At 45.4% G+C, this 119,289-nt stretch overlaps 4 protein-coding genes and 1 long non-coding RNA gene across 25 annotated transcripts; 3 read left to right on the top strand and 2 right to left on the bottom strand.

The window, feature by feature from the left end:
* Nucleotides 1–7,817: 7,817 nt before the first annotated feature.
* Plaat5 (phospholipase A and acyltransferase 5) lies at nucleotides 7,818–37,587 on the bottom strand. 3 transcript variants are annotated; one of them, XM_063228300.1, is made up of 6 exons: nucleotides 37,398–37,587; nucleotides 37,256–37,316; nucleotides 36,752–36,869; nucleotides 12,764–12,872; nucleotides 9,564–9,826; nucleotides 7,818–8,075 (listed from the first exon to the last, which is right to left on the bottom strand). In XM_063228300.1, exons 1-6 carry the CDS (start codon nucleotides 37,519–37,521, stop codon nucleotides 7,983–7,985), a joined length of 768 nt encoding a protein of 255 aa, XP_063084370.1. In that variant the 5' UTR covers nucleotides 37,522–37,587; the 3' UTR covers nucleotides 7,818–7,982. The 3 variants fall into 3 exon arrangements, with proteins under 3 accessions (XP_063084370.1, XP_063084368.1, XP_063084369.1); XM_063228298.1 differs by lacking the exon at nucleotides 7,818–8,075 and having other exon boundaries at nucleotides 8,922–9,826; XM_063228299.1 differs by lacking the exon at nucleotides 7,818–8,075 and having other exon boundaries at nucleotides 8,922–9,826; nucleotides 36,752–36,833.
* An 82-nt stretch (nucleotides 37,588–37,669) lies between these two features.
* Lgals12 (galectin 12) lies at nucleotides 37,670–47,490 on the top strand. 16 transcript variants are annotated; one of them, XM_013150509.2, is made up of 10 exons: nucleotides 38,479–39,166; nucleotides 39,359–39,463; nucleotides 40,311–40,399; nucleotides 40,483–40,689; nucleotides 41,264–41,383; nucleotides 41,907–41,945; nucleotides 42,433–42,459; nucleotides 42,992–43,080; nucleotides 44,810–44,960; nucleotides 45,385–47,490. In XM_013150509.2, the coding sequence occupies exons 2-10, from the start codon at nucleotides 39,385–39,387 to the stop codon at nucleotides 45,529–45,531; spliced, it is 948 nt and encodes a 315-aa protein (XP_013005963.1). In that variant the 5' UTR covers nucleotides 38,479–39,166; nucleotides 39,359–39,384; the 3' UTR covers nucleotides 45,532–47,490. The 16 variants fall into 16 exon arrangements, with proteins under 16 accessions (XP_063084357.1, XP_023420064.1, XP_013005963.1 ...); XM_063228294.1 differs by having other exon boundaries at nucleotides 39,312–39,463; nucleotides 46,591–47,490; XM_063228289.1 differs by having other exon boundaries at nucleotides 39,312–39,463; nucleotides 45,997–47,490.
* Nucleotides 47,491–69,731: 22,241 nt separating this feature from the next.
* Nucleotides 69,732–84,670, top strand: Slc22a8 (solute carrier family 22 member 8). 2 transcript variants are annotated; one of them, XM_003467841.5, is made up of 11 exons: nucleotides 69,732–70,275; nucleotides 70,798–71,166; nucleotides 79,612–79,715; nucleotides 80,102–80,256; nucleotides 80,851–81,019; nucleotides 82,543–82,666; nucleotides 82,742–82,857; nucleotides 83,212–83,426; nucleotides 83,760–83,868; nucleotides 83,983–84,186; nucleotides 84,262–84,670. In XM_003467841.5, the coding sequence occupies exons 2-11, from the start codon at nucleotides 70,834–70,836 to the stop codon at nucleotides 84,359–84,361; spliced, it is 1,629 nt and encodes a 542-aa protein (XP_003467889.1). In that variant the 5' UTR covers nucleotides 69,732–70,275; nucleotides 70,798–70,833; the 3' UTR covers nucleotides 84,362–84,670. The 2 variants fall into 2 exon arrangements, with proteins under 2 accessions (XP_003467889.1, XP_005002906.1); XM_005002849.4 differs by having other exon boundaries at nucleotides 70,794–71,166.
* On the bottom strand, nucleotides 78,842–86,495 carry LOC134470999 (uncharacterized). The gene is made up of 3 exons (XR_010040299.1): nucleotides 86,158–86,495; nucleotides 80,084–80,517; nucleotides 78,842–79,891 (listed from the first exon to the last, which is right to left on the bottom strand). It is a non-coding gene; the product is annotated as an uncharacterized LOC134470999 (long non-coding RNA).
* Nucleotides 86,496–86,497: 2 nt separating this feature from the next.
* On the top strand, nucleotides 86,498–93,059 carry Slc22a6 (solute carrier family 22 member 6). Of its 3 annotated transcripts, XM_063228283.1 has the most exons (11): nucleotides 86,498–87,476; nucleotides 87,564–87,818; nucleotides 88,020–88,123; nucleotides 88,296–88,450; nucleotides 89,167–89,335; nucleotides 89,620–89,743; nucleotides 89,825–89,940; nucleotides 90,792–91,006; nucleotides 91,088–91,196; nucleotides 92,294–92,497; nucleotides 92,598–93,059. In XM_063228283.1, the coding sequence occupies exons 1-11, from the start codon at nucleotides 87,450–87,452 to the stop codon at nucleotides 92,686–92,688; spliced, it is 1,569 nt and encodes a 522-aa protein (XP_063084353.1). In that variant the 5' UTR covers nucleotides 86,498–87,449; the 3' UTR covers nucleotides 92,689–93,059. The 3 variants fall into 3 exon arrangements, with proteins under 3 accessions (XP_063084353.1, XP_003467952.1, XP_023420065.1); XM_003467904.5 differs by having other exon boundaries at nucleotides 86,498–87,818; XM_023564297.2 differs by lacking the exons at nucleotides 88,296–88,450; nucleotides 89,167–89,335 and having other exon boundaries at nucleotides 86,498–87,818.
* The last annotated feature ends 26,230 nt before the right edge of the window (nucleotides 93,060–119,289 follow it).

Below are 119,289 nucleotides of genomic sequence, written 5' to 3'. Positions count from 1 at the left end.
TATCGTGACTGATCTTAGTTAAATCTGGTTTATTTGATTGCTGTTAGGTATTGACACATTTTATTCAAAACTGATATGATTGATAGTATCAAGTCTGAGAGCATAGGCAACTAAACTGAAGATGACAAGACTCACTATGATACACATTCTGGTTTGATTACTGCTTGTTTTTGAAGTTTTATACTATATACAAAGTTGTGTTTTTATTAATACTGGTACGCAGTGATATATTCAATTGTACTATGTCTGATGATAGAGCCAATTCAACTGATAACAAGAGACAACACAGGGAGTATGGTAGAACTCCTTGTACAATCATTTTATATGTCTTTTTCGTTTCATGTGTTTATAGGAATATGTTTGTTTTGTTTTGTTTTGTCTTGCTTTATTTATTTCTCCCTCTAATACAGAAAGGATAGAAATACGTTAAGACTCATGCATTTGTAGAATCTATAAACAATTTATGAGAACTGATCTTATGACACATGATGAAATGAACAAATACTTTGAAGAAAAAGAGACACTAAAATACCCAGTGCTGATCCTGCAGTCATAATGTGAAACCCAGCAATAGTATTATTCTTTGTTCAGAGTGATATTAGCCTGCTTGGATTTGTTCAATCTCAACATAATTGAAGATATGGATAACTGCATGTATGTTTAAGTGTATAGGATTGATAACCATTTCTAAGCTTTTGTTGGATAGTTGAACAGAACTGGTTGCAATCTCACTGTTTGAATCCCCACTTTATATGCTCCACTTTAGTATCTTGAATAATTATTTGTAAGAAAAAAATCACCAACTAGTGATTTCTTACTATTTTTTTCTTTGAAATTATGTATTATTTCTACTCATTTTCTGTTTTGTTTAGTCTTTCTTTAAATTAAATTTTTAAAAAAAAGACACTACAGTACCCAAGTGCTGATCATGGAGTGTCATGATGTGAAATCCAGCAATACTATTATTCTTTGTTCAGAATGATTTTAACCTGCTTTAGTTTGTTTAATCTCAACATAAATGAAGAGATGGACAACTGCATGTATGTTTAAGTGTATAGGATTGACAACCATGTTACTAAGTTTTTGTTGGACAGTTGAACAGAACTGTTTGCAGTCTCGTTGTTTGAATTCCCACTTTACATGTTCCATTTTTGTATCCTGAACAACAATTTGTAAAATGACAATATATAAACATCAACTAGTGATTTCTTACTGTTTATTTTTTTCTCTGAACATATGTATTATTTCTACTTATTTTCTGTTTTGTTTAGTCTTTCTTTAAGTAAAATTTTTTAAATGCAAATTAAAACAGCATTGAGATTTCATCTCACTTCAGAAAGAATGTCTATCATCAAGAAATCAACTGATAACAAATGTTGATGTGGCTGTGGGGGAAAAGGTACACTGCTCTGTGTTGGTGGGAATGTAGATTGGTGCAGCCACTGTGGAAATAAATCAGTATGGAGATTCCTCAAAAAACTAGGATTGGAAATTCCATTTAATCCAGTTATTCTCCTCCTGGATATTTTCCCAGAAAAACTGAAAATGTTGTGTCGCAGTGATATATGTGCACCCATGTATATAGCAGCACAATTTGTAATAGCTAAATCTTAGAAACAACCAAAATGCCCATCAACCTCAAAGTAGATGAAAAACATGTGGTATTTTTATACAATGGAATATTGCTCAGCTATAAGAAAGGATGATCTTGAGGCTTTTATGGCTTTTTATGTTGCCTCCATTTACTTGTAATCATATGATCATAAGTGAAATAAATATGACTCATATTTGTAAATATCACATTGTCTCTCTAGTGTAAAAAGTAATAAATACTGAAGGAATAATAAGATCAAAAATGTATAATAGATTTTGTAAAATGAAAGGGAAGGAAAGTTCTCTAATGGATTTATCTGTATGTATGTGTAAGATAGATAACATTATTGTTTTTGTTGGATCATTAAACAGAATGGTATACACTGTCTTTGTCCACTTTTATGCTTTTATTTTGTAACTTGAACAGCTATTTCTAAGATGACAATATGTAATTTATCAACTAGTGATTTCTTAGTGTTAATTTTTTTAAAATTCTGTATAATTTCTACCCTTTTCTGTTTTGCTTTTTTCTTTAAATAAGATGAGCAAGCAAAATTCAGACACTTCTCAAAAAAAGTACAAATGACTAATAAACAAATGAAAAATTCAACGTCTCTGATCATTAGGGAAAAGCAAATTACAACACTGTAATCTCATCTTACACTGGAAACAACAGCAATCATCAAGAATTCAAGAATACCAAATGTAAAGTCACCAAGAAACAAGCCTTCCCTGCAAACTGGCACCACATGCAGGCAGCTGGGAGGAAAGCGAGATGCCAGCCTTTCCCCACGAGTCAGTGCCATTCTCCGACTATGTGGGAAGAAAACAAGAAGTCGCCAAGAAGCAAGCCCTCCTTGTGATTGGCACTATGTGTAGGGTGCTGGGGGACAGCCAAATGCCAGTCCCTTGGGCTGGAAAACAAGAAGAGTCAACCACACACACACACACACGCACACACACAGACACACACACACACACATAAGCGACCAGCTGATCCAGAGAAACACAAGCTACAATGACAGCTATTGAAGTAAAATACCATTAAATGCTTGTAGTGTCCAGTGGTTAGACCTGACTTTGCAGGTCTAAAGCCAGTAGTCTGATCATCTATTCAGAGGATAACAGTATGCAATGTAGCATCTATGGAGGATCTCCTGAAGTTGGTAGCCATCATTAATTTCCTACTATCTTGTTTTGAAGTTCTGCATCAGTTTCATTGTTTTGTTGGATTGGATTTCATTATGTTTTGTTTTGTTTGATTTTATTATATCTGGTAGTATGGGAAGCTACTTCAAAGATGACAAGATATATTGCAGTAGCCATTTCAGATTTACTTGTCTTGTTTTGAAGTCCTTTATTGCACTCATTGTTTTGTTTTTATTGGTTTTTTCTGTTCTGTTTTGTTTGATTTTTACTATGTCTGAAGTTATCTGCAGGTATTTTGGAGACAATAGGGAGGCATTATGGTAACCATTGTTGGTTTTCTATTGTTTTGAATTCCTGTGTCACACTGTTTTGTTTTGATTGACTTTATTCTGTTTTAGTTGGCTTGGTTTTATTTTCTTTAAAATAAAAATAAATCTTTTAAAAATAGCAAATGCTGGCATACTGTGGTGGAAAAAGAATCCTCCTACACTGTTCGTGGAAATGAAATCTAGTACAACTATTACAGAAGTCAGTATAGAGATTTCTCAAAGAACTAAAGCTAGAAGTTTCATCTAATGGATACACTTTGAAAGCATAACATTAAGTAATTTAGACACACAAGCTTCAATATCATGTGGTTTCACATATGAGAAATTAAATATATAAAGTAAAAAATTATAAATATACAGTATGATATATAAATAAAATACAAAAGACAGGTAATAGGAAAAATGGATCCTAAAAGCTATTGTAATGCAACAAAGACAAAGTCTACCTTGATTTAATATAATTGGCATATGTGTTTTATATGTTTTCTAGCATATTAGTCTGATCGTTAATCTGTATGATATTTAGTGAAAAGTATTGATTTATTCTTAACATTGCATCCTTTTTCTGATTTCTTTTTTGTTGTTTTTCTTTTTGGTTGTTTCTCTCTCTTTGCCTTGCTTGATGTATTCTTTCTAGCTGGATTTTGGCCTTTCTTGGCTTTACTGTCTCAGCATATTCCTGAGTATTTTCTAGAGTGCTGGTTTGGTGTTACTGTATCTCTTAGGTTGTTCTTTTTTCATAGAACATCCTTATTTCTCCATCTATTTTAAATTGTTTTGTCCCCTTGGACAGGGTCTTGCTATGCTATTCAGGCTGGCCTTGTTCACTTTGTGCCCAGGTTGGTCTCAAACTTGTAATGATGCTCTTGCCCCAGCCTTCCAGTTTCTGGGATTACAGGCATGTGCCACCATGCCCAGATTCCCCAGTTATTTTAAAACAAAGCTTTACCAGTATTAGTCTGGGTTGGAAGTTTTTTGCTTTGGGGGCTTCAAATGTTTTACTCCAGGCTCTTGTAGTGTACACAGTTTGTACTGAGAAATCTACTGTAATCTTAACGGGTTTACCTTTACATATGTGATTTTTTTTTCTCTGACAGATTTCAAGATTCTTTGTGTTGGATATCTGGAATTGTGACTAAGGTGTTTTCAGGAACTTCATTGTTCACTGTAGTTACCAGTAGATGATGTTCTTTAAGCTTTGCTTAACTCTACTTTGAAATCTTTCCTCATACTTGGGAAGTTTTCTAATATGATTTTTGTTGGCTTTTGTAGTTTGAGACAGCGTCTCACTGTTTAGTGCAGGCTGGCCTCAAATTCAAGGCAATCTGCCTGCTGCCTCCTGAGTATCAGGATTACAAGCATACACCACCACATCTGGCTCTTTTATATTTGTGAACAAATTTTTTATTCCTCAGAGACTGTCATCCAGTCTCACTCTAACTCTAATTAGCCTTAGCTTGGTCTTAATGTCATCAGGTAGCTGTTTTGTTCGTTTTTAAAGATTTATTAATTTATACAACTTACTTTTCTGTCAGTTTCAAAAACCTTGCCTTCTCATTAATCATTTCTGCAATTTATGAATTCTATACAAGTTTTATATCCAGTATTTCTGTCTGACACATTTTTGTGGAGTGTGTATCTTTGGCAAATTACCCATTCAGGTTTTGAACAATGTGTTCAGCTTTTGCTATTATTTTATTTGTTTCTCCTGTAACTATGTTATTCTCTATATAATTCCATGAACTTTTGGGTCATGTCCTCTTTGGTCTCACCATTTCTTTACCTCTTCTTTAATCAGTTCATAAAGTTCTTCTGCCTAGTGATTGCTTCCCTCTCCACCAGTGCCCCCTAGACATTTTGTTGCCTTTTTCCCCATGTTCATGTGTGAGTGTATTCATATCTACATGTAGATATATTTCTTTGTGCTGACAGTTGAGGTCAAGTAAAGCAAGGACAGATTGTAGCCAAAATAAAGACATTTTTAGTCTTCCTTCTATCCATGTGTTCATGACTGTATTTGTCCGGAGATACTGTTCACCCCTTCTGCTATTTAATTTAAACTGTGTTGGGCTGAGAAAATTACTGTTATTTACAACAGCATCAACAGAACTGATCACACATCACTTGTGCATACAAGTTAAACCTTGCATTTACACTTTCCTCCTGTCTCAAAAACCTTTACAGCCTATACTATTGTATTACTAGTATTTCATCTGTGATGTGGAAGGAGAAGGAAGGGAAGAGATTAAGGAACAAATGGTTGAACCAGAGTGTAAGTTAGGAGTGGAGAGGTAGATAGGAAAAACAATAATAGGTTTTAAAAAAACAGATTGGGGGTCAGATTCTATTAAAGGATGTTTTTTGAGTTGGAGTAAAGGGTTTTAAGGGAATATTTGTGAGGCAGTGAGGTGCAGGTGGAGGGAGGTGTAACTTAGGATTAAGGAAAGCTGTGAAGTCATCAGACCCTGTTGATAGATTTGCACACCTGTGAGAGGGAAGAGAAGCTTGGGAAGACAAGGGCTAGGTACCATAAGGAAGAGTGCAAGGACAGAAGATAGGACAAAAGGTTACTGTGAGAATGGATGGGAATACAGGGGAAACAGTTGAAAGGAACTCAAAACATGGGAGAAACGGGTTAAAAAAAAACTTTAAAATAGTTTGCTACACAAGCCAGAATTGAAGAAAAGGGATAAAGAGGTGAGATGGGAGAGAGAGAGAAAATAACAACTAAATCAAAGAAAAAAAATGTTGACAGAGTCAGATCTAGCACTCAGTACGATCACACACACAAATTCTTTCCTGACCACTATATCATAAAGCCTGAGTGTCCACACAATTCCTTTCTTGTCTTAGTTGTAGTCTGACTGTGAGCAGCCACACACAGATTCCACAGCAGGACATGCAGGATGCACTAGACAGGCAGGTGGGTGGGTGCACACACTGGTGTTTCGGGGGGACAGGTGGGTGCATGACTCACACTGACTTCTGAAAGAGTTGTCCACTGTTCATTGTTTATCCTCTCTCTGGCCACAGTCGGGAGAGGGGGCTTCCCTACAGGAACACAGTTTTCTCCAGTGTCTGGTAGTGAAGGCAGGGCTGGTACATTCAGAGTCTGTCAGCTCTCATTTGATCCCTCACACTATTTGTAACTTTCCCATAATGTCAGCTCCGGCTTCCTCTTTTCAACCATTCAGATGTTTGATTTGATCAACATATATCATCTTTCCCATTAATTTTCCATTTCGAGTGTAAGCCCTTCCTCCACTTCAGAAACACTTTTGTTCTCAGTGAAACCTCTCCGAGCATCTCCTACGTGACTCCACCTCTAGTTGGCCATGTTGGACTTCTCCCAAGAAAATTTTAGCATCTACCCTAGAATAAAGAAATTGCTACAGATCTCTTTAAAAGACTTTAAGAATCTTTTACACTCTGGTCTTCAAGGCATAAAATCTGCTTTCAACTTGGAGGTAGTGAGATAGACAAGAAACTGCCCAGCTCTTCCCTCTTCCCCTCCACTGAGTAGAAGTACATGTGTTCCAACCAACAGCTTTCACATGCCTCTTCCTTGCCCCTAAGGGGGTACTGGGAAACTGGCCCCAGTGTCTTCCACCACCCCTGTTATTACTTCACAGACTACTTTCCAGGCAGCTCAGCTGACTAGTGCAGTGCCCAAGTGGTAGGAAACTGCCCTTGATAAGATTAAAACCAGGAGGGACCTGGGACCCAGGGCCATTATCCCTGAAATCCCCAAGCCCAGTGAACCATAAGCAACACGGCAGACCTTCCTGGAGATTCCTGAAAAGCTGAGCTAGTCATCATCTCAGCCTTGCTCTTTTCATGAAATGGCAGCTGTCAATAAAGGAGCTGCTTCTCCTAATGTTCCACTGAACTGTCACCATGACAGCTGAAGTTCTCCTGAATACCCTGCACCTGCTCCAGATGTCTGCCTTGGTGCAGCAGGCTTGAATTTACCCCAGTCCTGGATGACACCATGGCAGGGCTGAACTTGAACGAATCACCAGCCCACAAAACGTACAAAACAGCAAGGGTCCACTGCTGCTCCATGTAAGCAACATCCCCTCACACTCCTCAGGCTGGCCTAGGAGGGCTCCCCAGTACACTGACTCCCACACTAGAGCACAGGCCGCTTCATAGTCCTATGATTCATTTCTCAGAGAGCCTGCAATGTCTTGTAAATCTAGCCAACATTATCTTGGGTAGTGTACCAAGCAGGTCACATTAAAAGGGATTATAAATACAGGGGCCTTCTGGTCCACAGGTTCCAGAGACCAGCAGCAATCAATAAAGACCGGCAAAGATGAGCAGCACCAACCAGCAGTGGCCAGCATCAGTGAGCATGGAACAGCACTGATGACCCAGAAACAAAAACTGGAGGTGCTGAAATCCAGAGGTGTTGACTGACAATGGTGACAATTTTGCAGCATTTGGCAGAAACAAGTGGAGACCTGCTGAGGGCCACAAAGAGGCAATAGGAACTTCTGGAAGAACTGCAGAGTAGCTCCCAAGAGGGCAATAACCTTTGGTTGCCAAGCACTGATGTGGCAGCTGGGAGCTACTGAGAGCCCTAACACTGACAGCCACGGCTACCCAGAACCCAGAGCTGTAGCACTAAGGGCTAAGGGCTTAAGAAACAAGCCTGGTTTCCTCCTACAGTGAGAAAAATTAAGTAAATGTATGAGACACCTAGCAGTGTCGGGAGCGTGACAGATAGGAAATGAGAGTCCATGGGTTTTATATACTGATGTATTGCCAGAAAAGTAATTTGATACATTCTAGATTTTTCCAGAAGCTCACAGTTTTCTTAAATACACCAATTGAAAGAGGAGGGGAAAGAGAGGACAAGGGCATGTGCTCTTGAGTAGCTCTGTCCTACTCAGAGCTTTCAGCATCTTAGGCAGTGAGCAGTTGGGGCCTCATGTTGTCCACCACTGCTGAGATCACGGCACCTGCAGCCTTCACCCCTTCCACCAGGGCATGCTCCACCTGCAAAGCACATCAGTTAGCAGGATAGTCCCTGCTTGCCTTCCCCCTACCTCACCTCCACCACTTCCCTGTAGGAGTCAACTGCTGGGCGTTTTCTCCTAGAGGAGGAGCAAGGCTATGCTGCCCTTTCTCCAAAATCTTACAGCTGCAGACCAAGAGAAGCTGGGAGGATGGATACAGACCTCCAAGGCAGCCAGCTTCCTTTCCCCAGGAGGCATCCGGGGCTCCTGATCCTTTTCTATCACACAGGCTCTGCCCCCAGAGCAGAGGATCCTTTGTAGGTCCTCTACAAAGTATCTACCTCTGCCTCTTATTCTACAACAGCAACTAAGCCAGGGGAAATCCTGACCAGAATCATACAATTAGTCAATATACAAACTCAGCTCCGGGTTGTGCCATGTGACTCCTGGGCCCAGGACTCTTCCCAATCATGCTCTAGATTGGGTCTTCTTCTCACAGAAAAATACCAGTGCTTACCAAGCCCCTGGGCCGGATGCAAGGCCTCACAAGGGTGGAGTTCAGGAAAGTGGAGGATGAAAAGCACTGAGGAATAAGATGTAGAAAGCAAAGGAGGAGAGGAAGTGGGTAGAGGTCCACTGTCATCGTCTACTAAGAGGTGTACAAAAGGAGTGGGGAAACCAACAGTGGACTGTAAGCCCAGTCTAAGAAAAGCAGGGGCAGACCCACAGAAAGAGTATGGTCTACCTTTAATCCTCAGTTTCTTTCACCTACTTGTAATATTCATTCTTTTCTCATGGCATGGAGTTTTAACAAAGATTCCCCCATTAGCAAGAACAGCCTAAATGGTTACAGATACACAGGCTTCCAGGGCTCTTTCACATGCACTGTGTGTACCACATTTAGTTTACTTCTGCATTTCATAGGGGAGGAGAGACCCCGGGGCAGTGCAGATGAGCATGGCAGCTGTGAGTAGAACAGTGGTCCACGGTCCTACAGCACACAGAGCCACAGCACGGCCCCCAAGAGCACTAGATGCAGGAATGCTGGCCGAACATCCTGATCCATTGATCATTCAAGATAAGCTGGGAATCCAGATCTTTTTCTGTAAAATTTCTGTTTTTTAAAGTTGCCAAGTAACTCAAACTAAAAAAACAATAGTGTATCTGAAATGCAGCCCACAGGCTACAAATTTGCAACTCATGACAAAGTATCTACTTCCATTTATCTTCCTTCTATGAAGGAAGAAACAGTCTCAGAAAAAGCACCTTTGCCAAGGGGACCACCCTCAGCAGTGATGGAGCCAGGACTTCAACAAGGCAGGCTTCCCATTAGGTCAATGCTTTTTCTACTCCTCCAAGGGTAAATGGTGGGGTAAATGCCTCCTGAACCACACAGACCTGTAGGAGCATAAAGCCTTCTAGTACAGCAAGCAATATGGTAGGATGAATGATGGCTTTTCTGGTGACTGAGGAGATGGCACAACCCAAGCAAACACCACAAGGAGCCACAAAAAGACAGGGGCCACACCTGCTGGCTCCTGGACACGCCATATCTGAGGTTATTGACGAAGTGCTCACAGTTCCCCTCAATCAGGCTGTACTGAACAATCTTGTTGATCATCTTCTTTGTACGCTGAATGATTCTGTCCACAGGCAGGGGCAGGTACGTCCCATCCAGTTTGTTGTTAACCGTCCAAGAGCAGCCATGCAGCACATCCTCTAGACGACTGTATTTTACAAGTGCACGGTTGCTAAACACAGAAGTAATACTGCCAACTTCAAAGTCCTCACCTGAAGATCAGAGATAAATGGAAGTTAAAAAGTTGCTAGGGGTGGCAGGGGACAGCACTGGCTCAGCCTAAGACTAGAAGAGGAAGAGATGAAGTAAGCCTTTTCAAAGAAGTCTTTTGCCCCAAACTGCACTCTCCTCTCACTACCTAGCAGGAATCTCTTACTGTTAACTCTCAAGGTGACATACAGTATGGCCCTACTAGATTGCACAGGCCCAGTCAAGTCCTAGGCCTTATCTTATTTCTTAACCAGAATCCACTAATCTGCAGTCCCTCTTTAGGGGGCTACCCTGTTCACAATCATGGTAGTTCCCAAACATGCTTCCCTGTGTGGGTGCAGATGAGGTCCAGCTGTCAGGACACTGAATGGCATCCACTCCCACCAGCAACCACCCAGAGCCCCTTGGCATTTATCTCTGCTCAATATAGGGATTTTGACTAAGGGTTTGTTTGAAAATAGGGCTCCACTCCAAAGCTTTGAGAAAGAGAGACACTGGAAACCTACCAGATTACCATTTTTAATCCTTAGAAGAGACAGAGACTCAGAGAAGAAAAGGAACCTGCCCAAGGCCAGGTACATGATCATTTAAAACCAGCTAGAAGATAGGGTTTTGAATGCTATCACAAAATAAAAGATAAACATTTGAGGTGATATGTATACTTTTTTCTCCAACATGATCATTTCATGTTGAATATGAGCTCATCTGTCAATTTAATTGGATTCAGATGAGCTGGATTGGGGATTTAGCTCAGTGGCCTCTGGATTTGATTTTCAGCAATAATTAGAATAAGAATAATGCAAAAGAATGCATAGCAGATTACTAAAGCATGTTCCTGGGTGTGTCTGGATAGATTGTGGGGATGTAACTTTAGGCACTATATATACAGTCCTTTGCCCGTTTCTCTCTGGCATGGTTTCCCTGCTCTGCTTCTTAGCTGCCATGAACTAAACAGCTTTGCTCTACCATATTCTTCCACTGTAATGCCCCTGCTAGCTGACTATGGACTGAGTCCTCTGTGAGCATGAGCCACATTAAATCTCTTCTGCACTAAACTGTGAGTATTCACTATTGTGTCCCAGCAATGGGAAAGCTGGCTCATGCAATATCTGTGTATGCGAACATCACACTGTAGTCCTAAATATCTACCCTTATCATGTCAATTTTTAAAAGATTGTTTTCGAGGGCTGGGGATATAACTTAGCAGGCACTGACCCTGACTGGCAAGTGTGAGTTTGTGAGCTCAATCCATGGTACCAAAAAAAAGAAAAAAGATTATTTTTCTACCATGAAAATATGTGTGCCTATCTCTTTGTAAGTTATCCAAGACCAAGAAATGTTGTTTAAGTTGATATTTTCAAGAAAACCTGCAGATCTTACAAAAGTTAGAAGGAAATTCAGCATTTGGGAACAGAGATGCCAGAATTCATCTTTAGAGGGACATCTAATGTAGGGGCATAACAGTTAAAGATATTCTTTGGTTTTACAAGAGGAAAACTCTTAGATTTAACCTGGAAAGGAGAAGTGGAGATGAATTTTGACATTCTTTGATTAGGCTTCTACACAGGAAATAGGGACAAGTGGGTGGGGCTGAGTGGACAGATGATGAGAAACTAGCCCTACAGACAAGTGCCCGTAAAGGGCAGGACTGGGTCAAAGGTCAGGGCTGCACACAGGATGACAGCTGCAAATAAGCTGTGGCCAGCAGCCTTTGGTGCTGTGCTCTCCTGTAATTCCATTCCATGGGACACAGAACTCAAAAGGCAATAGGAAGCACCACTTTTTGGCCCTGTTCTGGCCCCTGAAGCAGCCACTGAGAGGAGGGGGTCTAGGTTTCCAATTTTAGGGAAAATGTTCCACACTCATTTGTAATCTTCCCCTATTGTCACCACCTGCTTCCCATCAAATCCCCACCAAAACAATCAACCACAACTTCAAGCTGAGCCTTGTATTCCTGCTGTCCTGAGAAATGAAAGGACTATGCGTGGAGCATGGGGGAAGCAGCCTGAAGCACGGCAGGGAAGCAAGAAGACAGGGCAGGCTTACAGATGACAGGGATGACCAGGGAGCCAGGGGCAGCATTTGGGGACAACAGGAATAAGTCACTTGTTTCCTCAGAAATGCAAGGGGTAATCAAAAAGTAAATGACTTCACTTTAAAATTGTAAAAGACACATTGACATGAATTCTCCTCAAAATGCTTCCTGATTCAAACGCATTTACCCCATCATTGTTGCCCCTTTCTGAAGCAATTCTGGAGGTCCTTATTCCTGTTTTTATAAGATGTGACTAAAAATACCATGACTGTTGCTGCCAAGTGCCATTGTAAGGAAAGGCAGATTCATAAAAACATGACACCATGTCCTGATCACCTTGTTCACCAGTTCTGGCACCATGCAACTTCTGCCTCTTCCCCAAATTCAAAGTGACCACAAAAGTGACACATTTTGAATTGGTTCAGGACATGGAAACATCCACAACAGCTCAACTAAAGACTCAGGAGAGAGGGTTCCAGAGCTGCTGCAAAAAGGGGCGAGAACAATGGTATGAGTGTGTTTGAAGCGAATGGGGGGATTCTGAGGAAGATTCATGGTAACATGTTTTACAATAAAAAAAGTTTTTGTAATTTAAATACATGCCGTATTTTTAAATCACACCTGATATGAAGGATGCTGGCCCACTATCAATACAAAATGGAGGCTCAAGTTACTAAATCTGTATTTAAAGGAGAACATAAGGGGTTTGGGGAGCATACTGTACACTAGTGTCACGCTTAGGGCTTGCCATCAGTGGTTACCAGTGAACAGAGACCAAGTTCTGCCACACAGCAAACAAAGGGCCAGACAAGCTTCCAGGATCAGCTGAGGAAAAGTGACTGACTACATGCATTAACTTTGCTAACTTCAGTATCATGATTTCAAATAGGGTATCCACTCTTACTCGGGGGAGCCAGATGGACCACACAGTCATCTTCCACATAGATGGCCCAGTGCTCATAGCCAACTCGGAAAATCTCAATCAGGTCTCCAGGTCTGGGTCTCGATTTGCCCTATGGTGGGGAAAAAAATATAAACTGCACCTGCCCAAAGACTCCAGAGTCTTTAGGGATCAGCTGTGAGTACCCTCACTTTGCAGAAAGAACCTCGAGATGGCAAGAGCTCTCTCCACAGAGGACCTGGGACTCCTCTCTCCTGCTGCCACTTCTATATCACCCCAGCCCTGAGCACACCAACATGTGCCCTGCGATAAGGAACTGAGTTCCCTAAGTACTTCTCCTTGGATATAGGCATGGTAAGCTTCTGGGTAGAGTGCAAGAGGGGAAATGCATGGGGCAGGGTCCCCTCCAGCTTGGGGTTGGAGAGGGAAGATACTAGTCAGGGTGTGGCACAAGGATGCTTGGTGAACTTTGCCTCAGCTGGAAACCCTTGATGTCATCCCCCTGCACCTTGACCTTGTGATAACCTTTCTGGGCCCCATTTCACAGGCAGCCAGTCCTACCCTGGCTACCCTAATCCCCTCCACTGTACCCTTCATGCCCTCTTGCAGCCACATCCCCTCCCCTGTGCATCCACCCTAGTGCTGGCCATGCTTGTGCCACAAAGAGCAGCAACCTAGCCAGCCTAGGGGACCTCTTGGCTAGCAGGAAGCTGAGCCACTTCTGCAGTAGGGCCTGAGCCTCTTCCCAGTGGATACTGCCTGAGTTCTGTGCCTCAGCCCCGAGGATTTTAGATAGGGTCCTCATAGCTTAGTCCCACATCATGTTTAATAATTGTTTGTGCTTCTCGTGTTTAGCCCTGTGTGGTTTCTACCTTCAAGTTGGACTGAGATTGCTAATATAGTCTCCCAAATATGCCTGGAAGACAGTGTTCAGTTAACAAGTATTTGTGGGGAGGGGTAAGCAACGTACACATGAAGGGGTGGGTACAGAAGTGTGAATATGGTGAGCAACAGCACTGTTAACAAATATTCACTGCAGTCCTGGACACAGTCTAAATGGTATATGCCTCCACTCTAATGGAGGTAAAGCGATGTTAAGATGCCTCAATCAGTGTGTAGGTGGACATGAACATGTGAAGACATATGTATGGTTAGGGATGTGCTGGAGAATGTGAGAATTCGTGTGTGTGACATAAACATGCTTGCACATATGTACACAAACATACAGATGGACATACACAGGTATCTGTGGGTCCATAAGTGTGATAGTAGCTAAGTGTTCTCACATTGCACACATGTAACAAGTTCTTGTGCTCCCTCTAAGAATTTGTTTCTTGCAATAAGCAATCTTTTATCCTTCCTACTCCAAGAAGGTGCTGGGTAACATAAAATCTCATCTATGTTCTGATTCTCAAACTTCTCATGTTTGCCGTCTGTCCTCTCCTTTGCTTGGTAGTGGTGCTGGGAAAGGGCTCTATTTACTGATGACTCTGGGAAGGCAGGCTGAGACACAGAGCCATCCACCCACCCACTTCCCAACAGCACTACTCCTTACCCTAAATGTGCAAGGACTTTCTCACCAGCAAGTCTAACTTCTGTGGGGCTATGTATCTCTTCCCAGCTACAGCACCACTCTCCTAGCTGCAGACAGTCATTGGCCACAGCAAGCACTCCAGAAGTAAAGGGGATTTTATACTTGTTTCTTTTCAAGGTTTTCTCAGATACAAATACAATCCCATACAATGTATGCATTTAAAGTGTACAACTTGATTTTTAGTAATCTAGAAAGTTTGTACAAGAACAGGACCACTGTCCCAAATAGATTCCTCATGCCCATTTGCAATCATTCTACTTCCCACCCTCAGCCACAGCCAACCTTGTACATCCCTTCGTCACCTGCCCTCCTCAATCTCCACCTGGACAACCTCATCTGCTTTCTGTCTCAGTGGATTCATCCCTCTGGATACCTCACATGCACAGATCATGACACATGTGGCCTGTGCTTCTGTTTCTCTCAGTTGGCATGTCTTGGCAGAATAATGCCACATAAGATTTATGCCCTGGTGTGCTTGGTGTGTCTTGGAAGGGTCACACCATGTGTGCTCTGTGGTCTGATCTCCCTACTTGGCACGTCCTGACTCCATCAAACTGCAGCACACACCACACCCCATTATATGGGCACAACCCAAATGGCTTAACTGTTTTGTTCTTTTTCAATACACTTGGCTATTCTAGGTCCTTTGTATTTCTATGTAAGCTTTAGGATCACTTTGTCAATTTATACAAAAAACACACCTACATGCATATTTCAAAAGAAATTACATTAAATGATTGATTAATTTGCTGGATTATCATTTTCATATTATAGAGTTTTCCAATTCACAAATATGGACTCTTCTTTTTTTTTAATTAATTTTACAGGGGTCTTCTGGAAGATGGTGGAGTGATGTGCAGAAGAAAAAGAGCCTCTCCAAGATTTGGTGTCCAGACACTGGAATATAGTAGCATGAGGAAGATAAGGTGGACTGAAGTGGGTCCCCAGGACCCAGCAAGGATCTGAAGAAGAACTGAAGCATTCAGGGAGAGCAAAGAGAGAGATTTCAATGAAGGAGATGGCAGGTGGCACTTTCTCCTTGTGCCCTGACTTGCTGCACAGGAGGGGCAGCTCCAACCTACAGTCACACAGTGACCACTGGCCACCACAGAGAAATGCAAGTGTGGAATGTAGCAATGGACACAGTGAACTTCAGTGGCTGCTAAGTTACTCAGGTTCAGTTGTGCCCCAGGAGAAGGCGATTGGCCAGTAGCCATCTTGTAGAGGGGCTAACTGAGCTCAGCACTCAAAGCAGCAATGAGCCATCAGGCAGCTCCCAAAGTCAGGATAAGGTTGCCAAGTTCAGACCAGCAGGAGATACACAGAGTGTTACAGACTAAGTAGACTGAGTTCCAGCCTCACAGCCAGAAATCAACCTGAACTTTAGGAAATAAAAATTCCAGTGGGATTATCTTCTACCTCACCATAAAGCTGCAACCATAAAGCTTGCAGGATTAATCAGCTCAGATCTGAACTCTGTCTCCCCATGTTACCTACCAGTGACCACCTTAAAATGGACATCTTTTTCTTTCTTTTTCTTTCCTTTATTGTTTTTGTTTTCATTTTATTTTGATTTGTCTTTGTTGTTCTTTTTATATGAGGGCAAATATGGTTTCTAGTTTTGTTGCTCTCTTCTGTTCTTGCTTTATTTCTTCCTTATCTTTTTCCCTTCCCACCAGTTTCCCAAAGTTTACATGATCTTCCTCTGTCCTCCAGTCTTACTTCTAATCTTTTTCTCTTTTTCTATTTCTCTATTTTTCACCCAGCCCACTTTAAATTTTCTCCCCTGAGGGTGAAGTCACCATATTGAGGATTTATTTACCATATAAAATTTTCTGGCTCATTTTAGATTTTGTTATATAGCCACAAATCTAGTTCATATAGTTTGTTGTAAAATTAATAAAAAAAGAAGAGTCCATATTTGTGAATTGGAAAACTCTGTAATATGAAAGTGATAATCTTCAGCAAATTAATCAATCATTTAATGTAATTTCTTTTGAAATATGCATGTAGGTGTGTTTTTTGTATAAATTGACAAAGTGATCTTAAAGCTTACATAGAAATACAAAGGACCTAGAATAGCCAAGTGTATTGAAAAAGAACAAACTAGTCAAATCTAAAGATGGCTAATTAATACAGTTACCACAGTTTGTCATTTTCTAAACTGTGTTTGATGATACTATTACTGCTGGTTGCACTACATTAGCCAAGGTGACAGAATTGTCCTAATCCATTATTCTTCCTGGTATACCAAGACTAAAACTGCCTAAGAATCATAAACAATACCATAGGCCGGCACCAAAGAATCAGGCTCTGGGCCAAGTAGACAGCAACTTCTCATCTCCGATAAATAGAGAAATAAGATGTTGCAACAGACTCAAAACCCAAAATCCAGGTACACCTGGAAGACATCACTGAAAAGTGATAATTTCTAGGGGTTCTAAATACTAGCAATAAAGCTATTTACCATAAGCAATTTACAAGCATCAACCTAGGAATTAAGTGAAGAAAATAGAAAATACGAGCACACTTGAACAAGATGCAAACCCCAGACTTGCAGCTCACCAAAAACAGACCCAAGGGGCAAAGAGGTGGAACAATTCTAAAGCCACCTACTTCAACTTCTGATATGGTAACAGCAGAAGTAAAAAAGCATATGAATGAGAGTCTAGAAAAAAACTCAAATCAGGAGTAATTTCCCAGATAACTGCAGAAATGGTGAGCATACTGAAAGACATGGTCAGTGACTCTAGAGCAGACACAGATTTAAAAAAAGAGACACTTAAGAAAACCCAATATAAGAAACATCCAACATAGGAAAGGAATGAAATGCAATGAAACAGATATCCAAGAGACTAAAAATTCCATTAAAAGTATATGCAGCAGAATGATCCAATGAGTAGACAGGACATAAGATACAGAAGACAGGATTGTGGTTAGTGTTCTTAAAAATTGCAAGTAACTACAAGAAATCAATTCAGTGGCTGCTAGACGATATGAAGAAGAATAGTGTAAGATTGGTCTGAATCAGTGAAAAATCAAAAGAAGGTGCAAAACACATTAAAAAAAAAAACACCTGTTCACAGAAGTAATGGCAGAAAACTTCCCTGGCAGGGAAAAAGAATTTGACATATAGATAAGTGAAGGATATTGTCTTAATTACTTTTTACTCGTCGCTGAGACAAAATACCTGAAGCCCAAGTTGGAAAAGGAAAGGTTTATTTCTTACAGTTTTTGGAGGTTTCAGTCCACACTCAGTTGGCTCCAAGACAGGCGGGCATGGCTGGACCCCAGTTCATGGCAGCTGCCGATAGCAAGCTCGAACCAGCAAAGAGAAAGACACACCTTCTTCCTGCCATTACATCACATCCTGGCTCCACCCCTTTGTGGGTGGAGCACTGACACCATCAATCCAAGCACTATACAATGAACCATCACAAATGAACAATGCAAACTCATGAGGCCTGGGGGCACAGACATAAACCATGACAGATATAGAATCCAAACTAATCACAATAAAAAAAAAAAAAATCTAATGGCCAACATTCCAGAAATTGGCCAGGGAGTTAGCTCAGACTTCTTAACACAAACTCTGAAGTCAAGGAGAGTTTGAAGTATTTCAAGCCCTAAAAGAAGACACTATTCAAACCCAGACTGATGTACCCCACAAAACTATCTTTTAAAATTTCTGAAGAAATAAGATACTGCCTTATTTTAATATATGTGATAATATAAACAAATTTTTTTATAGGCAAAGAGATAATATAGAAACTGTTGGTCGGTTTCTGTTAGCTGGTTCTAAATATCCTCTAATATTTTCATTCTCTTGAATGGTTTCACACTGTCTTGATATGTTTGATGCTATAGTATATGAAGTTATACTCAAATATTTCAAGGAAAGAGACGCTATGGTAACTATTATGTCAGGCTATCTGGTGGTGAAACACAATGATGCTGAAATTGTTCAGTTCTGACCTGTGTTGTTCTATTGAGATGTTCTCTTTTACCTCAATCTCCCCCCTTTTTTCTTTCTTTTAAAAATTAATTTATTTCTTCTTATTATTTTTTAATTAAGGGAAAACTAAATTAAAAATAGCAGGATATATTATAGTAAATTTTTTGTTTTCCTATTAACCTGATTTGAACCCCTGTATTGTTCTCCATATCTTGTTCTGACTGATTTTACTATATTCTGTTTTGTTTAATAGTATCAAGTTTGAGGGTATAGGCAACCACTTTGAAGGCAACAAGATATTCTATGATGCCCATTATGGTTTGACTATTATCTTCTTTAGAAGTCCTGTAAGGTCTCCAATGTGGGTTTTATTGGTCTTGTTCTGTACTGTTTTATTCAATTCTATTATACCAGATGATACAGGCAACTCTTTTTAAGATAGCAAGAGGCATAATGGTAACCACTGTTGATCAGCTGGTATTCTCTTTTTGCATTATATACTATGTCCATCTTCCTGTTCTAACTGACTCTGTTTTGCTTTTCACACTGGGGTTTTTTTGTTTTTTGTTTTGTTTTGTTTCATTTGTTTTGGTTTTTGGGGTTTTTTGTGTGTTTTTTTGTTTGTTTGTTTTTTTCTCTTCAAAGAAAAAGTTATAAGAACTGTGGGAGTAATAAAACCCAAAATGTGTAATTGTTATCATAAAAATGAGAGGAAAGGAAAGTGATCTAAAGGATATAACTGCATGTATATTTAAGTGTATAGGATAGAAAACCATATTACTGAGTTTTTGTTGGATCATTGAACAGAACTGTCTGCAATCTCACTGTATTAATGTCCACTTTGTATGCTTTAATTTTGTAAGCTGGACAACTGTTTCTGAGATGACAATATGTAATCTATTAACTAGTGAATTCTTACTGTATATTTTTATTGAAATTCTGTATTACTTGTACCCTTTTACTGTTTAGTTTTGTTTTGTTTTGTTTTTCTCTTTAAATAAAAAAAGAAAAAAATAAGATACTGCCATGACAAAGAACACCTGAATAAATTTGTGACCACCAAACCACTGCTATAAAATGTTCTAAAGAACATTCTAGAAAGGAATAACAAGTACTACAACTCCATTAACCCAAGCAGAATAAATCTACCAGGCAAGGCAGATAATTAAGCAGAGAGAAAACAGGGAACCAACAACAGGAAAATAACATGACAAGAATAAGTCACTATGTACCAGTTATAACCATCAATGTCAATGACCTCAATTCACCAATCAAAAGAATCAAGACTGGTAGAGTGAATGAAGAAGCAAGACCCAACTCTATGTTGTATATAAGAAACACATTTAACTCAAAAAGAAATTCACAGACTGAATGTCAAAGGATGTAAAACAATACTCTATGTGACAAAAGCCCAGAAAGAATCAGGAGTGCCTATTCTATTTGCAGGCAAAGTAGATTTCAAGCCAAAGCTGATCAAGAAAGATGAAGATCACTACACTTTTATTAAGGGAACAATCCAAGAAGAAAAAATAACAATCATAAATATATATGCACCAAATATCAGAACATCAAACTATATAAAACTTATTAACAGACATGAAAAATCAATGAAGCACTAACAACAATTGTTCAGAACTCCATTGTCACCAACAAACCAACTAAACAAAAAATCAACGATGAAATACCAGAACTGAACCAAACTTTTGAACAAATGAACTCCGTAGCTATCTACAAAGTATTCCATCCCACAACATCAGAATATACATTCTTCTCAGATGCACAGAGGAATCTCCAAAGCAGACCACTGCTTAAGTAAATGCAGAGGAATTAAAATTATCCCATGTATATTATCAGATCTTAGTGTAATGAAATTAGAAATCAATGGCAAAAGAAATCACAAGTTTCACAAATGCATGGAAATTAATACCCTTCTGAACAAACCAATGGGTCACAAATGAAATTTTAGAAAAAATTAGACAGTTTCTACAATTAAATGATAATGCCAATACAACACAATGGAACTTACGAGACTCAATATAAGCAGTCCTATGAGAGAAATTTATAGTGGTGAATTCCCAAATGAGGAAAAGAAAGTGGGCACAAATCACAGCCTAATTAATCTCAAGCATCTAAAAAAGAAGAGCAGGTTAATAAACCCAAAACATACAAGAGAGGAAATTATAAAGATCAGAGCCAAAACTAATGCAATGGAGACTAAGAAAACAAAATAAAGAGTCAATGAACCAAAGAGTTGGTTTTTTTAAAGACTGAATAAAATTAAGAAATCTTTAACCAACCTTATCAGAAAAAGGAAAGAAAAGATACAAATTCATACAATTAGGAATGAAAAGGATAAAATCAAAATGGATCCTGCAGAAATCCAGAAAATCATCAATACCTAATTTGAAAATCTGTACTCTAAAAAGATGGAAAACACAGAAGAAATGGACAGAAATCTGAATTGTAAAGATATAAAAATTCTAAATAATCCAATATAAGCCAATAAAATTGAAGATATAATTAAAACTCTACAAACAAAGAAAAGCCCAGGCCCTGATAGACTCACTGTTGAATTCCACAACAAATTTAGAGATGACCTTCTGCCATTATTCGTTCAATGCATACACAATGACTAAGTAAGATTAATCCCAGAAGTGCGGGGATGGTTCAACATATGCAAATACATTAATGCAATACACCATATCACAGAGCCAAAGAGAAAAATCACATGATCATCTCAATAGATGTAGAAAAAGCATTTGACAAATTCCAACATCAATTCATGGTTAAAAAAAAAACCCCTAGAGAAAACTGGAATAGAGGGTTTTTAGCTCAATAAAAGGCATCTATGACAAACCAACAGCCAATATCACATTGCACTGCCAAAAATTGAAAACTTCCACCCTAAAATCAGGACCAAGACAAGAATGGCCACTGTCACCTATATTATTCAATATAGTTCTGGGAACATTAGTCAGAGAAATTAGACAAAAGAGAGAAATAAAAGGAAGAAGGATAGGAAAGAAAGAAATTAAATTATTATTATTTGTGGATGGCATGATACTCTACATATAAGTCCCCAAAAACTTCACCAAATAAACCAATTTCAGTAGCACAACTGGATACAAAGTCAACATATTAAAAATCAATACAGCATTATTGTACACAAACAACAAACTCACTGAGAGAGAAGTTAAGGAAATTTCACCATTCACAAGAACATCACAAAAAAATGAAATACCTAGGAATAAATCTAATCAAGGAAGCAAAGGGACTTTACACTGAAAACTACAGTACTCTGAAAAAGGAGATCAAAAAAGGGTATCAGAAAATATAAAGTTAGCTTTTATTACTGGGTAGGGAAACCAACATAGTGAAAATTTTTACACAGATTTATTGCAATTCCAATCAAGATTTGAGTAGCATGCCTCACAGAATTAGAGAAAATAATCCTAAAAGTCATTTAGGACCAGAAGAGACTAAGAACAGCAAAAGCAGTTCTGGGCAACAAAGGCAAGGCAGAGGGCATCACAATTCCTGACTTCAAATCGTACTATAAAGTTACCATGATAAAAACAGCATTGTGCTTCCAAAGAAAAACAAACAAAAAAAAAAAAAAAAAAAAAACCAGACCCAAGCATCAGTGGAATAGACTGGAAGATACAGAAACAACTCTCACTTATCTGGGCACCAAATTGTTTTTGCCTGCTTGGGAAAGATTTGTACTTTATAACAAAATCTAAAACAAATCAAAAAGTTATAAACAGTAAGTATCTCCTCATAGAGCAATTTTACATGGAGGACAAAAATTTAAAAGCAATAAGAAGAAAAAAATAGAAAAATTTAAAAAAAGAAAAAGATTAGAGGCAAAGCTAAAAGACAAAGGAAGATTACTCAAGCTTTGGGAAACTGGTGAAGAAGACCAGGAAGGGGGGGGGGAGAGGGAAAAACTAAGAATTAAACTAAACAAAACAACTAAAAACGGTGTTCACACTCTTGATAAAGTAAAAACAATCAAGAAAAAACATTTCTCTGTGATTTCAAGTCTGTGGTTATCTTCTGGAGATCTGCAGCTCTGTGGTAGTGTCCAGTTCGGGATGTGTCTCTGCTGCCACTGGTACACAAAGCAAGCAGACAGAGCCGGATCCGTGCTGGATGATCCCAGCGAGCCTGCAGAAGGAACAGTGCAGGGTGCGCATTATGGTGCTTTCAATTCCACATAAGTTCAGGCTGACCCTGCCTCGGGTTGTGGAGTTGGGGCCTGACTTGTTCAGCCTGCAACCCTCTGGGTGTTTCTTGCCAGCCTGACCTCAGCTCCCTGACCTTGGACGTCTTGCACTGTTATGTCCCACCCAGCCACTGGGAGGCCTGTGATGAAGCCAAGCCGTGGCTGTTCTGAGCCCTGGGTTCAGGTGGCCCTCCCTAAAATGAATCTGGCTATGCACCCTCTCCAGGGGATGCTCGAACGGGAATCTCTCACCAGCTGTGGTGACTCACAGCATCCATACGGCTCCATTCCACTAGTGCTCCTCACTGGAGACCTCTGGAGTCACCGCCCTCACTGTGTCTCTATAGATTCAAGCCTCCTCTCTCACAACATGAGCCAAAAGTCAGGGAAAACGTGGTTTAACACACACCACCACCACCCCCCACCACCCCACCCCCCGCTTTTTCTGCCCTGAGGTCTGTCTCTTCCCTGTCCCTGAGGGCTCCAATTCTTCCTTTAGAACCATCCTGGGCCCTAGCGATCTGCTTCCTCCTTCCTTTCTCCCCCAGGTTGTTGCATTCCAGAATCTGGATTCCAAATGTCAGAGAGGCTGATTTGCTGCGGTTTACTGCTGCATCATATTCTCGGAAGTTCAAACATGGAATCTCTTCATTTAAATCTTCCTTAACCTCCCTTACCAATACTTTTTAGTCTTGCTTTTTGTATTAAATTTACTCCTGATTGATTATGTTATGCTATCATGAATGAAATTATTTTAATTTCACTTTCAGATGGTTTATAGTTTATACAAATAACACTGTTAGGATTTAGCTCAGCAGCATAAGCACCTGCCTTGCAAGCAGGCGGTCATGAGTTTGATCCCCGGTACCAATAAAAAAAAAAAGAAAGAACACTGTTTATACATTAATCTTGTATCAAATTTACTGAGCATGTTCACTAATTCTAGTAGTTCTGCAAGAAAATATTGGTAGACTCTTAAATTTTCTGCATACATCAATTAGAAGTGGTAAGAATAGATACCTTTGCCTGGCTATTGATCTGTCCTTTGTCATTAAAAACATTAATTATAGACTTTTTGTAGATTCTCCCTTTGAGATTAACGAGCTCTCTTTCATAGATAGTATGAGAGAATTTTCATCATATACTGTAGTTAAGACTTTGTCAAATGCTTTTTCTAGGAATATCAGAAGAATTCTAAGCTTGTGGTCCTTTACTTCATGAGCATGGTACAGTACATTAGTTGATTTGGAAATATTGTAACAAACTTGCATTCCAGAATAAATTTCACATAGCCTTTGTATATAAACCTTTGCTAGATTCAGTTTGCTAGTATATTTCAAAGGATTTTTTCACCTATATTTATAAATAATTGATTAGTTTTAGTTTTCTAGATATATCTTTGGCTTTGAAATCAGAATAATTATCATCCTCATAGACTGTGGTGGGAACATCTGTTTTCAGGTGGAGCACACGAAGGATTGGTAGTTTTTCTTTACATGTGTGGTAGAATTCCAAGTGATGCCATCTGGGCCTGCTTATGTTCGGTTCTGTTTTGCCATACTGGGGATGCCTCAGGCATGCTAGGCAAGTGCTCACCAGTAAGCCACACACCACACCCACCAGGAGTGACCTCTGCCAGGCTGTAACACTGGTGATGAGCCCCTCCTTTCATTCCTTGATTCTGGCCATCTGAATTCTTTTTTTTTTTTTCTTAAAGCAAAACAGAAAAAAAGGGCAGAAATAACAGAATTTCAAAAAAGTAACAGTAAGAAATCAGCACTAGTTAATATATTACATATTGTTATCTTAGAAGTAGTTGCTCAAGTTATGAGATCAAAGCATAAAAAATGAGCAATGATAGCACAAAGTATTCTTTTTGATGAACTAACAGAGAATTAGTAGTGATTATCTACCTTGCACACTTAAACAGACATGTGTATATTTACAAGTTGTTCTTTCCTTTTGAGCACTTTCTTTCCCTTTCATTGCTACAGTATCTATTGTACATTCTGGATCTTATTACTCTTTCAGTTTTTATTATTACTATTTTTACACTAGAGAAACTATATGATATTTATAAATGTGAGTCTGATTTGTTTCACTTAAAATTATAGTCTCAAGTTGCCTCCATTTACCTATAAAAGCCTCAAGATTATCCTTTTTATAGCTGTGCAATATTCCATTTTATAAAAATACCACATCTTTTTCATCCATTGTGCAGTTAATGGGCATTTTGGTTGTTTCCAAGATTTAGCTATTACAAATTGTGCTGCTATAAACATGGGTGCACATATATCGCTGTGACATGACATTTTCAATTTTTCTGGGAAAATATCCAGAAGGAGAATATAATAGCTGGATTGAATAGAATATCTAATTCTAGTTTTTTAAGACTCTCTATACTGATTTCCACAGTGACCACATCAGTCTAAACCGCCACTAACAGTGGAGAAGTGTTCCTTTTTCCCCACAAACCCACTAATATTTGTTATTTTTCTTGATGGCAGCCATTCTTTCTGAAGTGAGATAGAATCTCAATGCTGTTTTAATTTGGATTTTTTTTTTTGGTAAGTCAAATTTGTTTTTTCTAGGAAAACAAACATTTATTTTTAAGGAGAGAAAAATTAGAACAAAACATAGCATAACAATGTAAGAGACACAGATTTCAAAGCAAGATAGTCTTCACTGTCTATCATACTGTCTCTTGTTTTCTTCCAAATAGTTGTCCATATCTTCACATACAATGAATTCATACAACAAAATAGTATTAAACTGATCAGAACAGGATGATGAAGGCATTTTAGGTCTTCAAGTCCAGACAATAAGGAAGTCAATAATTGCTACCATAATGTCTCTCATTCTCTTCAAAACAGCTGTCCATACCTTCATGTATGTTGAAATTAAGCAAAACAAACAGACTAAAATCACTCTAAACAAGGAATAATAGTATTGCTGGATGTCACCTCATGATGCTACGAATCAGTGCTGTTTTAATTTGCATTTCTCAAATGACCAGTGATGTTGAACATTTCTTCATTTATTTATTTGCCATGTGTATATCTTCATCTGAGAAATGCATAGTCATCTGAGATGCCCATTTTTGAAGAAGATCTTTGAATTTGAGGAGACTGATGTTTTTTCAATTCTTTATAAGTTCTAGATACAAGTCCTTTGTCTGAGGGACTCCTGGCTAAAATTTTTTCCCATTCTGTTTTCTTTTCACTTGGTTGGTGATTTCCTTTGAAGTACAAAAACTTTTTAATAAGATGAGATTCCAGTTGTTGATTCTTTGAAGTACTTTCTGTGAGATTTGCATTATGTGCATGAACTCTCTGCCTAACCCTATGCCTTCAAGATTTCTACCTACCTTGTTTTCCAGTAGATTTAGTGTTTGTTTTAATATTTAGATCTTTTGTAGGGAGCAGCTTCGAATAGCTGCTGCTGCCCTGCCCCTCCTGCCTGAGGGCATTTTGTGTGTCAGCCTACATTTCCCATGATCCTCATGTCCGCCTACATTACCCATAATCCTCTCCTGCTTACGTCATCTATCCGGATGTGATGATGACCTATCAGATAACACTCTGTGCCCTCTTCCTGCCCCATTGGCCCGCCTCCACCCTATATAAGTTGTAGCCATTTTAAAAATAAACGAGACTCCATTGGAATCGCATCCTGTCTCCATCTCTCTTTTCTCTTGCCCTGCCCCCATCCCCTGTCCCCTCTCCAGGTGAGACCCACAAACTGGTCCGCGGGCCGGATCAATCTTTGATCCACTTTTTGTTCTGTATAAAGTTTTCTCAATTTTTCCTTTTCACAGAGCCATCTTTTGTTATTTGTTTTCTAACCCATTGACTTCTGCTCCAATAATGATTTCCTTCCTGCCACTTGCTTTGGGCTTAGTATACTTTTTTCCCCTCTAGTTTCTTAAGGCCAGAGTTTAGTGATTTGAGTTCTTTTTTAATATTGACATTTATACCTATAAATGTTCTTCTGAGCGCTGCCTTGGCTACAATTTATAATATTTGATGTTTTGTATTTATTTTCATTCAGATTAAAATATTTTCTAACTTGCCTGTTTCTTCTTTGATCCAGGAGTTATTTAGAACTGTGTTTCTATTTCCAAATACTTGTGGGTTTCCCAAGCTATCACTGTTAAATTGATTTCTAAATCAATTTCATGTTATCAAAGAAAATACTTTGTATTATTTCAATCACTTTAAATTCACAGAGACTTGCTGTATGGCGTAGAATGTGATCTATCGTAGAGGATACTCATGCATCCTCGAGATGAATACAAACTTGACTTTTGCCAAGTGAAATGCTCTGTGTGAGTTAGTAAGTTGGTAATATTATTATTAAAATCTTCAGTATTCTCTCTGGTTTTCTAGTTTTCCAGCCACATCTGATATTGAAGTTCCCAAACTATTGTATCAGAATTGACCATTTCTCACTTTAATTCTATTAATTTTGCTTCCCATATTATGGGATTTTATTTCAGATGAATGTACCACTCCTAGTCTGATAACATTTCCTCTCTTAATGTCTACTTTGTATGACATTAGCACAACCCACTCCTATTCCAACCACTCCTTGTATTTCTTTATGTCCTTTTACATTCAACCAATTTCTGATTCTAGATCTAAAATTGAAAAGATCTTTTAAAAAAGTCAACTTGTGGATGGGATATAACTGGATCTTGTGCTACCTAGGCAAATCATTTCTGCCCTTTTTAAGAGTACTAATTAATTCATATATAATGTTTTAATAAAGTTGGACTGTATCTGCCATTTTGCTATTGGTTTTCCATAAATTGTATGTCTTTTAGTGTTCCTCACTTCCTCTTTCACCACTTGATTTTTTGTTCTTTGTTTTTTGAGTTTTTTGTTTTGTTTTGGTTTGGTTTTTTGTCTTTTTGAGACAGAGTGTTGCTATGCAGTTCAGGCTGGTCTTGAACTCTCTTTGTAGTCCAGGGTGGCCTCAGACTTGCAGTGATCCTCCTGCTTCAGCCTGCGATTACAGGCATGCACCACCACACCTAGCTCACCACTTTTTTTTGTTTTAAGTACATATTTTCCAGTGTTTTCATTCTTTTGTTGACTTTTTACAGTATTTTAATTATCTTCTTAATGGTTGCTCGGTGGATTATAATATGCATCTTAAAGTGCTGTCTACTTCAGATTAATCATAATTTAATTTCAGTAAGACATACAAGCTGTTTTGGTCCAGCTCATCTCTCCCCCCTCCTTTATGCTATCATTGTCAGATACATTACACCTATATATGTTGTAAACCTAATTCTGTGCTACAAATACTGCCTTACACAAATTAGGGGTTTTTTTAATTTTAAAGAGGGTAAAATTAAACAAACAAAATAGTTCAGAAGAAAACAATTTAAGAAACACAGATTTCAAGGCAAGACCACCAGAGATCATCACTGTCTATCATATTGTCTCTTGTTTTCTTCCAAACAGTTGTCCATACCTTCACACACAGTGAATTCATATCAAACAAAACACTACTAACCTGATCAGAACAGGATGATGAAGGCATTTTAGGTCTTCAAGACCAGACAATAGGGAAGTCAACAATGGCTGCCATAATGTCTCTCATTTTCTTGAAAATTACTGTCCATATCTTTACATTTGTTGAAATTAAACAAAAGAAAACAGACTAATATCACTCTGGACAGAAAATAATAGTATTGCTAGGTTTTATATCACGATGCTATGGAATTAGCACTGGGTATCTTAGTGTCTCATCTTCTTCAGAGTATCTGTTCATTACATCATGCATTATATAATCTATTCTCGTAAACTGTTTACAAGTTCTACACATGCGTGAATCTCTACATGTATACCTATCCTTTCTGTATTATAGGGAAAAACAAATCAAAACAAGACAACAAAACAAATTCCTAGAAAAACATGAAATGAAAAAGACATATAAAACCACAATACTACGGGGCTGGGGATTTAGCTCAGTGGCATAAATGCCTGCCTTGCAAGCAGGCAGTCGTGAGTTCGATCCCTGGTACTGAAAAAGACAAAAAAAAAAAAAATACTAGGTAATCTACAGTAGTTACTATGCTGTCTCTTGTTATTTTCAATAGAATTGTCTATATCATCAAGCATAATATAATTGAACATAGCACTACACAGCAATATTAACAAAAACAAAACATTGGAGACATTATAGGACTTCAAAAGCAGTTAATAATCAAACTGGAATGGGTGTCTTATTGCGTCTTGTCATTTTCAGAGTAGTTGCCTCTACTCTTAATACTGTCAAGCATGTCAATTCGAATAAAATCAGTCAAGACAAAATAGCGATCTAAAAAACCAGATTCAAATAAGATTAGTCATAGTAAGACAATATAAGTAATACAGGGCTTCAGGTTAAGTTAAAGGAATGAAGGATAGTTACTGTAGTATGTATGTCCTGCTACTTTGGGGATAGCTGTCTGTGTCCTCAAATCTAGTACAAGTAGACAAACTGGAACAGAATAAAATCAAACTAAACAGAGCAATAAGACTAATGTGGCTTTTAAATCTTGATGCACTATTAAAAATTTCCTCTGCTTTCCTTTTTTAGACAATTCTTCCCCTTCCCCTTTCTCAAGGTGCTTTATACATTTTGGGTCCCACTAACTCCTTTAGTTTTTAGATTAGAGAGGCAACCCACTATCTACTTAAGTGATTCTGAACCTTTTAACCCCTGAGCTTGATCTTGAGCTGTGTTCCTTTACCTACTAAAGCCTCAAGGTTTTCCTTCCTTATAGCTGAGTAGTTCTCCACTGCACAAAAGTGTCATGACTTTCAACCTATCTGCAGCTGCTGGATGAGCTGTTCCTATTTCTCTCTGGTTCTCTATCACATAGAGCAATGTTTTCTCATCTTTGACTTTTGGTTAATTAACCCTCTTTCAGATAGATTATATTTTCTATTCAGAGCATCTTGATGGACTCTATATCCTGATCTACTCTGCCTGTGTTTCTTTTTGTTACTGTAATCTGTTTTACATATTATAGCTAGTCTTCTCTGCCTCATCTCTGCTACGCTATTTTTCTGCTGTTAGTTGTCTACTTTTCTCCTTCATTCCACATGAATGATTTTATAGCATGCAAAGATGTAATAAATGTAATAACAGCACAAGGAGAGAAACTGAAGTAAAGCTGTATGAATGAGGCCTGCCCCATTCATTGAGGCCTCTCTGCCACTGTTGCTGAAATCCTGGTGATTTTTTTCTCTCTTTCTAAAATGTCCTTCAGTATTTTTGGTAGGGTTGGATTGGTGTTCATGAACTCTCACAATTCCTCTTTGTCATGGAAACATCTTGTTTCTCCATTAATTTCAAGAGACATTTTTTCAGGGTACATCAATCTAGGTTGGAGGTTATTTTCTTCCAGGGCTTGGAATACTTTGCTCCAAGCTCTTCTTGATTTGATAGTTTGTGTTGACAAGTCTGTTGTGATTTTGATGGGTTTTCCTTTAAAGGTGACCTGTCTCTTTTCTCTGACCACTTTTAATATTCTGTTCTCGTGATGAATGTGTTGGATCTTATTATTGTATGCCTGGGTGTAGATGTGTTTTGGTTGTAGCTCGCTGGAGTTCTGTGTGCCTCATTTATCTGAATATTATTTCCTTTTCCTATGCGTGGGAAGTGGGAAGTTTTCCTTAATTATTTCTGCAAATAGCCTTTGTATTTCATTTGTGTTTAGTCCTGTTTCTTTGCTCACATTTTTTATTCTTAAGTTATCAATCCTCTAGCCTTTATATTGTTTCTTCCTGGTTCCTTGTTATTTTTAAGAGATCTTTCCTTTCATGATCACACATTGCAAATCTATCTTCAAGTTTTGAAAGTCTAACTTTAATTTCTAGCAAGGAATTCAATGGAGTTTTTAATTTCCTGGTAATCTCTTTGGATCTATCTTATGTATTCTAGATTTTGTTAGTATTCTTCATCAAAGTTTCTCTCCTTTTACTGGGTTTCTCTGTTCTCCCATCTGTGTCTTCTTGGGAGGTACTTAGCATTTCTTTTATTAATTTCTTTATATCTTGCTTCACTTGAATTAGAATTTCAGTTTTAAGTTCATCTATGAGTTCAAGAAGGTATTTCTTTATGTCTGCTGATGCTGTGTCCAGTATTGCCTGTTTGCTGCCCTCAATCTCTTCTGTATTTACCTCACCTGGAGTTATTTTCCCTGGGTCAGTGGCTGGAGGCTTATTCTTGTTCTTTCTCTTGTCATGTTTCTGGTTTTTTTTCAGACAGACTATGGTGGAGGTCTCAGGCACTCTCCATATTGCTTATGATTTTTCTGAAGCATGCTGGCTATGTTATTGCTGCCCTCTCCAGTTTACTGTTGATCTGTGAGGTGCATGCAGGGATGATGTGGGCTGGCCCCTCTCCTCTGAGCCAGTCAACCAGTGAGTGCCTTCACCACGTTAAGTCTGTGGGTGCAGACAATACACATGTAGGACAGTTTCATCCCTGGCTGTTGGGTCCTGACCAGGGGCATGACCCAGCCCGAGCAGATCCCACCAGTCCTCTTTGGGCCAGGAGCAGCTGACTGAGACCACTGCAGTTCCAGCTTCAACCCCGTCCTGCTCAACTCCAAATACGTCATCCAGCCAGTTACCCCCTCCACGGGACCAAATTCCTAGCACTCACCTCGGGTTAGTGCAGCTCTCCACATTGATTCCACTGTCCATTGCACTGCATCCTCCCACCAAGGGCCTTGGGCTCACTGACCCCCGATTTCAGCACTACCGTGACTTCAGTGCAACCTCGAGTCATCTGACTCCAAGGCATGCCCAGCACAGCACGGGACCAGTTCCAGTGAGAGTCCAAATTGGGGTTTTTTTATTGGTTAAAAATGAAAAATATAATTTATAAAGTCATTTACTTTAACTACATAGTCACCATTGATTCTCCCCATTTCTTCCTGTCTAGAATCACATCCTTGATCTAATACAGCTTTGCTTCAGTTTCTCTCCTTGTGCTGTTATTACATTTATTACACCTTTGCATGCTATAAAATCAAGAACAGAATTTGTAATTATTGTGTCCTTTAGAAAAGGTGACTTATACACACCTGCCTTCTTTTATACAAGCCCATGTATCACTTTTGCAGGGCTTTGCAGGGTTAGAATCACTACTTGGGCCAGGTTACTTTCAACTAAAAAACTTTGCTTTCTTTTAGGACAAGGTTGCTAATAACAAATTCTACCAGTCTTCACTGAGATTACTTCACTTTCACTTTTGAAAGGTAGATTTCTGGATATAGGATATTTGGCTGATGATATTTTTTTTCAGCACTTTTAATATTCCATCTTATTGCCTTCTGGCCACTGGTTTTGATAATAAGTTGTCCTAACTGTACTATGGGTGCATTGAACATTAAGTCAGCATCTGTCTGTGAGTGTGTGTGTCCTCCATTTTAAGATTTTCTCTTTGTGCTTGGTTTCAGTTTGACTATGATACGTCTAGGTGTTTACTAAGCATCTTGGATGTGTAGGTAAGTCTTTTCCATCAAATTTTGAAAGCAGTCAACCATATTTTCTTATATATGGTTTATATCTCTTCGCTATCTCTTTTCCTGAGACACTGTTATGCATGTTGTCTGATGGTGTCCCAGGCCCCAAAAGTTCTGTTCATTTTTCTTCATTTTGGTTCCTCTTGCTCTTCAAAATAGATAACCAAGATCCATGTTCAATGTGTGTTGATCTTCTTTTCCTCTAGGCACTTGAAATTTGTTTCTGAGTCCCTTCAGCAAATTTTTTTTAGCCAATGTATTTTCCAACCTCAAAATTTCCTTTTAGTGCTATTTTATAATTCCTACCATGTATCAGCATTCTCTATTGGACAACCATTGCCATCTTACTTTCTGCTAATCCTTTGAATAGGATTTAATTTACTTCTTTAAACGTATCATAATAGTGTATAACAGTATGTGTTTATTAAATCAAACAAAATGATCTCTACTACATTTTTCTTCTGTATGGGTAATTTTCTTGCTTCCTTGGTGACTAGTAATTTGTTATTGAAAACTGGGCATGTTAGGCATATAATGCAGAAGCTTTGTATTCAGATCCCTGCTTCCCACTCATGGCTGATGGTCCTTGCCACATGTTTATTTACTGTTCCACTTGGACAAACCGTATCATATCTGCTTCCCTCACAGCAAATGACCACTGATTATGTGCTGAAAGTTTTTTTTCTTTCTTTCTTTCTTTTTTTTTTTTTTTTGGTCTTCTTAATTTTAAACCTAGGTCCTGGATCAGCACAGCCTTATGGTCAGCCAGCAAGATCAGGGTCTAAGTTGGGCCTTGAGCCAGGAGCTACCTGTGGCTACCTGTGTTAATTCGGTTAACATCACAGATGTCTGTGACTCTGTCTCAGCTTTCACTTTCTTGTGCTCACTCAGTTTGAGAGACTCATGAGGGCCCACCCAGTTCCTCGAGTGTTAGTGTCTGGTTACTGAATTTCCACGTTAAAATTCTGGACGGTCTGGTGGTCTACTACATGTCCCCACCAATCCTGCAACCTTAGGGTCCTTGTGATTTCGGCTTTCCACGACTGCATGCCATTAAGATGACCACTGATAACATCTCCAGGCCTGGAATTTCCCACAATGTGCTCCACATGAAAGCCATGCCACCCACCATGGGTCCTAACTCAAATCTATCACCAAGAACCTGTGGAAACCCTCCCGGTGCCTACTGTTCTTGCTGAAATTCTGAGATTTAACAAACTTTCTTGATTTAATACTTCTCCATTTGCTGTATGCCTTCAGTCAGATTCCCACACTCTCTGAAGGGCTGTCTTGCTCAATTCTGTCAATCTTTATCTCTGCTTCTGGGGAAGAGGATGTGCTATGATTCACACTTAGCCCATTTCAGAAAGCCTGCTCACTGTGGGAACTGCTTTCCATGAGCACGAAGGAGGAAATTTACTTTGTAAATACTTTGTAGAAAGAAGTCAGGCCAAGGAAAATGAAGTAATTTTTCCATGATCTCCTAACAAATTCACAGCTGAACTAGCATCAGAATAAGGCACCAAGCAAGCCAATGGGGTTTCTTGGCCTTAAAGGAGAAACGCAGTATCAGGGAGCACCCACTAGAGGGCCGCCTACCCCGGTCCCGCTCTCAAAAAGCAAAATTACAGTGTAGTATCAATGCTGGTTGTCATCACTATACAGTAACAAAGCCAGACAATTACAAGAAAATAAAATAAAATGCTAATATTCACATTTATGAGTATAAATGTGAAAACTTTAAACACAATTTTTAAACTGAATTAAACAATATACAAAAAGCATAATACATCACAGTCACCTGGGGTTTTACCCCCAGAATCTCAAGGTTGGCCTAACATCCAAAACACCAACCAATAAAATTAAAACTAAAAAAGAAAAGTGTACTATCATCTCAATAGGCACAGAAAAAAATATTTTAAAATTCAACATCCACAAGGCATTGTGGTGCACTCCTGTAATCCCAGCATGTGGGAGACCAAAGCAAGAGGATCACTGTGAGTCAAGGACAGCTTGGGCTACAGAGTGACAGTGAAACGCTTTCTCAAAAAGCAAAAACAAAAAAATCAACATCCCCTTATCAGAAAAAAGAGCTGGCAAAGGAAAAGAATTTGGTCAACCTGACAAATAGTATCTACCAAAAACCCAGTTTATATCATAGTAAATTAGAAAAACTAAATACATCCCCTTTCTAAGGAATTACACACATTATTTCTATAAGAAACCCAGAATTTTTTTAAAAAGTAAAATAAAGGATAATAGGAAATAGGGAGATCATTCATTCTCAAAAGGGAAGAGGATCAAGAGATGACAGGGAGAAGAGGAAGGAATAAGTGATTTAAAAAGGAATTGGGGAATGCAAAGAATATAATTCAGTAGCATAAGTGCCTGCTGGCAAGTGAGGTCATGAGTTCGATCCCTAGTACTATAAAAAAATATAAGCAAATAAAAAGAAGTGTAGTTGATTTGGGGGCTGGGAATATACCTCAGTGGCATAAGCACCTGCCTGGCAAATGAACGGTTCTGAGTTTAATTACCAGCACAAAAAAAAAAAAGAAATTGGGATGTGTTACATACATGTACCAACTCCACACAAATGATGTAAACATTATTACTATACACAGACACTAATAAACTAAGAAGAGAAATTACACAAAAAGATACATTCTCATCACTTCTATTAGCATTATACTGAAGATACTAGCTAGTATCATTTAAGGGGGAAAAATTCATCTAGACTTGTAGATATGATTCATCTATATCAAAAGTCCAATGGATCTACCAAAGCAAATAAGTCAGCCTAACAAGGTGGAAGGCTACGAAACAAATATATAAAACTCATTGTATTTCTACTTACTAACAACAATCAGAAATTGAATTATTTTCAATTTTAAAATTTTTATAATATTTTAATAGTGTTAAAATTACTGCCCAAAGATTCACAAATTCTCCAAAAGATGTGATATATACATACAATGACAATTACAAAATATGGCAAAAGAAATTAAATGTAACCCAAATAAACAGGTCACCCTGTTCATGGGTCAGAAGTCTCAATACTGTTATTGTTAGTTCGGTGCAGTTTCAATGAACATCCCACCAGACATTTTATGGATCCTTAAATATCCAAAACAACAACAAATAAAAAAACAGAGTTGGACATTACTTGCTTTCAAGAGTTATCACAGGAAGGGAAAAGGAAGCAAGTCACAGAGGGTAACAGGCAAAAATGATCAAAATGTTATATGTGCGTACAAACATGCCAAAACAGAATCCTTAATTTTGTGTAACTAATATGCACCGATTTTTAAAAGTCATTATAAAGCTAATCTGTGTAGTGTGATTCTGGCCTCATAATACACAAACAGAATCAACAGAACAAAATAGAATCCAAAAAGTGACCCACTCATATTTGGCAAAGATGCAACAGCAGAGAAGGGACAGACTTCCCAAAAGATGATGCCAAAACAACTGTGTGACCTTAAGGAAAAATACTTTGATCCATGCCTTACAACACACACAAAAACTAACCCAAGTATAGGATAAAATATGAAACTATAAAAATATCTAGAAGAAAATAGGAGAGAATCTTTGTGACTTTGGATTAGGTCAAGATTTCTTATCACAATTCATTAAAAGAAAACAGATGACAAATTAGATCTTATAAAAATTTTAAAACCTGTTCTAAAAAGATAAGCCACAGACTGGGAGAAAATATTGCAAAGCATAATTTGATGAGTCACCTGTACACAGATTATGTGCAAAAACACACAAACTAATAGAAAAAATGAGCAAAGGATTTGAACATGACAACAAAGAACGCAAGCATGGGTGACAAATAAATACAGAAAAATGTTCAACATTATTAATCATTAGGGAAAAGCACAAGCAAAAGGTCAATGAGACACCTAACATCAGAGTAGCAAAACTACATGTAGGTGAGGACCTGTGAGAGCTGGAATTCTTATGCACTTCTGGAGAACACCTAAAAGGATTGCAATGCTTTGGAAAACAGTAAGTTAAACCTTCACCTGCCAATGATCCAGCAATGTCATCCCTAGGAATCACTCCAAATAAAGCACATCTCTACCAAACCTTGTGCTCAGATGTTCATATGTTCATAGCAACTTTATTTGTAATCCACAAATCCTGGAGATAATCCCACTGCCCACAGATAACTAAAAGATAAACCAGTAATGAAACATTCATATGATACAAAAGTGCTCAGTAATGAAAAGGAGCAGGCTAATGACAAAAGCAACAGTGAGGGTGCACTTCAAAATAATCGTGAAGTTATATGAGAGGACACAAAAATGCAACCTAGAAAATGCAAACTAATCTACAGTGACAGGAAGTAGACTGCTTGCTAATAGAGATGAGGACTCGGTGGGGAAGAGGAAGGGATTACAAAAAGGCATGAAAACTTCTCTACTTGGGGTAGCTGTTCATTATCTTGATTGCAGCAATGGTTGCATAGTGGTGTACAAATCCCAAAACATCAAATTGTACACTTTAAATGTTTAATTTAAATATGTGCTATATCTCTGTAAGCTTTTTTAAAAAGCATAACTAGCATCCCAAATCAATGTGGATACATATTAGATAGGAACTAAATAAAATACAATACGATATGTATGAAGTCGCTGAGAAGGTAATTAATCTAAGAGTTTTGTCACACCTACCTCTGTTGCTGGCCGTATTAACCTGCCCTCATTCGAGGGCTGGGGTGCTACATCCAATTGCGCTCTCTTCTTGTTCGGTGTGCTGTCCAAGTTAAGTACAGCCTTTTGTCTAAAAGAGCTTGCCATGGCATCATCAACAAAAAAACATCATTTCACAGTTAGTAGTAGAGAGGATCTTTGTTTCACGGCGTTGTGCACAGGACAATACAGAAAGCATAAGCACACACCTGATACAACCCAAGTCAAAAAGGGCCTTGGTTTTACCGTCGCTGGTCTTCAATCTTGCTCCAAAAGTAGTGTATTTCCACTACAGCTCCTCAAAACGCCAGCCACACTCTATTGCGTACTGCGTAGTGCTTACTGCGGGTCCCTACCTGAAGCCACCTGTCCCGGAGGCCCGCCCCAACCAGATCCCCGCCCTGGTTCAGAGGCCCCGCCCCTACACCGAGGCCACGCCCCCTGCGTCAAGGTCCCGCCCTGCTGAGGCCACGCCCCGAGCCTCACCCCGGCGTGCTCCCTGGGCGGTGCTCGCAGGCGCGCTGCCTCGTCAGCTTCCGTGCGGCTCCTGCTGGCGGGAGGAAACGCGGTGACCCACAGCCGTGGGGCTGCGGGCTGGGACGTGGGGGACGAGGGGTGCAGGGAGGACCTGAGCCGAGGGTCTCCGAGCTGAGCGGGGGGCAGACGCTGGGCTTCCTGGATGGGCACGGAGGACACGAGGTCTCGGGCTGGAGGGGCGCGGGCTTTCGTCGGGCTACGGAGCTCAGGCCCATGCCTCTGTCGCCCGCGACCTTCCGGTACCGTCAGCGCGGCCCTCCGCGGAGCGCTGGGGATCCGGACGACCGCAAGGAGCGCGCGAGTTAGGGGACAAACGGCGCCGGCGCGCGCGGGACCGGGCGCGAGGGTGGGGGACATGGGGTGCGCGGGGACGGCCCCGAGTGGGCACCCGTGCCTTGTGGGGAAGGAGCGGGGTGGCTGGGGGCGTCGGCTCCGGAAGTGTGATTTGCGCCGCACTGGCCTCAGGCAAACCCACAAACTTCTGGACCCTCTCAAGTGTCCCAACACAGGGTCGGCTGGAGAGATGTGGTGCACCATCCTCCCTCCTTCCACTGCGTCCCCTGGCCCACCGTCCACACCTTTCTTTGCCTTCACAGAAAGAGCCACAGCTCCTTGGTTAGGAACTGAGGGGTGACCCCTAACCTGGAACCTCAGAATTGGTTGTACTCTGAGCCTCGGTCTCAGACGAGGCCCGATAATGTAGAATGAGGACACAGGATGGGATCCTTATGGAGGGAGTTGGGGACAAGGTCTGGAAAAGCCAGCCCTGCCCCGGCCACCTTCCCTGGAGCTGTGAGAGCAGACTCCTGCCTGTCCAGTAAGCAAGCAGATCCTGGAGCCAGAGGAAGGAGGCCTGGCCTAAGGCTACAGATGAGCCCTGCTGGAAAGGGACACAGTCGGATTCTAGGGGGGGCTCCATTGGCCTCCCTTCTGGAACCCCTTGTTCCTGGATGCCCCTGACCTAGTTTGTCACATGAGCGTCTGCTCCCCACTTCATCCATCTGGGGAGATCTGCACCCAAAGCCTTCCAGTTACACCCAAGCCTGAGCTTCAGGAGCTCAGACTTGCCTGTTGAAACACAGGTTTCAGGGCCTGGCACCCAGGTCCAGAGGCGCCACGGCAAAGCAGCCCTTGTTCTGGCTCTTTACCAGGACCCTTGCCCTCTTCCCTCTGCCCCACAGGCTATGCACTTGGCCACCAGCCTCCCTCTGTCCTGCCAGGACCTCCAACTGTGGTACAAGGCCTTCCAAGTCAGGCTAAAGTTGACAAGTTGTGCATTCCTAAAGGGAAGGCTTCCTGGAATTTGAACCAACATTGGAAAGCCTTTCTGCTGCTCTCACAGACCTCCAGTGAGAAGCTCCTGTGGCCTTCCTCTCCATCCACAGAGGAACAGAGAGGGGCAGCTGCTTGCCCATGGGCACACAGCACGCTAGAGCAGGGCTGAGCAGGAGTCCAGGCTTTGTGCTCCCAGCACCTCACGTCCCTTTTAGTCTGGGGTGGGGATCCACTCCCTGCCCTGTTTTCAGCCGACTTTCACGTGACCCCAGCTGCTCTTGGCTAATGCTGAAATGGGCCCTGGGGACACTGAAATGCAGGAACAGGAGTAAGGCAAGGGGCAGGGGTGTGGGGGAGAAGGCGCTCAGACAGACAGGCCCTCCTAAGACTGAACACATGTCTTCCCTTCCTGTGTGGCCTAGCGAGCTACAGGTCTCCGGCAGTCCCAGTCCCTACCACCCCACCCACCCTCCTCAGCTCTAGAGCGAGGTTGAAGCCCCACAGGCACGGGCAGCCATGGCGCCTGAGGAGAAGCTGGACCCAATTCCTGACAACTTTATCCTTCAGCCACCTGCCTTCCATCCGGTGAGCAGCCACCCAACCTAGAGCCTCCTGGGACCCCGGGGGGCTCCCTCCTTCCAGGTAGCTGGGAGTCGGGGAGGTTGGTCCTGGACCTGGGGAGGAGGCTGCCCTCCCCTGCTGCTTCTCTCATTCCTTTGCTGATATCCAGGAGACACCCCACTGAGGAGCACTCTAGTTACCTTCCTTGCTTGGCAGCCTCTTCCTACAGCCCTCTGTCAGCCATGCTGCAACCACCTTGCCAGGAGGGTGGGAAACAGGACCAAGAGCTGCTGAGCCAGCTAAGCAGCAGTACTGTGACAGGTGAGGTCCCTGGCCTCCTGTCCTGCTCAGGTGCCCAAGGGACCAGCCAATCCTGGGCTCTTTTCTGCTCAGCTACAAGCTGCAGACCAGAGGCAAGCACTAGGAGGGGCAGGGACTTTCTAGGTAGCTTTCACATCTGAAGCTGCAGGATTTGGAAAGCAACACCTGCATCCTGATCTCGGAGTGCCTCCAGAGTGCTTTACAAGAGCCTCAGCTTTAAGGGCTCTTGTCTCACCGGAAGACAGCCAGGGCCCCCTGTACCCTGGGGCTAGGGCCAAACTAGCTATGAGTGTACACTCAGGCTGCTCAGGGACAAGAGAGAAACACAGGCAACAAGTGGATAATGCTCGGAGAAGACATGGGGACAGGAAGAGGTCAGCCCCAGAGCCATCAGGAGTTAAAGTTAAGGTTAGGAGGGGCTTGGAATACATGCAGTATGTTTTAGGAAGGGATATGGAATGACAGCCCAGGAAGGCAGCCAGGCCGTTTTTAGCATTACTCCTGGAACCTATCATTCTTTTTGGAACCCAGTCCCAGACCCTAGTCACTAAATAAACTCCAGGGAGCCTTAAAACCAGGCTTCTGCGGACCAAGGTGGCCTCCCTGGGGACATTAGAAGCTGTGACACCCTGGGCTGGGAGAGGGAACTGGGTGGTATTCTGATGGCCACAGGGTAGCTTTGACCCATCCATGTCCAAAAGAAGATGTCAGAAAAAGTTGACTCTTCCCAGGAAGGACATTTCCTATTTGAGGTTGGAGAACTAATGTCCAGTTCCCCCTACACTGCCCAGGCTGCAGGTCGTGGCCTTTCTTCCAACCACACAAATGGCTTCCTCCCCTTGTTCAGGTGGTTCCGTATGTGACAACCATTTTTGGTGGCCTGCATGCAGGCAAGATGGTCGTGCTGCAGGGAGCAGTCCCCAGAGATGCACGCAGGTACAGGCAGAGCTCGGGATGGAGCTGGGACTGCCCTACCTCAGCAGCCCCTGTGGGCTCTGACTGGATGCTGCAGGTTTCAGGTAGACTTCCAGTGCAGCTGCAGTCTGGACCCACGGCCAGACATCGCTGTCCACTTCAACCCTCGCTTCCATACCACCAGACCCCACGTCATCTGCAACACCCTGCATGGAGGATACTGGCAGATGGAGACCCGGTGGCCTGGGCTGGCCCTGCAGAGAGGGGCCAGCTTCCTCCTTCTCTTCCTCTTTGGGAATGAGGAGGTGAAGGTGAGGGAGAGGGATGGGCCCCAAGAGCTGTGTCCTTCCACCCTCCTTCCCACTGCCCTGTATATTATGCAGTGAAATTGATGGGGTAGGCCGAGAGGCCACCATTCTGTCCAGGCCACCCTGGGCCACTGCTGTGCTGTAGAATGCAGTTGAAAATAGTGTTTGCTGGATACCAGGCAACATCCTTATCTTGGGCGGGGTGTGGGAGATGGACCCAGAGCCCCATGCATGCATGCTAGGCAAGTGCTGTCTGCACTTGATCTGCATCTGGCCCTCTGAGCCCCTGGCCCACAACCCCAGGCCAGGTGCCTTTATGACCACCATCTGACAGTGATAGCAGCAAAGGACAAGCTTGGGCCTCTCAGGAACTCCTGGCAGAAAGATGGCAGGATCTCCAGACAGCTCCAGGGCGAGCACTGGACAGGGAAGGACTGAGGGTGGGGGTCACCACCCGGGCTCTCCGGCAGTCAGCACTTTCATCCTCTGTCATGCTGAGGAGAAGATTGCTCTCTGGGGCAGAGAGGGCAGCGGGTCCTGCCTTGAAGAGGTGGTGTGAAGTTTGGCTGCCCTGCAGGTGAGTGTCAATGGACAGCACTTCCTCCACTACCGTTACCGGCTCCCACTGTCTCGAGTGGACACCCTGGGTATATTTGGAGACATCTCAGTGCAAGCCGTTGGATTCCTGAACATCAGCGTGAGTTCACTTGGGGCCAAGGCCTGGAACATAGAGACCTCTGACTTGCTGAGACCTAGATGAATGTGGGACCCACTCACCTTCTCAGACCATGAGGCAGAGGAGGCTAGGAAATCTGTGACAGCCAAGGGTCAGAGAGCCCACAGTGTCAGGTGTGTGTGGGCTGAGAAGACGGAAGGTGCCAGTGGTCAGAGGTGCAGAGCCACAAATGGGGTCTGTCCTGCTGGCCAGGCTGGTTTTACGAGGAGTGGGGGTGGGGGGAGCTAAGGGCACAGCACAGCCAAGTCCAAATAGGCTGCAATGGGCTGGTACCTCGTTCCACCTATGAACTTACTCAAATCCAGATGCGGGGACCTGGCACCAGTGAGTCTGACTTAGCAAGCCTGAAGTAGGGCTGGGAACTTTACTTCAGAAGGCAGATTTAAGAGCCACCACCTAGCTGTAGGAAGCAGGCATGCAAGGTCAGAAAAAGGTGACCTGGGGACCTGCAGGGTTCTGGATTTCCCCTTCTCTTTCTGAATAGCCATTTGCAGAAGGCAGCAGAGAGTATCCGACTGGACACGTGAGTTGGGGGTGTGGCTGTCCCTGCAGATCGACAGAGCTGACCTGTTGCTCCCACTGCTCACGCACCTCTGCCCTTGCCTCCCTGTGGCCTCATCTGCAGATGGAACCTAGACATGCCCTCCTGGCCCCTCTTCAGGGCCATCCAGGAAGGTGATGGGGATAGGGCCTGGAGGGATCAGCACCCGCAATTCCCAGCAGGAGATGACTTTCAGTGGGAGCTCTCAACCTACAGAACCACTGTGCAAGGGGTTGGGGTGGATCTCACAAGACAGAGGGTGATGCAGCACCTAAGCATGCTCATAGTGCAGTTCTTCCCCATCTCCCCAGAGCTGGGGAGTCCAGATGCAAGAGCTTCTCCTGGGGCTCCCACAAGACCCGCTGCCATGAAAGAAAGACACCCCAGGGTCCCCAGTGAGAAGCATGACAACCAGGGCTCCTTTCCTGGGACAAACACCAATGGCTTCTGGGCCTCTCTTTCCCCACAGCCCTTCCTGCTTCAGAGTCCTGAGCTGGTGAGTGACCCCACAGGTTCCCTAGAGGTGTGGTCCCATCTTGGGTCCCTCAGAGCTGGAGGAGCAGCCAGGATGTGGGCGTCCTGTGGTAGCAATTGCCCTCAGCCTCAGTTTCCTTTCATGTGTGGCTGCAAGCAAGCTGAGCCACTCCAGGCAAAAGTTCCAGCTTCATTTTCCCTTAGCTCCATCGATGCTGCAAGCACATACCTGGTGCTTCCCAGGTAAGGCTCTAGGATAGAGTCAGGATGGCCTCAGCCCCAGCCAGTGGTTCACAAGCTAAGGCAGGATAAGCTACCACATGGCTGTGACAGTCCAGGGTGCTCAGGCCCCTGGTGCAACCTTGTCTTGGAGGGGCTCAGGCTGCATCCCACAGAACTACAACAGGAGCTACAGGAGGTATGGTTATGTCTCCAGTGGACAGAACCAGAGGCCTTAGTGCTCCCCACCCTCAGAGGAGCCAAAAACTGCTCCTCACAGTGGAGACTTTCCTGAGTCCGGGATCACCATCCCCAGTCTCTCCCCTGTCCTTCAGGAGCTGCCCTGCTCACGTACCCTTCCTCAGGGACTCTGGCCTGGACAGGTCATCATAGTTCGGGGGCTGGTCTTGCAAGAACCAAAGACGTAAGTATCCCACCAATCATAACTTCTTTTAGTTTTCCCAGCACCACCATGTAATCCTTTTCCTTCAGGTAAGAAAACAGTGCAGAGGTCAATAAACTGTCCAAGGTTGTAAAGTCCCAAAAGGTGAGGCTAAGATGGGGACCAGTGGCCGTCTTGTGGAAGAAACTCCTGTAATGCCTCTGTCAGATCATTGAGGAAAGGAAAAAGTCTCACAGGCCCAGGCTGAGGAGAGTATATTGCCTCTCCTGGGACATGAGACTTGATATCAGGTGCCTATCTCAGCAGGGAGAGTTGGCACTTTAGAAGCCAGAAATCTGGGCTCTGGGACACTATTGCTAAGTGGTGCTGCCTCACTGTTCCTCCAGGGGGCGCTCAGACTCAGGTGTGTAGCACACATCTAGCAGGACCAAGGCCTGGTTTGAGCACTCCCACTGCGTGACTGGAGGAAAGGCCTTTTCCAAGCCAGATTGCCTGTGTTGTCGCCTGGCCCTCTCACCTGCTCCTTGTGTAACCCCAGGCAGTGACATTTCTTCCCTTTGCCCCAGGCTCTCTAAGTCGGGTTAACAGCAATGTAGGTGGTGCTCAGCATAGTCAGCTACACAGGTGGTGACTGAACTACCTCTTGCAGGAGATAATGGACGGGTCCACACCTGTGCTCTTCCTGCTTTGCCACTGTCTTGTTCTAAGTTGCTGACCTCACCAGACCTTTGCCCTCAGCTCCTGGCCATAGCTGAGCGCTGAGGCACCAGGCTGGAACGATGGCTCCCAGAGCCAGGTCTTCTGCTGGTTTCTCCTCTTAACACACTGCGTGCTTGAGCAAGGCAACACATGTTTCTGATTTTTCCTGCTAGAAGAGGAGAAAGTCAGTCCCACACTGGTGGGGAAATGACCAAACCACCTCCCACTCCAAAGCTAGGAGGCCTGAGACTGCGTCCTCATCCCAGTTCAAGGTCACACGGTGGTTATTCATGACAGCACAGGGTACTTGTGGAAGAAATGTTGAAGGGAATGGGCCGGGTCTTCCAGTTATCATTAAAGAAAAACCAAAAGCCATCTTTTGTGTAAGCTCAGCCTTTGAATGTGGCATTCATTTGAAACAGAAGACTGTGGCAGACCAGGAAAAACATGCCCAAAAGGCTGCTGAGCTGTGGCTCACAGATGTCCATCAGACTTAGCCCACACATGGCACCCGCAGGCCTATGGTAAAAAGTAGGCTGTTACTGTTTCCAAAACAGTTGAGGGCTTGAGGTGGATAGAGGGAGCAAGCATAGGACCCATTCTTTTCTGGTGGAAATCTGTTATTATTCCTAAATTAAAGATGAGGAACCAGGCAGAGAGATACAAATTGCCTAAGGTCCCAGGACCAGAAAGTAGCAGAGCCAGCTCGAACCACTGAGCTTTCTGCAAATTAAAACAGAAACTGCTGCTCAGTTACACTCAACACATATTAGAGGCTATTTTTATCTCCACAGTTATCCTCATTTTCAGGAGGAGAAACTGATCCTCCAGCTAGGAGATGCCCCACCCCCACGATCCCTCAGCCAACAGAGGACAACTCTGGGACTCAGTCTTAGCTCTAAGTCATGCTTTACACTCCCTTGCGCTATAAGGCTTCCAGGCACTGAACCCTGAGCAGTCACAACACTTAGCCCTGGGACCACCCCAATTCCTGCCCAGTGTCCCTGGGCAGGGGGCAGGCAGAACTCCCTACTCTATCTACTTCCTACAGCTTCACGCTAAGCCTGAGGGACGAGGCTGCCCATACACAAGTGATGCTCAGGGCCTGCTTCATGGACCGGACACTGGCCTGGGTCTCTCCCTGGGGACGCAAGACACTGATCTCAGCGCCTTTCCTCTTTCACCCCCAGCGATTCTTTGAGGTGGGTCAGAGCCACATGATCACATCCTTTGGGAAGGAGCCCAGAGATGAACCCCACAATGATCTGGGGTGGGTTGGAAGGGTAAATGCCCAGAACTGGAAGCCAGCAGAAAAAACATTCTAGTCGCTGGCACATAGCCTCTGTGCCAGTGCCAGGAACCCCAAGCCCAGGTTCAGGCACAAGGAGTATAATGAGGGACCCAAGCATCATTTTGCTCGCCAAGTGATTCATGTGCATAGCGGAGGTGGAAACCACTTTGCTGACAGCAAGTACCCCAGTGCAGTTGGCAAAACAGAGGAAGGTTAGGAAGACTGAGGCCAGTGGCCACAGTGGGCTGGTTACATGCCACCCTCCAGGCCCAGTCTCTGTGTCCTCCATGTCAGGGTCTATATGGATGCCACTCACCCATATGGCCCCTTGCTAGGTGCTGCTCCTATGCCAGGAAGGGGAGCTGAAGCTGGCACTCAATGGACAGGGTCTGGGGGCCACAAGCCTGAGCCAGCAGAGCCTGGAAAGATTGCGGGAGCTACAGGTCAGAGGAAACATCCAGCTGTACTGCATCCACTGCTGAGGCGCTCAGGGTAGCGCAGCCCAGAAGAGGAAGCCAGCCTGCACCAGGGCCTCACAGTGTGACACCCACCTGCACCCCGTGTAGGCCTCATTCTCTTCCGTGGCCACACCTTGGGTCTGCACCAGCCAGGGCGCTAACACTGCACTCCCCCAACCCAGAATTAGAATTTGCCCTGACTTCCCTCAGGGCCGCACTGGCCCCATGGGGCAGGATGTGGAGCTTAATGAAGTTTCTCAGAAGTACAGGGACCTCAAGACTCAGGCCTCGGGATATAACTCAGTAGCACAGTGCATGTCTGGCAAACATAAGATCCTGAGTTCAATTCCTGGTACCAAAAAAAGAGAGAACTTGGACATTTGCTCCATTCTTACCCAGCAGCTCAGAAAAACTGACCCAGGCCAGTGAGGCACTTGCCCCCACACACACCATCACACAGACTCCATTTTTGTCATCCGCCCTCCCCAGGACCCAGCAGCAGCAGGACTGGAGTTCGCGATCTCGTGAAACCTGGGCTGGGCCCACCATGCACTATCCTCACTCATTCCATCAGCTTCTGTCTGCGACACAAGCCAAGGCTATGCACAGGGTTTCTCCAGCACAAGTCTCAGGGTCACACAGGGTCTACTGTTACACAGTAACAGCAGGCAGGAGAAGGAAAAGGAGGCTTGTCCTGCCCTGCAGCACAGGCACACAGCCAGTCTGCATTTCCTCCACCTGCCACACAGGCACCGCAGGTCCCCCTAGATTACCGTGTGGCCCATGTGTGTCCTGGCCTGTGCCACCCCCGTTCATGTGGGTTCACTCTATGATGTACGCACAACAATGGAATTGCCAAACAGTACATTTTTAGAATTTACCCACCACTGAGTGATATATAAAGGAAACACTAGAGAAACCGAACCTATATGATGGGATAGCTGAAATGAGTATTTTTAAACTTTGTACCCCACAAGCAGAGAGCAGTAGTCTTCACTTATCCATTTACCAACATTGATCTATCACGGAGAGACAGTAAATTCCCTGGAGTAGAAATTTCATAGCAAATCACCCTCGCTATAGCCCACAGAACCTGAACATCAGTGAGAGGGGTAACTGAATAGTGACCACTGGAAACCAAGGCACTGGGTTCTGGACAGGATCCGGGCCAAGGAGGAGCCAACATGTGCTGAATGCATCAGGAGCTGCAGACTGTAGGCCAGAGCAAAAGGAAGGCTACAAGCAGCTCTGCCCCCGGGGCTATCGGTGAGCTGGGAGCAAGGTCTGTGCCGCTGCTGCTGCTGCTATGCCTGGACACACTTAGGACTGGTGCTATACAAAAAAAAAAAAAAAAAATTAACAGACCAAACCTAAGGCAGCTGCTCTTAGAAATACCTGCTTAGAAGTCTGGCTTTGTGCCCCCCGAGATCGGACCATGGAAAAACTTAGGCGACTGAGCAAGAAAGCAATTCACCTCCCTTCTTGGTAAGCGTCCCTGGCACAAGCCAGGAGGAGACCAGTCAGTGTCTCCCGTGAGCCTACCGGCACTTGGGCTGAGAATCAAACATTCCAGCCCTCCTCCTACACATACACACCCTGTTAGCAATTGAGGGCAGAGGTCTGAGCGTCTCTTGGGAGGATGACTGTAAGCAATATAGCAAGTGTGGGGAATTTCCTTCTATCTTCTGTTTGAAGGCAAATGTTGTTTTCACTGTTTTACTTTGTTCTGGTTAATTGTTTTGCTCTATTCTCTATTCTCTTTCAATTGGTTTTCTAATGTTCTGTTTCTGGTTTGATTGCGCCATACCTAATTGAATAGACAACTACTGTGAAAATAATGTGATATACTATAGTACCTATTACTGTTATCCCGGTACCCTGCTGTGAAGTTCTATACTAATTTCACTACATTGTCTTGATTTGCCTTGTTCTGTCTTGTTCTGTTGTATTTTACTACCTTCAAAATAAAATAAAAATAAAGAAGGCTGGCTTTGGCTTACTGGAACATGACTATGAGCACTTTCCACTCTGACAGGAACTTGGCCTAAATGATAAAGCACTCGCTGTGCCCAGAGCAGGGTGACAGTGTGGCCCATGCTGAGTGCTTGCCTTCCTTCTGGGAGTCCAGCATCTCTTTAAATGCTAGGCAGCACCTACATCACTAACCTTCTATAAAAACTCCAAACTAATGGACACAGGAAACACCTCTGGTATGATAATACCCGAGGGAGGAATTGGCAGGTCCCATGTCTGACCCTAGTGAGGACTCTCAGAGGCCTGCACCTGGCTTCCCAGGACACTGCCCCTTGGACCTTTCCCTTTGCTGATTCTGCTATGTATCCTTTGCCCTAATAAATCTTAGCTGTGAGTCTATTTGCTGATCTGGAACTGGTCTCAGGCACCCTTGACACATATCTTCTTGGTAGATGGACTCTTTCTGTAATTTTTATTTTAAAGAGAATAAAGCCAAACAAAAATTAAACAGAATAAAGCCAATCAAAATGAAACAGTGTAAGTGACACAGGGCTTCAAAACAAGATAATAGGAAATCAACAATGCTACCATAATACCTCTTGTTGTCTTCAAAATAGCTGCCCATATCATCAGACATAGGAAAATCGAACAGAACAGAACAGAAAAGAACCAATAAAAACAAAACAATGAATGTAAGACAAAATAATAGTAAATCCAAAATGGCTACCATAATATATCCTGTTATTTTTTAAATAGCTGCCCATGCCATAAGATATAATAAAATCAAACAAGACAAAACAAAATAAAGCCCAACCAAACAATAGAATAGGGAATTAGGAATGGCTACCACCTTCAGAAGGAGATCCTCCATAGATGCTACATTGCATACTGTTACCCTCTGAATAAATGATCAGACTACCAGCTTTAAATCTACAAAATCAATGAAACACTAAATACTACAAGCATTAAGTTGTATTTTACCTCAATAGATACCATCTCAGCCTGTGTTTCTCTGACTCAGCCAGCTGTTTATGGGGCTGAGGGGCTAGGCACTTCTTGTCTGCCAGCCCACGCACCAGAAGGGGCTGGCATCTGGTTCTCCCCCTAGTGAACTACACGATGCTCACTCACAGGGAGGGCTTGGCTTCTTGTTAGCTTCTTGTTCTCCTCCCCCACAGTCTGTGAATGGCGCCAACTCACAGGAAAGGGCTGGCTTTTGGTTCTTCCCTCAGTGACCCACACGTGGTGCTAACTCACAAAGAGAACTTGACATCTTCTTGGCTTCTTGTTTTCCTTGTAGGTGGACTCTTGCCATGAGGTGAAGTCCACTATCCTTTTACTCTAAAGTCATTGGCTGATGTTAAGGGAACCACACTAGCATTCTCTGATTCTGCCTGCATCTGTGTGCATTTTTCTACCCTTCTAATTTTAATCTGTCTACACCTATACCTATTAACCTTTTATAATAAGTCCCCAACTTATGAACGATTCCCATTCCAGGATAACATTCATAAGTCAGATTTGTTCATAAGTATGACAAAGTGAGTCTACTTAGCTTTATTACAAAGGTACAACATAAAGCACAAAAAACCAAACACATACACCAGAATACTGTAAGTGAACTATTTTTGCCTTTGCAGTACTGTCCTGTAAAACGGTGGTACAGTACAATACATCGGGCATACAGGGGTTTTATCTGTACGGAGAGGGGAAGGTGGGTGAGAGATGTGGAACAGCCCTGCTTCTCACACAGCACACAGTAGCACAGCTGTGACAATGTCCAGCTTTCACAATTCGCTCACACCTAGGAATGTTCCTAATGCAAGGTTCATTTGTATCTGTGAAAGTTTGCGACTCAAATGTTTGTGAGTTGAAGACTTACTGTACTTTTAACCTGTCTGCTTGAATTCAGTTTCTTGTATATAGCATGTAGTTAAGTCATACTTTTTCAGTTTCCAGTTATAGTCAACATAATACTGGATGTTCTAGCTAGAGCAGCTGGGTAAGAAAAAAGGCATCCAAATTAAAAAGGGAAAATTGAAACCATCTACTTGCAGATCACAAGATCTTATATATAGAAAACCCTAAATGAGCGACACAGAAAGAAGCACTTATAAATAAAAACTGATGGAACTAATAAATGAATTTAGTCAGGTAGTATACTACAAAATCAGTAGTTAAAAATCAGTACAGTGGTCTATTTAAAAAATCAAAAAAATGACCCTATTAAAGATAGCACCAAAAAATACTGATCTAAGGTGTTTTGTTGTTTGTTTGTTTGTTTGTTTGTTTGTTTGTTTTTGAGACAAGGTCTCGCTCTATAGGCTGGTCTTGAACTACTATGTAGCCTAAACTGGCCTTGAAGTCAGAAATCAAGGCAGTCCTCCTGCTTCAACGTCCTGAGTGTTGGGATTACATGCATGTGCCATCACAACAGGCCAAGGTTCTTTTTAAAGTACAGAGATATTTAGAAGTAAAATGATCCAACATGCTCATCACTGATGATTGGCCACTGTATTAAAAATTCAAAACATAATATATAGCACACAATTTTTACAAACCAGTAATACAGAAAGACACAACGTGAAAACTGAAAGCCTGTCCCTACCCTACCAACTGCTGAAAGCCTGTCCCTACCTTACCATACAGATAAAACCCCTGTATGCCAGGGGAATAAGCACTGTGGTGCTGACTGAAGGATTCCTTCTACAAATAAAAGGGTATGCATATGTGTAACAAATCATACTGACATGAAAATGCGTAAGTACTCAAATTTAAATGTCAAATGAGAGAAACTCAAAAGTTATAACAAAATTAATATACAACATCAATACAGATACGTTGTGTTTGGACCTGGGAGGTCCCCAGCCTGTTAGGTACTCAGAGGTGGGGTTTGTAGAGAGTGGTTCCATCTGAGGGTGGTGGATTCAAGCAGCTCAGTGTGCAGTTGGGAGTGAGTGTAGTGGGAAACGGATGTTGTGTGGCCTGGAATGATGTATTTCCCTTCCTGGCTCTGCCTTGCTGTCTCTGCTTCCTGGAGCCATGGGTTGAACAGCTTTCATCCCTGAGCTCCTGTATTCCTATTTCTGCCTCTGAGTCAGCCATCCATGGACTGAAACTCCTGTAACTGTAAGCCAAATTAAACCTCTCCTTTACATTGTAGATATAGTGTCTCAACAATGAGGCAAATGACTGAGACAAGATAGCTCGTTTTTAAATGAGAATGGGTATAAAGATTCATTTAGTAGAAAAACAAAATACAAATGCAATGAACATAAACAGACGCCTAATTCATAACTAGTCTCAAGAAATGCAATTAAAACAAATTGGTTCCATTGTTTACCAGCTTACAAAAGTTAATGACATTGGGGTATTATCTTTCTCATAAAGTGATACTTTTTTTTACCTCCATGAAGTAAACACTCATGTTCATCTCCTTGCACTCCCTGCCCATTCCAGGATGGGCTAGATTTGGCTGAACCAGATCACTATAAAGCTGAGGTGATCTATGGGTTAAAATAAGATAATCCCAAAATTTATGTTTGAAATTTTTGCATTACAATACTACTAGGATCACCAGATCAATATTAACACTTTAAATGTTTTGTCTTTAAATGCATATGAATAAAGAATGTTTCAAAATGTTATTTTCTCTCTAATTATGTTTTCTCTCTACTGCAGGTGTGGATAGAATCAATTCCCAACCAATGAAAAGGCAAATTAGATGTAATCATTTCTATTTGTTTTTCTCTCAGCATTGGTTTTCAAATTGCTTGAGACATCTGGATATGTGCTACATGAGATTTATTTCAGAACGTTTTGGTGAAGATCTAGTTAAATGATCTTGAAATGAATTTGCGAAAGTACTGTCATTATCAGTCTCCTTATTAACATGTATTTCAACATCAATTTCTCCAGTGCTATCTGTACTCGACCAGCAGTCAATTAAGTGTACAAGTTAAACAATGTACAATTAGAAATAAACAAATTAAAATTCCAAACAATCGAAATCATCACCATCGCAGGCAGTTCGGCCCCTTAAGAGACCCATATGATCTGAGTATTCATGTCATCTTGATGAACTGCTCCACTTTCTCCAGATGAACTTTTTGTCTCATTTTAAAGACACAAATATTTTTCAATTATGTGATTAACTTGAAAAGGAGAAAAAATAAAAGAGGCTTCCAGTTTTAGACATGACACTAGCCTGTACCACTGGCACCTTTCTTCAACAAATAAAAGGGTATGCATATGTGTAACAAATCATACTGAATGAAAATGCGTAAGTACTCAAATTTAAATGTCAAATGAGAGAAACTCAAAAGTTATAACAAAGTTAATATACAACATCAAACTTGCCTACAAATCAAGAAAATACAGATATGTTGTATTTGGACCTGGGAGGTCCCAGATGTTGCAAAAGTAAGAGGAGATTCATGGGATAACTGCCCCAGAGACTCCAGGCAACTTTGAGGTGGCAACGATGTGGAGATCACAGTGGGGGGAAGGACAGCAGCCACATAGGAATCCACCTTGCCCAAGAGGATGTCCAAGCATGTGCTCTTCACTGTGTATACTTGGGGAGATCTCACTCCTGATATCTTCGTCTTCCAGTTCTATTAAAGTTAGAATCGCACAGCATACATTAAATATGTACATTTCAGTGGCATGTAGTACATTCATAATATTTTGCAGCCACTTCTTTTGCTTCCATTTCACCACCCCAAAACAATTACATCCTATTTCCCTCTCTCCCCACCATGAATCTATTTTCTGAGTCTGTGAATTTATTTGCTGTAAGTATTTCACACAAATGGGATCATACAGTATGTGAACTTTGTGTCTGGCTTCTGTCACTTAGCAAAATGTTTTCAGTATTGTGTTGCAATACTGGTACTCTTTCTGTTTCTGTTTTGTTCTGCCATGTAAATAATAGTCTACCAAATGAATACATGAAATATACCCTTTAGCTTTCGTAAATGGTACTTTTAAAAATATTTCAGTATGTTTAAAAAAACATGATTGACAAGAAAATATATAAAGCCCTAGTGATTTCAAACGAAAAAAAACTATTTATTTTCAGCATAAAATATATTAGAAAATCTACAAAACAACTGCCAGAACTTATAAGTAAATTTACTACATTCTTTTTTTTTTTTTTTTTGGTTTGTTTGATTTTTTTAGACAGCATCTCCCTATTTAGTTCACATTGCCTTTGAACTCGCTTTTATAGCCCAGGCTAACCTCAAACTCAGCAATCCTCCTGCCTCAGCCTCTTGAGTACTGGGATTATATGCATGCACCACCATCCCCAGCTTGATTTACTCCACTCTTATGTAAATATTAGATTAAGGAGAAAATATTATTGAAAATTAACAACTATTCAGGATCAAATAATAAAGGCAGAAATTTTAAATATATATTTTATATATATACACATATATGTATATTTTTATATACACATACATATATATATATGTATGTGTGTGTGTTTGTATATATATATATATATATATATATATATATATATATATATAACCTGCATTAGGATCCAGACTCTATGAGGGTAAAGATTTTGCCTGTTTTTACTTCTACCTCCTGAAAGCACAGAACAGTGCATCACACTAGTAGATTCTCAGTAAATATCCTTTGAATACGTAAACATGAAACTCAGGCTAACCAATTGTGTCATGCTCATAACTTGTGAGGAAACAAGAGGGCAAAGAAAAGAAAAGAAACTTGCAAGTCAAAAAAAATAACAATAAAACCCACTGTTGTAATTTTTTATGACTGTCATCATCTTCTCTGTGACTATTGTGGTTTAGTTCTGGCCTTCTGTACCCGAGCCTAACAGGCATACCAACAAAGCACTTGTCCTTTCCAAATACACAGGGAGAAAGCAGGGGAATGGGTATAGAGCAGACATTAATTTCCCCAAGGCAAGAGCAGTGTGGGTAACCATAAACCTGGTCCCTGACTAAGTAGACCTTCAGTAAACATGATCAAGATAAAATAGAGATCCCCCAAAAAATCACAATTGAAACAGGAGATATAATTATAAAATGAAGAGATACATAGAGTACACTATTGTAAATAAGTAGGAGATTTTAAAAATTGAAAAATAAGAGACAAGAAAAAGGATATAGTATACGTTTTATACACCTTAAATTTATATGAAGCAGACAGTTTTGGAGAAAAATATAAATTGTCCTGCTGGACATGACGTATGCCTGTAATCCCAGCACAAAGAGAATGCTGTGAGTTCAAGGCCAGCCTGGGCTACAAAGTAAGCTCAAGACCAGCCTAAATTGCATAGTGAAACTCTTATCAAAAAGACAATAAAGACATAAATAACCCAAATAGACATAAAAGGTAGAAAGCCTGAGTAGAACAAAACTGTAAGAAAAAAATAAGAAAAATTTGATTCCTTTCAAAAATTAACTTTGCATTTAGGCATTCTTATTATTTCATTTATTATAAGCCCATTTTAAATTTATAATGTGATTCATCCTTACAAATATAATTTTTTAAAACTGTATTTCCCTAAATAGCTACCAGGCCAAGATGTAGTTCCCCTGAAAATTTTGAAAAATCACCTACTTCTCTTTGTGAGGCCACCTCAATCACAAAATGCAAACCTGACCATAGAGCACAGAATTTCAGTTCTTCTCACATGGGGCTCCAGTATGCTCATGACATAAAACTTGACTTCTCCATTTCTTGGCTTTGTTCCCCTGGTGTTGGCGCCATCTCCAACAGTCATCTTCATAATTATATCTGCCAACATCTTCTGGAGATACATGCTCTCTGGTTCCTAATCAAATTCACTCAGTCCCTACCAGTATTCCAAGCATTGTAGCAGAAGAAATGTGAAGATCTGGATCTCTAAGCCAATTATAGTGCTAGCACACAAAAAGCACATGGACCAAGAGAAGGAAACAGTGACTTCCAGAGAAATTGAGGGGAAAAGGTCTGCAAGCCTGAATGAAGGCAAACTGGCCAAAACCAGTTGGTTCACCCTAGAATCCACCGTGGTCTATGTGCGTTTCTTTCTGAAGGTATAAAAAACCTACCAATATGATGCAAACCCAACACTTCTCAATTATGAAGTCGAATTTTATGTGAATTATGTTACCCAAATCAATGGCAAGCCCAAAGAGAAGTGTTATAGAAGGTAGGTCATCACAGAACTGGCTGGGGAAATAAGTGGGACCTGTCAATTACAAGATTCCAAAACAGTACCAAAGAATTCCCAGGACCCCATATGTGGAACTTCTCTGGACTCCCATGAGATGTAGACAGAATGAAAGAGATGAGATCCCATGAGCTGCAGTGGTCCCTTCTCACATCACCCTACCCTGCATCTGTCGGAAGTAGAATGCACTTTTCTTTGCTTTTATCCTTTCCTCTCTTTGGCCCTTATTCACTAGTTCTTTTTTCCCTTACCTTTCAAATAAACTTTCGACACTGTTTTTGGCTTGTGTTGTCTAAGCGTTCATTCAAAGCAAGTAGAACCTGGAATATTTTAATTGGCAAACCATCCCTAAATGAACTACCATAACAGAACCTAACTACGATTACACTGGTATGGAGGCAACTTCATGACAATACTTTCAATATGAAGGATTAAGAAAAGCCCTTCATAAAACTGAAGAAGCCCTTTAATGAAAAGTTGACTTTTATGTGAGCATCACACAAAAAATAACCACTAAGTTCCTACACTTAAGTATGAAATATATTTCCCAGCTTGGTCACTGAGAGAAGCCCAGCTGTAGCAGCACTTTTGCCCCCATGGATGTTCACCTCACCCTCAAAACCGAGTTTGAACATAATACCATTTTCCACAAAAAGAAGCCAGCACTATTGGAGGAAGTTTACATTAAGTTTGGAAACAGGAAAGATCCAAGATAAACCAGAAAGAAACGATGCTGGCAAAACAGACCAATGTTTCAGGGACCAAGACGCTGGTTTAAAGGAGTTTCCTTTAGCGGTTCTGAAATATTTTAGTTTCAAGGAGAAGCCTAAGAAGGGAGGAAATTAAAACAATGAAGGGAAAGGATGGCATGAAAAAAGTTGATTGTGTAGAATTCAAAGAATTCATACTCAAAAAAGAAAGTTCAATTGGAAGAAAGCCTCTTTAGTAAACTAGCTTTCTAAACCCTAAAGATTAAAATTAGACCCATATCTTTCAAAATGCACCAAACTAGAATTGAAAGGGATCAAAGATCTAAATATTAAAACAGAAACATTAAATCTGCTGAAAGAATACCTAGAACGCATAAAGACATTGTTGTAGGCAAAGATCCTACAAACAAAACCCCTATCACACTGGATATATCACAAAGAATCAATGACTGGGATCTCATCTTACTAAAAAGCCTTTGGATAGCAAGAGAAATTGTCAGCAGATTGAAGACACAGCCCACAGAGTGGGAAAAAATTTTGCCAAGTGTTCCTCAGACAAAGGATCACTATCTAGAATATTTAAAGAATTTCAAAAAAATAAGATTCCCCCCCCCAACTTTAAAGAACCAATCCAAAAATGGGCATTCGAGATGACTACTACATATTTCTCAAATGAAGAAGTACAAAGAGCAAATAAATGTATGAAGAAAATATTCAACATTACCGTTCATTCAAGAAATGTAAATTAAAACATTGAGAGTCCATCTCACTCCAGAAATCCCACTGATGCTGGGAGTGTAGACTGGTGCAATCAGTGTGGAGATTCTTCAAAACACTAGGTCTAGGGCCAGGAATTTAGCTCAGCAGCATAAGCATCTGCCTGGCAAGCGTAAGGTCATGAGTTTGATCCCTCATACCAAAAAAAAAAAAAAAAAAACTAGGATAGAGGTTCCATTTGACCCACCTATTCTCCTTCTTGGTATCTTTCTGAAAGAATTAAAAGCATCAGAACCCACTTGCTTTCTGGTAAGCAGCCATGGCTGGAGAGAGTGGCAGGCAACCCAGGGAGAGAACCAGCCAACCAACATCTCCAGAGATCTGCTCCATGTTGGAACTTAGGGACTCCGGGCAACCAAGCAACCCGCTTGCCTCCCTGGTAGGCAGCCGTGAGCCTACCAGCTCAGAATCAAACATCCCTTCCCCTCCCCCACCCCGTTAGCAAATGGGAGCCAGAGGTCTGAGCACCTCTTGGGAGGATGACCACAGGCACTGTAGCAAATATGGGAGATTTCCTTCTATCACCTTTTTGAAGGCAAATGTTGTTATCACTATTTTGCTTTCTGATTAATTGTATTGCTCTATTCAATATTCTGTTTTGATAGGTTTTATGATGTTCTGTATTTGTTTTGATTTTGCTATACCTGACTGAAAGGACAACTATTGTGAAGATAACGAGATATACTATGTACCTATTACTGTTATCCGGGTAACCTGCTGTGAAGTTCTATATCAATTTCTCTGCATTGTCTTGATTGGCTTTGTTATGTCTTGTTCTGTTGTATGTTACTACCTTCAAAATAACAAAAAAAAAATTTAAAGAATTAAAAGCATCATACCACAGCCACATATGCATACCTGTGTTTTTAATAGCCAAATTTGGAAACATCCCAAATGCCCCTTAACTGGTGAATGGATAAAGAAAATGTGAAGTTTTTATACAGTGGAGTTCTACTCAGCCATAAAGGATAAGCTTGAGACATTTCTAGGTAAACGGATGCACCTTGAGATCATACTCTTAAGTGAAAAAAATTGGACATACATGTAAATATCACATTTCTGGTGTAAGAAACTAAGGGCCAAATGTATCATAGGTATTGTGAAATAGGAAGAAAATATTCAAATGGGAAGAGGAACAAGAGAGTATGAAGGGACAAAGGAAAGAAGGGGAAATTTTTAAAACATAAAAAAAAATTAAAAGAAACAGGGCCGGGGATTTAGCTCAGCAGCATAAGCACCTGCTTGGCAAGCACGAGGTTGTGAGTTTGATCCCCGGTACCAAAAACAAAAGGAGGAAAAAAATGAAAACAAATAGGAGGAGAGGAGGAGTTGAAGAGAGGAAAATGAGGAAAAAAGAGAAACAAGTTACATTATATACAGGTACAACTTCTCTATGGTGAATGTGATCATTATGTATATCTAAAATGTACCAATAAAGGCCCAGAGATATACAAGTGCCTGCCTGGCAAGCACAAGGTTGTGAGTTCAATCCCCAATAGCAAAAAAAAAAAATTTTTTTAATAATATAAAATATACGAATAAAATCTGATTGGAAAAAAAGAGAGTAAACTTTGTACAAAGGTGCAAAAAAATACTCAAAAAATGTGAATGATTTTTGTTCATTTAACAAGTAAAATCATATTTACATACTTGAGTTTTTATTTCTTCTAGTGAATGCATGTCTGTCTATAAGAAATTAATGTGATTAATTTCATTTGTGAGTGGAGAGAAGCGTGTGGGCCAAATAACCTGGAAAGCACAGGATGAGTACAAAGAATTGGACCAAGTGCCCATTGCCCATGAGTCAGGCAGATCACAGCCCCAGAAGGAAACCAGCCCTGTGGGTCACACAGACACGAGGGGGAAAAGCGCATGGGGACTTGGGCCCAAAGAAGAGGCACTGTGTGGAGCTGGACACGGTACGGCTGGAGGCACACTTCAGCCCCATGTCCTGGGGATCAGCAGAGGAACCTGCCCTCAGTGACCTCACTGTAAGGCTGACTTTCCCTCCTACAGACACAGACCGAGTCTGCAAGTTCCAGGATGCGAAACGGCACACTGGGTTTGCCTGTATGGAGAGATTGAGGAGAAAATCCTAAAATGCTATACATAGTAAGAGATATTGTTGCATGATTAAACAAAACAGCAACGCCCTCCAGTTGCATCACTGGTGTTCTAAACTCTGTTCGGCCTAGCTGCAGGTAATCTGCCACCCCTGCTGTGTGGACTTCTTACTTATTGCCTCATCCTTGTCATCTTGCCCTTTCTCCCCCATCAGAGTGTGCATCTTCACGGAAGCGGGGACCTGGTTTGTCTCCACCCTGCCTGATGCCCTATGTGTGCTCAAGGAATGTGCTCTGTGTGTTCAAACAATGTATACCAAGCAACACAACTATTCTGTCCTTAGTCCTGATGGCCACAGTCAGTCCTTTCACTAAAAAAGATGATAGAGTCGGGTCTGGGGATTTAGCTCAGCAGCATAAGCGCCTGCCTTGCAAGCAGGCAGTCATGAGTTTGATCCCTGGTACCGATAAAAAAGGAAAAAGACAAAAAAAAAAAAAAAAACAGATGACAGAGTCCAGGGTCACGGTGGAGGAATGGCTGAGATTTTTCCTCCTGTGGGCTCCATAGAGGCCCTTTTGCCACTCTGGTTCCCATTCCTGTCACCCTGACCCCAATGGCCCCTTTCCACCCAAGGCCCTCTCCTACTCATGCAGTTGTTCAGAGTGGCAGAGGTAGGCCTTCCAGCAACGGGCAATAGAGCATGGTGCTGTGCCACAGGCACTCAAAGCCAGCTCCCTGGATGGAGGCATCCAGAGGGTGGACATGGGTAGGAGAGGGAATCACTTCAGGCCCTGATAATGAGGACCACACCCTGGGGTGGCCTGGAGAGCACACTGCACTGAAAGGCACAACAGATAACCAGCGGTGAAGAATGCAAGGTCCTCTCACCCCTCTGAGTGAGGGCAGAGGTCACACCACCACAGGAGAGGCTGAGAATGCAGGCTTCATTTGCGGGGCAGAAGCCCTTGTAGAACAATCCTTAAACCAGCAGCTGCTCAGCACGCTTAGCTATGACTGGCATGAATTCAAGTTAGGGCAGGACTTCCAAAGTGATACAGACCCCAGCCATTAGTCATTGGACTTCACTTCCTTCTTTACCATTCAGCTTGGTCACATCAAGTAGGTTTTTGGGCCCGTGGGTGGCATTCTTTTAGCATCTTCTTCTGATGTCCTGTCATGATGGTGCCTAACCGACATGTTCACAGTATTAGAAATGTCTGTTGCCTGATTAGCATCTTGTTATATTTAGCAAAGCCATCTGGAAGCCTCGTCTGCGAGGACAGGAGCAAGGCTGAAGTCTGGGTGCTGTGCTCTCTCTGGCTGAGCCGTCACGTTGGACATGCCATCATCTCTGCCCATGTCCTTAGCCCCTAAGTCTAATGAGGTTTTCATCATCCCTACCTACTGAAGAAATCTGGAATCTGTGTTTCCTGGATGTCACCAAAAAAGTTGTCTGTTACTTGAGAGAAAATATGGAAAGCAAGACAACTGTCATTCTCAAAAATGATCTTGACCGTGACGTCCCAGGCAGAGGGACCTGTGCCTTGGCCAGCTTGCTGTCATCTCCTCCCCCCACACCCTGCACAGCGTGGAAAGCAAGTGCTGTGATGTCTCAGCTCAGAAGTCACACGCTCAGATCCACATGAACAAAGCAAAGTTACATGGTTTGGAGTGCTGAGTAGCAGCAGTCTAGGAAGTGGAGAGTCAACTTCGTGGGGAAGCTGAGGCCTCTGGTCACCAGGTTGGTTTCTCTTGGTGAAATCCCACTGCAAGGCAACCTTACCAGGAAAACGGGTTTCCTCTGCACCATTATGGAGGTCAAAGGTCATGGTACTGACATTCACTTGGCCATAGAGAGCTGTTATTGCAGGTAACAGTGACTCAGAGTGATATAGAGTCCCACAGGCCCCTTGGACCTGAGGACAACCCACCAGCCCTGCTCATCAGAGCTCTGCAGCTTCCTCGGTGCTCCCACTGAGGACCAGGCTCCCAACACAGCAGCCTAGTGGCTGAGGTCAAGCTGCATCCACAGAAAGGAAAAAACTCCACAAAACCAACCCTCCCCTCCAAAATCAGGGTGGTCAACCAAGGCACCCCTCAAGGATAAATCAGTGGGCTCCCTGCTGCGTGTGCCCCAAAACGTGACTTGCTGACCATACCTTCCACACTGGGGGGTGTGCAGCCTTGCTGAGGTGTTTAGTGTCCATTTAATTGGTGATTCAGGAAAACAGTGCTAGTTTTAAGATGTCTGAACTTATTATCATGAATTAGGAAACGAACCCACTACTAACATTAAAGGTAATTTGATTCATTTGGTGTCTGGTGTCTATTGGATTCTGGAAGATGTCCTGGAAGGTTCCTCAGTGACCCCCTAGTATCAGGACCTTCTGCCACCCTCCTCTGCCCAGGAGCCCCACTTACTGACTTGGCCACCAGGAAACAAGGTGTCAGGCTGCCACTTCCAAGGCAGTGGTCTCTCTCCCTCTACCTCTCTCTCTCTCTGTACCTCTGTTTCTTTATCTAGTCTCCCTCTCTTCCTCTTTCCCTCTCACCTTTCCTCCTTTCCTTCCTTCCTTCTCTCTCCCAGATCCAGAACCCCAATCCATAGCAATTGTGCACTAGCAAAAATGTGCTGTTCCAAGCTGTTGAATGTAGGGGGTGATGTCACACAGTAAAACTCAATTCATCAGTGTTGCACAGGGTTCTGGGCATATGGATCTAGACAGTGTGTTTTGGACACGGGGGACTGGATTTTCCTCAGTGTTAAAACTCAGAGGCCTGCAGCTCAGGGCTGAATCTGGTAAAAGATGAAGCACATCTTTGGGTTTGAGCACTTCCCCACACCAGAGTCCTGATACCCAGCACCGGGGTGGTCTCACCGTGTGTGACATAGATGAGGGAGAGCTTACCCTGATTGTCTCAGTAGGTCATAGAAGCCCTGCTAGCCAAACAGAAGAAAAGAAGGCAAAGGAGACAGAGACAAAGTGACAGGTCAGTGAGCAAGCCAGGCCTGGTGGCTCAGGCTGTGGTCCTGTTGCTGAGGAAGGCTGAGGCAGGAGGATCTCATGTTCAAGTCCCACCTGGGCAACTTAATGAGACCCTAACTCAAAGACAAAAAAATAAAAGAAGCTTGCAGATGTTGCTCAGGGGTAGAGAGCCCCCAGTTTCAAGCCCCTGTACACAGTAAAGAAGGAAGGGAGAGAGGGAGCAAGGGAGGAACAAGACAGAGCCACCTCAGGCTATCTTTCCACCAATGTCCTTTTGGCTCCTTTGTTCAGAATCAGGTGGCTGTCACTGTGTAGGTCTGGCTCTGTGTCCTCTAGTCTATCGCCTCAGTCCACTGTTTTTGTGCTGTCACCATGCTGTCCTTGTTACTGTGGTGTGTGGCATAGTTTAAAGTTAGGTGTGTAATACTTCCCTCCAAAATTGATAGCTAGGCTGCCTATTCCTGCTTCCTTATGAATTTTAGGGTTCTTATCCATACTTCTGTTTGATAGAACTGTGGGGGACCGGCGGCAGCTGAAAAGATAAGAAGTATGAAATATAAATGACCTTTATTTTGGGAATGCGGGGAGAGACACCCCCGATCCCTTGGGGCGCAGCACCCCACCCCACCCCGTCGGCGATCTCTCCGTGGAACACGTGGAGTGGAGGCATACCTGTAGCTTAGGTTAGGGGTGGTGCCTGAGGAGCATTAGGGATGCACAAGCAGCCCGTTGGCATTCCCTTGGCGCCATAAGTAAATCCCTAGGGGTGGGGGAGATAGGAGCTCCTTGGTTCCGGCTGAGGCTTTTCCAGCTACAGTGTCCAGCCTGGGCCAAAACTCTTTCACTGTTGAGGACAGCACCAAATCTGCAGGTGTCCTATGGCAACATGGCCATTCTGACAACTTTCTTCCTGCTCACCCATGACTGTGGGAGATCTTTCCATCTTCTGCAGCTCTTCAATTTCTTCAGTGCTCAGGAATTTTCACTGTAGAGCTCTTTACCTCCTTGGCTAAATTGATCCCTGGGTACTTTTTAAACTAGTGTGAATGGACATAGATATCTTTATGCTGTATTGTTTAGGAATGAATGACAAAGAAAGTCTATACAAGTTCCGTACAAATGCAGTCTTCACACTTTTGATATGAAATCGGTTGAAAACAAGGATATTGGACAGTGGATACCAAAGACCAACTCTCAGCTCTGTGGAATTTCACTGAGGTGCTTGAAAGCAGCTGTAGGACATCATGACATGCAGCATCTGAATCATCGGGTATCTTCTAAAAGACATAAATTCTTCATGCCTGAAATGGGCCTAGTACCTGGAAGAGATTGGCAGAGCTACAGGAGCTGAAAGATTTTCAAGAGAAGGAAGAGAGAAGCAGGAGAGAATGTGGGTAGAAGGAAAGTGAAACTATTTCCTGCCTTGCACCTTACGAATCCAGCAGGTGAGTGGTCCAGTTTCATAAAGATAAGATCATTTCTGAGAAGGCCAGGTGCCACAAAGGAAATCAAACAGGATGGTATTGATAAGCCTGGGAGGCCAGGTGGCACTCAGTGGACAGGAGGAGTGGCATCCCAGGAAGAGCAGGTGTCACCTGAGCTCAGACATCAATGGCAGGGGAAACCAGAAAATGCTTCCAGGAGCCGTGACCTGTCAGCCAAGTCTGGCAGCAGAAAGGAACAAAGTGACAGCAAGGTGGGGTTGGGGTGGCCGAAAGTATGGAGAGGGGAGGGGGCAGAGTCAGACACAGCCAACCAAGGGACACTTGGAGGACAGCATACACGGCACAGTGACTTGATCCTCTGACTTCTCAGATGAGGAGGATGACAGGGAGGCACAGAGCAGTGGGAGACCACAGAGGAGGCCACCATGGCCAAGGAGGCCATGGGAGGACAGTAGTATGGATGGGGGTGGCAGTGAAGTGGAAGTTATTGTCCCCTGCTTCATAGAAGAAGAAACTGAAACTCAGAGAGACTGAGTGTCCTGACCAAGGTCACCTGGCCTTTAAGTGGCAGGACTAACATTTTTCTTGGTATTTGTTATTGCAGTAAAATATACTTAGCACACAGTATGTCATCGAATCGAGTCTAAGTATCTAGATCAGGGGCACCAAGTGCATCTGTAGTGCTGTCACTGTCATCACAAACTTCCAAACCTTGCCGTCCCCCTCAAGCAGAGGCTCTGTCCCCAGCCCAGGCAGCCCCATCAGGACTGTGCTGCTGGAGTTTCTGCGCTGGACGCTCCTTGTTCACAATCATAGGGTCTGTTTTTGTGTCACCCAGACATGGCACTGAGGGTCACACATCCTTCTGTCCATGAGTACCACAGGGTGGTCTTCTTCCCTATGATGATGGAGGCTCAAGATTTTACCAAAATACCTAATTCCAGTCCCCTGCTGAAAGACACCCTGTGAAATCAGACATGGCACCCCACAGCCACCAGTGGGCGCTGTGCAAGAGGCAGGGACCTTGTCAGAGATCTAAGGGTGACAGAGACAGCAGGACAGGGATGGAGCAAGCAAGCTGAGCAGAGTGTTGTGAAGCAGAGAAGGGTGGGGGAGCCACCCCTACAGTCCCGGGCCAGCCCCCAAAATTGGAACAGATGCTGCACACCACCCACTGCCTAGCTTCCAGCTGTCCCCTGGAATGAAACAACCCATGAAGGACAGGGAGAACAGGGAGGGAAGCAGAGATGGGACCATCTCCCACAACCCAGTGACCTCTGACCTGTGTGTGGCTTGTACATTTTACAGATGAGGAAACTGAGGTTCCAGAACCAGCAAGCTATGAAAGCGAGTGAAATTCAACAGGACTGGAGATCCTGCTGGGCTCCGTGCCCCAACTTCTCCAGGCCTGGTGGACTAGGGCTCCCCTGGCCTCACACCCCAAAGTTCACCTACTGCCTCAATCCAGCTCCTCTCTAGAGGATGGCACTGAAGTCTCCACTGCTTCCCGGCAGCTGCACCCTAGGATCTTCGTCCAGGAGCTGACATTTATCCCTGTCACAGTCATCTTGCTCACTCAGCCAACAACATTTGTTCTGAGCCCACGCAATACCAGGCTCTGGGATCTGGGAAGCAATCTGGGTCTGGCCCTGAGGAGCTCACACTGGGGCTGGGACCCCGGGGAGCTACACCAGCCCTCATAGCACACAGAGCAGGTGGTATTGTCCCCTTCCTGTGGTGGGAACACACAGGTTGAGAGGTTGGTGTGACCAAGGCTGGGCATGCAGCTCCCAGGTTGACCCTCTGCCAAGCAAGTGTGAGGCCAAGTTCCAGCTCCACCAGCCAGGAAAGAATTCAGAGGTCAGGGTGATTTGTATGACATTGCCACAAAGCAGCAGGGTCAGGACTCAGCTGCCAATAGCTCAGAATCCTGGTCCTCTCCCTCTGCCAAGGCACGTTGGTCCCAGGGCCCAATCATGTCTGGTTTTGCTGCTCCTAATGATGTTTATCTCCTTTACACCCCTTTACTGATGAAACCAGGATGGTTTTGGAGTCCTGCATGGGACACTAGTGCCTGCCCCACTCAGCTAGGGTTCTCCAGACACCTGGCCCATCCAGCCTAGACCTGCTGGGCCACACAGCTAGGTCTGCTTGTTAGTGCCTTTACCATTGAGTTATCTGACCTCCACACACAGGACCAACTTGTGTCTCCATCACAGGAAAACTGCCTCTGTCCCTCAGGGCCCTTCTCTCCTCAGGAGGGAACAAGCCAAGAACTGCAGAGAGCAGCACCCATCTGAACTCTCCTGCAGAGTCCCAGATACCCATGAGGCCAGGGACTTTTGCACCCTTGGCACACTGACAACCTCCAACTTTGAGATTTGTCACTGGGGTTCATCTGCAGAAATGAAAGAACTGAACAAACAGCAGGCCCTGTTCTCCTCACCTCTCAACCAGCAAGAGTAGGCCTCAAGCACATGGCAACTTTGAGAAGGCTTCCTAGAGCCAGGGCACTTCTCTCGAGGGCTAAAGTGGCCCTGGAAGTCTTCCTGGAGGAGGTGGCATTGGGAGAAGAGCCAGGAAGGAGCTGGCCTTTGAAACAATCTAGGAGGGGGATGATATGAATCCAGATGCAACCACCCACTGTGCATGGTGTCTCTAGAGGAAGCCATACAACTCTAACCAGAAGGGGAACCATGTGGGAAACTAGCCTAGGGTGCAGACACAAAACATGGGCTCCTTGGTTCCTGTTTCCTTGCTGCCCCCTGTGGGTCTGCAAACCCCAAAGTGACACTATGTCTCCCTGGAACACATCTCCAGCACCCATTTCTGCACAAGGCCCCGCCTGGATGCTAGCAGAATGGGCAAGCACTGGAGACCAGCAGGGAGAGGCACAAACCCCAGCACCCTCCTCCCTTTGCACTGAGGAAGCAGAGAGACAAAGGAATTCCAGAAGGTTGGAGGCTGGGTCGCCCACACAATTGGAAAATGTTCACACAGAAGTCCAGATTTCCAGCTATTTTTAAAGTCTCTGAGGATCTGGCATTGGAGCCTACATGTCCCCATGGCAACAACAGCCAGTGCTGGGCGCCGCTGCCCCCCTCAGACCGGGATGGCTCTGCAGCTCTGCTGCCACCCACATACAGGGCACCTGCCACCCACTCACACAAGTCACTGGGTCACACTCAGGTTTGAGACATTGGAGGAGCAGAAAGCTGTGCTGGGGATGGGAACTGTGGTGCACCTAGATCCTTTCCCAGAACTCTTGGTAGTTCTCCAGGGTGGGAGCCTTGGAGAATCACAGAGATGCTTAGGTCCCTGTCTCCTCCAGAGCAACATCATCCTGAGAAAGGAGATGTCTTGCATAGCACACACCAGAAGGGGGTGACTCCCCATCATTCTCAGCCCTACCAGCCCTGGACCCAAGTCACTGCCTGGATCTAAGGGTCCCCTTCCTGTCCCCATGGTACTTGCCATGTGAGGTGACAGTGGAAGACCAGGTGTCCAACCACGTGATGGGCTCCAGCAGGACTGGATAAGGTTATTCCAGGAATCCCAGAGGTCTTGGGAAGCCCAACATCCCAAAGCCAAAGAGTCACCTGTCAGCCGCCACCTCCTCCTCCTTCTTTTTCTCCTCCTCTTCTTTTTCCTCCTCTCCCTCCTTTCTTTCCTCCTCTTCCTCTTCCTGTGTGGAGCACTCAGCCCACTCCCTCCGCCAACCCTAAAACTAAGCATTCACTATGAGCTTGGCTCTGTGCCTTATACCTCTACCTGAAATCCCAGCAATCCCATGTTCCCATCTTACAGTGAGAAACTGAGACTTACAGGACTGCCAGCAAGTGATGGAGTCAAGATTCATGTTCCTGCCTGACTCCTTGGTCAAAGGAGGCAATGTCAGTCCTGACCCACGGAAGGAACAAGGAGGGGCAATGGTAGAGATTGCCTTGAAGCTAGGTCTGGCAGGGCCCCCACACACACTCAGAGGTCTAACAGTCAGTGATGAAGTCCAGGCTGAGAAGCTGGGCTCAGCCACCAGGGAGTGGTTCCCCCTGGCCCTGAGGATCTGCCAACCCCCTCACCTTCCCCATCAGGGCCACTCTGAGCATCTGGACAGGGCTCACAAGCCCACAACTCCTGCTCAGCCCTGGGCAGAGACAGCAGCAGTTGATGGCTATCTTGCTTGGTGGCAGACTTAAAAGGGACAAGAGGCAAGGGACAGAGAGCTAAAGCTTGGTACCAGCCAGCCTGCCTCAGTTGGCTCCTGGTGCAAGCCTCAGGAGCCTCTCATTCCCACCCAAGGGATAGAGAAGCCCAGTAAGCACCAGCTTCTCTGAGCTGTTGGAGAGAGACCTCCTGCCCAAGCCCAAGACCACACCCCTAAAGAAAGAGGTGCTGCCCCTGCTGATCCATCACTTTTCTATCTACTTCCCAGTCCACCCTGAACTCACACACTTCTCCAGTTCTCCCTGCTGACCCCTTTTCACCCACCCACAACTGTCAGAACCTGGGGTTGTCAGGCAGAGAGTACATGCTTGTAATTCCACCCATCAGGAGACTGAATCAGGAAGATCTTGAGTTGAAGGCCAGCCTGGGCAATGTTCAGAGGCTCTGTCTCAAAATAAAATTTTAAAAGAACTTAGATTGTAGCTCAGTAGTAGAACAGTTCCCTAGCTGGTGCAAATATCTGGGTTTATCCCCCATACCAAAAGAAAGAAAGAAAGCTGATGTTAGCGCAAGTGCCACCTTCTTCAGATAACCCACTCCAATCCCAGTCCTCATACTAAGTCATCTCCTGTACCATTGAGGTTAGTCTCCTTGGTGCTACATTTGTTCCTAAACTGCATATAACACAGGGTAAGGTAGGGTAGGGATCATGGTTCCCAGCATGAGCCTTCAAACATACAAACCAGTTGTACACATTGGATGGGTGATGCATGGATGGATGGATGGATGGATGGATGGATGGATGGATGGATGGATGATAGATGAGTGGGGGATAAGTGAATACATGATGGGTGGATAGATGGATAGATGTGGATGGATTGATGAATTTATGGTGGGTAGGATGAATGATGGATGATGGTAGATGATGGATAGATAATGGATAGTGGATGGGTGATGGATGGAATGGTGGATGGAATATGATGGATAACTAAATGGAAGGATGAATGATGGATGGATGGATATATGGATATGCAAATGATGATGAGTGAGTAACGGATGGGTAAATTGATGGTAGATGAATGGTTGGGCAGATGAGTATGGGTTGTTGGATGGCTGGATGATAATAGACAGACAAATGGATGATGGGTGGATAAATTATTAATAGATGGATGGATGGACAGATGATGGGTGAGTGGATAAATGTATGGGCAGATGGGGAGATGGGTGTGAATGGGTAGATGGATGGATGGATAGATGAATGGATGATGGGTAGATACATGAATGGATGGATGGATGGATGGATGGTTGGATGGGAGGGTGGGTGAGTAGATGGATGGATGAGTGGTAGGAGGATAGATGGCCCTATGAATATTCAATGAGGTCCTCTGCTCATCCACTGACCCTGAGAATAAGATTCCTCTGCCTCAAAGGACTTAAGATTCAGAAAACTATCTACTGTGAAGGTTTCAGGGAGGCTGGAAATCAGACACTTGTTCCTTGTCTTTGGACCTCATTTTCTCTTCCATGTAAGATGAGGATGGTGGACTAGATGATTTTTTGAACTTTTCCTGCTCAAAGCCAGAAACTGCCAGAGCATAGTAGAAATCAAATCCAGTTCAGTTTAAGACTCTGGAAGAGTTTACACAAAGATGAAAAGGAGGAAAAAGAGGAGGAGGAGGAGAGAGAGAAAGAGAGAGAGAAGAGAAAAAATCTATTTCTGCACACCAAACTAAAAACATACTTAGCATGTAAGATTAGCTACATGTATAATTCCTTTTTGTGAATAGTCAGTTTGAACACATCTGAGTTGAAGATCACACCAGGTAAGAAGTGATGACCCTAATACAGGGGAGAGGCTCCCCAGTGGAGCTACCTAGGGCTGAGGGTAAGGACAGCAAGCTCCATGGCCGCCTCTTCCCTCAAGCCAGAGCTCCTCTGTATCTGTTTTATAGATTGATCTTCTGAACCCAATATCCTATTTGGATAAAAGATTTCTGAAGCTTTTTTTTCCCCAAAGCTACTTAACTAGTGAAGAGAAATGAAAGGCCCAGGGGAGGTGACCTTGATCCAGGTATCAGGAACCCAGTGGCATCCGCCGGGGGCTGGGGACACCCGGATGCAGCTGTCCCCGCAGGGCAGTAGGGACTGTGTACTCTGGCTAGACCCCAGCAGCCTAAGGAAATAGCCGGGTGCCTTTGAACAGCCTTCCTCTGGGACAGCGCAGATGGACAGCCCAGGCAAACTGAAAACCAGAAAATCTCTAAGAGGGCAAAGACTCAGAGCAGGGGTCTCATGTGTCAGCCAGCCAATTCCCTGCACCTTAGGGTGAAAACCTTCCTAAAACAACCTTGGATAGTAATTTAATCATCCTTTGATGGCTGTATCTCACGCTGCCTAGGGCCTCTGAAGAACATCAATAATCTCCTTGGCCCAGGGAGTAAGCAGGGTGGAGGTACTGGACCTGCAGGGGGATCTCAGGGTACTGGATAGAGGTTGGAGCTGGATACACTATAGTAGAGGGGCACAGAAAGACAATGGGGACTCCCCCCAGACACCTAAGAGGATGAGAAACAGGCAGGCAGAGGTGACCAACATGATAGAGAGCAGTGGCTGACTTTCCCAAGGAGGGTCCCACAAACACACTCAGACCTGGAGGAGAATCCAGGCCCTGAGGCAAACACCACCTCATCCGGGTTGTGTGAGCCTAGATGTGACTCCCTGCCATCCCTCAGAATGCCCCCACCAGCTGAGACTGGGATTTGGTTTGGTTTGCCCTTGCCTATCGGTACTTTCTACACTTCAAGAAACTTGTTATATAATTAAAATCATGTCCAAAGAATAAACAAAACCACAGGGGCTGGGGCGGGTCCCCAGCAGCCGTCCCAGGGCTAGGAGATCCTGACTGCTGTGTTGTCAGAGGCTTGAGGACAACACCAGACACCCTCTGTCTGAGGCAGAACACCCCGGACCCACCTAGAAATGCCAGTCAGGAAGGGGCAGAATGGTGGAGCACACTGCCCCCTCGAGGTCAGGAGCTCCTCTCCTGCCACTAGGCTCAGCTCCTTGTCCCAGGATGTTAGTTCAGGAGGATCCTAGAACCTGGGGGTTCCCAGAAGACCCAGGGTGAGCCCATCAGGCCACCAGCACCGAGCCATCCAGGAGCCCCCAGCCTCAGCCTCTCCCCACCCCCAGGCTGCGCTGAGGCAGCCCTTTCTTCAGACCTGGGCCTGTTGGGTCCACAGCACTCTCCCTGCCGGATGTTAATCCTGCAAAGAAAGTCAAACATTAGCCTGGGAAGCAGCTTATGCCTTATATAAGCCCCCCTGGGGAGGCCCAAACACAGCTTTGTTGGAGCCAAGCAGTCCAACCCAGCAGCTGCCGGACCCTACCTAGGACAGAGCAAGGGCTCCAGTGACGGTTCCACCATTCCACCAGAGAAGACCAGCCACCAGGTGAGAAGGGACAAGGGTACCCAAGCCCTCACCCAGGCACCCCTAGGCCAGGCTCTGATTCCGTGCTATGGCCATCCCTACCCCGGATGCCCCAAGAACAGTTTGGGCTCTTCTGTGCCTTGATACAGGGACTCAGGCTGAGGGAAACACTGAAGCCAGAGCCTCCAGGCTCCGGGAGCCTCCCCAATTGTCCCTTCCCCAGTGCATCTGTCTGGAGCAATCAGGGAAATCCCCAACCACCTGGGGAAATCTGGGCCCTTCCCACCTCGGCAGCCCCTGGGCCCTGCCATCCCAGGCAGAGGCAGATGTGATCAGCCTAGCTGAGCATATACACATGCACATGCACACATACTCAGAGCTGTGCCCTTGTGTCCACACACCTGCAGACACCCTGCTCCTGCATGCCCCACATAGCTGGACACAGCCCCTGTCCATAGGTGAGTTTGTGGATACCTCCGAGTCCACATCTTCACACACATGCACACACATCAGATACACATACGTGCCCCTCTCCCCAGCCAGATCCCCCTGCAGCTCCAGCTCCTCCCTCGTGGCGCCATGACCTTCTCAGACCTCCTGGAGCGAGTGGGCAGCATGGGCCGCTTCCAGTACCTGCACGTAGCCCTGCTCGCCTTCCCGATTCTTGGCATGGCCAACCACAACCTGCTGCAGATCTTCACAGCCACCACCCCTGCTCACCACTGCCGCCCACCCCCCAACGCCTCTGAGGAGACCTGGATGCCCCTCCTGGACCCCAGTGGGAAGCCTGAGAAGTGCCTCCGCTTGGCACACAAGCCCAACAGCAGCATGCCCAACACCACCCAGGTGGCCACTGAGCCCTGCCTGGATGGCTGGGTCTACAATACCACCAGGGACACCATTGTGACAGAGGTATGTCTGGACCCCCACACCCTCACCTTGGGACTCCATACACCCTGTACCACTCATAACCAATAGGCTGTGAGACAGAGCTGGGTGGGCAGAACAGGTCAGGTGCCAATGTGCTGGTCTTTTCACATGTAACAGAAGGCTGCTGCAGCCTGCGCAATGACCAGCCCAGCACGGGGCCCTGTCCCTTGGTCCATAGCCTTGAGGCCCACTCTTAAGTCATGATGGCACCACACAGAAGCACAGCTCTATCTCTAAAGCCCTCTGTACCATGACCTATGGCCTGCCTGCTGGGCAGGAGAGGATGGGTGGACAGTGGAGAAGCCTCCCAGAGAAGTAGCCCAGGGGTGAGAGACCAGTGTTGGGCAAGGTGCCCTAGTCATAAGGAAGAAGAGGCAAATTTCATGGTGGGCAAGGTCACAGAGGGGGCACCTGGAACAGAGGCTTGAGCAACAGGGGGAGTGACCCCAGGGCCACCCTAGGGCATCATGTCCTACATGGACTCTCTGACTCTGTCATCTCCCACCTCTAGAGACTGTAGGGCTGAATCCATGACTCTGTGAGCTGGCAGGCCAGTAGAGACTGAGTAGGAAGATGAAGGCCTGGAAAGTGGTATATTCTGAGCGTCTACCTACTGTCAAGCAGTCTTCTGGGTTTCAGTCATTAAGCCTGTCTTCATCTCGCATTCTGGAGACTCAGGGCCGGGCTATCTGGTAGTACAGGACTGGTCAGCCAGGACCGCAATTTATAGCTAAGGCTGCTAACAGGCACAGGGATGTGTTTATGGGAGTTCAAGAGAAAGCACAAAACTTCCTGGAACAAGAAGCATTTGGGCAGAGATGGGTGTACCCACTTCCCAGGGTCCATGAGCCCTAAGGGTCCAAGTCTTGCCTCATGAGGCCTCAGCTAGCTTCCACAGAAAGATGGTCATAGGCAGCAGGCAGATGAGGAAACTGAAGCTCAGTCCAGTCCCTGACTTCCTTGGCGGGCAGGTGAGGCTTGAATCCAGGCCTGTCCACCCTCAGACCCCTGTTATTCTGTGTTAGGCAAGGATTCACTTCTGTACAGAGCGATTGTGAGGCACACACATGGTTCTGAATGCGTCACACATGCTGGAGGCCATCCTGCTAGTAAGGTGCAATTGGGATCAACACGCACCATGCTCTTCGCATGACACCCAGGGCTCCCGCACCCCTAGAATCCCATTTCCTCCCTCTGTCCAGCTCAAATGCATCTTGTATCCAAACATGAATTCACACAATGCCGGGTGCCTCTGCCAGAGAGCCTGAGAACACAAGCAGCCTTGGGAGGACACAGACCCAGCCTGGGGGCAGGGTAGCGTGAGGTATTAAGGCACTCCCAAGCCAGGAATTTCCAGCCGCCTGGCCGCCTGCTGCCCCAGCACCTGGAATAACGCAGCCAGCCGGGAGTTGCTCTGAGGAGTGGATACTTGTGGAGGGAACAAATGCATACTTGGGAAACCAGAGTGCTGGGGAGCCAGGGCAGGTGTCCCAGGGCAGCTGGGGCTGGGGGAGCCCAGTGTGTGGTAAGCTCAAATGGGAAGACACAGAAGCAGAGAGGGCACCATGCAGAAAGGCCGCAGCTGCCAGGAGTGGGCCGTTGATGCAACTTAGAGCACCAGAGAGGCCCGACCTGGGCAGAAGACAAAGCTGTGGCCTCCGTAATGAGGCAATGAGGAGCCATTGAATATGATGGCAGATGACAGGAGTACTTCAATGGCTCAGGTCTCCTTGACCTGAGGGTCGTTGGTAGCTGCAGAGTGGAGGTCAGATCTCAGGGAGCTTTGTTCTGACAGCAGGTGACGTGGTAACAAGTTGCCCCAGACATCGGACAGAGACAAAGTGGATAAATACCTGACAGACTATGGAGGTGGAGTGGAAGGGACCTGGTGATGGGGACAAAGGGCAGGGAGGGCTCAGAGATAGGCCTGGAATGGAGTCTCTCACCTCAGGAGGCCTTGCAGTGCATCTGAGAAGACAAAGGGAAAGGATTAAGCCTGCAAGTACAGAGCTCAGCACAGAAACAAACCCATGGGCTGCAGTCAAACTGTAGCCTCACCAGCACTGCAGCTGCCTGGTGCCCAGGCCCTGAGCTCCACACATGGGAGCTGTGTTCACCCTCACCCTGCCCTCTGCACTTGATACCTATGTTCCAATCCTGTTTTTAAGGATGGGGAAACTGAGGCATGGCCCCTGACCAATGCCTTGAATCTCTAAATGGTGACATGAGTCATCAACCTGGAACCAGGCCCAGCACCCATGTCCCCTAAGGCTACAGAGCTCCAGCTTTGATTGAGGTTAACTTGTGCCCTGCACCCAGGCAGAGTCCCCTTGGGGTCTCACCCAGCACAGGGTGGTGTCTCCACCACCTCTGCAAACCAAGGAGGCCCTGGCATGAGCCAAGTAAGTGCTGAGTGAAGAGTCATTCCCTCTCCTAGTGGGGTCTGCAGATTCCCTCATCTACACAGGACACAGATGTTGGTGGTCATGGGGAGCTGCTACCCTCCCGGGCTGCTCCCCAGGTAGGCTCCCAAGGTCCCCATGAGCAGTAGCTCAGCCTTCATGAGAGGCCAAGTATCTGTACTCCTGTGCTAGCTACACCCCAGTCTTCGCTCAACATCTGGCTGTGTGAATCAGCATCCTAGGCCCCATATGCCCTCTTGCACACCAGATCTCTCAAGATTATGTAGCAGTACCCAGGGGACAGAGTAGGAGCTCCCTGGGGACTCTGACTGAGAGGTGGGGACTGCAGGTGCTTGCTTTGTTGGGGAGGATAGGGGTAAGGAAGGGGGTAGAGAGAAAGGCAGGTGCCCTGTGTGGGACTAGAAGAACGAAGAAAGCAGGTGGTGAATTGGAGCCAGACAGTCAGAGCTCACATCCTGACTCTGCCAGTTACTGGGGACATCACAAAACCCAGACACTTGAGTTTCCTTGTCAATAAAAAGGGCTAGGAGAGTGGGTATAAGGATCAAAGGACACAGCACAGCAGTGGTTGGCGCTAAGTGGTGGCTGCAGCCTGGGAACAGGAAGGTAGTGCTTACAAGTGAGCTGGGACCCAGTGAGAGAGGAGCGACATTGCAGCCCTCCTTGCTCTCCACCTGATCCTTTCTGGCCTGGCCAGCCACACATGGGGCAGTCGAGAAGAACCAGAGGGGATCCCAACATGGGGTCCAGACAGGGGCAGAAGCATTCCCCCTCCCCAACAGCCTAAGCTCTCCTGGCAGGGAGACCACACATTCCTTTCTCATGGAGCAGAAACCAGGTCGGGATTTGGAGAGGAGCTTTGCTAGGACATTAAGAGGACACAAAGGCCTTTCTTGTAAGTCTGGAGAACAGGGGAACCTGGGTGCTAGGCCGTGAGCTCCTAAAGGAGACTATCGACCCCCATCCTCTGGGCTCCCATGGGGCTCCCAGAAGCCTTCCTGCACACATACCACATACATGTTCATACATACACATGCACACACACAGACACATCCACACACTTGCATATGCATAAATATATGCACGCACCTATATGCCCAAACACACATGCACTCACACATACTCAATGTATACATGCACAGTGGCATACACATGTGCAAGAGCACACAGTCCCATGCATATATGTGTGCACATATGTGTATATATACACCTCTGCACACATGTCCACACGTGCCCCTGGAGGACCTAGTGGCTGCTGGAACAGAGTCATCTCCACCTTGTATCATCTCTGTCGTGCCTTCTGATCTTTTCACTCCTGGCTGGCATCTCAGCCCTTGCCTTTTCTCCTCCAGCTTCTGACTCTCAGAAGGGACCAGGGACCACATTCACTGCCTTCTTGGCAGCCAACCTCAGGACCCTGTCTTACAGAGGCCCGTGCTCCTAGGTATGGTGCTAGCTCAAGGGCCTTCGATGACAAGACAATGATGAGGACATGGCCTCTGTATCCAGAGTGCCGCTCTATCCAGCCACCATCTGCTAGTCCAAGAAGCAAGCATTCTTGGACTGGTCCTACAGGTCCAGATGAAAAGACTGAGGCACAGAGTAGCCAAGGAACCTGGTCACGGACATATAACCCTAGGGGCAGGGCTTTGGTCCCCCAGGACCCTGGCCAGTCCTCCTGGCCCTATGCCCAGGACAGGGTCCCTCAAAGGTCCAAGGGTTCACAGGGGCAACAGTAATCCCCCAACATGGGACCTGGCTGTAAAAGGCCCAAAATAAGGCAACTGTCCCTTACCTAGACAAGGGCCCTCTTTCCCATATGCACAGGCTGCTTTCTGCCTTTTCTCTTCCGCTTCAGCCCCTATGCTTCCCACCTGTTTCCCGTTGCTGCTTGGCTGCTGAGCCTCTCTCATCTCCTCATGCCTGGCCCTGGCTCTGGCTGGCCTCAGCCTCCTCTGCTTGAGTCCTGCTGGGCCACCCTATCCCATGATGCTCAGGACACATCTTTCCACAGCAGCTTTCTTTGGCCACGCATCGATCCAGAGAAGCAGTGGTCAAGGTCAGGGACTCTGACTGAGAACCTGCAGGCCTGAGTGTGAGTCTCTGCCTTGAAATGACTGCACTGTGCTCAGACACGTGACCTGCCCTCCAAGCCTGGGGTTTTCTGTGAAACTAGGTGCCTACTTCCTCACGTTATTGTCACACTGTTTGGAGAGCTTTCTTTCTTCCCTGCTGCCTGCCTGGTACATTAACTGTTCAAAAAGGCATAGCGAGGAGCTCCTCATCCTTCCTCTCCTCACCTGGCTCCTTTGGGCCTCTGTTGCACTCCAAAGAAGGAAAGAGAAAGACCAAGAATGCCAATCTAGGACTTGGAGCAAAATGCCAGGCAGAATTGCCAACAGGTAACAGGCAACATGGTCAAGGCCATATTGAAAATCAAATGATGAGTGCTCTGCCCTCCACAAGTTTACAGAAAACAAGACAATAAGCAGCTAGAACTCCATGCAACCTGCACCCTTCTGGAGGTGAGGACAGGATGCTGGCATGAGAGAGAGCCCAAGGAAACAAGACCCACTCTCAACACCTGGCGTAGTAACCCAGGCTTCTGCTGGGAGTTTTCACAGTGGGCACCTCTTGGGCCCTTGCATAGCAAACCACACTGCAAGTGGAAAATTTCTTTAACTGTTTCCTGCTTTGGACACCACACACCGTGCTGAAATCTGGTTCGGTCACTGCATGGCATTCTCCCTGAACATGTCTCCTCTTCTTATGGAACACCAGTAGTGGTAGATTAAGGGTCCACCAGGCGGCCTCTCACATAGATACCATATATCAGCCTCCGCAGCTTGCCATCCCATTCAGTTCCACAAGTGTTCATTGAGCGGCCATCGACTAACCTTCATCCAGCTGATGTCCTCAGTGAGAAAAATACAAGCCACAAAAATGGAAAACTATGCAGCCCCTCTGAATTACAGAGAAAATGGAGTATGGTAAAGAGAAACGGATACCAGAGTTACAATTTTTAACAGGGTGGTCAGGAAGCCCTCACTGGAAAGATGACATTGAGTAAGGTCTGAAAGACATGGAGGTGCTGGCCCATTTGGACAGGACCTTCCAGACCCAGAATGGTGCATGTCACACTTGCAGAGCAGAAAGCATGCCTAGCATGTGTGGGGCAGCCGGGTGATGATGTCGATCGAGTAGGGTATACCAGGAGAAGGATGGCGGCAGAGCAGATCCTGGGCCTGGAGAGCTTTAGGGATTTGACACATTCTAAACATAACTCAAAGTTCACTCCAGGAATGACACTTCTTGTAAGTTGCTGAGGATTCTGGTAGAAGCCAGCTGTGACAGTTGTGCTAAAGTCTACGTTGTCTCAAGTCCCTTAGTGGACACCACGCCCCTGCAGATCTGGTCTCAGCCAGGGGGCAGGCAGCAGCCTTGAACTAATCCAAACAGGTTTCATGCTGACACATCCACGTGTGTTTGTGAAGCCCAGAGATCACACTGGTCCTGGGAGCCTACATGCATTCCTCGTCCCTTCCTCCTCTCCGACTCTCATTTCCACAGAGCCTACCTTCTCTTTCCTGCCTTCTTGCTTTTGTTTTGCTCCTTAAGTTATTTATATTTGAGGCTTCTCATTTTACAGAAGCCATTAAATTCACCTAGCATTATGTACATCTGTTTTCCTATGAATGACTCAGGTTTAGCTTTCTAGGTGGCGGAACAGTGCTCCACAGTGTGTAATTGCAGCATTTTCTTTGTCCATTTGTCTGCTGATGGACAGGCAGGCAGCTTCCAAGTTTTAACTATTGTGGCTTATGCTCGTATAAACATGAGTGTGTGCAAATCACTTATGGCACTAAATATCATGGAGATTGAGATGAAACTCTTAACTATGGGGTCAATCAGGATAGGCTATGTTGCTAACCCTAAAGAGTCAACAGGAATCCACAGCTTATAAGGGCTCCATGGTGAGAAGCATTTCAGGGTCCCCAGGGGTATCCATAGCACTTGGCTTCCAGAGTTCCATTTTCACCATCCCCACCAGTGAGAAAGGAGACAGCACTGAGTACAAAGGTGGCTTTCATTCTCCACTCAGCCACACGACTGTTTAGGGTGCCTGGAGGGACAAGTGAATTTCGACAGTGAGTCGCCTTCTCAATTCTCCAGAGTCCCAGAAGCCTCTGTCCTCCTCACATACCCTCATTTCCTTCTCTCTCCTGTCCCCTCCTTTGTCCGCACCCCACACATGCACAGCACTCAGCCACTTCACATCTAGGAGGGACTAGAAGGGCCCTCCAGGCCAGAAGCATGGAGACAATAGGTGGCACCAGTGTCTCTGTCCACACTGCCCTCCCTACCTTTGTTAGAGCAGAGTAGGAACAAGTTCCTGACCCTGAAAGCTTCGGTTCCCACATTTTCTCATTTTCCAGTGCATTCTTGGGAGGCATTTCTGATGGATACCATTCTCCACTTCATTACACCAGTAATCAGGGTGGCTGGAGCAAAAGGCTCTGCAAGGATTAGCAGGAGATTAGGCCCGACAGGTAGGTCCCACAGGGCCAGGCAGGAGGCCCGAGAGCACTGCCAACCCAAAGGGCACAGCCAGCTGGAGAGTCTCCTGGAGAGACGACAGCTTAGAGCTCGGTGTCAAACACCATTTGTCAAATCATCAGGAGAGAGGGTAAAGGCCCAGGGTGCCTCAGAAGGTCATCACAGTGAGACTCCGGGCCTCACCTTCCCAATCTGTGAGGCACTACATAATAAGGTCGTTGATGATTCAGAAAGTTAATCACAGAGGTGGTATACTTATAGCAATGTCTGGAGCCTCACAAGTCCTCAAACAGGACTGGTCATCACAGTTAGTCCCAGGGCAGAAGGGCTGGGCCTGCACTCTATGGCTGCAGTAGAAATGAAGAGATCCAGTTTCAGGAAATGTGAGTTAGAGATTAGAGATTGAGGGATCACAGAGTGGGAGAGGGACGAATCGGAAGGATGACCTCGCTCACCTGTGAAACCTGAAAAGTGAATTTTTAGAGCCAGACTAGGGAAGACCGGGGGAAGGGCTCCATTAGAAGAGTAACTTTGGGATCCATCTCACAGTGACTTCACAGAGCCCTCTGGGCTTCAAAATAACCAAGAGGACAAACTTCATGTGTGTCCCTCGGGGCGAAATCTCACATTGCAGTCGCAGACATCTGCTACTAGAATTTGTCTATTACAAACAAGACACGTTTTTAAATATTTATTTAAAAAGAGAGGGCACCAGTCACTTCACTTGGGATCTGCAAGGACAGGGGGTACGTCCCTCTGAGTCTGAGCCATGTCAGTGATGCCACCTAAGTGAGTTGTCAAGCAACAGCTAAGTCAGCTTGCTAGAGAAATGGGGCGGCATCTTGGGTATCAGCAGTCATCAGTGTCACAGGGACAGGAGGACAGAGGGGGACCAGGGGCCCTAGGGGTGCTGGTGGCTGTGCAGAGAGAAGGGAGTAGGGCAAAGAGAGGGGACATTAGGGTAGGGGGAGGACAGCACTGTCCACAACATTGCAGACAAGCCATGTAGCACACAGAGGGTCCTGCTGCCAGAGTGACAGGACCTTGTGCTGGTGTGGTGAGCATGGTGCATGCATTCTAGAGTCTCTGAGCGGTGAGATGTGGGGCACAGCTCCTTCCTAGGAGACCTTGCTTTGTGGGGTGATGAGAGGTGGAGGCAACACAGAAAGGACTGTGGCAGAGACTGACAGTGGGCACGGTGGGAGACAGCAGTGATGTCCCTTGGAGGAGGGGGTAAGGTCAAGGTGTGAGGAAGAGAAGAGGGGAGCAGGGAACTGCCAGGACATGGACAGCATAGAAGACAGGTCAGGCCAGAGAGCTAGAGGCCACACAGGCCCCAGGGACACTGTGTCACACAGCATGGGCAGGGGCCATAGGACGCAAGCAGGCAGAGGAGATCTGGGCCTGGAAGGAGGGTTCTGACCAGTGCCCATCTGGACCTCTGCAGTGGGACCTGGTGTGCGGCTCCGCCAAGCTCAAGGAGATGGCACAGTCGATCTTCATGGCAGGCATCCTGATTGGGGGCCTGACGCTGGGGAAGATATCTGACAGGTGAGGCTCATCTCTGCTGGATGCAGCGAGGGGGTATGGGGAGGTCCACCTGTCCAGGCCACCACCTATCCCAGCCCTCATAGCTGCAGCTTCTGGTCCCCCAGACCCGAGGTCCCCATGTGCTTCAACACAGCTGTGGGGCTGCTCCTTTGACCCCTGCTCCATGGTCAGATGAGCTGGGGATGGAAGAGGTCACTCATTAACTCAATGCTAACTGCAGACTGGTTGGAAAACAGCAATTACCAGCCATGCTGTCTGCAGGGCGAGTGATAGGCACCCCTTTGTCCTCGCGCAGCAGGCAAAAGTGGGGTCACAGCCCTTCGCCCAACCTGCAGAGTCACTGGTCTTGGCACGTGTGGCTGACTGACCTCCGTCCCTTGCTGCAGGTTTGGCCGCAAGCCCGTCCTGACCCTCAGCTTCCTCCTGCTGGCCACTTCTGGCTCAAGCACAGCCTTCAGCCCCAGCCTTCCAGTCTACCTGGTCTTCCGCTTCCTGTGTGGCTTCAGCATCTCAGGTGTCACCCTGAGCACCGTCATTCTGAGTGAGCAGGGGCACAGTGCAGGGCAGGGGAGCCCACCAGACTCCAGGAGTGGGCCCAGCTTGACCCCCCCATAGGATGCCCAGGGTATTGGCAAAGAAGCCACCCTTGTCAGGACCCCAGAGGTCCCACAAGCATAACAGCTGCCACATAGCAGCTGTGGCCAGGTGCAGTGATACATACCTGAAATCCCAGTTTCTCAGGATGCTGAGGCAGGAGGATCACAAGTTCTAGTCCACCTTGGGCAACTTAGCGAGATACTGTCTGAAAATAAAAATTAAAGCAATCTTGGGATGTGGCTCAAAGCTGGACACCTCTGGGTTCCACCCCCAGTACCTCAAAAATAAAAGCAGCTATGAATCCTGAGGACCCTCCTCAGTCTGGAACTTCATTAAGAACAGATTTGTGTCCAGTGTGCAGATAAAGGAAAGTCTGATGCCACCAGAGGCACAGTTGTCAGGATGGGAACTGGGGAGTAGATGCCCAGCGGCCCCCTCCCAAGCCTCGATGAGCTCTGCAGGTGGGGCCAGGCTGCTGGGGGGGGGGTGCAAGCTGCAGCCTTGGCATGACACTGGCATCCCCGGGCTCCTCCCACAGATGTAGAGTGGGTGCCCACCTCTATGCGGGCCATCTCATCCACAACGATTGGCTACTTCTACACCGCTGGCCAGTTCCTCCTGCCTGGCCTGGCCTATGCCATCCCCCAGTGGCGCTGGCTGCAGCTGACCGTGTCTGTGCCCTACTTCGTCTTCTCCCTGCTGACCTGGTACGTGACCCTTTCCTCTCCTTCCCAATGCCACAGGACCACCCAGGGACAGCCCATCCTGCCCATTCCCAGCCCTGGTTTGAGCAGGGAGATGAGGGGATCGTGTTAGAGGGGTGGACTGTGGGTCACTGGGCTGAACGGGGTTGGATCGGGCCGCTGGAGAGCACAGAAAGCCAAACAGCCCCAGCTTGGCGCGGCAAGCCAGAGTCTGGACAGATTGGCATGGAAGGACAGCCCTGCGTACAGAGGAGAGGAGACTGCAGGAAGAGGATGGTGGGGAGGTCTGGGAGCCATGTTGGAAGAGAAATCTACACAATCCAAGGGGCTGGAGAAAGCAACAGGAGATCCGTCATGGGCACAGCTCACTGTCAACAGCAGAGCCCAAACACTCTGAAGAAGGCAGGGAGCCCCCTGACTGCTGGAACCAGCATCCCTGAGTCACAGACGCACCTAGAAAATGTTGGGCAACTTATTGAGCACTCAGTAAGAATGCAGCTCCCTGGAGATTGTTTCCCCTAGTCTCTGGCCCCCAGCATAGTTGTGGATGGCAGCAATGTCATCCCCACAGAACAGATCAGGACCCAAGACTTGGAAGAAGACTTTCCCTGTGATGAAAGATGGAAGCTGCTACAGGGACAGCAGTCTGGGGCGCCCCAGCTATCCATAGCCACCAGGGTCAGGAGGTGACAGGTGGTTGCAGATGTGGCTGGACACACTCCTGTCCACTCTGACACACGTGTGTGTTCTCTGGGCAATGGGTGACACAGCCTGTTGCCTACTTTCATGGCCTGGCCTGGTACCAAGAGGCCCATTCCCCAGGAGCCACTGCTGTCAGAATTGGGGCCATGGGCCAGGCATTTTGGGGACGTTTAGGGGGATACAGAAGTGCACAGCACAAGTCAGGTCTCAGCACCAGGAAGCAATGTGCAAGCGGCCAGTGGTCTGAGACAAAATCACCAAAGTCCTTGCCCTAGGGCCTCCCAGAGCCAGGCCAAAGGTGCCCTCAAGGACCAAAGTGGAGCCACCTGCCTTGCACACCCACCTCCAAATAGCCCTCCTTTCTCCCCAGATCTAATCTCTACCTGCCTGGGAGAGTAATACAATGCATACACCCAATCCCAAAACCCACACACACACATATGCATGCGCACATACACATGAGTTGGTCCTGAGCAAGGAGAATCAGGGGCCCCAGTCCACTCCCCTATCCACAGCCTTACCCTGGCATCCAGCCCCCACTTCCCAAGAGACACAGGGGCCATGACCACAGAAGATGAGGGTGCGGTGCAGGAGCCCTGAATATACCACCCCTGCCCCAGCAAGATGACAATGACAAATGGATGGTGCAGAGGAATAACCCCTCTGGAAGGAGAAGGTGACAGTTACACCACCCAGGACAATGGCCCAACTCGAACCCCATAGAACCTACAGAGGGGGACCCCGGCTTCCAGGCCCCCACCCCGTGACTCCTCCAGGCTTTCTGGGAGCTCAGGGAGGAGCCACAGCACCCTGACTGCCCACAGGTGGGTTCCGGAGTCCATCCGCTGGTTGGTGCTCTCTGGAAAGTTCTCAAAGGCTCTGCAGACACTGCGGCGCGTGGCCACCTTCAATGGCAAGAAGGAAGAAGGGGAAAAGCTCAGCATAGAGGTAAGGTGGGGGGACTGGCCCTTCTTTCGGGTCCCCTGGTCACTCTGACCATACTTTCCTCCCCCACGGTCCAAGGAGTTGAAGCTCAGCCTGCAGAAGGACATCGCCTTGGCCAAGGCCAAGTACAACATCCTGGACCTGTTCCGGAACCCCACCCTGTGCCGCATTACTGTCTGTCTCTCGCTGAGCTGGTAACCACCGCCCTCCCTACCCACAATAGCCGCACAGGGCAATGGGCAAAGCCTAGAAGCAGGACCTCCACAGCCCAGTCCCTGGCAAAGGGGTCCTGGCCCACAGAGGAAGCAGGGACAGCCGATGAACCACCCCTTTCTCACGGACATTTCCTGCCTCAGGCTCTCGGGCTGTACCCCTGCTCAGTTACCTTTAAGGGTTGGCTGTGGGCTGCTCTGCTGTGACCACGTTGGCCCTTTCCCAGACACCCCATAGCTGCAGGCAGACAGCACCACTGAGAAAGAAGCCATTCAGCACCCTGGCACCGAAGGCGTCAGCCTGGCCACCAGACCAACCCAGCTCCCTGCCCTCAGGTTTTCTACTGGCTTTGCCTACTACAGTCTGGCCATGGGCGTGGAAGAGTTTGGGGTGGACATTTACATCCTCCAGATCATTTTTGGGGGAGTGGACATCCCCTCCAAGTTCATCACCATCCTCTCCGTGAGCTACCTAGGCCGGCACATCACCCAGGCCTCCACCCTGCTCCTGGCAGGCGGGACTATTCTGTCTCTGCTGGTGACACCCAAGGGTGAGTGGCTGGGAGGGCCACAAGGGGCTGCAGTGCCAATGCCCTGCACCATTCTGCATGTGGCATCAGTCAGTCTTCTGGAGAATTTGAGACCTTCTAGGGCACGGACGCATACAATAAAATATAAGTGGGAAACAGAGAATCAGAGATCAGAGGAAAAAATACAGCTACACACACAGCATGCAAAGCGTCCAGAGTAGCAGTGGGGTGTTACCTTCCAGTTTGGATTTGAGCTTCCTGGCAGTCAGAGGAAACAGGGGAAAAAGATGTATTAAGGAAGAACAGTCAAGTGCTTCTGAACTCCACGGCCCCTGACACGTCCTTGTCCCGCAGACATGTACATCCTGAGGACAGCGCTGGCTGTGTTTGGGAAGGGATGCCTGTCAAGCTCCTTCAGCTGCCTCTTCCTCTATACCAGCGAGCTTTACCCAACAGTCATTCGGTAGGTGTGCGGCCTGAGGCCAAAGGACACCGGGCTAGGTGGGGCATCCTCCTGCCTCTGCCCAGGGGCCCCAGCCCCTTAGCCTGACAGTCCTGGCCCTTAACCACTTTCCAGGCAGACTGGCCTGGGCATCAGCAACATGTGGGCCCGTGTGGGAAGCATGATGGCCCCTCTGGTAAAGATCACGGGCGAGGTGCAGCCTTTCATCCCCAACATTGTGTATGGGACCATGGCACTCCTGGGGGGCAGCGCTGCCTTCTTCCTTCCTGAGACCCTCAATCGCCCTTTGCCAGAGAACTTTGAGGATCTACAGAAGTGGTGAGTTTCCTGCCTCTGCCCACCGGGGCCCCAGGTGGCAAGCGGGACTCAGGCTGGTGCCACATTCTGTTCCAGGTGCAAACCAGCAAAGGAGACAAAGCTGGAGCTGGAAGCAGAGAAGGAAGCCCAGAAGACACCTCTGAAATCATGCACAGAGGGCCTGGGCCCCAGCTGAGGGAGGAGCCCACCTGGCCCCCCACACCGACCCAGCAAGGGCCTGCCTGCCATGGGCCCTGCAAAGGGGCCTGGAGGAGAGGGTCTGCACACCACACACAGCCTTCTGAGGGTGCAGTGAGACCACCCACCTCCTCTTCCAGGGCCTCAGCTACTGCCAACCCAGCCTCCCACCTGCCCTGGCCCTGCTGTCCCTTGGGCCCGCCTCTTCCCCAAGGTTCATGGTCCAGCCCTAACAGACAGCATCCACTTCTTGCCCTTAAACCTTCTTTTAGATGGGAAATTTCAATAAATGGCAATAAGGACTCAGGCCATGCAGCTCAGGCTGGGGACAGGGACATGCAGGCCACATGCCTGCTATCTGTGTGGCATGTGCAGATGTGGGAACAACTGAGCTGACACAGATGTATGCCCATGTCCGTGTCAGCCCACACTGGCGAAACCAACATCCACCTCCTGCAGGGCCTCTCAGATGCACCAGGCTAAGCTGCTCCATTGGGCACAGTCAGGGACTGCTCATGGGGGAGGTCACCCTGCTGTCTTCAGCCCTCGTCTGTGCCCCAGGTCCTGCAGGAGCTTGGCCCATGGCCTCAAGCTGTTTGTCCAGCTGTCCTCATCTCCCCAGGCCTCGGGCTCTTGTGTACCTTGGCATGGACACCACTCTCAGACATCTGAACCCCACCAAGCAGGACAGAACCAGCACAGGGCAGGGGGCTAAGCTGAGCCCCCTCAGGCCTTGTCTGTTCTCTTCTGTGCATGAGACCAAATCACCAGATGCTTCCACCCGCAGTCTAAACCTCCAGAGCCACTCTTAGGAACCCAACTTTGACATGAGACAGAGGCTAGAACAGGGCCTCCAGGGAACCAGGCCTCTGTAGACACCAAGGACCCTGGTGACTTAACACACAAACTGCATCCTGGGAGGCGAGGAGGAGGTTGGGCCTAGTAGACCCTCCCCCCACCAAAAGAAGGGTCCTCCCTCAGCCTCCATACCAGCTGATGTGCATGGCCTGAGTGCTGGAGCCCTGGCCAGCCCTTGCTTCCTGACCTGGCCCAACACTGGAGGGGCAGTCAGTGGAGCCAGGTTACAGAGGACAAAACAGCAGCTCAGCCAGCCACCAATACAGGACACAACAGAGCAGCATAGGCAGGGTCCCAACTGAGCCATGCACTGGGAGGCATGTACACTGGGAGGCCAGTGTACAGCATTTATCCCTGCCCCACTGGGTGAGGGCCCTGAGAAGACGCCTTGGTAGGCCTCATCTGTGCAATGAGGGGGTCACCATATGGCATAAATCTAGGGCCATGTTTCTTAATCCCCACTACCAACATGAGAGTTGAGGTGACTCTGGGCATTGATGCCACCCCTGCATCCAGACCCTGAAAGCCTAAAGCATCCACTTCTCCAAATGTGACCACCAAGAATGTCTCTAGTCAGTGCTAAGAGAGGCAAAGGCACCCAGGAGGAAAAGTCACTGCTTTTAGGGTAAGATGAGCTTGAGCATATTATCTCTCTAAAATCAATGTGATAGTCTCTTTTGTTTTGTTTTGTTTTCCTTTGCTTTGCTTTGTTTTAACCAGAAACAAGTAAGGATCCATAATTGTAGCACTCTAGGGCAGAAACTTCTCTTTCAGTCTTATTTGGTTCTTCATTTTTCGAGATTGGCTCTTACCATATTGCCCAGGCTGGTCTCAAACTCCTGAGCTCAAGCCATCTCCCTGCCTCCGCCTCCCAAGTAGCTGGCCCTACAAGTGCACACCGCCTCACCTGGCTAGAAGCTTCCTGACACTCCTTACCTGAATCAGCCCATTTGACACTCCAACCACTCCAGTGATTATCCCTTTCTTGCAGCTCAGGCCACCCAGTAACTGAGAAGTCAAGTGACTTGGTCCTGGTCACCAAGCCAGCGAGGGTGGAGGGAGGGTTTGAGTCCAGGAAGCCATTTCTTATATAACATACACATGGTGCCAGGCAGACACAGAAGGTGCAGCCTGCTCTCAGCGTCTCCAGTCCATGATCCAGCGAAACTCATCCAGAATCCCAGACCAGGAGCTGGAGTCATAAGAGGACTGAAGGGATGTGTCAGCATTGCAGCTAAAAATGAGATGAAAGTATGCTCACTACTTAAAAATAGTAGACAAGAGACATGACAATGGGGAAAATTAGAATCAGAACCATCAAGAAGGTGAAAGCTACTGGGCATGGGGGTGTACACCTGTAATCCCAGCACTCAGGAGGTTGAGGCAAGAGGATTATTGCAAGTTCAAGACCAGCCTGAACTGCATAGCGTGATTCCTAGCTCAAACAGATGAAAAAGAAAGAAAGAAAGAGAAAGAAAGAAAGAAAGAAAGAAAGAAAGAAAGAAAGAAAGAAAGAAAGAAAGCGGTAAAAGCTGAATGAGCACATTGACTTGAGGTCCCGTGCTTTGAGGGCAGCCTCTGACGCTGTGGTTCCTCCCCACTGCTGAAAACCTTCACAAGGTGCCAGGCAAACTTTGATTCTAGCAAGGGTCTTGGAGTATGTTCAGTGCAGCGTCCGAGACAATCCACATTTTTCAAGCAATATTCACTGATCTAAAGTTCAGGTTTTCTCTGGAAATCTTTCCCAAAGAGGCTGTTCCCATCCTGTCCACTAGAAAGGACACAGAGGCCACCACACTCCTCAGTGCTGTCACCTCACTACAAGGGAGAGGGCCCACTTTGTCCCTTTCTGCTCCCAGGTGCCAGCACAGCCCCTCTCCCCTCCCCTACCTCCTCCACCCTTTCCTGCCCTTTACACCTACTTGGAGAAATTCCACAGACACGGGGAGCCCACACAGTGTTAATCCTGCCCATCCCAAGTCACATTTTAACTCATCCTCTCTGGCCAAGGATTAAAAGCTGTCAGTGTAAGGGTCAGGGCTCTTGAGACCCCAAAGTGAGGAGCAGCCGCAGGGGAAGGGAGGGCCAGGGAGGAGGAGGGGCCCTAGACCACAGCCCTACAGCACATCGGCTGCAGACACAGCTGCCGGCAGAGGACAGAAGACAGACGGGGCAGTCCGCGGCCCTGGGACAACGTCGTCACCCAGCCCCCCAGCCCAGCCAGCTCCATGGCCTTCAACGACCTCCTGAAGCAGGTGGGGGCTGTCGGCCGCTTCCAGCAGATCCAAGTCACCCTGGTGATCCTGCCAATGCTCCTGATGGCCTCCCACAACACCCTGCAGAACTTCACCGCTGCCATCCCCATCCACCACTGCCGCCTGCCCCCCAACGCCAGCCTTGGCCCGGATGGGAAGCTGGGGGCCTGGCTGCCCCAGGATGCACAGGGGCGGCCTGAATCCTGCCTGCGCTTTGCCACCCCATGGAGGGAACCACGACTCACCAATGACACCACAGCCAACCTCAAAGAGCCCACGGAACCCTGCGTGGATGGCTGGGTCTATGACAATAGCACCTTCCCATCCACCATCGTGACAGAGGTGAGATTAGTGCTCCATCAGGAATACATGCACACACACATGCCCACAGAGAGACACCCTATACAGGTGCATGGACACACACACGCACACATGCACACAGGCATGGGAGCTGCTGGGTTGGAGAAAGAGCCCTCAGACCTGGGACTCGGGAACCAAGGAGTTGGGGACAACAATGTAACCTGAGCTCACCTTTCCCCACAGTGGGACCTTGTGTGCTCACACCGGGCACTCCGCCAGCTGGCCCAGTCCCTCTACATGGTCGGGGTTCTGCTGGGCGCCATGTCCTTTGGGCACCTGGCAGACAGGTCAGTGCAGGGTTTGGCCTGGGACAAAGCGGGTGGGGGATCCACTTCTCAGGGGGCTGCTTTGGGAACCCATTAGGAGGCCCCAGCCTCCTAATGTAGTCCAAGTCCTCCATGCCCTGGCTAGGGTTCACCTGGCCCCCACCTAGCCCTACTGAGCTCTTCCCTCCCCTAGGCTGGGTCGCCGGAAGGTGCTGATCCTGAACTACTTGCAGACGGCCTTGTCAGGGACCTGTGCTGCCTATGCCCCCAACTTCCCCCTCTACTGCACCTTTCGACTGCTCTCGGGCATGTCCCTGGCCAGCATTGCCATCAACTCCATGACGATAAGTGCGAGCCGACCCCACCCCACTCTCTGCCTGCCTCCTTCTGGGCCCCCTGATCCCTCATTTAGACAGAGACTGAGATAACCCTTTCAGATCCGCAGGTCACAGCATGGCTGAGACAGGGCTGTGCCAGGCCAGAGGGAATGATGGGGACTGAGTCAAGGGGGACAAGGCTATCTGAGACCCCTCCACACCCGGCTGCTCAGCCTGGGATAGTGTCTGCATCCTTGCAATCTGGATGGAATGTCTGCTTTCTAACATTGAAATGTTGTTTGTAATCATCACATAAGCCTGCACCACAGGACAGCTCACACACGTGTGCACCCACATCCATGCATACTCACACGCATGCACTTGCACAGGGTCTCTCAGATGAGAAATCTAAGTCTCAGGAAAGAGGAACAGATTTAGCTGAGAAAGGAACCCAGGACCTAAGGGCTCGGCTGGGACAAGACATCCAAGGTCCCATCTTTCCCAGGGTCAGGTGATTCCACAATGGAGAAATGTCAGTCAGGACAAGGAGCAGGGACATAGTGACCCTGAAGACAGGGAGCTCTGGCCAGGAGAGCATGGGGAAGGAGCAGGACTGCAGTGTAAACAGCCCCAGCTCACTCTCCCTTCCCCTCACACCCACTCTCCCTGGAACCTGGACAGCCTGGGCTAGGGTCTGCTCCACCCCCATGCTCAGCGCAATGCCCACCCTGTGCTGCCCTCTCACAGATGTGGAGTGGATGCCCATTCACATGCGTGCCTACGTGGGTACCCTGATAGGCTACAGCTACAGCCTGGGCCAGTTCGTGCTGGCCGGCCTGGCCTACGCCGCGCCACATTGGCGCCACCTGCAGCTCCTGGTTTCCGCGCCCTTCTACGCCTTCTTCCTGTACTCCTGGTGCGGGCCAGGGAAGTGGTGCTGTGGGACCCGGGGGAGGCAAGGGATCAGCCGCCTCTCCAGGCCCCCAGTACTCCACACACAGAGGTCACCCAAGCCAGTAGTGCACACACTCCAGTCCCCAGCCCACCAGGCACAGAGCTAGCTCTGGGGACCAGGCTCTGCCCCAAGGTTCTCAGGAGAAGGTCTCAGCAAGGCCCCCAACCCCAACCCTAGGAAACCCCCAAGGCCCAGCCCCAGCTTAGACCCAACCCAGTCCCACCACTGAACCTGCCGACCCACAGGTTCTTCATCGAGTCGGCTCGCTGGCTGTCATCCCGTGGGAGGCTAGACCTCACACTGAGCACCCTGCAGAGAGTGGCTCGGATCAATGGGAAGCAGGCAGAGGGGGCCAAGCTGAGCATAGAGGTGAGGACCCCAGATCTCTCAGATCAGAGCCTGGGACATCTTCAGGCTTCTGCAAAAGGCCTAAGCACCCCCTATTCCCAGGTGCTCCGGACCAGTCTGCAGAAGGAGCTGGCCCTGGGCAAAGGCCAGGCCTCTGCCATGGACCTGCTGCGCTGCCCTGCCCTCCGCCGCCTCTTCCTCTGCCTCTCCATGCTGTGGTAGGCTGGGTGCGGACACACAGATTCACTGATACATGGGGGACCACCTACCCCAGGGACAGAGCTGGCAAGGAGATGCCAGGAAAGGGAGGAAGGGTCCACTGATTTGCTATGCAATGGTACAGCCACCACCCAAGGATGTCCCAGGCCAAATGCCTAGTAGCACCAACTGGGTCTTGGTTCCTCACCAGCTCTGCTCCAATCTTACCAGGCCAACGGCCTCCAAGGTAGCAGAGCACAAACCACAGGATCCTGCGAAGCCCCAAGGGTAACTGGTTCCTGATGCCTGCTAGAAACAGACATACAAGGACCAGCACCATCTCAAGGACACACTGGCCCAAGACTACAGACCACAGAGCACCCTTCCCTATGCATACACCCACCTTCTCTCCATCATCAAGTCCCACACTGGAAAGAGCAACCTTGCTTCAGCCCAGGGTTCCCTCAGTTGTGGATTTGGTGCAAAACTTCCGTTCCCCTTTGTGAGCTCCTAATGTCTTTCTAGAATGCCATCCCAGCACCACAGACAGGTCGCAGACATGCTATCCCTCCCCAGCACCTTGGTCCTGAAGTATGACCTGGACATTGACCTCCTCCCTCAGCCTGGCATCAGCAGATAAGATAAAGACAGAAACCACATGATTCTTGGACAGTGACTGCATGAACCAATATATGGGTACTTGGTTTTTGGGAGGCTGGGGCTCCAGTGCTCAGGGCCACCCTGTTGCTCAAGTAAGCAACTATGTGTGCACCTAAAATCCAAAGAGACATTACCAAGACATCCAGCTGGTCATTCTGTTTCTTACCACCCCTTCATAAGCTTCCTAACCAGCCCCTCCTTCCCCTGCTAGGTTTGCCACCAGCTTTGCCTACTACGGGCTGGTCATGGACTTGCAGGGCTTCGGGGTTAGCATCTACCTGATCCAGGTGATCTTCGGTGCTGTAGATCTGCCAGCCAAGCTTGTGGGCTTCCTGGTCATCAACTACCTGGGCCGCCGGCCAGCACAGGCAGCCTCCCTCCTACTGGCGGGCATCTGCATCCTAATGAATGCAGTGATTCCCCGGGGTGAGCATCGCAACTTGACCCACCCTGAACATGGTCCTCCTCCCAGTCCCATTCCCAACCTGTCCTCTCTTTGCTCCCCAGACCAGACAATTGTCCGCACCTCCCTCGCTGTGCTAGGGAAAGGGTGCTTGGCCTCCTCCTTCAATTGCATCTTTCTATACACGGGGGAGCTGTACCCCACTGTAATCCGGTGAGTGGGGAAGGGGGAATGGCTGGGAGAGACATCATCCTGCACAAAATCAGACCCCGCACCTATGGTAGCCACTCAGTGTGTAACTCAGGTCTGGCAGTGTGTGGACACCTGGCCTCAGAACTCCAGAGGTCCCCAACTAAGGCATGGTGGGGAGCAGTGACACATTTCAGAAGCAGAAGGGAGGGTCCCCAAACACAAGGTAGAAGCTGTACCAATCAGAGCTATGTCTTAAGCCAAGTATGTGTAATGAAAGACATCAATACAAAAACATCCTCCCAACAACAGGAGCAACGCTGACTAAAGGACTACAGAAATATGCCAGCCCTTTGGAGCCTAAAAATGAGGGAGGTGCTTAAGAAACTTCTGCCTATTCTGAGAGCCAGACACAAATTTCACCAAGATATAAAAGAAATGCCAGATTTCCCTTGGCCGTGGTCCCAGATGCTGTGTCCTTGCAAGATCCAGGAAAGAGTGCTAATGTAAAGTACTCACCCTGTGCAAGGTGCTGTCATGAACTTTCCCCAGGATTAACTCACCTATCTTCACGAGCAGCCAGTGATGCAGACACCACCATTATTCCCATTTCATGAATGCAAATAGGAAAGCACAGAGGTCTGGTGACTTCTCCAAGACTACTCTGCCAGTGAAGTCACGGAGCTAGTATTTGAGCCCCAAACAGGCTGCTCTCTGAGGCCACATCTTGCCTCCTCTCCCTACGAATGCTTCTCACATATTCCTAATGGGTAGAGTCCCAATCTTTCCCAGGAAGGACCCTATCCAATGGTTCTGTGTGGGGCTGGGGCCATGAAACCCCAGTCATACAGGTAATCTGTTAGCCCTCAACCTAATCCTCTCAACAAACCTCCCATTCGACAGCTCAGGAAACTGAGACCCAAGAGGGAAAGGGACTTGCCCAAGGTCACACAGCAAGTTAAGGGCTAACACAAAATCCAGTCTCAAGACTCCCAATTTCCTCTTTAAAATCATCAAAATAAGGGTCAAAACTCCTGCTCAGATATGGGGAAGGGCGGTGGCATAGGACAGGGTTGGAACAGTATTCTGGCTGTGGCAAATTCCCAATCCCCAACCCACAGGCAAACAGGCTTGGGCGTGGGCAGCACCTTGGCCCGTGTGGGCAGCATTGTGAGCCCCTTGGTGAGTATGACCGCTGAGCTCTACCCCACTGCACCTCTCTTCATCTTCGGTGCCGTACCTGTGGCTGCCAGTGCTGTCACGGCCCTGCTGCCCGAGACACGGGGCCAGCCACTGCCCGACACTGTAGAGGACTTGGACAGCAGGTAGGGCCCTGGGCCAGGCCTGCCTCCTGCCCTACACAGCCCCACCAGACTCTCCTGTCCGGCCACACACTCAGAGATCTGCTTCCCTCCCTCCCCCCAGGCGGGCAGGGAGACTGAGGCAGCAACAGCAGGAACAGCAGAAGCAGATGATGCCACTTCAGGGTGCTGCGCAAGAGAAAAATGGGCTCTGAAGACCAAGGCAACTATGGGCCCAGGCCTTGTACCAGGAGAGGGTCGCCACATGGGATCTGAGTGGAGTCTCCTCTCCGAGGCCACTGACTTCAGCTGGGAGCCACATGCTGTGATCCCCACCTCCACCTCCTTGCTATCCCAACCTTCCTGTCTCCCACAGTTCACTCTGGCACTTTACAAAAGTCTTTGTTGGCTGGGGTGGAGTCTCAGTGCTCTCGGAGGCTGAGGCAGGAGGACTGCAAGTTCCAAGCCCACTCTCAGCAACTTGGCAAAAACGTGTCTCAAAATACAAAATAAAAAGGGGATCAGGATGCAAAGGTCCTGCACTTGATCCCCAGTACTGTAAGATGAAAAAGAAAATTCTCTCTTACTTCGGCTCCCTCTTTCCTCCTGCTCTAATTTAAATATTCCTGAGAGTTTTAGAGAAAAACCTCATGTCCACCCCTTCCCAGAATTGACAAGATAGCAAACTGAACACAACCAATCAGAGGGTGATTTCAGGCTCCTCATCTTCTATGAGAGCCAAGGAGGAAGTGAACCACAACTCAGGCCATCACAGCTAGGGACACTAAGTCCCCAGGTAACAGCAGAGTCCAGACCCAAGCCAGCCACCACCTGCGCTCTATGGCTGGCTTCCTCCTCTAGCAGCTGCTCCCAAGAGCTACTGCTGGACAAGGCCAAGGAGGTGAGGGACCCAACCCCCAGCTACAGGTTAAGCCTCCCCCCTCTCATAGTCTTCTTGGAGAAACACCATTACTCTCCCTGTTTACTGCTAAGGAAATCAAGCCTTCTAACTGCCTAGGTTTGCACAGCCAGTGGACTATGGCTGCAAGATTAGAACCCAGACAACAGGCACCAAAATAGTGGTGCCTGTTTCCCTATGCCAGGGGCTGTGGGCCTAAAATCAGCTTCTGTACCCCAGGGCCCCATCTCTCCTTCTTGTTGGAGTAAAAAGGATTTGGGCAGGAGAGGGATTAAGGAGGAGCCGTGAAGGAAGAGGAAGGCAAGTCAGGGCTCTGCTTGGGAGGAAGAGCCATCAGGTCTTTGGGACAGGATAGTGCAGAAATATGTGGCCCATCAGCACCCACAGATGCAGCACTGAGGGCCTGCTGTGTTGTGCTGGCTGCTACCTGGCCCAGTTCCTCGTTCTCTGGGAGCAGCCATGACCAGCCAGCAGCACACACTGGTTACCAGGTGGAACCAGCTTGGGTAAATCTTGTCTGCCCAACTTACCAGTAAGGTGGGTGGTGGCCTGAAGGTGGCTGGGGAGAGTGATGCTGCTCTAATATGCCCAGGACCCAGCTGGCACAAGGGAAACCACCATTGCCCACCCTTCTGGAGCTTCAGATGTGGCACTTCCCTGGGGCACCAACTCCCATGTTCCCCCTGGACTCCATTGGTGCCTGAGGACCACAGGACCCTAGCTGTTGCCCCTCCCCAGCAGCCTACAGCAGGGGACAGGTCCAAGGTCCAGCCTACTTCTGTATCCTGGGGTCTTTGTTTTCCTGACCACTGCCTGCAAACCCAAGTAACAGCTCTGCTGCATTCTGACCAGAGCACTTAGCATGTGCACTGGCTCCACAAGGCCGCCTGGGGCTGGCTCCCATCTGCCCGGCTGCACCCCCACCACAAGCATACTGTGCCCATTAGATGCTTGGCCTCCCACCCCTGGCTCCCAGCCCCATGCTGAGCACACAGTACCTGTGTCAGTCAAGTTCTCATTGTGATGCCTGAGGAAAAATTTTATTTAAGAGTTCCACTTATTGCACTCATAGTTTATTTCAAGGCTGAAGGATGCATCCAGCAGTGGCCTCCCCAATAGCAGGGACCCCAGGGATATGGACATCATATGGTCCCTCTCATAAAGCCACTAGAATTCAGTCATGAGGGCCCCATCCTGATGACCTGGTCTCATCCTAACCACTCTCTATACTTTGCAGTGGTAACTCAGTGCCAGCACAGGAACCCTTGGGAACACACTCAAGCCAACCGACACATAGCAGCACCTGACCTCTCTTCCTCCCACTGTGTGTGTGTGTGTGTACATGTGTAGTGCTGGAACCCAGGGTCTTCACACTAAGCTACAACCCTAAGCCTTATTTTTTTTTTTTTGAGACAGAGTCTTCTTAAATCACTAAATTGCCCAGTCTAGGAATTTGTGATCCTCTTGCCTCAGCCTCCCAGAGTGCTGGGATTCCAGCAAATGCCACCACGCCCACTTCCTCCCATGTTCAGCCCCAAGAACTCATACCAGGACACTGACTCAGATTCCATCCTCTTACCTTGGCTCCAAGATGAGCTCTGATGTGGTCATGCTCCACCCCAGTGGCCTCAAATGGATCACATGTCCCACCCTTACCAGTGTGTGAGGGCCCCTTGGCCACCACAGCATCAAAGCCCTCAGGAGGCTCCTCAGCAGCCTGGTCCAAAAAGAGGTCTACAGAAGCCACCTTCTTTGGCCCTTGTCCTATCACCCCAGGGGCTGTCCTGACTACCCCAGGCCACTCCAAGGCCCTCCCTTAGATGAGCTTGGATGACCCTTGACCACGTAGAGGGGATACTCACTGTGGAGCTGAGCAATGAATAGTGGTCCCCAGAGATGTCCACAGCCTAATCCCTGGGACCTGTCAACATGGCCCCTCCTGCAGCCAAAGGGAGTAGGCAGCTGTGATTAGACTGACGGTTCTAAAACAAGTAAACCACCTGAGCTATGCAGTTGGCCTATCATGAGCACAGCAGCACTGGGAGGGTCTCAGAGGGCAAAAGAAGCAAGGGGCCATGGTGACACAAGAGAAGACAAAAATAAGTCCACAAAAAAATCAGGTCAACACAGAGACCATGACCCCACGCTAATTGTTACCAAATGAGAGAAATTTCTGATCATTTTCAAACAAATAATTACTTTTGGTGTTGATAAATAAAAGGTGGGCTAGGACCAGAAGCCAAGGAGAGCAAATGGCCTCCAGAACTGGAGAAGGCAAGAAGACAGAACACATCTTCCTACAGCCTCTCGCAGGAGCAGCCGAGTAGCTGTTGGTTGTAGACATCAGCCCTTGTCTTAGTCATTTTTGTCATTGCTGAGACAAAATACCCAACACCTAAAGTTAAAGGAGGGAAGGTTAATTTGGCTCAGAAGTTTCAGAAGTTTCAGTCCATAATCAGGTGAGGGTGGCGTACATTCTTTTATGCAAACTCCTAAGAGTTTCAATATTGCTTACAAATCCAAATCCAAAGTCTTCTCTGAGTTTTAGGCTGTGAGGAGTGGCTGAGTCATGGCTGAGCCAGAGATTGACTTCATATTTGGGGACAGAGCAAGGTCAGCCCCAAGAATATGGGCTTCCAGAGGCAGACCATGTAAACAAGTTGATCTCTAACTCAGTGGCATATCAATGAGTGTCCAGCCTTGGTGTTTTTCCCTGTTAACTGCAGCATGGATAGTTCTGAGAATGTTTTGCTTTTAGTGTTCTCAGCAAAACATTAAGACCTTGCACTTTTGGTCCTGTCTCACACTTCCCCCTTTTTTACCATGTATAAATAAAGACACAGCCTGTGCTGGGTTGTTGCTGCCTCTCCATCAGAGAGGCCAAGTCCCACCTGGCCCTAACTTTCTTTCTTGTTTTTCTTAATCTCCTGTTACCCCCTATCAGGACCCTGCTGTCTGTGCAGGTCAAGGCAGATGGTACCCAATGTGGGGCCTGAGCATGGGGAAACTCAGTAAGCTGAGACAAGGAGACACTCCATGAGTATAAGCAACAAGATTGAGATATTTGGTACACTGAAGAATTGCTGGGTGTGAAACAACGGGGAATCCAGGATCTAAATTTTATTCTTTGTATATTAAAATGCTTAAAGCTTTGCGAAGATTAGGGAGATGCCTATGATTGAATGACTTACTAAATTTCTTGAGTTTGTTCAAGAAACAGAAGGAACTGTAAATTTACACACTTGGGAGAAGGTGCAAAAGCAGTTTAAAGCAAGGCTAGAGGAAAAAGCAAACCAGCACATATCTGTCTAGAACCCTATGGATTTTTAAAGGGTTATTTAACAAGAAGAAACCACTGCTTTCCACTCCTCTCACCACTTCTTACAGACTCCCATGCAGGAGAGGAAATAGGGCCACCAGGTGCAAGCTAGGAGCATGAGGTAGGAACCAGAGAGTTTAGCCAAGCCAGGAGACTTCTGGGACAAGGGAGGTGCAAACACAAACTCATAGCTGAAATTCCCTGTACAAATGAAAAGAAAATTAAACACTTCCAACATTCAATAATTCACGATGGACATTACCATTCAGAAAGGTACAAATAGGGAGATACAAAGGAATGGGACCAAAGCAAGTCCAAAATCCAGTAGGCAAAACATTAAGTCCTGCAGTTCCATTGCAGCATCCAAAGCAAAGGCAATCCATGACAAGATGTGAATTCCAAAGGACTTGAATGGCACTTCCAGTGATTGTAGCTCCCATTGGTTCCTACTTGGGCCAGCTCTGCTCCCTCCTTGAAGTTTTCCACAGACTATCCAGGTTCCTGACCTCTCCAAACTTCTGGTCTCTACTGCATATTCAGGTTCACATTCACAGCTTCACACAGTGCACTCTCAGGTGCACACTACACCCTCAGATATACTGCCTGGCCTCCCAGGCCTCCTTCTGAACTTTGGGTGGAAGCTTTCCTGATGCAACCCTTACATTATGTGTGTTGCTAAAATAAGAACCACATGGAGGCAGATGATGCCAAAATCTGCAGCCAGCTGAAGCAGTATTCTGGCTTCCCTCTCTCTTTTCTGTAGGGATCAAGTGCCTGATTTATTGAGCACTTTGCACCCAATCCCAAGCAACAAATTTTCTAGGCCACTGCCATTCTGGAATATGGCTCACTTCTCAAAACAGTCTTTCACTTTTGCAGTTTTGAGGCTACAAAGGGTGGAGTCCTGTTGCTTCTTGTGTTGCCCTCAGGTCATCTTTTCTATTCAGTTCCTTTTAGAAATCAAGACCTCCCCAGTTCTATCTTTGTAGCCCACAGTTTTATTGCAGCTTCCTTTCTGGTCAAACTAAAACATTTTAAATCATTCTGCTGGGCTCTTTGCTCTTGATTCTAAACATAAAAATCTGGTTTAAAGCCCCTAACAGTAGCCTTGCCACCATACAACTATATTGCCTTGAAATTTCTTTTGCCAGATTAACTAGACCATTGTCCTAAACCTTTCTTAGAGGAAGTATCTGGACATGAGAAAAATGCAGAAAATGCCAAGTCATAACACATATTGTCTGGAGCCCAACAACCAGTGTAGTCCTGGTTCCCAGCAGAAATCTCCCAAGCTTGATCTTTACTGATAGGATTTCTATCAATTTTCTGGTCTTCTCAGCTCTGACCAGAATCTCCCATACAACACTGCCTAAGGTATTACAGGGCTACTTTTCAGTTGGCATCTCCAAACCTTTCTAAACTATTCCTACAAGCCATTCCCAAGGGCTTCTAAACCACATGGTCAGGTACAGTCACAGCAATGGCCCCATTTCTGGTACTAAACTCTGTGTTGGTCACTTTTCTCATTGCTGAGACAAAATACCCAACATCCAAAAGAGGAAAGGTTTATTTGGCTCATAGTTTGTAGAGATTTCAGTCCATAATTGTCTGGCTCCAAGGCAGGGTGGCTTGACAGAGGGGTATCACAGAGAAGAATCTGTCCGTGGTTCCCACAAGGTAGCAAAATCCATCTACTAGGATTAGGGTGGTACCAATACAATCATTGGGTTTCAGTACCCTTAATCCTAGCATTGCACCATGAATCAATCACACACTCTAAATTCAGCCAGTTCTGAAAAAGCCCCATCTAAAACTGCATGAGAATTTGAAGGGACATCTAGACACAAGCTGTAAGAGCCTCAAACCTGCAAGTGACTCAGTATGGCTGCCCCTGATGATGTATGCACAACAGCAACAGAAAGCCAACGTGCTCCCCTATTCTCAGGCTTCTCCAGGAGGCCAGTGAGGTTTTACTGTCCATGCACAACAGTTTGGTGGGAATGAGGCTGCAATGTCTTGATCTCCACAGGCCTAGATACTCCCTGTTCTTCATGTCCTATGCGTGAATAAGGTTTTTTTTTTTTTTTTTTTTTTTTTTTTTTTTTTTTTAATTTTATTTAAGGAGAAAAGAAAAAAAAAGCAGAGAAAGGGTACAAGTTATACAGATTTGCAGAAAAAAAAATGAACAGTAGGAAATTACTAGTTAATGGATTACATATTGTCATCTTAGAAATAATTGTTCAAGTCACAAAATTAAAGCTTGTAAAGTGGACATTCCATCAATGATATTGCAAACAGTTCTGTTTAATGATCCAATAAAACTCTGTGATATCATATTCTATCTTATACACTTAAATATACATGCAGTTATATAGTTTAGAGCACTTTCTTTTCCTCTCTTTTGTACAATGACTATTACACATTTTGGGTTTCATTGCTCTCACGGTTCTTATTACTTTTTTGGAAGAGAGTAAAACCAAATGTGACATAACAGAACAGAATCGGTCAAGTCAAAAGGGTGGACATAATAGATAATGTGAAAACATAATACAAGGTGATCAACAATGGTTACCATAATGCCTCCCGCTATCTCTAATAGAATTGCCTATACCATTAGTTATAATACAATTGAACAAAACAGTAAAGAACAAAACCGACAAAACCAAACCATTGGAGACATTATAGGTCTTCAAAAGTAGATAAAAGTCAACGAGAATGGGCGTTATAATGAATCTCATTATCTTCACAGCTGATGCCTAAATTTTCGAACCTGATACTATCCAGCAAAATAGAATAGGGGAACATCAGTTAAAATCCAGATGGTGAGAGTAATACAGGGCTTTAAATCGAGGTAATGGAAAGTCAAAGTGGGTTACTATAATATATCCTGTTATTTTTTTTCCTTTAATTAAAAGGATAAAAATTTTAAAAAAGTATTAAAAAAGTAAATAATGGAGTGGAGATTGAGATAAAAGAGGGCATAACAACGAAACAGCACAGATCAAAACATAACCATTTAAGCAGAATAGTGTTTCACCACCAGATAATCCTGACCTAAAAGTAGTTACCATATTGTCTATTTCCTTGAAATCCTTGAGTACAACTTCGTATACTGTAGCATTAAGTATATCAAAACAATGTAAAACCACTTAAGAGAATGACAGCATTACAGAGTATTTAGAATCGACTAACAGAAAATGAATAATGGTTTCTGTATAATCTCCTTGTCTTTAAAAGGTTTTTGCTTATACTATCGTACATAATAAAATCCAGTAAGATACAACCTATTTAGACCATTGGAGACAGAAGGACAAAAGCTAGATGAGACTTCAAAACAAGATGATACTAAATCAGTATTACCTATTAAGATGTCATTTTCTCCAAAATAGCTGTTCCTATCATCCAATCTTCTCTGCCTCATTTCTGTTGAGCTCTTATTCTGTCAGTGGCTGTCAGTTTGTCTTCTTCACTTTGTTCTCTGCTCCATTCGTTGTGGCCTCCATTATTTCTGGATTCTTTGTATTTTTCTTTTTTTAGAATATCCTGCAATATTCTCTGTAGAGTTGAATTGGTGGTTGCAAATTCCCCCAGTTCCTCTTTATCCTGGAAGCACCTTGTTTTTCCATCAATTTCCAGGGACAGTTGTGCAGGATATCTCAATCTTGGCTGGAGATTATTATCTTTCAAAGCTTGAATTATTTCCCCCCACGCTCTTCGTGATTTGATGGTTTGTGCAGAGAAATCTGCTGTAATTCTGATGGGTGTTCCCTTGTAAGTGGTCTGTTTCTTGTCTCTGACAGCTTTTAATATTCTGTTCTTGTATTGAATTTCTGGAATTTTTATTATTATATGCCTGGGTGTTGCTCTGTTTGGGTTGTAGGTAGCTGGGGTCCTGTATGCCTCATACATCTGAGTATCTTTACCTTTTGCTAAATTAGGAAAATTCTCCTGGATTATTTCTGTGAGTAGCTTTTGTAGTTCATTTGTTTGTGTCCCTACTTCTTCTTTTATGTTCTTAATCCTTAAGTTATGGATCCTCTTATCATCTTCTTGTCTTTGTATTATTGCTGTTTGTTTCTTTGTTATTTTTAAGAAGTTTTTCATTTCATTCTCCCATATTACAATTCTGCCCTCCAGTTCAGATAGTCTGTCCTTAGTTTCTTTCAAGCTGTTATGCCAGTCTTCGATAGACTTCTTAGTATCTTGGTAGTCCCTTTGAACCTGCTTCACGTATTCTATGCTTTCTCTGTTTTCTCCATCAAACAATTCTCCCCTCTTTTTCTGTTCTTCCATTCCACCATCTGTTTTTTCTTGGGTGGTACTTAGCATTTCTCTAACTATTTTGCATACTTCTAGCTTCAGGTCGTTGATAACTTCATTCCTGAATTGGTCTATGAGGCTCTCTATATGGTGCCTTATGTGTAATGGTGCGGTGTCTGCTATTGCCTGTTTCTCAGAATTGGGGGCCGAGGAGCCTTTCTTGTTGCTGCCTCTTCCCATATTCTCTGTTCCTTATATATGCAAGCTTATATGAGAGGCCCAGCTTCTCTCCCTGTCAGCCACAGCCTGATCGAATTGCGCCGGTTAGGTGTTCCCGCTCACTGCTGCGCACCAGGCAGCCTACGCGGGGCCCGACCCTCCCGGCCTCCGTCAGGCTCTGGAATCTGGTTTGGGCCAGCCTACAGGGTCCGCCGGCAGTGTCACGCAGGCCAGGCACTTTTCACCAATCCCGCCCAAGAGGGGAATGTGTGGCTGGAGTCGCCACCGCGCCCTGCTCCCGCAGGACTGCTCGGGCCCAGAAAGTCCGCTGGAATCAAACTGTGGTGGAGTGTCAGTTTCTCTCACTCACCTCGCCACAAGTCAGAACATGCCTCCCTGCCCGTCCTGTTTTCGACTCCGTTCGCAGACTCCCGTTCTCAGAGTTTCCACGCGTCTCTCTCCTTGCCGAGCCGATGTAGAGGCAGCCAGCCACTGCGCGGCGGGAAAGCCAAATCGCAGCTTCCAATGGCGCAGGGTCCAGCCTCAGCAGCGAGACTTTTCTGTTCCTGTTTTAGCACCAGGACTGCATTCCAAGTTGGTTTCTCTCAGCCGAGTTCGTTCCTGAGTCAGCAGAGCATAACTCCACCTGCTTATGTCTCTTTAGTCCGCACCATACCTGGCTTCTGAGCCTAGTTTTTCAGAGAGCCTCCAGTAGTTGCTGTTATCTGTCCGCCATGTTCTCCCGGAAGTTCCGTGAATAAGGTTTGACTTCTGGGCTTTGTAAGTGCTTAAATTGGGGATACTCAGTTGCCATTCTGCTGAACTCCCTCTCATCCTCTGTAAGTGTATAAACATGTTCGAAGGAAAAATAATTATAAGAGCAAAAGAAAAATGCTGCAGGGATGCCCTGGACCTCTGTGTTGAATTCAAGGAAATTGTTTTTGATGCTCTCCAAGATGTGTCTGTCTCTGAGAGGCTCAGGCCAATGTTCTAGAACTGAAGTTGTATCCATAGTCAGTTCCTGGGCAAAAGTGTCCTGTTGCTTCTGAGCTTAAAACTCCAAGAAGCTCACACCCAGCAGAAAGCATCATGTGAGCCACACCCTCAGAAGAAGCCAAGCCTCCTGTTGGACCATGGTGACCAGGGTTCAGAAGCAAGTGGAAGAAAACATTGAGTCAACAGCAGTCTATCTGGAAGTGTGGCCACCATTTGTCACCAAAAAGGGAAACCAGACCAAGAACTGAGGTGACAAAGGAGACGGTCCAACAGGACAGAGCTGCCTCAGGGCTTGGTGATGTCACTTGGCCAGAGACTTAGCCACACCAAGCCATTTACCTGTCCACTTGCAATCCAAAAGAAATGCAGTCATTTCAAAAGCATTAAGGATGAAAAGAGGCTGGGACTGCAGCTTGCAGCAAAGTGCTGGCCCAGCATGCACAAAGCCCTAACTGGATGCCTGCTATGAAAAAAATAAGAATGGAAAATGAAGTTTCAGCTGTCAGGGAATAGCAGATTCCACAAGTACCCTCCTGCCAAAGACAGCCAGCAAATTGCAGGGCCAGTGGAAAACAGTGTTCACAATTGGGACAGTGGCACCACCAGGCTACACTGCTGTGAGAAAGAACACAAGTTAGGTATGTCCTCACAGCACCATCTCCTACCCAGAAACAGCTTTGGGACTGTACCCATAGAGATCTGGAAACCTCAAGGAGTCAGGGTAAGGAAGAAGGAGTTGACAGCAGCCAGAGCAGCTCAAATGTGCAGATGAGGAGTGCTCTGTGCAAAATTTCCAGCGAGGAGAGAGTTGTGCCAGATTACAGCTCCACAGCCCTACAGAGTAAAAGCCTCTACAATTCAATAAAAAGAAATCAAGGCCCCAAACTTTAAATTGGCCCCAAAGTGGAAGACACACTTCATCACAGAAGACACACAGACAACTAAGCATCATTAGCTACCAGGAAAACACAACTCAGAGCTTAGTGAGATGCCACTTTGCTTCCCCCAATGTGGCTGAGGACTTACCCTGTGATGGCACTGCCACTTTGTGGCTCTGAAATCCCACCAGCTAGACCCTCTGACTTGGACTTCAGCCTCTCAACTCCATATGACCAAGGCTCAGCCTGAGACATCCACAATCTGGACTCTGGGGCCAATGAGGAGGCACTGAAGAGAATCCTCATGGTTGGTGTGGAAAACAATGTTTTTACCAGACACTACTCAAAACCAGGTCCTCCAGTCCCTATCCCCACAATAGGAGGCTATCAACAAACTCTGATTTTTAAAAAAAAATGAAATAAAAGCCTGGCCATAGCAAGGCATTAGCAAAAAGGTAGACTCGCTGGAACTCTTACATCTTGCTTGGAAGGATACAAACTTTGGAAACACTTTGGAAAACCATTTCACAGTTTCTGGTAAAATTAAGCCAGTCAACATTCCACCTCCATGGGTTCTGCATCATAGATCAACCTGCCATGGATCCAAAGTATTCTTTAAAATTGCATCTGTACTTCAGGCTCTTTTCTTTGCCACACTCCCCTAAACCACATAGCACTTAGCATCCCGTTAGGGTTATCGGGGACCTAGAGACGATACAGCATGACTGGGAGGACATTCCTGGGATAAATGTGAACCCCACTCAGACTGGCATCTGCAGGGAACCCTAGCCCCAGCCCCTGACCTTCTGTAGCCCGATACTGCCACTTCAAGGTACAAGGTGTTTGCCCAAAAGAAATACACTGCATGTTCACTCATGGTCCCCAGTGTCACAGCGACTTCACATATAATAATAGTTAAAAACTCAGTGTAAATTTTCACTGACAGGTGAGGACACACAACCTGTGATTACACATGTAATGAATACCACTCGATCATAAAAGAGAATTAACAATCCCTACACTCACATTGTGGTTGCACCTAGAATACTCCTAAGTGCATCACCCACACAAAATGGGGCTCTGAAAAGGTGACTGGACCAGGAGGGTGCTTACTCCTCAGAGGACTCATCCCAGCCAGGGAAGGATATGCACACCCTGCCTGGTTCCTCCCCAGTGACCACCTACCAGGTCCCACCTGCCACAGCAAGTCAGCTGGAGCCCACAGGCCCCTATCATCCTCCAAAAGCCCCACCTCTGTGAGCACAAGCACCATAAAATCAGCTGTTCAGGAGGTTGAAGCAGGAGGATCACAAATTCAAGCCTAACCTGAGCAGCTTAGTGACTTACCACGGTCTTGTCTCGAAAAACACAGCAAAAAAGAAGTTGGGGTGTCTAGTTCTAGAAGAAGAAGAGGAAGAGGAAGAAGGAGGAGGAGGAGGAAGAGGAGGAGGAGGAGGAAGAGGAGGAGGAGGAGGAGGAGGAGGAGGAGGAGAAGAAGAAGAAGAAGAAGAAGAAGAAGAAGAAGAAGAAGAAGAAGAAGAAGAAGAAGAAGAAGAAGAAGAAGAAGAAGAGGAATTAGTACACAAAAGAACCTATATTTGTTAAGGCATAGATCAAGAATGTCCCCTGACGTGAGCAAATCTCCTCCACCCAGGTCCTGCAGCCAGGCCATTCTGGGTTTGAGCCTGCAAAGCATGGACTGAAACTCTTGAAACTGAGCCAAAATAAACCTCTCCTCCTTTAATGTGCAGGTGCTGGAGACCGTGTCCCAGGGATGAGGAATGCGGCCTCTAGATAAGTCCTCTCTGCAAGGGAGCCAGTCAGGACCAACGGGGATCCAGGACCAGAGTTCAACGAGAGTCATGGAAATGTTACGTAAGTGTAAAAAAAGGTCAAAGCGGCTGGTCCGATGGCAGTGGGTTATCAGAACTTATTAACATTAGTGTCACTAAAGTTGGTATACCACCCCCCACACTGCTAAATTTGACTGGCTTTAAAAAAAATTTTGTTTAATTTTTTAAAAAAAGATCAAATCGTGTCCAAATGTACCCCTAAAATTATGCATCTTACAGTAAATACCATTTCCCCAGCATCTGAGGTGGTTTGTGATAATATTTTCTGAGTTTTAGCTGACTGGCTTGTGAAGCCCCTTCCTGTCCCCTAGCTGTGGGTCTTGGGACCAGCTATCCCCACATGCACCTCCTGAAAACTCTGTTCAGACCATGAACCCCACCTGGGACCTGACACTTGGAAACTAGCATAAAGCAGCAGTTAAGAAAGTGACCACACTGTCATCATGGCGAGTGCCAAGGGAGGGGATGAGTGTCTACAGGATGCCTTATCATACCTCGTCAGCCCGGCCCAGCTCCTGCCCATCTCTGAGCCAGATGCTTGGCCTTCCCATCAACCCCATAAAACTACCTGCTATCCTGCCATTGGTTTTCCCTCTGTGAAAGTTTCCCATAGCCTGTTTCTATCATCAGCATTCAGTAATCCTGACTGACCCAGCTCTTCTGCCACCCAGCTTCCCTTGTCACAGGCTAGTTTGCCAGTGCTTATGTTTCCTACAGTGTTAGTCAGGACTTTTCACTAGAAGTGACATGAAACTCAAACTGGTTTAAGCAAAGAGGAGTGCTGGTTCCCATGTGCCAGGTACCAACACCATCACAGACTCCTTTCTGCCCTCTACTCTGTGGGTCAGTGACTACCCCCATGATTGCCAGGAGGCTATGGTAGCCACAGAAGGAAAGTCTTGCTTATATTTCTCTGGAGGAGCAAGGTATCCCTTTGGAAGAGCTTCTCCAGAAGCCACTTCTTCCACAAGGGACTTCTGCCACACTCCTTACCTGGAATTGTGTGACAACATGGACACATGGCACCTTTGGGGTATGATATAGTTTGGATCTTAAATCTCTCCCCCTAAAAGCCCTCACATTCAAGACTTTGTCCCCAGCCAGAGCACTACTGCACAGTGCTAGGACCTTTGAGAAGTGGGGCCGGGTGGGAGGGACAGGCCTGCAGGTGGAATATTGACAACTTTATTTATTTATTTATTTAGTTATTTATTGGTACTGAGGATCAAACTCATGACCTTGCACTTGCCAGGCAGGTGCTTTTACCACTGAGCTAAATTCCCCGGCCCAGGCCTGCAGGTGGGTGCAGGACCCTATTCCTTCTCTCATCCATTTCCTACCATGAGGTGAGCTGTTTTGTTCCTCCATGCCATTCCGTCATGATGAGTCCCTCCCCATGGACACCAAAGTCAATTGTGGGGAATTCAGCTTTTCTAAATTGACTCATCTTTGGTGTGTGTATTGTAGTAGAGGACTCCACAACAAAATACTAAAAAGCAAATGGCACAAATGCCAGGTAGCTGGAGTCTGCAGCAGAGGTCAACAGGCACAGCTTCTTCTGGGCCTCTCTACCTGGCCGGCAGAAGCTGGTTTTCCTCCCAAGGCTTTTCTTTCTTACAAGGGCTACAGTCCTACTGAATCAGGACTCTTCTAGTGGCCTCTCCTAACTGTAAGTGATTCCTCAAAGGTTCTGCCCTGAATCCAGTCACCCTGGGGTACAGGCATCGGCATGGTGGTGTACAGGGGGCCATGGTATCAAAGGCCAGGATTCATATGTGCCTAAAGCAGTGTAGACCCAACATACCCAGACCCTTGATGACTATTAATTGGGTGACATGGATCAATTCTTGGAAGGAAAGGATTATAGAGAGAATGCAGGGCTGCTATGAGCCAGGAGTGGGGAGAAGGTCAGCTCTACTGCCAAAGCCCTTGCCCTGGGCTAAAGGTCCCAGGCTCAGGTTCTTCAGGAGGCGAGGGAGTCAGGGTCCCTGAGGCCCTTGCACAACACATTTCTGTGGTTCCTCAGCTTACCTTGAAGCTGAGAAGACCTAGTTCTGAATGTGAGGTGTTCAGCACAAACCTCAAAGGCTGCCTCCGCTAAGCATCTTCCCCTCTTCCCCACGCAAGAAGGCACCAGTCCAGGTCACCTGGTGATGCTCCTCCTTCATGAGGAGGTCATGTCTCCTCCTGAACCAACTTGACAGCCCTCCAGGTCCCCAACAGACATTGACAGGATGACACCTGAGACTCTACTCTCAAGTCATCATGACACATGGTGCCCCAAAAGAAGTCACAAAAATTCTGTGACCCACAGGAGACTTGGGGCTCCTGTAAATCCAGATATGATGAGCAAAGGAGAAAATGCAGCTGATTTCCCTCCCTGCCCTGAAGGACAGCAAACAGATTGCTCCAAGCTGAAGCCTCAGCCCCAGCTCTCCACAGGACTGGCAGTGGCCTCAGTAACCTCCTTCAGGAGGTTAGGGGTACTTCCAGCAGGTGCAAGACTCCCTGGTAGTCCTGCCTTTATCACACTGCAAAACTGCATGCTGCCTCCCCCCACACTACACTCACCCTCAGTGCCACCCTTGGCAAAGGCAGGGATTAGGGTCCTGGAAGACTCTGGATGGTATGGGCAGCCCAAACCCTGTCCCATTTCACTCCCCTGTAGGGACCAGCTTCCAGATATCATAGCAGCCGGTGTCACAGAGGCCTGCACCAATTCCTGGGTCCACAGCCACAGTATCTTCTCATCCACCACTATGATGAAGGTGACGAAACTCAGGCCTCTGCCCCTACAAACCACTGGGCCATACCTTTCCATCCCCACACACGCACAGACTGTGTGGCCCTAACTAAAGTTTGTCCAAATGCAACAAGACCGTGGAGTTGCAAAGAGCTCACCCAACATTAGCAGAGAAGAAAACTGTGATGGACTTAGGGGGCATGGAAACCCTCTGCACCTTCCAGCCCCCACCACAAAGGAACTTGACAGGGACTTGATGTTCAGTGTCAGAAGGACAAAGAACCCAGTGAATTGGACCATTCCCCTAGGAAGACAGAAAGGAAGTGCATTGGAGACAGAGACCATGGTGGAACAAGAGATTTTTGGCACAGTCTTAATGATAAGAACAGTTTTCTGTCTTCATCTAGAAATAGCTCACAGTAGCAGGGGCTGAGAGCTGGAGTACAGCCAAGGAGTTAAGGTGAAAAAGATAATAGGGTTTAGGAGGTTTTTTCAGTTCCAGCAATTTAATATCCTCTCCCAAACATACACCCTCCACACTGGTCCCTTGACCTGCTGAGTGCCACATCAGGTACCTCATAGGTATCATATTGTTCGTGCTCTTATATCTGCTCTAATCAATGGCCTTTCGCATGCAAAGGAAAAAGGCCCTCTTGAATTATATTATGGGAAAAAGGGCCATAACTGTAAAGATGAAAAGACTTTTGAGTGGACTGGGGATGTCAGTAGTAGAGCACCTACTTAGCATGACCATGGCCTTGGATTTCAGCTCCACTACTAGAAAGGAAGGAAGGAAGGAAGGAAGGAAGGAAGGAAGGAAGGAAGGAAGAAAGAAAGAAAGAAAGAAAGAAAGAAAGAAAGAAAGAAAGAAAGAAAGAAAAAAGAAAAGAAAAGAAAAAGGAAGGAAGGAAGGAAAGAAAGAACAGAGAAGAGAGGGGTCAAGGAACCAGGAGGAAACAAAGTGTATGCAGGCCTCATGGAACTAGAACCAGAAATTGGGACACTAGAGATGTTTCTGTATGCTCAACTCTATTTATCTTTCTCAACCCATCCCATCTGTGAGGTTATCTTGCTGGAAGACCACTCATCACATTTGATCTATATGTCTAAAGTTTACAGCCCACGAATCAGAACATGTTAATGTATCATAGTTCATTTTCTCAGAAAAGGGTCTAATTAGCTTAGTGCAACATACTGATGAGCTCCCTCTCCCCACGTGGCTCTAGCATTCATACTTCACCTAATAAGAGTACCAAGGGTGAGCATGGTGGGATTATATGCATGAGGTAATTTCAGTTCCTTTGTTCTTATTTAAGCATGTTCTATGAGCTAGTATGCGGTCTACTTTGGAAAATTTCCTGAATGAAACTGAAAAGGATGTGTATTCTGATGTTGTGGGGTGGAACACTTTATAGACATCTACTAAGTCCATTTGTTCAAAAGTTTGATTCAGTTCTAATATTGCATTGTTGATTTTTTTGTCTAGTTGATCCATCTTTTTTGTAACACTGGGGTATTGAGACCCTCCAATACAATTGTATTAGGGCTTACTTGATTTTTCATGTCTGTTAATCATATTCTTCCCTTTACAAGGATATAATAACCTTCTTTATGTTTCTTAATCAATCTTGGCTTGAAATTTACTTTGTCAACAAATATAGTAGCTGCCACTACTTTTCTCTGGGTTCCTATTGCACAGTGTATTGTTTTTCATACTTTGACTTTCGGTCTGTGAATTTCCTTTTTAATTAAGTGTGTTTCTTATATGCATCATATTGTTGGATCTTGCTACTTGATTCATTCTGCCAGTCTATGTCTTTCAATTGAATTCAGATCATTAAGATTGATGGTTATAACTAATATGTATTGACTTATCTTTGTGATGTTATTTTTCTGTTGTTGGTTCCCCCTCTTTTTTCCTTCCCTCTTTTTAATGTTTACCTTGTCTGGTGGGGTTCATTGCACTATATTCCTTGTTATTTCTTTCTAGAATGTCCTTCAAAACATTTTGTCATGCTGGTTTTGTGGTTATAAATTTCCTCAGATGATCTTTGTCAGGGAAATGCCTTATTTCTCCAGTTTTGAAAGATAGTTTTGTGTATATCAATCTGGGTTGATTCAAATTTCTTCAGAATTTGAAATATTTCACTCCAAACTCTCCTTGACTTGAGGGTTGTGTTGAGAATTCAGCTGTGTTTCTGATGAGCTTTCCTTTATAGGTGAAGTTTCTTTTCCCTAACAGCTTTTAAGATTCTGTTCTTGGGAGTGGGGATTTAGCTCAGCAGCCGTGGAAGCAGGCGGTTGTGAGTTTGATCCCCGGTACTGATAAAAAGGAAAAAGACAACAAAAAAAAAGATTCTGTTCTTGCTTTTTTCCTACAGGTTCCCAGTGCAGGCAGAGAGCCAGACAGATCTGCCTCTGCCTGCCAGGCACTGGAACCAGAAAGCCCTTTCCAATGGGTGCACAGCACAGGCAGAGACAACCAGACAGATTCACCTCTACCTGCCGGGTGCCACCACTGGAAGGCTACTTCCTGCAGGTGGCCAGCAGGAGCAGGGACACAACTAGGTAAGCCCTGTGCACCTGTAGGCCACCATTGGAGGCCCTTCGTTTCTTTGGGCAGCCATCACCCAATAGTGGAATCAGACAAACACACCCCTATTTGTCTGCCACCATCGCAGGAGTCCCAGTGTAGAGACACAGGCTGAGAGAAGCAGACCCACCTACATGCATCCCTGTTCATCAGAGAAGCTCCACCGTTGCTGTACAGGTCTGAAGAAGCCTGCTGCATGCCCTGCCACCTCTCTGTAAATCTGGGGTTAGAGGAACCCACATGCCTGTCCTATCCCCCTACATCATGGAGGGGCATCGTAGGAAGTGGCTGGGACCCCACAACCAGCTTGTTGGGAGGAATCAACAGAATGTCAAGATGAAGGAGCAAAAGGCAATCTCAGATCTCTAGCCCACACAGAATAAGTCTGGGAGATACAGTCATGGAAGAAAATGAAAGTTACATATCTGAAAACTCTGAGAGGATAGCAACTGAAGTAAGGAAACAACTTCATGAGATTATAAAAGCAGTCAAATCAGAAATAATGTCTCAGGTAAAAGAAGAAATCACAAACATACTGAAAGGATTGTTCAGCAGGTCTAAAAAAGACATAAACAAAAAAGAGGTACAGGAAAATGATAGAAACCTTGAATGAATGTAGAAAGAAATTACAATGCATAAAACAGATTCAAAGAGACATGCAGGAAATTAAGAATTCAATCAAAGTCTGACAAAACTGCTTGAAAAAGACTGAAGACAGACTTTCAAACCTTGCAGATAGGATTGTAGTTAGTGATTGTGAAAGGAAATATCTCTTAAAAATAACAAGGGATCAGGAAATAACTCAATGGCTGCAAGATGACACAAAGAAGCATAATTTAAGAGTGACATAATTTAAGTATAGGTGAAGAAGCAGGGGTCAACACAAATGAAATTAAAATGCTATTTACAGAAGTAATAGAAGAAAACTTCCCAAACATGGGAAATGGATCTGGCATGCAGATAAGTGAGGCACATAGGACTCCAACTAGGCATAACCAAAGTAAATCTACACCCAAACATACAATAATCAAGATCCTAGAAATTCGGCACAAGAATAGAATATTAAAAGCTTTAGTAAAGAGAAAAGAGAAAAGAAACAGATCACCTATAAAGGAAAACCAATCAAAATCACAGCAGACTTATCAACACAAACCATTAAGTCAAGAAGTCTTTGAAGTGTTTCAAACCCTGAAAGAAAACAATTTCCAACCCAGATTGATATATCCTGAAAAACTATCTTTCAAAATTGATGGAAAATAAAATACTTCCATGATAAATAATAACTGAAGGAACTCATGACTACCAAACCAACTCTACAGATAGTGCTAAAAGATATTCTAGAGAGAAATAAAGATGACCATGGTTCCAGCAACAGCAGCAGAAGAAGATCACCAAACAAGACAGGCAATTCAATGAAGGTGAAAAATGGAGGGCCAACAGCAGAAGGAAGCAGGGCAGAGACAAACCAATGTATGCCGATTGTAATCATTAATGTAGATGGTCTCAGGTCAGCAATAAAAAGAAACAGAAAGAGTGGATCAAAACATAAGATCTATCGATATACCATACACAAGGAACACATTTAACTGGAAAGGAAATTCAAACCAAACTGGAAAGGATTTTCAAACGAAAATCAAAGGAGGGAAAACAATTGTTCCATGTGACAGGAGACCAGGAAAAAATCAAGAGTAACTTGTCCATCAACTACAGAATGGATAAGAAAGATATGGTACTTTCATGCAGTGGAAAGCTACTGTCTTAGTTACTTTATGCTCGTCGCTGAGACAAAATATCTGATGCCCAAGTTGGGAAAGGAAAGGTTTATTTCTTACAGTTTTTGGAGGTTTCAGTCCACACTCAGTTGGCTCCCAGGTAGGCAGGCATGGCTGGGCCGCACTTTGTGGCGGCTGCCAACAGCAAACTTGAACCAGCAAAGAGAAAGACATACCTTCTTCCTGCCATTACATCACATCCTGGCTCCACCCCTATGTGGGTGGAGCACTGAAAGCACTAGACAATGAACCATCACAAATACACAATGCAAGCTCATGAGGCCTGGGGGACACACACATAAACCATGACAGCTACCCAGTTATAAAGTAGAATAATCTCAAGCCTCCTGCAGGTAAATAGATGCAACTAAAGATCTTGTTCATGGATGAAACAGTTCAAACTCATAGGCATAAACAAGAAACAGGAGGAGTTAATGGAATCCAAAAGCAAAATAATTATTGTAAGAGTGATAGTGGAAGAAACACAAGGAGAGAAAGGAGGTAATTACTGTTAATTTCTTATTGTCTTGTCTTAAACTCTTGTATTGTTTTCACAATTTTGTTAGATTTGGCTTTGTTCTGTCTTGTTTTGTTAGATTTTACTCTGTCTGATGATTGGGGCAGCTATTTTGAATATGAGATATATTATGGTAATCTCGGTTTCCTATTATATTACTTTGAAGTCGTATAATGCTCTCATTCGTTTGCTTAATTGGTTTTATTCTGTTTTGATTTTATTATGTGTGATAGTATGAACAGCTGTTTTAAAGAAAATGAAATATTGTAGTAGCCATTGCTGATTTCCTATCATCTTGCTTTGAAATCCTATCATGAGGTCTGGAAATTTAGCTCAAGCACTTGCCTGAAATCCTTTCATGCTTTTATTCTTCTGTTTTGATTGGTTCCATCCTGTTGTGTTTTATTTGATTTTTTATTATGTGTGATGGTATGGACAACTTATATGGTATGAATATTATAGTAGCCATTGTTCATTTCCTGTTATCTGGTTTTGAAGTCCTGTAATACTTTCATTTTTTTGAATGGTTTTATACTATTTTGTTATGTCTGCTATTATTGTGTGAAGGTATGGTCAACTATTTTGAAGAAAACAAGACACAAGGCTGGGGATTTAGCTCGGCGGCATAAGCGCCTGCCTTGCAAGCACGTGTTCGTGAGTTCGATCCCTGGTACCAATAAAAAAAATTTTTTTTTAAAAAACAAGAGACATTATGGTAACTACCGCTGATGTCCTTTTGTCTTGTTGTGAAGTGCTGTGTTGCTTGCATTGTTCTGTTTTGTTTTGTTTTGTTCTCTTTAAAATAAAAAAAATTTAAAGATTCTATTCATGTGTTGAATTTCTGGAATCTTGACTATGATATGCCTGGATAGAGATTTTTTTTTTTGATCATGGCTAATTGGAGTCTATGTGCCTCACTTATCTGTATGTCAAATTTTTTCCCAGGGGAGTTTTCTGCCATTATATCTGTAAACAGTTTTTCTTTATATCATTTGTGCTAACTCCTTCTCTTTCATTGACTCCAACTGATCTTAAGTTATTCTTCTCTGCCTCATCTAGCAGCTACTGGATTGATTTCTCATGGTCCCTTGCTACTTTTTTTAAAAATACCTATTGGGGCTGAGGATTTAGCTCAGTGGCATAAGTGCCTGCCTTGCAAGCAGGCAGTTTGCTAATCACAAGCCTATTTTCTGTATTTAATATCTTATCCTCACAGTGGCTTAATCTGCCACAGACACTTTCAGTGGAATTTTTATTCTCTTAGATATATGCTTGAATCTTCTTTATGGATTCCATTTCTTTCCTATGCTGAGCATTCGTGGCCCTTCTATTTTTTGTCTGTATCTTCTCTAGATTCACCAAGTATGGTTTTCATTGTGAACATCATCTCTGCAATTATCTGAGAAATTATTTCTGATTTGATTTTTTCTAGAGACTCATTTAATTGCTTTGTTGTTACCACTTGAAAGAGACCAGATAGGTACCTTTCAGAGCATCCCACTTCATTGCTTCCTGGGTTTCCTTTGGTTAACTACATGTCTGGAGTTGCATGTTGTGGGGCTGGGGATTTAGCTCAGTGGCATAAGTGCCTGCCTTACAAGCAGGCAGTCATGAGTTCAATCCCCAGTACAGATAAAAAGGAAAAAGAAAAAAAAAGTTTGAGTGGAGTTGCATTGTTTAAATGTCTTCTCATTTTCTTTTCTTTTTTCAGTTTAATTTCTGGGATGATGCTTGTAAATTGCCTGTGATGGGTTCCTTTATTGCTATTCTTTAGAACCCTTATAAAATGACCCTTTCTCTGAGGTATCTTCCAGGTATAGCTAGTTTTGGATTTTGAGTCTGTTGCAAGGTCCTACCTCTTCAATTTTGGGGAGATATGAGATTGCTGCCTATTTGGCCCAGCCTGTGGTTTTATGCCACAGCATTTTCTCTGGCCCTTAGTCAGTCTCATCCTTGGAATAGCAGGAAGGACAACTGTTTAGAACAATTATGCACCACCCCCCAAAAATCCAGGAATGGTGATGCATGCCTATAATCCCAGCACTCACGAGGCTAAGGTACGGGGATCACTGCAAGTTCAAGATCAGCCTGAGCTACAGAGTGAGCTCAAGGCCAGCCTGAACTGCATAGTGAAACCCTGTCTCAAAAGACAAAAAAAAAGATTATGTCATTTTTGGCTATATATAGTGATGCCATCAGCAATGACAATAGCATCAAAAAGAGCCTAGAAAATGACAAACTGAGCTAACCATTAACTTGCCACCTTTAACTATATGAACAAGATTGGTGGATGTAACAAAATCTAAAACAAACTAGAAAATTATTTGCAGTATACAAGTCCTTAATATGTCAATTTTACCCTCTGAGTTAAAAGTTAAAGAGAAGGAAGAGATAAAAAAAAAAACAGAAGAAAACAGCAACCACAAAGAGGCTAGAAACAACGTTCACATTCATATAAAAACAAGATTAAACAAGGAAGGAAGAAAAAACCACAACAACAACAAACAAGTGAGAGAGAGAGACTGAGTCCACGGTAAGACTGAGACAGCAGATTTGTCTCTGCTGTCACTGGTAGAAAACATGTGGAGACAGAGTCTCTAACTAGCAGTAGCTTTTTGGCAGTGCAGTGGGATAATCTGAGTGAGCCTGCACCTTCTGGCTGAGACCAGACTCATTTGGCCTGTAGCTGCCAGCACACTTTCCACATCCTGAGCCCGGCTAGGAGCTGCTAGGAGCTACTCTGAGTTCTGAGCTCAGTTGGCCCCTCTCCAAGATGGCTCCTAGTCAATCCTTCTCTCACATGAGACAACTGTACAACTCTATAGTATAGGTACTGTAGGCCAGCCTCATAGTGAGAATTAGGGGAAAGACAGAGAAAAAAATTTTGAAGAACATAGATTTTTTTTCTCTGAAGGAATCATGTGTAAAGCCATAAGAAGTGTGAATGCTGATGAAATTATTGCCATTAAAATGGAACCAAGTACTTTATACAGGGATAAGATAAGAGATATTTTGAGGGTATCTCAAAAATCAATAACTGTCCATCCATCACAGGTTACAGGATGCAAATGTAAACCTATCATTTGAAAAGAGTCCCTGGCTGGGGATTTAGCTCAGTGGCATAAGCACCTGGCTGGCAAGTGTGAGGTCATGAGTTTGATCCCCAGCCCCCCCCCCAAAAAAAAAGAAAAGAAAAGAGAGTCCTTGAGACTCATACTCAAGAAGGACCTTCTAGGGAATTGGTTCCCTGAGGCACATTTCACTGTGCTGTCATCCAACCACTCAGAAGATTTTGCAGTCATGGCCCAAGGGTACCTAGGTATGTCTTGCACAGACAGCTAAGCTTGGGCTCATCTGTGTAATACTGTAAGCATAGAAACTGCAAGAGCTGTGGGGTCATGGAAGCTTCCACCTAGCTTTCAAAGAAGGCCTTGGAGGCCCAGCAAGGAGGTTTTGAAAAGCCAAAACATGAAGCTGTGAGAATGAAGACAAAGGTGCAGGAGACTCCAGGAAGTTGAAGGTACCAGGAATGTAGCATGTTTGCTGAAGGAAAAATTCAGCCACCCCAAGAAAGAGGCAGTGTGGCTGCAACCAACAAGCCAATAAGGGTGGGGTTGTCCAAGCCCTTTGAAACACATACCTCACCCCCATGTGCCTTAGATGCCAGATATAAAGCTATAAAACTTAATTTGTACTTTGCTGGGTTATATTCTTGCTTTGATCCCATTCTCCCCTTTTGGCATGAGAATGTTTTATCCAGTGCCATTGTACCTTGGAAATACGTCATTTGTTTCTGCTTTTTACAGATGTACACAGTGCAGAGTTTCCCTCAAGTCTCGGAACAAACTTGGACTTGAACCTTTGAAAACTTCTGGAACAGAATTGGCACCAATCATGAGCCACAGGAAGAACAAGAAGCCAGCCACTTCCTGTGAGTTGGCACCATGTGCAAGCCACAGGGAGGACAACCAGAAGCCAGCCCTTCCTATGGGCAGACAGCAAGAAGATCCATATTCCCCCCTCCATGTGATCATCTGATCCAGAGAAACACAGGCTGAGATGATGGCTATTGAAGTAAAATTCAACTTAATGCTTGTAGTGTTTAGTGTTTCATCGACTTTTCAGGCCTAAAGCAGGTAGTCTGATCATCTATTTGGAGGATAACTATAAGGGAACTGGCCAAGATCACCAATCTCCCAAAAGAGTGTACAGCAAAGGCTTAAATAAAGGAGACAAGTGGTATGATTTTAGGGCTCCAGGAGGATCAAAACCCTTCAGCAGAGTTCAAGACTCTGGTGGCTGAGACAAAGAGCTTCTCTGGGTGGCCCATATTTATTAGATCTTCAAAAAAGGAGATGGGATACTGAGGAAAGAGCAGGACCTGAGTAGGACCTGGAGAGTCACCTCAATGACTTCTCCAAGTGGTATTATATGCTAACGTAAAAGAACTGTCTTATCTCCACAATGACATTTGTGGTAGAAATAGACAGCAAGAGTGAGATGCCTACAGGTATAGTCTCTGTCTTGTTAACTGGGGTTAGAACCTGGTGTCCTCAGCTGTGAACTTATCTTGCCCTTTGAAGTGTCCCTTTGTTCTCAGATTGACCATACCCTGGCCACCCCACATCCCTATATGTGTGTTCAATTTCCAGCTTCAACAGCTCCCAACAGATAACAATGTGCAGCATGGCATCTATCGGATATCTCCTTCTGAAGGTGGTAACCATTGTTAATTCCCTATTATCTTGTTTTAAAGTCCTGTATCATTTCATTGTTTTGTTGTAAAGTTCTGTATCATACCCATTGTTTGGTTTGGTTTGGTTTGGTTTGGTTTTATTCTGTTTTTTCTTGTTTGATTTTATTATATCTGATAGTATTCATAGCTATTTCAAAGATAACAAGATATATTATGGTAGTATTCGTAGCTATTTCAAAGATAACAAGATATATTATGGTAGCTATTTTGGATTTACTATTGTCTTGTTTTGAAGTTTTGTCTTGCATTCATTGTTTTGTTTTTATTGGTTCTGTTGTGCTTGATTTTTCTGTTTGATTGTATGGGCAGCTATTTTGAAGATGGCATTATGGTAGCCATTGTTGATTTCCTATTATCTTGTTCTGAAATCCTATATCGTTTATACTATTTTATTTTGATACGCTTTATTCTGTTTTATTTTACTTGTTTTTATTCTCTTTCAAATGCAAAAGTATTTTTAAAAAAGAAAAGAAACATGTTGGAACTATTGAGAATTTGAGAAAGAGATTGGTGGGTTTCAGCTTATATACAAGACAATGACATTGTGTTAGGTGGAATTATGGACTTCCTATTGCCTTATTTGAAGATTAGTATGGTTTGAGGAGATGTTTGGGTATGCAGTTGGCACAGGGAGAGATGTAACAGGACAGAGTGTCAACTTACTTTGAGATATACCAAGGAGATTGGGAGAAACACATCTGGTCTATGTCTGGTCACTCATGTCCTCCTCTCTGACACTCCTCCCCTATTCTGCTTCCTAGCCACCATGAACTGAGCAGTTTTGGACCTCATCACCATTCTGCCGTGATATTTGTGCTTTGCAGCCAGATACTCATAGACTGAATCCCCTTAAAGCGTGAACTAAATTAAGCTTCTCCTCTAAGAAGGAGGAGAAAAGCAAGGGGAGGAGAAGAAGATGATTAAAAAATATATAGCCAGTCCTTCTCCATTGATGCACACAAGCATCTTATGCAGCCCCTCATGCACAGTTGTGGGAACTTTTCTCAATCATTGTCAGCCTTATTCAAATTCTAAGATATCCCTGTCCAGTCACCTTAACTTATATGTTACCAGTCCTTTCAATTTTGCTTTCTCTTCTCTTATTTCCAAGGTTGACTATAGAAACTATCAACCTACCTGCAGCTCGTCTGCCTAAGACATCAGGTAGTTTAATCCTAAAGCTCAGATTTCCTGTCATCTAGAGCAAAGAATATCAATGAGTGTGCATCCTGGATTTCCTTCTGAACTGGAATTCAGTGGTAACCTCCTAACCTTTTTTGTTTCAGTGACTAATAAGGCCAGATGCACATAATTATCCTATTCCCTAGAATTTAGAGACAATTCCAAACATGTAGGTGTGGAGATGCCAGGAATAATTCAATCTTCCTTAAATCATCCACGACCAAACATGGGCCCAGGGCACTAAATGACTTACATTATAAGCACAGCCTAGATACTTCTTCCTCAAGACACTAATATAAAGGTTGCCAGTGCTAATGAGAACAGCTCATTAGGATAACGGGCACTTACATGCAAAGCCCAGTGTGAAGCTGGACTTCCCAGCATGTTAAGCAAATGAAATGGCTCACAAACCAACAGGGACTACTTAGGCTTGATGGCAGTGAAGACACTCCACCTTGGCCACATGTGTATCTGCTAAGCACAGTAGTGTTAGTCATGTGACAGAGCCACATCCCACCTGGCCCCTTGGGCAGAGCTCCAAAGTGACCCAGTACCTCAAAGGGGTACTTCAATAGTATGACCACAAAGCAAAAAATAATAACAGGCAAACAAAAAAGAAAAAGATACTGGTTATGGGTAACAATGAAATCTCAGCCTGGTTCCTTTTGTTTTCTTCTAAATTAAATGAACTGGCACTAAGTAGCAGCTTCTGTCAAGCGTCTTGTTCTCAAGTGGCTCTCATTTGGCTCCAGCTACTGCACACCTGCAGAGTGTGCAAAGGCTCTTATTGACCAAGGTACAAAAGGGCA

This window comes from Cavia porcellus, unplaced genomic scaffold (genome assembly GCF_034190915.1).
Source record: "Cavia porcellus strain 051 isolate PalLab524CR breed Dunkin Hartley unplaced genomic scaffold, mCavPor4.1 scaffold_17, whole genome shotgun sequence".
Taxonomy (NCBI): Eukaryota; Metazoa; Chordata; class Mammalia; order Rodentia; family Caviidae; genus Cavia; species Cavia porcellus.
The sequence above is the reverse complement of the archived record's forward strand: the minus strand, read 5'-3'. Positions and strand labels throughout refer to the sequence as shown.

Bases quoted from the DNA above. Each gene is read 5' to 3' on its own strand.
- Plaat5 (XM_063228298.1), bottom strand. From the start codon at position 37,521: ATGGGCCTGAGCTCCGTAGCCCGACGAAAGCCCGCGCCCCTCCAGCCC. The intron at 36,870-37,255 runs GTGAGGCTCGGG...TGCCATGGCAAG, and splicing joins CGCCCAGGGAGCACGCCGGG to CTCTTTTAGACAAAAGGCTG. The intron at 9,827-12,763 runs GTAAGAGTGGAT...TCTGATCTTCAG, and splicing joins GGTCCATCTGGCTCCCCCGA to GTGAGGACTTTGAAGTTGGC.
- Lgals12 (XM_013150509.2), top strand. From the start codon at position 39,385: ATGCTGCAACCACCTTGCCAGGAGGGTGGGAAACAGGACCAAGAGCTG. The intron at 40,690-41,263 runs GTGAGGGAGAGG...GCTGCCCTGCAG, and splicing joins TTGGGAATGAGGAGGTGAAG to GTGAGTGTCAATGGACAGCA. The intron at 42,460-42,991 runs GTGAGTGACCCC...CCTGTCCTTCAG, and splicing joins TGCTTCAGAGTCCTGAGCTG to GAGCTGCCCTGCTCACGTAC.
- Slc22a8 (XM_003467841.5), top strand. From the start codon at position 70,834: ATGACCTTCTCAGACCTCCTGGAGCGAGTGGGCAGCATGGGCCGCTTC. The intron at 82,667-82,741 runs GTAAGGTGGGGG...CCACGGTCCAAG, and splicing joins GGGAAAAGCTCAGCATAGAG to GAGTTGAAGCTCAGCCTGCA. The intron at 83,869-83,982 runs GTAGGTGTGCGG...ACCACTTTCCAG, and splicing joins CTTTACCCAACAGTCATTCG to GCAGACTGGCCTGGGCATCA.
- Slc22a6 (XM_003467904.5), top strand. From the start codon at position 87,450: ATGGCCTTCAACGACCTCCTGAAGCAGGTGGGGGCTGTCGGCCGCTTC. The intron at 88,451-89,166 runs GTGCGAGCCGAC...GCCCTCTCACAG, and splicing joins CATCAACTCCATGACGATAA to ATGTGGAGTGGATGCCCATT. The intron at 91,197-92,293 runs GTGAGTGGGGAA...CCCAACCCACAG, and splicing joins CTGTACCCCACTGTAATCCG to GCAAACAGGCTTGGGCGTGG.